Genomic DNA, 121,896 nt, shown 5'->3' on the forward strand with positions numbered 1-121,896 from the left:
ACTTTACGACCACTCCCAATCGTCCTCTTTGAATCCAGATCCTGCAAAATACAGCGTCCAGGAGAAAAAATCACTGAGCAGTTCAAATTCTTAGTCAAACTACTAACAGATAACAAATTAGTGCTCAATCTAGGAACATGGAGGATAGAGGGTAAGCAAATAGAATCATTAATCTTGACAGATCCCTTCCTAGCAATAGGAACATGGGATCCGTCAGCTGTGGAGACCCTATCTCTGCCAAAACAGAGTTGATAAGAGGAGAAAATAGTGAAGCAATGGGTCATATGCTCCGAGGCTCCAGAGTCTATAATCCAAGGAGATCTCTCCTTACCTGAAGTAGAATCATAGTTTGTAGTGACATGTGAACTACTTGGGTGGGCAAAGGAGGTAGAGTGAGCTCCACCTGTACCTTGTTGTCCGCTTACGGCTGAACTGGAACTAGTTGTATCCCTCTGATTCAGAAGTAATCCAAACCTTTCAAGCTCGGCCCTTACTGCAGCAGCTGCAACAGACTCCAAAGCAGCTGTAGTAGGGGGGCCGGAGTATCACCGGTAACTGCCATGTGTGCATTTCCCTTCTTATTCTTCAATCTGGTCGGTACAAGATGTGGATGAAGCTTCCAACAAGTGTCTCTTGTATACTTAGGCTTCTTACAGTAGTCACAGACCAAGTCCTTTTGTCTTCCCTTTTGTTTTCATTGCCATTCTGTTTAGGTTTCACAGCACTTACCATAGAAGACTGATCAGAATTGAGATTTTTCATCATTACATCCCTCCTGCACTCCTCTCCTGACACAAAGGCATATGCTTGGGAGAGAGTGACACTGTCCCTGGAAAGAAGATGCTGTCGTGCAATGTCATACTCAAGGTTAAGGCCAGCAAGGAATTCGAACACCCTATACTTCTCTAAATGTCTTTGATAAGTAGCTGCATCCTTGGTGGTTTCCCAAGCAAAGGTTTCTAGATGGTCGATCTCCTGCCACAGGGTCTTAAGGACTAAAAAATAGGCTGCAACAGATCTATCTCCCTGCCTTGTGGCAATAATTTGATTTCTTAGTTGATAAGCCCTAGCAACATTCTCCCTCTGTGAATAGGTCTCTACAACCCCATCCCATATCTCTCCTTAGCAGTGTTTGCCCATAAAAAAGTTTTTACTTATACGTGGCAACATAGAATTACACAACCATGTCATTACCTTATAATTTTCTTGCACCCACCGGGAGTTGCCAGTTTCGGGTTTTACCTCTTCACCAGTAATATACCCCAATTTTCCACGAGCCCCAATGGCCATCTTTGCAGTTTGGGACAATTCCAAGTAATTTGAACCATCCAACCTAACTATAGTAATGGTTCTAGCTCCGAAGGGGTCTCCAGCACCTCCTCCCACTGGTCCCATTTCATTCCCGGGCTTATATTCAACTCTGTGTCCCTCCATGTGTCTCAAAGAGGTACAGAAAACAACTAAAAAATGCAGCAAGAACAAACAGAATACCTTCTGGAACCAACGACACTCCTTTGGTGTCCTGGACTTTCTTCCCACGAAAGATTCTTTTTCGGTGGGATTGGGAGAAGAGAGAGAAGAAGCAACCGCCCTCTCTAGAGGCCTCCAAACCACACGAAACTTGAATCACCCCTTACAAAAAACCCAGAGGAACCCTAAAAATTAGGGCACCACTACCTAGGTCAAAATTGAAGAGTCCAACAAAATCAGGACTCTTCCCCTTTCTTTAGTTTTTCCTGATTCTGGTGAGAAACCCTAGACCAGCTACAGGGCATACAGATCCATCAAGAAAATCCAAAAACTGGGCTTACCTAAAAGATTCGATCAGCCTCTTAAATCTCTATGCAGTCGGCCGATCTAGGGCTGCAGGAATGAATCTCTTCAAGAACCTTCAACCTGCTCTGATACCAAGTAGAAAGCCTTATGTGTTGATTTCGGCCAAACTTCTTGTGAAAGGAAGAGGAGAAAGTTGGGGATTTCAGCAATAGACAGAGGAAAGGGAAGAAAAGAGAAGAATGTTGACTAGGATAGTGATCATTAACCCTAGCCGCCGGCCCCTCATTCTATTTATAATTAACTTAAATATGGGATATTACAAAGATGCCCCTAGTAGGACGGCAACTCAACTAAGTATTTACAATTCCTTTAAAAATAAAGACTAATGGGCCCAAGGCCCAACAACTTCTTAAAATAAAAAGAAAACAAACTAAACATAAATCGGCCCAACATAAATCAGCCCACTCAACAGTTTTCTTACCTTCTCCTTCAAACCAAACATAACCTTCTATTATTGTATGAAACTATTTTGCCCTTTTAACTTAATTTTCTCTAAAACCCTAACATTCACATGTTTCCTTCATTTGTCTTAATAAAGTTGATCTTGAGAATGCCATGATAATTGTCAATTTATTAACACATGGAAGGCCATTTGTGCTTTGAAATAGTTATTTTCAACGCACATTTGTTATTGTCATTCTAGAAGGGCAATTAATAGTTTTACTTTAATCACTAACCTTGTATGAGGATCAGAGGGTAAAGTGCTGGAATATTGAGGTTTGGGTAGGTCTTGGCTACAAAACAAAGTCTGGGGCCTCAAGTATTATAATTCTTTAAATAAAAGGTGGCTATACGTAATTTATCCTAAAATTAAATGTCACATTAATAATCCGATTTGTATTTAGTATTTATCATATATTAAGGCTGTGTTTGGAAACGAAGCAAATAAGTGTTAATGCAAATATGTAGAGTGGAAAACGGTTCATATAAATTACAATATTGGGTTAGTTTTGCACTAACAAATTTACCTTCTTACCAAACAGACCTTTAGCTGTAATGGATGGAGACATGAATTCCAAGAAAACATATGCTTTTTTTTTTATCAAAAGCCCATTTGAATGCAAATTTACTTCTTTTTTATTAATGTACTTTTACATCTTTTTATCAACGTAAATATGTATTAGTCCGTCATTTATCAATGCATAAATGTAATGTTGCCAAACACAAACAAAAATGAACTAAAATGCAAATTTACCCTAAACCAAATTTACACTCCATTTGCATCCTTTCCAAATGCAGCCTAATGAAATTCATTAGCCCATTCGGCTTTGTAAAGTCAGTAGGGGCAGAGCGGTCATATTGTGCACATGCTAAACTCTTGAATTGTGTCTTATATGGTAGTTCGTAATTTGTTTTTATGCTGTTGTTGGTCTTTTTGTATTAACTCTGTTCCATTTCCTTTTGGCTATGGCCGTTCCTGATGGAAAGTTTTAGTTTCTTAAAAATAAAATCTTGAACTGAACTTCAATTTATCGTTTATATTTCATTTTGCGTTGTATATGTTTAAGCTTAGAATTTATACCAACGGTGCATAAGCATTTTTTCATGTGATGATTGTGAAATATATCTAAATAATTTATTTTTATTAAATATAATTAGGGATGCATTTGGTATACTTCGAAGTTTATGTCCTATTTGTGGTGAGGATAAATAAATCAATAGACAATCGTTTTGTGAGGTGTAGCATCGGAACAAATTTGATTTGATCTGGTGCCTCACCCCAAGATTGGGACAAAGCTGTGCCCATATGGTTCTAATAGCCTTTTTCACCCTTACAGTGGGAATATTTTCCCATGAAATAAAGCACATAAGTATAGAGATATTTTCAATGCAAAACAGTAAAAGGTTCTCGGACCGGCTTTGCCCTGATTAAAGCTGAATTCCATCCTCAGTTAGTATTGACTTACATCTAGTGGATAGTTAAATGCATTGTACGGAATCAGAAGGTACATTTTGTTACTCTACTGTGAAATAGTGCTTTAGCGGGTGTGTTGGCATCAATGCATTTCACAATTGATTCGTTTTTTGTGTCATGTGCACCACATCAGCAAATAAATGGAATCGACTAAAAAATCGCATCTAGCACTCTTGGTTCTTAGAAAAAACATTTTTATAATGATTAGCCTTGAAATTTGAGAAAGGGGGGTTTTCTTGAAACGTCAAAATGACATTTCTTGAATCGCTTGGGTGATTTTATATCACCCTATGACATGGTACATTAAAATTTGAAAAAAAAAAATGACTACTTTTTGAGATGTCATATATATATCATTATATATATATATATGTTATGATATAAATACTTCTAAAATTGACTACCTTTTTATGTTTTTAATAGAATCAGTTATTTATGTTTCTTAAGGCGTTATGAATTTTCCAAAAAACGAATCGCTTGTGAAATGCCTCGGTGCCAAACAACTAGTTAGTATCTTTATGCCTGGAAACTAAGGTACAGAAAAGATTTTTGAAGAAATATTTTTGATCCATGATATATAATTGCCACAATCCCACATCACAACCTCCTCCCTTGCCCGTACTGTGTTGCGCAGGATAATTTCCTATACTTTTTTTTTTTTTTTTTGAGTGTCAACTGATGAGCTTCTATTCAAAATTTCAACCATTGGGTCTCCCCCTCCACGTGATATACTTAAAATTAATATTGACGGGTCATATTTTTTTTTTTTATAATATTGTCTATTAGGACAGAATTTGAGAAGGTTTTGTTAGACGCTGGAATTGCTCTTCACACTAACCTCACAGGAACAATGCATCATGTATCGAGAACATCTCCCGTAAGCGCTTAAGTGTTATTATTCATGAGAGATATTTCTAAAGCACGGTTGAATGCCTGTGAGGTCGGTGACAGGTGTACTCTGTGAGAAGCAGGTCCCAATTTGTTTTGTTATAAGGATTGGACCAACTGCTAAATTGCCAAGTAAATGACTCTATTAATATTAATTTCCTTTGCTTAGCTATAAAAACTTATTAGTTTCCTTGGAAGAAACTTTCATTTCATATTTTTGTTTTCTTTTGATGATTTGATATTTTAGCAGTTCACGTGCAAACTGCAAACTAGCTAATAATCAATACAATGGAATGGATGACAATCATGAACCATTATTATCATTATCTACTTCTCTTTATTTTATTTATGTATAAATAAACCAAAAATATAAGAACAAAAACTTATATTCACATAAACAACAAAAATTAATGGAAAATGAAGGGGATTTCAAATTAATACCAGAATTTGTATTTCTTTTTATCAATATTCTGGCTCAGTCATGTGCATTTAACGCTAATTTTACTAACCCACTAATTAGGTCTAATAGTCTAATGTATAATGACTAGCTTTTATGGAGCTAAAGCAGCATTCATGACAACTAAAAGAAAATAAAGCCCTGTTTCATTCGTAGGAATAGGGGTCTGGAATTGGAATTGAAATAATCCAACTGTTTGGTTGGATGGAATCGGAATGGCCATTCCCTGTCCCTCTTAAGAATAAAGTGTCATTCTTGCTGATTCTAATTCCAATTCTCATTCCATCTGAACCAGACAGACTATGGGTATTGACCATTCCGATTTCGATTTCAAAAGATTTTAATTCTGATTCTAACTGTAAATCAAACGGGCCCTAAGACTTTGTATTTCTTTTTAAATGTTAAACTCGACAAATGACAATTAGAACAATAATTTGGGACACAATACTGATTTCACATTTTCTATCCCCAGATCCTATGGGGAGATCGACTTCCATCAGGGCAAACCGGTGCCCACACTGTTCTAATAGCCTTTTGCAATTTTGCATTGGAAATATCTCCCCATAAAATAAAGCACACAAGTAAGGAAATATTCTCAATGCAATGCAGTAAAAACTGCTCAATAAGCTTTGCCTTGACTGAAGCTGAACTCCTCTATGGGTTACTCGGCCCTAAATATGGTCTTAAAAACCTGGTCCATAATCTTGCACCGACACTTCATGTTTTGTGCATGTACAAGAACAAGTTGCCAATTGACTAATTGAGTGTTTTTTCTGAAATTATATTTTTCTTCTACCATTTAAAAGCATATAATGAAAGGTTTGACATATTTATTATTTATAATATGTTAAATATATTATAAAATTTGGTAAAAATTGCTTTCCATGATTATGATTCTATATTTTTGAAAATCCACAGTATTGATTATTCATGTATTATCTCGGGCTGGGCTCTGTGGATATAAGATGGTTTATGGCCCACTGCTTGGCCCCATGTTTGAAGAATTGGTCCAACCACATTATACGGAACTGGGAAAAGGATGTTCTACGGTAAAACGGTTTCAAAATTCAAAGATGTTCCCAAAATCGTGCCTACGTAGTAGTACGTACGTTTGGGCAGCACAGAAAAGATTGAATATAAAAGTTTCAAAAGGGGCTGTAGGAACCGTTTGATGGTTCCATTGGTGGGTCCAAAATCTCTGAACACGTTAAATAACTACTAATGGGCCTAAACCCAGAAAAAGGAAATACCTCAGTCCTCAAGGCCCAAAGCCCCAAACTGAGAAAGGGTTTCAGTTCAGACTTTCAGTAATTCAGTTTAGCGAAAGCCAGGATATAACTGACAAGAACGTGATTTCAACCGCCAAATCAAAATCAACGATAAGCGCTCCCATAAATCCATCAAATTCCAATCCAACGGATTTTAAAGCAGGTTGGCACTTGAAGAATCTGCTCTACATCACTTCCCGGGAGAGAATAGTTTCCGCTTTTCCCACCAAAAAGCTCCCCCATTTCACCATTTATTTTCTAGGGTTTTTGTTTGAAAACTTTGAATTCGAACCCAAAATCGGTGGGTATCTCGAGCTTTAATCAGTCTTATTGTTTCAGTCCGATCTCCTAAACTTAAATGCTTTGTGCAAAGTTGTACATTAATCTGTGGTTATTCGTTATTCTGTGAATAGTAAGTTGCTGACTTCGCCCTCTAACGTAGCTTCATTTTCACTATCTTGTTTGTTCTTTTCTCAGCTATTCATGCTCCTCCTTTTCTGTTTGTTGATTGTTTCGAGCAATTTTAAATTTCAAATAATTGTTGTTGTTATCCGATTGTTCTTACCTTGGATTTTGTTTGTGGACTCTATGTATTTTAGATGATTCATAGGCTGCTTCTGTTATTAGATTCCTCGAGAATATGTTGTGGAAATTGCATATTTAGGAAGTAGAATATCGGAAATTTGAAACCCAATCTCAAACTGATTGATGCAGTCTTTTTACAATTATTTTAGCGATTAACCCCTTCTTACATTAAGAACATAATAGGAAGAAAAAGGTACAGAAGCTGTATATAAAGAAATCCAAATCCCCTGACCAACAAAGCAAATGAAACTCAATGGCCAGATTAAGGATAGTACCGTGGATAGACAGACTACATTGGCATCATGTAAGAGAACTAGAACAGTTTTTTGATGTTATATGCTTATATCCTTTGTATAATACCCAGAACTGAAAACATTAGTGTCCACTGGTTAGCATACTCTGTTTATAGCATGATTGCACGTTCAATAGTATGCTCTAATGAATACCCTTTCTTTGCCATAAAAAAGCAAATATAGATGCAATCCATCACCACCCCCAACCCCCCAAGAGAAACAACTAATAATGATATGTAAACAACCCCTAAACGAATAAGTAAAGAATACGCCCAAATTTTTATCTTATATGGAAATTCGGTACCAATGTGGTGAAGATAATAGTATGTTATGATATATCAAATGCCATAGTTCAACTCTTACACAAGCTAGTGAAGAAGACACTCTCACTTATGGCTGATCTCTGCAGGGTTCCTAACAGGGGATTCTGGAGGTTCAAAAATGAATAAACACCAACAGAAAAAAAAAAAAAAAGAGCAACTGTGTCATCTATGGTTCTCCTCATCTTTGAAATACCTGCGCGTTCTTCTTTGTTTATGCTGGTATGGAAACTGTACTCAATTACTAAATATTTTACATTTCCTCATTTGCTGTTTTCCACATGATATAAACAAATATATTTGTTCTGAAGGTCATGGTAAACTTCACATAAATATTTAAGCGTCTCAATGAATTGGTTACGGATTAGGATTAGTTCACCTTGCCCAGAAAAAAATCCATTACCCAATGCTTTGGGTATCTGGGGTATTGAGAGAGAAGGGGTAGACTGGATATAGACCTAATATCTAGCATTTTTGGCATGTAGTGGCCACTCTCAGAATTTGTCCACCATGCCTGTAGTGAGGTGAGAGCTGAACTGGCTGATCTAGGTCATGGAGGTTGTCTATTGACGAATTAGCTGATCTAGGAAACTAAACCAGTGTACATGGGGTTGGCAATGGAAACCAGAGACCTTGCCTCTCTAATCCAGTTGAAAGTCTCCAAAGGCTTCTGTACAATTCCTTGCTTGTCATCCATTCGATAACAAAATCTGGGAATCTCCTGATGTCCTGTAAGAAATATCCTTGGATAATCCATAGAAACCAAGATTGTGACTAGCGAGTTCCTGAATAAATAATAAAGCTATCCCTCAAAGAATTCCTTGATCTATAGATCCTGAGCATTCTCGAATAATCACATCGGTGTTGTCTCTAGAACTGCCTCCAATCTTGATTGGACATGATTCCAGATAAATTTAGCGTCATGCCAGTGTTTCCAAGGTATGTACCTGATGGTGCGTGATCTGGCTACTCCTAGCTGGAGGGCGATCCGAATTCCAAATGGGCGGCGAGCTGGATCGATCTGCAAAACAGTGTATCAGAGGACCCGGGGTAGCTAACCCGGTGAGGTCGTTTTGATGCTTAAGTCAGTATTTATGCTGTGAATGTGAGCTGAATGCTTGAGGGTTTGAGTGCTAGTGAGTAGAATAATCACGCGTATCTTTGCCTTGAGATTTTGAGTCTTTATATATTGGAGTAGTCGCGGGCCTTATGGAAGAGCTTCGGGTTCTCCGGGCTGTGAAGATAAGGTTGGTTCCATTTTTGAAGGAGAGCAGTACGTTGATAAGGTTTATTGTCTACCTCTGATTCAAGCGGAACCGGGATGAGTTCTTATCGTGATATCGGGAAATTCGGGATCCGTTGGCTCATCGTGACCTCAAGAGATTCGGGATCTGTTGGGGAGGCCTTTGGAGTCGGTTATGCGGCACTTTGGCTCATTAGCTCCGAGATGGAACTTCGGTTCTTTGGTTCCGAACTGGATTAGGTGTCGAGGTGCCACTACACCGAGGCGGATTTTGGGCCGAGATGGCTGAATACCCGAACTACGAATGTTCCGAACTTGCGCCTACGTGTCCCCTTCTTGCTAGGTCGTGCCAAATCACCCTTCATCAGTACCTATTCAAGTGGCCAGAGGTACCCAGGATATCGACTTCTAGAAATCATTGCAGGGGGACATAGGTCACATGGCAATTGATAAATATCAACTTCTACCAAGAAAAAAGCCCAAAGGAAACCCAAGGTTTAATCTGGAATATCATTTCTTCAATATGATTTCTCCATCATCTCCAGCTCTGGCCAAGTTATCACTTTAATGAATTAGTAGATCTTTGGACATAGCTGAACAAGATATCAAATTTGACAAGCAATGGGCCTATGGCCTAGGGCAAAATCTTACTAGAAATTAGAGACGCATAAACCAAGAATCATGTCTTGTGAATATACATCGGTATGCAAGCACAATAGGAGGGATTTGCAAATAAGAACATCCTTGTTTTGGTTTGTTGAACACAAGTATCTCGAGGTGACTAAATATTTTGAGGAAGATCGAAGGGACCAATTTGTAAAGAATGTGCAGGTTAAACGGTGGATTGTGTGTTTTCCAATTTATCTTTAATGTAGACAATTCACTGCTTCGCTTGAGACCAAAAAAAGTTGTCCATTCCAGTGGTGATAATATGATTGACCAAAAAAAAAAGTTGAGTGGTGTCATTGCTACCTTGTTTAGTCTCCCAATTATAATAATACATTCTGTATATCCTATCCTTGAAACCTAGGTATTATTAACGAGTCTATACATTATAGTATAGGGGTGTTCATTAAAAACTGATCCGGTTAATCAGACTGACTGATATATATATCAGTAATAGAAGAAGGGATTGGCGAAACAGGATTCATGTAGCCAATCCCATATAGTTGGGATAAGGCATGGATGATGATGATGATATATAAATATATATTTATAATATACAATATATAATATGTTACATAATTTCTAGTATTTATATTATACAATTATATATTTCTTGATAATAATATTACAAATTAAAAAAAAAACCAAAGAACTGGACCAGTCAATTGGTTTCGGTTAACCAAATTGTGAGCTCCCCTATTATAGTATGATCTGTGTTTGATATTCATTAAACCAAGGTTGAAAATAACATAACTACCAGTCCATATTGTATGATATGTATTAATTTTTGAACCTTGTGATACCCCCCATTTGAAGGGATTTTGGGAGGGGGTCTTTATGTTTAATTAGAATTTGCCTTTGCTCCTCACAAAGCACGCCTCACACCAATCTCACTAGGCTTTGCAGCCGTGCATTAGGAATATCTCTCTATGAATGACAATATACAAGTGCAGGAGATACTCCTGATGTGTGGCTCCGCTTGATGTGAGGTTGGTGTGAGGCGTGCTCTGTGAGGAGCAATTCCGAATTCTAATCATTAGAACTAATATCTCACCTAATCCTGAAGCATCATCATGAAAAACATATAAAAAAGGAGTATCCATACATCGAAAATGCATGCAACCCAATTTTTTGTGTTTCATGTGTATTAATACTTTAAACCTTGCGGCCAAATAACTCCTGTTTTAGATATTTTAAGGAATATACTAAAGAACTTATATGGCAAAATAGTGCCCCTTAACTAGGCGTGCTGTGTGCAATTGGATCAAGTTGAGTCAAACTTCAGCATGCCTTAGCTTGCTTTAACCAAGAAACTCCTATATTCGAATTTGAGTTTTAGTTTAATTCGAACTCTATTTTCTTGTTTGAGCTCGGTTTGACTGAATATGTGATAAGTTTGAGTTCAGCTTGAAAGTTTGAAAACTAATCAAGCTTGCAAGTTTCAATTAATGAGCTTAAATTTGAGCCTAAATTTGACATATCAGTTATTCTAACACAAGAAATATCAATAAGAATATCAATTATTCTAACACAAATCTCTGCTTAAACTAAATTAGAACTAAACATCAAATTCTCTAGTAATTTTCATCACAGATGGATAAAAAATAACAATAACTTTAAACACAAAATCAGTTTAAATATTAATCAAGCAAACCTTGAGAACTTTTGAGCCATTGAATTAAACATTTGAACTACTTTATGAAATTGGCTAATTGTATCCTTATTGTTTGCGAAATGACTTAAAGTACCCCAAGTTTTTTGACACTAGGACAAATACCCCCCCCCATCCATTAGTTCTGGGACATCACATTCTGTTTAAAAACCCAAATTTGCCTTATCTTCACCATTTCTAATAATCTATACCCATCTTACCTATCATTGGGATGCCCTATTCTCTACACAATTGTAACCTTAGTTGGAAGAGTTGTTCAGCATGAATGAGATGAACCCCTTATTTGATTATTTTTCTTCTCTTCCTTTATTTTCATGTTCACAAATACAGGGGACGGTAGAAATTAGCAAAAATCATTCTAAGCTTTTAAGATAGGGGTGTCAACAGTATTCAAAAATCCAATTTTGAATTCGAGATTCGATATAACCGAATTGAATTCGGATATGGCCTCATTCTATTCGCTAAATATCTAAATTCGATCGATTGTTTAATTCTTATATATAATATATAAAATATTAAATGTTTTATATAATTTATATATTTATATACTTTATATAAATAAAATATTTGTTTTATATATTTATTAATTACCTAAAATAATTAATCGGTTGAATTTGAATTGAATCGAAATATTCAAATATCCGTCGGATATTTATATACTTTCTTCTTGTATGTCTGTTTGACATTTGGCCTCAGATCCAATGCATTGTCTTCATCGACACAAGTTTCCAACCATACGCCATCAAGCTTCATTGCAAGTCTTGAATCCAAAGCTTGTTTGGTTGATTTACTTACAAATTTTTCCTTTTTTTTCATAAGGATTTTGATTTATCGGTATGAAGCGTGTTACTCTCTTTTTGATCTCTTGAACATCTTCAGCGGATTTCCGATGGATTTGAGAAGTCATCAAATCTAAGGATCGAGACATCGAGTTGTTGATTCATTTGCATAATTTTATTCGAATTTCTTGTATGGTCTTTCTTTGGTCACCACTTGCTTCTCCTCCCCCGTTTTATTTATTTATTTGTTCTGGTGTCTGGCCCATGAACTGAACAAGGTACGGTGTTCTGATTTTTTATTAGAAAGATCATTTTAAATCAGAAGTCGAACTATCCTAGATCGGGTCTTTTCTCCGGCTCTTTTCCGGAAAGCTTTTTGCTGTTCTTTGAAGTATAATGCTAGACATTTCAACCTTTCTATCTATTTAACAACAATGTCCTATTGCCAAAAGACCTGGGGATATTTTTAATTCACTTGGTAAATAGTTAAGACTATATAATTAATCAATTTCGCAGAATCCAAAGGTAATTGAAGTATTTAATACAATATTTTATTGACCAAATTTGAATTCGAAAAATTAATAAAATTTACTTTGAGATTTAAGCTTGATTAACACGGCAACGCCTAATCAAATTCAAACGTGAACTATTCAAATAAGGCTTCGTTTGGGAAGAGTACAAATACAATTACAGTGCAAAACCTTGTATTTTGTATTCCTAAACCTTGTATTTGTAATGTCTACACACGAGTGAGAGATAGAGAGAGATTCATACTTATTTGCAAGTATAAATACATTATACAAGTTTTAAAAGGAAGGTACTGATCTTGCATTGACAAATCAAGCACCTTTCTTTTCTTGCCTAAACAAAAACAAGAGGTTGTCTCACCTGTTTACCTTTGCACAGACCCTTCAACACTAAACATGAAACGGATACATCACCGATTGAAACTCACTTCCAGTCAAGCATGTCCAAAAGCCACAAAACTTCTTCCTCACAGCTAGCAGCGTCGCAGAAATCCATCTCAATCCCAAAAACATCAATGACTCCATCCTTCCCATCTTCCATGAACAACAAAGAAACCCAAGCCCTGATACCTGAGACGAACGGGTAGACTGGCGAGAAGTCGAGATAATCAAAAGCAAGGGCCCTGTAGGCTGTCCTATCAATGTAATCAAACAAAGATTTATTGATGATGCATGCAACCTTGTTGGTATCCCTGCGACCTACAAGTACAGAAACACTGATTGTTTGGCTCAAAGGAACAGTAAATCTTGGTTCTACAGGGACTGTCATCTTGTATTGTGGACCCTCCAAGTGAAATCTCAGCATCTCGCAGATACCAGCAGGCAACATCTTGATCCCGGCACGAAGAACAGGGCCTGTGACCACTTCTGAGAAAATTATTCTCTCTTCTGCCCAGATGTCAATGTAGAATTCCAAGTCGTCAAAGGATATTCTTGGGGGAAGGAGCATTTTATGCTTACGGCGTTTATAGAAGGTTTGGTAGAGCTTGTGGTAGGTTAGAGGGGGAGGGGTTGGTCTCTTGCAGACAGAAGGCCATCGCTTAGCACAGAGGCATTTCCAGAAATAGTCGTCTCTGGCAATGTCCCTCCACTGCCTACAGACCCGCATACATGAAGCCAGGTCTTTGCCATCCAACAGAGGAAACACAACCTTTAAGACCTCCCCATAAGTCATGTTCAACTTGCAGAGTAGGCAGCAGAAGCAAAAGCTGGAAGCACAGATCCAGAAGAGGGCTTATGACACTGGAGAGCTCCAAAGCAATGAGATACTCGGGTAAGTTCCTGAGGGAAACAGCAAACAAATATCTCCATGTAGATTGTGATTGCTAATTTTGGGTGTCATGTACTATTGAAAACTAGTAAAACTGCATATTAAAAAAAACAACTTCAGGAAACATAAAAGAATTATGTTGAGAACACATTTAAAATGAGAAAAAGGTAAACTGGAATTAGAATGTTTTAATGTTCAGTTTTATGATTTTATTTGTTTCTGTTTATGATGCACACAAATATACTAGTTTCAACCAAGTGTTATGCTATGCATCGAACATTGGATCTTCAGTGCAAGAAAATGCAGCAAGAGTGAAGACCACAAAAGCAAACAGATCACCCAATTTGAAGGACACACGTTCCAATAAATTCTGAGTTCAGATTGGTTTTCTGGAACCCTATTTCTTGTTGTTTTGGTTTGGATTACCAAACTGCTGATTAATATAACCATTCAAAATTATCATCATTATCACCATCAGCAGCAGCAGCAGTCTCAGCCTAGCTCTGTGAGGCCTCGTAATCAACTTTCTTTATACTTGCCTATGTAGAGACATGTTTCATTGGTAACCTATGTCAAATGTTTCTTCACCACCTAAATGCATGCCTCTTTTTGTCCTTCTCCTTGTCCATTAAGCTCCCAAAATTCAAATTGCAACTCTAACCATGCATCAGTGCATAAATCTAAAATCCTACTTGCAGGAGGAAAAAGTATATATATATGATGTAGCGCAATCCGGCTGCTCCCTGCAAGAGATGATCTGGTTACCAGCAACGATGGGCTCGATGAACCTACAAGAGATGAACCAAAGAACTTGGGGTGGTTTACCTGGCGAGGTCGCTCCGATGCTTAAGTCAGCACTTGGTTGCGAGCTAATGAGAACTCAGAATACAAGAAGACTAAAGAGCAGAGATTACGCATACCTTCGCCGCTGGGGGGTGAGGCCTTTATATTCTGGAGTCCTCGCGGGATTGGTGGAGTAGTTCCTGGATCCCCGCTGTGATAGGATTCGTTTCCGTGTTAGTTGGAGATAACGCCACTAACCGGTAAGGTTGCCCATTTCCGCCTGAATCGGGAGTGGGTGAGATAATACTAACCGTTATAAGGCATGATCCCGCAAGATGCGGTGAGATCCTTGGAATTACCATGCGACGGTTGGCGAGCATCACCTGAGCTCATGTCCGGGCTCGATTTGTAGCGGACCTAGTACCGCTATCCTGGTCACGATTTGGTACCAAGGTGATCTTAGTTCGGGATGATCTTGGCTCGAAGTAACTTTAGTTCGAGGTAACAGGGTACTCGAGGTCGCTTTGTAGTGAACTGACCATGCCGAGTTGTCACTTATGTTGAATCACGTCCATGTGTCGAACTGACCATGCTGTGTTGTCACTTATGTCGAGTCATGCCCATGTGTCTCCCTATTACGAGGTCGGGCCAAATCCGCCCTCATCAATATATGTATATATATATATATATATATATGTATGCAATTGACTAACAGTAGGGGTGTCAATAGGTTTCAGTTGGACTCAATCTGGACCAAATGTGATTTGATTTGGACATTCCAAGATATTGTGTTGAGTTGGACCAATCCAGGTTTTTTTGTCCAATTCTTTTAGCAGTTTGAATTGGACATGTCCACAAACTCCAAGATCCAATTGAATCCAAGAGACTAGCAAGTTAGGAGGCTGTCTCCCACTCCCACCTTTCCCTCCTCTTCCCACTTCTAAATATTCTCACATACCAACAGATTCTGTCAATCTAGATGCTACCCTAACTGTCCCCCCCCCCCCTCAACAGATCATAACAGCAAAACAATGGTGCAGTCCTCAAAGGCAAGATGGAAAATTGCCCCCTTCACCAACAATGGAAATTCCCTCTATAAGCTTGACCAGCTTTTCCTCTCCTCGACCATTTGTAACGGCAAGGATCTATGTCCCTTTGTGTGGAAAGCCTTCACCTTCACAAAACCTGAAACCCTCTACCACCTTCACTACTCTGTCAAATCCAAAGAATCAGATAACAAAGAGGTTTGTAAGGCTCACTACCAATATTTCATCATGGCCATTGATTATCTTAGTCTATGCTCTTCGAAGCCAATTCACATAAATCTTCACTCTCACAGTCAAATGCCTTGCGATAGTCTGTGGCAGGTCCACTTCTTACCTCTCTTGACATTTCCGTTGAGGCTTGCAATGTCAATTGCAAACAATTCTACCACCAAAATAGGGGACAAACCAGTCCACATAAAACACAGAGGTGGATGGGGGTTGGATTCTGGTAAGCTGACGTGCAATTGGTCATCACCATCCTCGAGCATCTCTGAGGCAGTAGTGACTAGTGACATCAGAAGGCTTGCCCAAGATGGGTTTGTATATGCTTGCAGAATTATTTTTCTGCAATTTTATATTTTTTGAAAAGTTTAAGTATTTTTCCTATAATTTTTTATATTCTTATAATTATCTAGTGATTTCTGTAAATTCAATCAATTTGGAATAGATGGGGTCCAATCCAATCCATTTGCATAAAAATGAAATTTATGAATCTGATTAGACTCTCTGTCCATTAGATTTGGGTGAGATCAAATTTGGTTTGTTTTATGATGGACCAATTTCAGAGTAGGTCAGATTGGACCAGAAGCTAGTCAATTGACACCCCTAACTGATCACACCTCTGTGAGAGGTTATTTTGGTAAGTAACAAGTGAATGCCTAGAACAAAACCATGGTTTAAAATGTCCCTTACTTTCCTAATATTTCTATGACATATTTCCACTTCCATGGGTAGCAACACAAAATTTTACCAAAATTGACATATTCCCCAATGAACACTACTAGCACTATGTGGAGGGCAAGAGATGGTTTTGATGACATATTTCCATTTCCACTTCCATGGGTAGCGACATGAAATTTTACTAGAATCGACATATTGTAGATATGTCGAATAACAATGCTATTGCCCGCCTAACTTACATGATTACCACTTACATTCCAAACATGAATCGACATATTCATTCCAAACATGAAGTTAAATATTAGTTTTTGTTTGTGCAATAGATTATTTGGTTGATCTATAACAACCATTTACATTTTATATGAGTTTAAATTTTGCTTTAACTCATTCTATCATGAAGCTCTAAATCTTAAGGTTTATGAGGCAACTTCAGAACGTATTCTTTTGTCTATAACCTTAGTTTCCTAATTTGGTTTAATGATTTGGAACAAGATAATAATTTAAAAGGGTGTTCTTATTACTTCTTTTATCATTTCATAAAATATCATTATATTTTGCATATTTTACAATGTTTCTACCATGTCAATTATTTTTACTATATTTGCATACAATACTTCCAACATTTCTGACATGTTTCTTATATTTGGATGACCGACATTTCCACCAACATTGACATTTTAAACCTTGAACAAAACAGATAAACAAAATTAACTAGACAAGTCTCCAAGAATACATGTTTGTAGGCTAAGTAGGCAGGGCATTCCTTGCAAAAGCAATCCTGAATACAAAGACAATCTGATTGAAATAATGAGTGCTCTTAATGGGTATTCTTAGAAGTCATAGATATCATGGACATATGAGACTACATTATGCTCTCGACTCAAGAAGGCCTTATCCCAACTATAGGACTTTAGCACAACAACCCATGCCACCCTACTCTACCAAGAGCATACACCCTACACTTTGTTGATTTAAGTCCTCAGGTACTTACCACCTTTGCAAGTCCATAGCTCTCTCCATAACCCACTTATATCCTCTTATGAAGCCCTTTATTTCATTCATTCTTCTTTCCTCTTTTTCTGCTAAACATATGCATGTGACAAGCTAAAGGATGTTACAGTTCTAAATATGACAACCTTAGGAAAAGTCAAGGGGTTGGAGCAGAAGAACCAACCTCTGAGTCATCAAGGAGATAAATAAGCAACACAAGTTTACTTTCTGATGAAAGTTATCACAAACATTTGACACCTCCCCTGCTGTGAGGTTGAAATCAAAGAACAAAATAATGGTTAAGAGTCTCCATAGGAGGCTCATTCTCAGAATGAAGCACACTATTTGGAATGCTTTTTTCTTATAAAATTTAGCATCATTTCAACTATTTTAAGGTTCTACTCTTGCCGGTACTAGATGAACATCTAAGTGCTTAAAGTCCTCTCTGTCTCAAGGTATGTATAGTTGCTCAGGCCTGTTGAACTGGTTCAATAAGGTTTGGTTTAATTTACCAGAACACAATCAGGTCCAAGTTTGTCATGGTGGGTTTTGGTTTGGTTTAGGCTGTTACTTCTGAATTTTTGCATACCAGGCATTTATTTTAGTCAGGTGTCATTTGGGTTACTGGCTTACTGTCTGCGTGTAGGCTATGTATCCAAAGTGCCCAACTGCCCATCCTCTTTGCATGTGAGCTATGTTTTTTCAATCGCTAGACTAGAATCTTCCTACCTTTCTTTTAGTCTGCAAGTGAGCTATTCCAACCTGAGGAATTTGTATTTAGCATTTCAGGGCTACAATCTACAATCTTAAATACTCCAAGCAAGATGCTCTAAAGTTTTATGATACGAATTCAGTTTTTTTGACTCACAGGTAAGGAAAAAGAAAAGCAAAGGAAATAATGAATCAAATTTGTCTTATTATCTTACAGGCTTCAGATACAGGATTAGGTAAATCTCATGCTCCAGTGTAAAACGAAGGAACAAAAACAGAGACTTATACCAAAGGCGAATAAAAACAGACAACTCCCCGCGCTTGCAAAATTCTCTGCACTTCAAAATTTCCAAATTGGAGTGCTATAAGAAACAAAATTCAACCCAACCAGTTTGCATTGAATTTAGAAATACCAAAGGAATAGAATTTCTCAGTTGAAGCAAATAAGGAACTGGTTTTTAATGAAAAAATCACAATAAAACATAAGAATTTTAATCTATTTAAGCCACTAGAGAGGTAGGAAAGAGAAGAGACGAAAACTGAAAAATCGGAGCTTTTCAGGAGAAACAATCCCGAAACCAAATGCGGCCCACCGCAAAAATCAATAAACAATGCTGAGGTCAATAAAGAGGAAAGGAATATCAAAAGTTCAGAACCGTACAAGAAAACAACGAAATTTAAGCAAACAATTCGATTAAAGAAAGAAACATGACAAAGCAATGAGTTCCACTTCCATATCAGCCCGAAATCAAAGAAAAGAATGCAAAGAACCAAATAAATTCTCTAATGGAACATTCGAACTCGTCAAGGAGACCAATAAATAAACAACACGGCAACGATAAGTATAAGATCAAAAAACAGAAAAAAATGAAAAAATAACCAAATTCACTAGAGCAGGAACCAGGCAATCACGAATATGCGATCCGAATGAGAAATGGGAGATTGATAGAAGAGAATTTTCAGAAGAGATTCAAACGGCTTACCTTTTTCCCCGGTCGAGACGGTAAACCCTACACCTTCGTGTCCTCGTTAAGAGTAAGAGTAGAGAGAGAGAGAGAGAGAGAGAGATCCTTTTAGCACCATCCACATCTATCCACCCGACGAAGGAAGGACGAAGGAGAAAGAGAAAAGGTACATTCCAAACACAGTGCCAGTGGCCATATCTTCCTTCTTCCTACCGTTCATGGGATCCAAAATTTTCCTCATTTTGTTTTGAGATACCATCATACATGATCCCATAATAATAATAATAATAAAAGGATCTGGGGCCGGTTTTTCAACACCGTGGCCCCCACAAGCCAACGAGTACGAATCGTGTTGGATAAGCCTCTCTCACGTGGGCGTCTCTCTCAACTCTCAAGTCTCACCGTTCCTTAGTCCTTACCATCGTCACCATGGGTTAATTGATCCACGGTGGAGAATAACTGAGCACTGTTGCGTGCAAATTAGGAAATGTCTCTTCTAACCTGAAATTTTTTATTTTTTCCTTTTTATCCTTTCGGTTCTGCTTTTGCGGAGGAGACAGCGAGCTTTCGAGGCAAAGTGAAACGGAAGATTCGAATTCGAATTCGAGTAGAAAATCCGATAACCGAATTTAATTCGATATCCGATGAATATTAAAAATTAATATTCGAATTCGAATCTAATTAAATATTTGAATATCCGATTCGATTAATTAATTATTTTAGATAATTAATAAATATATAAAATAAATATTTTGTTGATATAAAGTATATAAATATATAAATTATTAATATAATTTAATTATTATATATATATTATATAAAATATTTTATATATCATATATAAGAATTAAATAATCGGTCGAATTCGAATATTTATCAAATCGAATTAGATCATGTTTAAATTCAAATCCGATTAATAAGATATTCGAATTTGACCAATTAAATATTCAAATTATCCGAAATCGATTTGATTATATCAAATATCGAATTCAAAATCAAATTTTAAAATACCATTAACACCCCTATTTCGAGGGGCTCTACCTCTCCGCCCTCCTCTTTGACTCTAAAAATCTCAACTCTCAGCTATCGTGTACAGACTACAGACACGGGAGGCGGGAGAAGTTCACAAATGAAAATTAATGACGCGTTCGTGCCCGTTTCCTGTTTTTCTACATAGCCTTTTTGGTATTGCTTACAAACCTAGAATGGACTTCCGCCGCAAAATGCTGAACAACAGTTCTTCTGATCTTTGATTTCAAGATTATGCCAGGATACTTTACTTTCAATGTTGCTTACATAATTTGTAAGCAGTCTCCAATCTCCATCTCACTGCAACCCTCCTTTTCTTTTATATTTTATTTTTTACCTATTGTTGATGTAATCTGTGGGTATTCTTGAGCTTTTAGATTTTTTTTAAAATTTTTTTTTGTGGGGAGGAGAAATGGAATGATGGTTCCTATTATTATATCCAACAGGAGTATGGCTGTCAATGGACTTTTAGATTTGGATGTTAGAACTTATAATGGGATGGGATATGGATTTAACCCCATCAAATGTTATTCAAATCCAAGTCTGATGAAAAAATTATGTATGTGTATATAAATTTTATGATTTATATATTTTATATTTATATATTAATTTAAAAATAATTATTTTTTTAATTATTTTAAATAATAAAATGATTGTAAATTAAATCCAAATCCCGTTCGAAATTCAATCTGATTACATTGCCCCATATGAAAATTTCATTTTTTTTCAACATCGGTCAATCCGTCATGCGTTACGATTCGGGCCCATATAAATAAAACAAAATTCCAACCCAATCCGATCCAAATTGCATCCCTAAGAATGGGGTTATGGTGATAGCCCATCACAAGTATCCATAACCCCCACCCCAAACCAGCCACATACCTTACCAACTGAGCCATTTACAACCTTCACAGAAGTTAATGTGAAACGGGCTGCCAGCCTGCCATCAAACTCTACAATGTTCTTGTGCTGACCTTGACCCCTTCAATGGATCAATCCCTATTTATGGTACATTAAGGTGAAGTGTATTCCATATATACTGATCTTAAGGCGGTATTTGGTTGTAGTGCACTAGTACGAATGCATGGGAGTATAAATGTAAAAAAAAATGTAAATTCTTGTTTATTTTTGTTTTGGGTTTTCCTTTTTTCTGTTTCATGTCTTAATTTACTTGATTTATACTGCAATAAAAAAATACGCTAAAATTTAAAATAAAAATAGGTTAGGTCAGAATTTACATTCAAATCATTTGCACTGCCATGATTTTGCACCAGTGCAAATTTATTTGCATTGCAACCAAACACAGCCTAATGATCTCCTGCCCTAGAGGTTCTCACCTATCACCATCCAGGTGGATGATAATGTGGTCAATTCAACCCATGGCAAGAGCATGGATTAGTCCTCTCCTCTATCCATATACCAAAAACTTTCCCAGCCGATGTCTGCTGTCAATTTCGACTTTCAGTTTAAGAAATGTCAAAAAAATGTTTTTTTCTTTCCAACGTGACAAGGAGATGCTGATCTAAAGCTTGACAATGAAGACTGGGTGATGGAGCCCATTTCAACTACCACTCGGAACTGCTGTATGTATAAGTTGCCATAGTAGTCATATTCAAAAGAGTAGTAGTCTGGTCCGGTCTCCATATGAAACTGACTTCTGCCCAGAAAATCTAGATGCATGAATTGGATCATAAATTTTTCGATCCACATAAGCATGTTTTCGTTCATTAAGGTCAAGACTGAAGATCTAAAGCCCAGTATCACTAACAAAGAGTTGAGGCCTATCAATGTGGACTAAAAACCCAGGCCCGTTGTTTTTAGAATGGCCATCACAAATGGTTTAATAGAATTCCATATTCTTGAGCAGTGCCATGAAAATATGGCTACCCCATTGTGTCGGCCCATGAAGCAAAATAAGAGCATTTGAATTTATACAGCATTGGACCAAGGCCCATAGGAAGGGCCCATTCATATTCTAACATATGTAAACCCAAGCCCAACCAATTTATCCATTAACAGCTTTCGTAAAATAATATATATATATATATTAACGAGCCGGATTTAATGATTTATCCTTATTTCAATCATGCTCATTCCCCTCTTTATGAAAAAGTTGCCTGATATTCCACGTGGCTACACATCAGGCCATGGATAAATTTAGTTATTATTCCATTGAAATTTCCTGATCAGTATCCTGTACTTTGGCTCGAGTGACAATTTGGTCCCCAAACTTTAAATGCGACAATTCAGTACCCGAACTTTCAAAATGTGACAATCCAATACTTGTCGTTAATCAGCCACTAAGTTACATTTGAAAAGTTAAAAATGCCCTAAGAATGCCATCTAATTCTCTTTATCAACCATCCAAACATTGACAATAAAATTAATAGTCCAAAATTCTAGATTCTTCTAAAAGGTCACTAACTTTTTTGAATAGAAGAGGATAGGATTTCGGACTGTTCAGTTTTTTGTCAATGTTTGGATGGTTGATAAAGAGAATTAGATGGTATTCTTAGGGCATTTTTGACTTTTCAAATGTTACTTAACAGCTGATTAACGGACTGATTAACGACAGGCATTGGATGGTCACATTTTGAAAGTTCGAATAATGGATTGTCACATTTTAAAAGTTTAGATATTGGATTGTTGTCTTTTAAAGTTTGGGGACTAAATTGTCATTTGAGCCAAAATACAGGGTACTGATCGGGATTTTCCCTAATTTTATGAACTGATTTTTCTCACAAAATTTGAAAAAAATGAGTAAAGGAAGATATTTTCAATGCATGGCTGTAGGGCTGTTTATAGGAAGGCCCAACCCAACCCAACCAACCAACCCGGACCGACCCAACCCGAGCCTGCCGGGTTTTCATCAGCACGGGTCGGTTTCGGTTTTCACACAAGAAAACCGAAACCGACCCGAACTAAACCGACTTAGTTCCTAGTTCAAACATGAAGTTCCAAAGCCCATTAGGCTATCTAGTTTTTGAATGGTTGCAAGAAACTTTGGATTAGTGAATAGTGATTAATGAACAACTTTTGTGATTAACTTTTCATTTAAATTTTATAATAGGAGATGACTGAAATGATGTTCAATTTATGACTGTTTTTAAAATTAGCAAGATTTTATCATAGGGATGAACTTAGAACCGAAACTGACCCAACCTGACTCAAACCAACCAGGTCGATTTTGCTTAACACTAGGTCAGTTTCAGTTTCTATGTCAGGTAATCCGACCAGGTCGGGTCGGTTGAAAAAACTACAGTAAACCGACCCAACCCAACCCGTGAACAGCCCTACATGGCTGTAAAATGTAAAAGAATGTGAGAACGGTGTGAATATGATTTTGTGAAGACTGAATCCGAATTCTTCCAAGTCATGAATATCCTCAAAATTGTTTCCAAACATTGAGACAAACGATTCTGGTTGAATGTGTTAAACAGAAAGCCACGAGATTTAGTAGTATTAATTAGGAGGAGGACATGTCTGACAGGACTGATGAGTGTGATGATTCGAACTTAGAAGTATTATGATCATCTTGGGCGTGTTAAGGATTGCCCAGCCCCAAATAAAGCCCTTAGCCAACAAGCATCAAATGCAAGGTTGAAGCTCACTAGTTAATAGTGAATGAGCCTGAGGCCTAAGTATGGCCCACCAGAAAGTACTATAATTCTATAATTATTAGCGTTCCCCTACTAATTAGGTCTTATGCTAACCAATTAATCTGATCCCACCAACTACCCAGAGCCTGCTCATCTGATTGACGTGGGGCCCAGTGCAAGAAAAAGTTGAATCTAGGTCTACTAAGGTTGTATTTAGTTTGAAGGAAAAAATAGAAAAAGGAAAGGAAAGATAAGAAAATCTTTATAAATTTTATATAAATTATGCTATATTTTTCTTTCTTTCTCTACTTTTCCCTTCAAACCAAACATAGCCCAAGGGATTATATAAGGTTGTGTTTGATTTGAAAGAAAAAGTAAGAAATGATAGGAAAATGTTGAGAAATTTTTTAGATTTCCTTAGCTTTTCTTTACTTTCTCTATATTTTCCTTCAAACCAAACATAGCCTAATAAACAGTTGAGGTGGCTGAACTGAATGATTTATTGCTTTATCTTTTGGTAAATAAGCTATTAAGTATCCATTTGAGAGGGTTGAAGAACAGCACCTTCTGATTTTCTAAGGTGGGCTCACACTCAGAGGCTATAAGTCAAGTCTGATGAAAAATCCAGAGTCTAAATTGGTGTCATTCATTCATTTGAAGTGCTGTTTACTTCGGAGTGCCTCCAAGCGGCTGAACCAGCTTCACTGAATTTTCAATTCAACCCTTCCAAACAGGCCCTAAGAAAGTTGCGAGTTCCTTAATAGCTGAAGTTGAAATCGGGTGGGTTATTATACCCTCAAATATTTTATTATTTAATTATTTATCCATTAAAGACAAACCAATTAACTAGTTCAGTTTCGGCCGTTGTCAAGCCACGTCTAAGTCTCGGGCTGGCTTATTATTAAAGTCTAATACTGATCTAATTTGCTTGACATTTATGCTGTGTTTGGTTGTAGTGTAATTTTATTTGCATCAGTTTTAAAAGTGCAAATGAAAAAAATACATATTTTGGATTAATTTTGTTTTGGATTTTACTTTATTATTCTTTTTAAGTCTTATTTTACTTTATTTTTAATGCAATCAAATAAACTAAGTCACTAAACAGCATAAGTCTTATTATGCTACACACTTTTATATGCTGTCTTAAGCATGATAACAAGCAATTAATGTTTTTCGTAGATAAATCACAAATAGATCAAGGTGAAGCAACTGGCTGTGTCACTATACAGAGAGGACAGGTGAAACACTGAAGCAGAACCCATGTAGTCAATCCCATGTAACTGAGATGAGGATTAGATGTTGTTGATTTGCATTTTGTATTCTTTATTTTAAGGATTTATCTCCTTTTTGCAATTAAAAATTCAGTATTTATAGATTCATTTTAACATGAAAAAAGAGATAATTTTTTAAAATAAGGAATGCCAAATGCAGCCTAATTACTGAATTCATATCCGCTGGTAATATGCAATCGTCCGGCCACATCTTGGCTTTTATGTATAAATCTTGAATTTAAATTCCTAAACCCTAACCTTTAAATCTTTAAACCCTTACCTTGAGGTTATGTTTGTTTGAAAGAAAAGGTAGAAAATGTTATACAAAGTTTTGTAAAGGTTTTCTTGCCTTTCTCTTCCCTTTCTCTACTTTTTATTTCAAACCAAATACAGACTAAACCTTAAATGTTTATTGAGAAATGCATAGGAGCCAATAATTCCTCCCAATTAATAATATAAAACTCTTTTGGAGGGTTTTAGGGAGCCACGCTGTGCTCCCAAACCCATAATCCCCACCCCCAAAGTCGCCACAAATTGACAATTTTAAGATAGTGGTTGATTGATTATTTCAGGTATCATCTCTTTCCTTGGGTTATAGTCAGACTGATATGGCCTTATTGTTTATTTATATTTTATGATTATAAACAAAATTCGATGTGCCCATAATCCCCCCGCCTCCTTCTGTTTTTTGTTTGGAACCATTACTGATTGCTGCCATATAGGCAGTAAAAAAACGAAAAAACACTAAGAAGGATATTTTCTCCTGTCACACATCTTCCGAATTTTAAGGTATGATCTAAAAAAAATATTTTTTTGGAAAAATGCATAATCAAACAAACATGCATTGGCCTGAAAAAAATTGAATTTCAGAGGTGACGCTGATATGGAGTCATTTTTCAAGAAAACAGCATGGACTCCAAACACTCGCGAGAGAGAAAGAGAGAGAGAGGGAGGTTAATTTCCAAACGGCTACAAAGAGGGTGAATCACCGAATTGCAACTTGAAGTCTCTAGCCCTACTCAGCACATGCTTCCCTCTGGTCCCGTACTCTGGTTTTGTGTAAAGTGCGTTCTTTTTTCACATGTTATAATGGTAAAATGTTCTGTGACAAATGCTTTATATCATTGAATAATGTCAAAAGAAAATCATGGTTATCTGTAAAAGATGTTACACTGACCAATATTGTTCTTCTAACTTCTGCCCATAAACATTAATTGTCTCAACCCTCAATTCTGATACATATATTAGCTTTGGACATATCATCCATGCATCGAACAATATATATTTTTTTCTTTTATTTAATTTTTCCACCGCAATGGTTGATGTTAACGTAAACTTTTGAAGCTTGAGTGTGGCTGACAAAAAAAAAAAAAAGAAAACAAATGAAAGAGAAGTACAAAAGAAACACTGGAGTTTGGTGGGGTCTTTGGGAAGAATTGATGAACTTAGTGTGCACATGGGGACAAGACATGTAGGACCCAATTCCTGAGACTTTGAAATCAAATGCCGTCGGTTGGGGTGGGGATTTCTTACACAGAAAAGTAAAAGGTAAATCACATTACCTCCACCAACAGACTGGACTATCAGTTCCACAGATATTTATAATAAAAAGATGATAAATCACATCTCATTCAAATATGGCTCTCATCATCTTGTCCCTCACATTCCGTCCATGCTCCCCCTAGCCACCACAACCCAACCCCTAGAGAGAGAGAGAGAGAGTGAGAGGCTATACATATATATAAGATTGTCTACTGTAGATCAACAGTTTCAAAGCTCCAAATTCATGAGAGAATCTTCAGCCGGATCCACCATATGCTGAAGTTGATTAAAGTTAAGGCTGGGAAGTAATAAAAGTGATCATCCAATGCTCTTCTTCCATGGGAGATTTGAGTAACAAGGGCCATTCTTTGGTGCAATTGTAAGATATAAGGCCCTGTTTGGTATGTAGGAATAAAGCTTTGGAATTAGAATTGGAATGGGCTATTCCAATTTCAACTGTTTGATTGAGTGAAATCGAAATTCTATTTTCATTCCTGTTATAATGGTATTTTCTCATTTAAGAGAAGGGTCATTCATTGCCCCTCCTTTGAGTATAAAATTTTATTCCTATTGATTCTAATTCTCATTCTTATTTCTGTCTGAATCAAACAGACTATGGAAATAGGCCATTCTGATTCCAATTCCAACCAAAAATCAAACAGACCCTAAGATGTGAGAATCCAGATTTTGAGTCTGAAATAGGTCATTTTGTGCAAATAAACACCCAAGGTCAGGTGTTTGTCCGATCTATCCCTCTAATTAAAGACCTCAAATAGCTGGGTCCATCATTTGAATAATTGCCCCCTTTTCTGGTACAGGTTAATAAATGGTGAAGGAGGTGAATGAGTAATGTACCCATTTCGGTTCCCATGTTGCAAACTTTGCAATAGCTCTATCTATCACCTTGTTCGTCTCTTTGGCTGGCTATCAAATTGAACTTGACTACTTAAGGCCTAGTGTGTTAATTAGCAATGCAAACAATGCAATTTCATTTGTATTGGTGCAAAAGTCTGGTAATGCAAATGAGTTGAATGCAAAACTAAAGTTTACACTATTCTAATTTTTACATATATTGTTTAAAAGCTAGCAGTGTTGTAATTGTGTTTCCCACTCAGGCTTCACATGTGAATTAGCGATTTTATTGGGCCTCTGAGTCTGATCCTCCTTGTATTGAATCTCTAATCTCTTTGAATAATTGTTTTGAACACTGAATCCCACCAATTGGATGAATGAAATTGATTTTGCGTGCATCATCACCAACATTAATTCAAATTCAATTATTCTCGCATCGGATGCTATTACACCACCGCTATTTAGATTCAGAACTTTTTTTTTTCTTTAAATTAAACAGAGAAAGAAAAAAAAGAAAAGAAATGAAATGATGTTCTTCGGTGGTATCCGATTATCCGGAATCCCGGGTTGTTCATCATAAGATTCAAAAGCCCTTCAAAAGAAGCTAGCTAGCACTCGATGGAAATAGAAGCTTTTCTGTATGATAAAAGTGTTTGGCAGTTCTTTTTCAGGTAAGAGTAGCTTTTGTACTTAAAATACATGGTTAATGGTATTAGAGCTACGAGGATTAATTTGAAAGTCATTTCACGTATTCACAAGGATCTTAATGTCTTTTATCACCTTCTGCAAAGCAAGCCAAGGGCCAGACCCAGAAGAACCAATCTGATCATCAGCAGGCACATACTTTTGAATTGAGAGGAGATTTCAGCTTCTAACAAGCTGTTTCTGTGTTCAATAGTAAACACTATTAATTAATGTCTGGAAGCCTGGAATGTCTTCCAAACAGAAAAAAAAAAAATCTTTTAAAGGGAGGGAGATGTGCTATCTGTAGGTGGTACGATACGAAGTTCATCACCAGACACCAATCCAAGATATTGTTTTGTGAGCTTGTGAGCATTGAAGAGGTTGAGTTATTACGTAAGATATGGCCATCCAAGTACAACCACGAAAAGATTTTCACTAGATTGGATCAACCCATTACTCCCATCTGATCCAGTCATCCAACAATATCCGCTTTGGAACTATGACCTCTCTCTCTCACACAGTCCTAGCTGGATTTGAACTAAACTCATTTACAGGCTACACCAGCTAACACTCCAATTTCATGTGCAAGTCAGCATCTCATCTCCTACACTCCGCTTCATGTATATCTGGTGCATGAACCATGGTTTTAAAGACTGGCCCGGAAACAAAATCACTTTGGGCATTGATTCAAACAGTTAGATCATCTGATTTAAATAAAATCGGATTTGATGCTTATACCATTTTTACAATTCTTTTTCAGTCATGTATCGAGAACATCTCCTCACGAATAAAAATATACAAAGAAAGTCCAAAATAACCCGATATATATCATATTGTGGACTTCCCGATACTAATATGAAAATGTTCCCGGTGCAAAGTCGAAAGTGTCTACGAGAATCATAATCTTGTGAGGGCTGGATCTACCCTCGGGCCAAACCCCGATCACATGGTTTTGTATCCAAAACCAAAATCAAAGCCATAATCGATTCCGAATCAACTGGTCCAACTGGAAAATCATACAAGCCACGTATTCACGCCCAAAACACTTGTCACACATGCGGAGTATCTTTGTTGAGAACTCACTGGAACCACATATTTACACGTGTAACTTACAAAGGAAATTTATTATTAAAGAATTAAGTAATTTAATTATCAATAATTTCTTTTTTAGGTAATAATTTTTAATTCGGATTTTCTATTTATGTTGTTTTTGAGGAGTGTGTGAGAATAGGGCAAGGTGCTGCCACCCATCAATTCCATGCAGGGAATGTGCAGAACATGCTGTACATTTCTTCCGGGTTCGCTGTCCCACCGTGTCACATGCCACCCCCTCAAAGGTACACTATCCCTTCCATGTGCTCCCATGTGCGCTCTGCGCAATGCGCACCCCCCCGTTCCCTCGCTCCCCCTCTCTCTTTAAACTCTCTCTCTCTCTTCCAACGAGGCGTTCGCTGGCCATACCACCCTCACATGCGCCCTTTAGCGAGCTTACGGAGGTCACAAGCCCACAAGTCCACAAGCCCAACGCCTAGACCCCTCCTTTTCCACCTTAATGACAATATTACCCTTCAATTGTCAAATTATATCGAAACTGCCATTTTCTTTCGCTCCTCTCTTTTTCATCTGTTATTATTTCCGTATGCTTCTCTGTCTTTTTCACCGTTTCCATATCCAGGTACCAACAAACATTATTTTCAATAAAGCTTGTCTTTCTATTTATAACATGCCCAAAATGCCCCTCAAAAGTGTTTCGCTTGTCGCTGTGGTTTGTCCATTTGTGTTTTCTTAATACTGTTTTTGTACGTGTATCTTCTCATATCACATTCAATGTTCGGCTGGCTGTGGCGTGTGTATTCATTAGATCTTGTCGACCCTAGTTTTAAATATTTTTAAGGCTTGAGTATGCTCTACTAAGCTGTTAATATATATGTATTTCTAATATATACAATTTTTGAGAATTTCTTTTGGTTCTGGAGCTTTGGGTCATCAGACACTGTTGATCTTCTCAACAATTTGATCTGACTGATCCATTTAGAGATCTAAAGATTCTGTGGGACCTATGTCTATGTGGTTTTGTACTCTTGCAAGGGGAGATGTGGATGGATCATTGGTGAGGAAACATGATGAATTTCAGGCCTGGTTTGTCTGTTGTTCATTTTCATTTGCACCGGTGTAAAATCATGGGAGTGTAAATATTTACCTTATTTTGATTGTTTATATTGTAAAAAGTGTTTTCACAGAGGGCGTCCTACAAACACCCCCACAGTATTTATCCCAATTATGTATCGGGGCATCTTCCACTGATAACTACGGGATATGTTTCCAATGCATGTTGAGAATTGCATGTGAGGCGTTTGTGGGGTGCAAATGTGATCTCCTTTTAATATGGTATGATACTACATCTTAAACATGGTGGGTCAGTCTTATGGTGAGATATGCAGTGCCAGATCATATTGGAAGCGTGTCTGAATGTCTGAATGCTTCTTTTGAAGCAGATACCAATTCAACTCTCTACCCACTACACACTGCAATTATAGATCTCACGTTATTGTGATATTTGGCTGTAGTCTAGTGTGGGTAGAGAGTTCTTAGTAGGAAATATAATCCGATGTGTAAAATTAAATAAAAGTGAACCTAATTTTTGAAAGTGTTCTGCTTCCAACATGGTCTGACATGGTATCTCTGATATGGTGGGTTATAGTCTGATGGTGAAATATGCAGCGTTAGATCATGTTGGTAGCGCATTTGAATACTTCTTTTAAGCAGATCCCAATTCAACTCTCTATTCACAATACACGACAACTGCACGTCTCAGAACACAAAGATTGTGATATTTGACTGTAGTGTAGTGTGGGTAGAGAGTTGTTGGTAGGAAATCTGGTGTGTAAAATTAAAAGCAAAAGTGTTCTAACCTGTAATCGCATACATTTGTATAAGCGCAAATAAAATTGAATTGTAAACAAAATATAACATTAATTATGTTTATCTCTCTATACAGAAAAATAAAGTATTAATCAATTATGGAATTAAAGGTTTGTAAGCGTGGGAGAGGGCATTTTGGGAAAAAGGAACGTAAAATCCACAACTCCACATGTGCCGTTGCAGATGGGTCAGGCTTTTGCCAGCCTCTCCCCCGTCCTCGACAATTCTCCCGCTCGCAAGTTGTGCCCCATTCCCACCACCCTTCCCTTTACCTTTTCTAACCAGATACCCGACTCCCGTCCCTTTCGCCATAATATTACAAAGGCACCACCTTAAGGCAAAAATAAATTAATAAATAAATAAAATAATCTTTATACATGGGCCCTACCCTATTTCCCCCCCCCCCTCTGATATTGGGTCCCACATCCCATGCTGTACACGTCATCGCCATGGACCAATCAATTTGTGGGCTCCTCCTTGGCGTGGCATAGTTCCACAACTACTATTGCTACCAAAGGTTTCTTTTGGTTCTTGGTTTATTACTCATCCTCCAATCTTTTGAGACTCGATTCAGCAGGTCTAAGTACTGATTTAACTCGGTCCATGTCCGACGTGTTGTCTTCTATGTATAGACCACAGACAAAGAAATACAGGATCAACACCATGAGAGCTCATGGTTCTCTTGTGTAATGAAATAACACAAGTTCACAGCGAGTTGAATTGGTGAGTGAGAATGTGGCGTGCCTGAGTCAACGAGTTGGCACATCCATTTCCCTCCGTGCTCAACGAGTTGTGACGAATTTCATTTTCCTGCTTTAGCCCTTTATTTTCCCACCAAACTCATGTTCTGAAAAAGAAAAGTTAAAAAAAAAAACGAAATTTGAAAAGGAAGAGAATGGTATTTTCGTGAATTAATAGAAACAGGATGGCAATATTCAAATTATTGGTTACTTAAACCCCAAAACGCTCTCTCTCTAGTCTCAGCCCGTAGGAAGGACAAACTCGACCTCTCTCTCTCTCTCTCTCTCTCTCTCTCTCCCCTCGCCATGAGCTCAAGACCAAGGAGCCTCCTTAGAACCCCGAGAAGGAAGCGAAGCTTGCGAAGACAATCAAGGAGTCGTCTCTGTGGAGCTCGGAAATGCTTGAGAAATGTCGTTAATGGAGGACGAGTACAGATGGGTATTTCGGAGAAATTGGAGACTCTGAAGAATCTGATTCCTGCAAGACAGGGGGAGATGAAAGCCGACCGCTTGTTCAAAGAAACTGCGGAGTACATCGTTTTCCTGAGAGCCCAAGTGCAGATTTTGCAGAGATTGATTGATTTTTATGGGACGGATGAGAAGCAAAAGGTTGTATAGTAACTTCGTCTATGCCAGTAGAAAAAAAAAATGCTCCTTTGTTCTACCTTTGTTTTAGATGTTCCATATAGCTGTATGTTCATGTTTTTTCTGTTAAAAACATGTTTTCTTCCCCTAATTTTGGTCAAGATGAATAGACTAGTTGAGATGAATTAAACCCAGTTGTTCAATGGGTTGATAATTTCTTTCTTTCTTCTCTTCTTTTCAATCTTTTGGGCATTCGCAGGGAGATGGAACGATTGAGTGTGGGTTTTGTTTCTTTGATTCATTCATTCATTTTGATATTTGAGTTGTAGAACTTTAGCTTGAATAAGATGCCAAAGGGAAGCTCTTTCTTTTCTTTCAAACCAAACAATGTGTCGACAGCGCATCTCTTAATGGATGTACGAGTCTTCACTCTTCAGATTTCAGAATCCCTCATACCCACCAAAAAAAAATATTTATTGAAGGTAGTTGCACCAGCCGATACAAAGAGGTTTTCAATGGTTGAAACTTGAAGCATCAGATTGGTATTCTAGACTGATTTAGCCCGTCGATTCCATGGTAGTTGGTAGAGATCAATTCTAAAGTGATCTACTAAGCTAATAATAAAGATTACATATATAAGCTGTTACCTGTTAGGGATAATACTGAATCTCTCTCTCTCTCTAAACCGAGTAGTTCACTTAATGGAATGGAGGGAAGATAAAATGTATATTAGAAGACAAGGGTTTTATGCTGAGATTTTACCCAAAGAAAAAAGAGAAAATGGTTGTGGGAAAGGGTTAATTTTTTTGAAAAGTAAAAGAATATATGTTGTTTGGCAGGAACTTGCTTTATGCAGGAAATGAATTTGCAAAGTAAAAAATAATTCTTTAATATAAATTTCCCAGTCAGCAGGTTTCTGACATGCACTTTTATTTCCAGCTCTTTCTCATTGTTTGGGGGTTACTGTTTGTTGTTTTATCCGTACAAATTTATCCAAAGAACTTGGGACCAATGGTCTGTTTAGTGTGTACTCGTGTTTTTATTGGCGGTAAATAGAGGACTGGAGATTGATTACTAACAGTTGCATTGTTCACTTATGTCCTTTTGATTTGGCAAAAATTATATAATATGACAGCAGTAGCAACCGTAGTAGCTTTTTACGAAGTCAGTAGTACAAGGACGATTAGAAATTTCGAACTGGTACATCCATTAGCTGCTCTGATTAAGTGAATTAAAATTTTATGATTAATTGAGAGATAAATGAATTAGGTGGAAGTAGTAAGAAATTCTTTTAAGCGCCCATAGTTTGAAAATAGGTATTAGGCAGTTCAATGCATGATCCTACACAAAGAATGTTTTCAAGATTTGAACCCTACAATCAAACCGTTGCACTAAGGCCCACCCTCAAAACAGGATTCATGTAAACAACTTCATATAATTGAGACAAAGCTTAGAAGATAATGAATTAATACTTATGGAATGTTTAAGTTTTGATAAGCTAAACTGAATATTTTCCATGGTTTATTTTGACCAGACTTGAAAATTTTTTGAAGATTTGTAATGTTCAGAAGTTAAGAATTTTTAGTTGGAAGTTTTGCTTTTTAACATGTTTTAATATTATTTATTTCAAATATTAAAAATAACAAATGCTTCAGTCCAAGTGAATGAAATAATCAAACTTACCGTTTTATCAACCTAGGTTGAAGGTGCCAATTAGTAGGGGGTTCGGGTAGTTGGGATGTCGGGATGGTTTGGTGTTGGGGTTGCTAGTCAGGAAAGGAATGTGCCCTAGACATAAATTCAAATTTTGCCTTCAACCACTAGCCTTCCTGCTCATGATTTACACAATGAACCATCATCACAATAGATTGTATGTCTATAGAGAATCAGACCTGTCCAATCCTCCACTGAATCAATCATGCCTCCAAAAATCACTTGGGGCATTCATTTTTTGGATTTTGAAAAAAGGGAAAGTTGGTAAATTGCATTGTCAGATATATATTCTTTTTTCATTTTTGTGTGGGGATTAAGGAAAATTTATTTTCCTGTGTATCACATATCCATCTCCTAAGTTCTCAAGAAAAACTGCCAATATTTGGATGGGATAAAAATATATCTTTTAATAATGGATTTTTATGATTAAAATAATTTTATTTACTTGAATAAATAATTTACCGAAAAGTGAATAAGGCCTTAAATTTAATTTGCTGATTTTTAGAAACTTTTTTATCCTTTGATTGCTTTTGAGTTTCTTGTTAAGTATTATCTCTAAATTACCTACATTTGTTGTAGGTAATTTTTTAAATGGATCCAGATAACACTAAGTCCTGATTATCCATTTTGGGCGGCATGATAGCTAATTAAGGAGGAAATCCGATAGACATAATGATGATGACAGCTCTATTTTAGCACTATTCATATATAGTTCCATGCTCGTATACCACATAATCTTTAGTAAAAAAAATCCCAAATATGAGGGTTTCTATAATAATTTTTTGTTAGTAAAAAAGTTTATAGAAGAAAGTTTCATTTTTCTAATAGCTTTGTAGTGAATGTTTGCTATTGCGACTGATTTTGTTTTTCAAAACAAAAAACATCTGGTACGTCAGCAAAAATATATTGATTTTGATGATATGTCAGTCGTTTTGTTTTGAAAATTAAAACCAGCCGAACACCCCTTTAGTCTATGTGTCTCTAACAATCGCTAATTAAGGGAGCTATTTGGTTCGTCATAGATAAGTAACTTTTCTATTGATATCAACTGATTGTAAGTAGAAAAGTAAATAAGTAAATTTAGTTTCCTATCTATATATATAAATACCTTTGTTATGTAAGATAAAGTATGCTAAATAAAAAGGGCTTTTTTTACGCACTGCTCAGGACAATTAAGGAGGATAAATCAGATCATTAGATAAAGCATCCATGATGAAAAATGAAAGTGAGGACCAAGTGAAAGCCCGATTAATAGAGGGAGCATGACCAGAAATCAAGTGAATCACTTTATTAAACAGATGAACAACTTTCATTAACAAATTTATTAAGATACCATGAATCAAAACTATATTAAACAAACTCTAAGTAACTAAGAAGTAAGAACAGATTTTTCTTTGAGAAATGGAAAAGATTCTCTATTGCCAAACCTCTGGCGACGAGTAGTGGTTGAACATATGTAATTAATAATCTACAGTTCTATATTATTTTATTAGCACAACGTACATTTCCAAGTTTCCCATTTTGATGTGTTTTTTGGCTAAAGCTGTTAATTTGGGCGGTGTTCAGCACTGCGTTTATCTCGTGGATGAGACTGTTTCGGTCCTATCCACGGGATGAAGACCTGTTTAACTGGGTGTGGATGGGATTGGTCCACATCACACCCTAATATAGTGTGAACCAGTTCTATCCACACCCCAATATATTGTCAATAGGAAAAAGTTATGGATGCATCCCTTCCATGATTTATTTTTTATCACATACTTCACAAGTTTCTCTGAAATCTTATTGTCTATTTCACATCACCGTTGGAGGTCTTCGCCACCCACCCACCCTGCCCGCTAAAGCTTCTCCGCTGCCGCAACTCTCCACCACCGGTAAGTTTCTTTTATCAATTGTTTAAATATTATTTTTAATATTTTTGTCAATAAAATAATAATTATTTTATTTCATTTTTTAATTTTATAAATTTTTTATGTTTTTATCAATAAAATAATATTTTTAAATATTTAAAATTTATTTTTTAATTATTTTACTATTGTTTTATAAAAAAACTAATATTTATTGGTTAATATTAATTCATTGATACATTTTTCAAAATATTTATCATATAAAATGCAAAAAATTAGATATTTATGATTAACTGTGTATATCATTCATAAAATATATATGAGATACATGGAACTGAAAATCCACACCACGCTATGTGGATTCCACACAATTTGTCCATAGTTCAGAACAGCTGTGGACTGTGGTGTGGTGTGGATTGGTCCTGGCCACACAGTGTGGTGTAGACCAGTCTATACCCACCAATTTCTAATCCACACTATATAATACCCCCTTGGTCAGTGACCCATTGATCTGGGTCGTTGAACTGTACATTCTGATAATAATTATTTGTCGTTTTTTATTTTTTAAATTAAAACGAATCATCCATTTGAGTCAGACAATTTGACTATTTGACCCGGGAACCAGTCCCATAATGATTTCATGTCCAATCCAGTTTTAAAAACCTTGAGTTAAACTCAACATCATGCAAGCCTTATCCCAGCCATATGGGGTCGGTTAAGTTTTTTTTTTTTTTTTTTGTTATTCAATTTTATTTAGTATTGTATCCATCGTTAAATTAAATGAAAAGACAAATTAGGATCTATATTCATGAAAGCTGGGAAAAAGCTTAAATACCATTTGTCAAACTAATACAACCATCTTCTTATATTGGGCTTCATTGGGACCATACATTAGATAAGCCCACAGGGGTGGAATTTGCTGAAGTAACTGAACTAAATGACTTATTATTTTGTCTTTTAGCTGATAAAATAACCAACCCAACATACCATCCACCCCTGAAAGAGCTCAATACATTATGACTTAATAAAAAACAGATGAATAAAGCGGTTCAATTGAATTGAACCACTTGAGACGTTATCAATATATAAGCGGCCTGCCCTACTCTCCTACTCTGCCAGTGGCATACATAACACAAATATAAATAACACCGCACCAGTCGGCCACCAAACCACACGGGAAAAGCAGCTCCGAAATTGAATAGAATCCCCCAAAAATTTATCATGCACGTGCATCGGGAAGACACATTCAGTGGCTCTACCCCATCTCCAACCACCTTTTAATGGAGCAAGCAATAACCTGTCGGTTCAAACATGTGAGCTCAAACACCCAGAGAGCGCCGATGACTGATCTAACCAAAACCAACAGAAGACACACACTATCACACTCCTCGCCTCATTCGCGTCTAGCTGTCTGTTTGTACGCTCTGCCTCTTCCGTCCCTTTCACCTTGCAACATACCCCAACATTTGCTTTGTCCGCATGTGGAAACTGCGAGTCTATTCTCAGATGCTGCCCTCGCTCGCTTGGATAATTATAGGCTTCTAGGGTTCTCCTTTTTTTCTCTCTCTCTCTCTTATTGGACATAAAATATACACAGAAGAACATGGAAGACACAGTCCATGTGACATAAGCACCTCACTCTCACAATCTCCTTCGCTTTTTCTCATCCCCTCTTTCTTTCTCAACTTCATTCCACTTTGGCGTCTATGCTTGTCCTTTAATTTTTGTTACTTTTGAGCTTTTTGTCTCTGTGCTGGCATTGTTTAGCATGGAATTAGTTTGGTTTCACATGTGGTGCTCCACCCCCCCCCCCCCCCCTCTCGTTTGTTTTATTTGCTCTGGCCTCGTCTAGTCATTTCGTCGGGAGTACGACTCAGGTACCTCTCACGGGCTCACACACAACACTGTCGCAGAGTAGCCGGTCGCCCGGTCGGCAGCGACGACTCGGGCAGCAGGTTAGGTTATTAGGACGCTGAGTCATATAACTCGTTCTGTTTTCTTATGCCAATTGGAATCGGAACATCATGCGTGCATGATATATCCTGGTTCCTTCCTGCTATGTTTCCTTGTTCTTTGTTTTATGTGCCTGACATCAGCATGAGCGATGCCATCATATATCATGTGGATTGAGTCTTGAACTGTTAGGAATTTCCAGTACAATCTCTCTCATCTCTTTCTCTCTCTATTGATAAATTAATTGATCTATTGATCGAGTAATTTTGTTGTTAAAAAAGGAGATCGGCTTCCGTCAGGACAAATCCATGCCCACACCGTTCCAACCGCCATCATATATCATGTGGGTTGAGTCTTGAACTGTTAGGAATTTCCATTACAAGCTCTCTCATCTCTCTCTCTTTATTTCAGTTTTTATTATTAAAAAAAGGAGATCAGCTTCGTCAGGGCACGTCCATGCTCACACCGTTCCAACCGCCTTTTACATCAGTGAGACATTCTGTAAAGGCTGCTCGAACGGCTTTGTCCTGACGGAAGCGGAACTCGTTAAAAAAATACAAATGGATCCCACATGTAAAGGGTCATCAACCGATATTTAGGTTGGATAGCCATGTGGTGTGAGGGAACATTCTCCTCGTCTCTATTATTAACCATTATCGTTAATTTAGAAAATAAAAAAAGAGTTAAGAGACGTAAACATGTGGGAAAAAAATTTTGGCTTCCATTGAAAGTCTAAAGCTAAGGTCTGTCTGGTGTAGAAGTTGGTCATGTGATGTGAAGGGCATGGGCCTCCTCTCCTTTAGCCCATTTCAAATTGTAAAGAACAACCTCCAAGACTGAAAGTAATGGTTATTATAGGTATTATATTAACATTATCTTAGGGGGTGTTCGACAGCATGCTTTGGTTTTATTTTTGAAAATAAAAATAATTAATATGTCAATAAAATTATATCATTTTTACTTATATAACAGTTGTCTTTGTTTTCAAAAATAAAATCAACCATGTTATCGAATACCCTTTTAGTTTTAACAATAAATCACTTCCAGATGGATATTGTTAAATAATGGATCGTGGGCAAACTGTTCGGCCCAAAAAAAAATTATCAAAACTTCTAGACAGTAAGGCTAAATCTTGGGTCCAGGTATACACAGAGTATGCAATACTATGCATACATGGGTCTGGATCCCAAAAAATAGGATAAATAAGATTATTACTCTTCTGTTGTTAGACTATAGTACCGATTTTTATATTTTGTATACAATTATTTTGTTTGTATTAATTTTTTATTCGTGTTAGTGTTTCTTATATTTCTATTTTATTCAGATTATATACTGTACTCTTTTTTTATCTACCCTATATTTATACTATAGTTGTATATACAATTCTGTATATGGCTCCTGTATCAGTATAGCTGTGTAGAAAAGTTTTAATCAATCCTGCTCTTATTTGGGTTGGGATGATAAATGGAAAATGGAATTGAGTAGCCAGTCCCCTGCAAGATTTCACATTCTGCTTCTCGGGTTCATTTCTGCAGTGGAGTGAAATTAAAAAACTAACAGATTTTCAAGTCTCCAAATATCTATCTGATGGTTATAAAAATTCCCAACGAGTGAAGGTTAGATGCTTGAATTTGATGGAGCTGATATGTAAGCCAAAATCAGTTTCAATTTTCACCTGGAGGTGTCGCTCTCGTTCGGCGTGAATTGTTCAATCTTTCTAGATGGCTCTTTCGTATCAAATCGACATGTTGCAGTATGCTTCTGTTATATTGTCTCCTAATCGCAATTAGGGAAGCAGTGTACAGCTCAGGGTTCAGAGCAAGGAAAGGACTGGGCCATGCATACATTTGGTTCTCAGGAATAGGGGTCTGGAATTGGAATTAGAAGGGCTATTCCAATTCCAATTATTTGGTTGGATGGAATTAGAATCTCATTCCCATTACTGCTGTAATGGCATTCCCTCATTTGAGGGAATGGCCATTTCCAGTCCAATCCTTCCCTTAAAAATGAAATCTCATTCCTATTGATCAATTCTCATTCCCATTCCTGTCTGAACCAAACAATCTATAGAATAAATCATTTAAATTCTATCTAAATGCAAACCAAACGGACCTTAAGATGTGTTTCAGTGGGATTACCTTTTGGTCTGAAACTAATTCGAATATCCCTGGATTCAGCTAATCTTGTTTTATAGCTATCTCTAGAAAGTGGGAAGGGTAATGGGTGGAACAAGGCTGGATTAAAGAGTTAGAATACCGCATAAAACTTTTTAAGAGTTGTAATCTGACATATATAGAAACAGAATGTAATGTACTTGCTCATAAGATAGCAGGTAAAGCTAGACAAGAAAAAAGATTTGCAATTCACAGTTTCAGCCATTCAGCTGACTATGGGAATATTTTGTGGCCCAAGCACATCACGGAATGCAGTTTAGGCTGAGTTTGGAAGCAGTACAAATGCAAATATATAGAGTGTAAAATTTTATATTTTGTATTATTTTATATGTATTTATACTGTACATATTTGCATTTATGCTCTTCCCAAACTAAGCCTTAAAAGGTTTAAGCTCCTTTTAACGAATGTGTTCTTTTGCTGAGAAAAAGAAGCATAAATGCGGGTTGCAATGATCCATATAATACTTGAAACACAGAAGCAATATTTCTAAGAAAGTCTACTATAAAAGATTTTGGTGTGTGCCAATCACTCTGAACAGTAGTAACCCAAGTAAGTCTTATGGAAGTAAAACTTTTGTTTTTTATTTTTGTTTCGTTTCTGGTTTTCTAAAAGCATTTTTGTGTGTTTGTGTGAGAGAGAGAGTAAGAGAGAGATTACTTTCCTGAATCAAACTGAAAATGTTCTCACTTGGTAATTTATTACATGGTTTTTAAAACTAGATCGGATCGGAAAAACCGGGAATTGGTCAGGTGATCAGTTCCATTTTACCCCAAAATCATTATTTTGTCAAAAACCGTTGATTTGGTCAGCAAATCGCTAATCCGGGCGGTCAAACTGTTTGAGTCGTTCGACGATTTGGCCATTTTTTATTTTTCTAATTTTTTTTTTGTTTTGTCAGAACGGGCCATTCGTTTGGTTTGAACGGTCAGGCCGTTTGACCTGGAAACCGAACCCTTGATTAATTCGTTATCCGATTTAGTTTTAAAAACTTCGATTTATTAGGCTCAATTTAGAAATAGTACAAATATAAATATGTACAATAACTACAAAGACATACAAAATACAAAGCTTGCACTCTACATATTTGTATTTGTTCACTTTCCAAACTGAGCCTTAGAGAAAACAGACATCCAACTACTCTGTAAACAAGGAAAACAAAAAACATTCAAGTTAAAGAACATCATGTAGTTGTGATTTGTTATGGTCCAAATGTTGCTTCAAGGTTTCAAATGTCTGCCACAATAAACTTTCTGTCTGTTTGAGCACCCAAAAACACCCATGCTGAGGCTGCAATTTGGGCAGGTTAAGATTGAACATTTGCCAAAATTTCAATGGGCCCAACCGGATGTTGCGTAAATCAATGTTTTCAACCCGCTGTTGATCCAGCTGGTCGAATCATTTGAACCATCACTTGGTCAGGATTTTAGGTTTGGTTCAATCAAGACCCATCAGACGGTCAAAAAATGTTGACTTGGTCAAGAAGCACTCAACCCAGTCAGTTCAACCGGTGATCAGGTCGCAGGTTGCACATTCAATGCATGCAAAACTTTCGGAAGCCATAACTTTGCACTCTGATGTCCAATTGGAATGATTTTATTTTTATTTTGGATAACTTTTCAAGATCTATGCATCCCAATGGTGCAATAGCGCTATTTCTGTGAAAAAAAAAAAAACCTTTTTGGCCTCACATTACAATTTTTAATATTTTTACAAATAAAAAATTAAAAATTAAATTTAAAAACATAAATTAAATATAAAATAATATATAAAATATATTTATATATTATTTATTGCTAAAATATATTTATATATTATTTATTGCTAATATATATATATATACTTAATATATATGTGATGATATAGCACGGTCTAAACCATTTGACCCAACCGATTGAACCGGGAACCTGCAACCTGGAGGCAACAACGGTTCGGACTTGGGCGGTTTTTAAAACATTGGTGCAAATTCTTCACCCATGCCAATATAAGCCATGGCCTATGAATCAATGACACCCCAGAAAAATTAACCCAATGATAAATTGAGTCATGCTTGTGGGGAATAATAAAGAAGTAGGCATACATACATCCTGCACATGGTATGTAATTCTGTTGTCATAACCCATAAATACACATCACTCGGGTTCCATTTCTCTTTCTCTCTCTGTTATGTAGGCAAATTTGCAAACGGGTCAGCCCCATGCAAATTGCAAACTGCACTTGTTTGATAGTTCCACAGTTCCTCTCCCTTTTGAGTACTTTTAGCAAGTTAATTAGGTCAAAATGCAATGAAAAGTGGCTATAACAAAAAGTATTGTGGCAATAATATTTTTTACTTGTTAATAATTAATGGAATGTTATGTTCTGGTAATGAATTCGTTTTGAACGCAAAGAGGGAACAAGCTCGGGGATGAAGGATTAAATTGTGTATTTGTATGGGTGTCACTGGACCGGATTTGGCTTGGATCCCATCTGAATAAAAATCAATTTGAACAGGTTGAACAGACAAATGAAAAAGACATGTTGAACTGGATCAATCTAGACTTGATGGTCCAAAACATTCATGAAATTGGATTAGATTGGGTCTATCTGTAATGGACTCATATTAAACCGAATGGGTTGGAGCAATATCCAATTCATTGACAGCCCCATCCACTTGGATGTGCCGAAGAGTAGTTTATGACCCAACTGAGAGTACAAGTGAATTGAGTCCAAATTTATTAGTTTAATTTTGTTATAGGATTCACATTTTTTTTGTGTAGAAGAAGGAAAACAAAGCCTAAGCAATGAAAAATGAACCCACATAAAAAATGAACCAGAATTTCCATTCTTTTCATGTGCACTCTTAAGCATACATTTGCACTGGTGCAAATAAAATTACGCTGCAAACCAACAAAGGGGAGCTATGTCAATACAAATAACAAGTTGGCCAAGATGGGAATTTCGAATGAGTAAATGTGAGTTCTTTCGTAAGAATACTGAATCAATAAATCATTTGTTTTGGTTTTGCCATTTTGTGTGTAAATTGTTCACCCATGCATGCCTACGTAAATTCTTCATGAGTCAAGTTTCATACCATTGGGCTGGGCTCGAGTTCCCTTCGAAACTTGATTTCAACTGCATCAAATTCAATGGATTGCACATAGTTTGATTTGTACACACCCCTTAGCCCGGAAATTATTTGTCTTAACCAGATCGGATTGGAGATGATCAACCTTAGCCCGGGGGTTGGGCCTGGTAAGCCCAACCCATGTTCATCCATCTAAATAGTTCAAAGAATTATTACCATGGATCTTTGAGGGAGTGAGGAATGAATCCAGATTTAGTACTCACAAAATGATGCTCACACCATCCACACAACCACTTATAACCGTGTATTGGGAATATCTTTATACTTATTGTTCGGGTGATGGTTGACCTGGCCAAGGATGCCATATGGCAATCTGTGTGGCTGCCCCCTCTTAGGCCACATCAGCACCACGCGTAATGAAAGAGTAGAATTAAGAAGGAGTGTCCTGCATGGACAATGAAGCGAACTCTACCGGGGAAGAGGAAACCTCCCAAAGACCTCAGTTGATGCCCTCATCTTGACAACCCCAGAAGCCCTAATCATCTAAGACACGAACACTCAACTATAAATAGGTATTCCCCGCTCGAAGTAAGGGACTTTTGGAATTTCACTCTTTAAATACCTCTTTACACTATCTCTTAAGCCCAAACCAGCACTATTTCAACCTGCTCGGCCCTGCCACATCCTTCTCGATCCTACTGACTTGAGCATCGGAGTACCTACCCAGGGAACAACGACTCAAGCCTCTAACCTTTTTCCTAGTTGCAAATCATGGTGCGTGGCTTCATCCTTCCACCTTGGCCTCGTCTAATTGGCAGGACTACCTGATTGTGTCCTCAATTTGGAACATCTCGAATCAAGCAACATCAAATTGGCGTCATCAGTGGGAAACGTACAACGGCACAAAAAGTTATTTCCTAAACTCCTCTCCGTGCACTAAAAGCAATCATGCCTAAGAACATATCCAACTGCTTAGGAGCCCGTTCCCCATCTCAGGGATCCCGCTTACTCTAAAGCTCCCCGCCTCAAGAAACCTAGCATCAGGCAATAGTCAGCCTCGCGTAGCTCCAAGCCATGCAATAAAAGGTCGACCGTACATGGTCCTAGCTGACAGACACTGAAATCAGAGAACTAAGAGAGCGGCTAGCCAAACTGGAATGCAGCCAAGCGGATAGAAGCATAGTTTGCAACACCATAGCCAACCCGTAAAGAAACCCTCTAGGAAATCGTTGATGAGCTTTCCTTAATTAGATGACGACCCCCACAGTTCGAGAAATGGGATAGAGCCTGGGACCCCAACGATCACATTGAGGGGTTCAAGGCGATAATGATGCTACACGACTCCTCCGAGGGTCTCATGTGCAAGGCCTTCGTCGCCACCCTCCACGGAGTTGCCAAAACTTGGTACACCTCCCTTCTTTTGTGATCCATATACTCTTGGGAGTAGTTGGAGACATAGTTCCTGGTGTAGTTCACCGCCAACCAAAGGCACTAGAAGACATCAACCAACCTTAAGGTTGCAACTTGGGCTGAGTTGGCCCGAACCAAACCCCAAAAAGTTGAATTGGGTTGGGTTGATGCTCGGGTTAGGGTTAAAATTTATGAACCTGACTTTGGTTGGGTTAGGGTTGACCCCTCAGGAAACCTAACCCAACCCGAACACGACTCTATAGTACATATCATATATAAATATATGTTATATATATGATATCATACATTGATTTGATTATATGCATGATAGTTGTATAGCCCCTACTACATACTATCATTTATTTCTTTTAAGATAATCACTTCACTTCATCATAATTGGAAATACCAAAACCATAATAACATTTTTTATGTTTTTTGAATACTTTATTCTATATCTCCTCTTTGTTGTTTGCCACCCATAGCTTACTGCCCATAAAAGATCTATTATAAGCTATAACTCATAATAAACTATAATTATTTCAAACACTTTTTTTTTTGAATTTTGTACTTAAAGAACCAATAAAAACATCAACAAACAAATACTAATAAAACATAGAATTAATATATGTAGTGAAAGTTAAGATCTAAGATTAAAGAAGTTGTGCGAGATTCTAAGGGATGGAAAGAAGGTTGGGTTGGGCCCAACCCGACTCGAAGTTGACTTCGGGTTGGGTTAGATTAGAGTTAGGGTTGGACTAGGGTTGCCTCAACCCGACCTAACCTAGCCTGACTTGCAGCCCTAGTCAACCTAATGCAAGTGTGGCAAAGGAAAAGAGAGACCTTGAGGGAATACTTGGCAATGTTCAATGCCGAAGCCCTTCAGGTCTGAATTCTAGACCAGTCGGTGGTCGTGACCACTATCATGAGTGGGCTGTGCTCCTCAATGTTCAGTTTCTCTTTGCAAAAGAATCCTTCACCCAACTTGATTGCGCTCATGAAGCACGCACAGAAGTATATGAACGCCAAGGAAGCCCAAGCACTACAAAGGAGTGAAGAAGACCAATATGATCGGAAGCGGAAGGACCATGATGAGCACAAATCCGATAGAGACAGCAAGAGATAGGGTTGCCGACCTAACTGCAGACCGAGGACCCCGCCGCCAACGTATAAGAACTTTACTCCCCTAAACACGTTGCGGGCTGAAATATTGATCTAAATACATGATCGCAACTTCATCAAGTGGCCCAAAAAAATGAAAACCCAAGGCAATAAGAGGAACCGGATCAAGTATTGCAATTTCCATCGAGACCACGACCACGACACCAAAAGCTGCCACGACCTTCGCCAGCACCTGGAAGACCTCATTCGATGCGGATACCTCCGTGGGTTCATCGATATCAAAGAGCATAAACCCATAGAAGAGTTGCACCTCACAAACGAGACCCCAACCCAAGCTCCCCCGGTCGGGGTCATCGTTGTCATCTCGGGTGGGACGACCCTTAAAGGGGGAAACTAGGTGCGAAAGATCTACTTTGAGCACTAATGGCAATTGGGCTGTACAAACGATCGGCGCCGAGCACTAACGACGACCGGGCTGTACAAACTCAATAAATAAAGAATTTTCTTCTAGCACAAACGACCAAACGCCCACACATAGTCCAGTTGAAACTTCAAATTGACCAATAGTCATAGTGTGACGGTAACCTCGTCAAAGACTCAGCTGACCTATAACGGTCAAGGCTCAACAACCATCGCACAAAAGACTCGACTGACCATAGATAGTCGAGGACAAAACAAGCCCCTGACGGGCACCGCAAGAACGACCTCCCCGCCACATAACGGCAAGAGTACGGTCATCGAACTTCGTGCACCCTCCCGACTCGCAGTTGGAGTAGAGCTAACCGAGGACCATAGCAGCCCAATCAAAGAGCGTTAAGCTTTCCAAGACCAAGTGCCACCGAGCTCCCCAGCAACGTTGAGAGCTTGGAAACACCTCGGCCAGCATAAGACCAAGGCCACAAAGCTAACAACCTCGACCAACGAGAATCAAGCCGAAGACCTTAGCCAACATAAGACTGAGGCCACAAAGTCGAAGACTTTAGCAAGCCCAGGACCTCGGCCAATATGAGGCCAAGGCCACGAAGTCAAAGACCCTGACCATCCAGCGTCAAGCCCAAGACTTTGACCAACATGAGATAGAGGCCACAGAGCCGAAGACCCAGCCACAACGTCAAGTCCGAAACTCCAATCAGCCTAAGAGCAAGTATAGAAGCACTGCATATGGACCCTATTGACCAACCTAATTCCTAAGCGGAGCAACTTAGAAGAAGAAACAACACAAAACGTGCTCGACAAAAAGACTAAAGTTCTATTACTCAAGTAGATGATACAATGATTATAAGCCTAGCATATTGACCTATGTACAAAAAAAAAAAAAGAAGAAAAGAGCACCAATTTAGACCAATTGTGCTATCCGTAGGGTTCACCTCCTCGAGGGTGGTCGTGCTGTCCTTCGGGCCAAACTGCTCAACTGGTGGTTCCTCACCATCAAAGGGACCATACTACTCTATGGACACGGTGATTTTAGGGTTCTCATGCATGGCCCTCCTTTGGTAGTGAGCAAAGTCGGTTTGCCAAGAGTTTGTAGCAAAATCATCGAGGGCAGTCTGGAACTCCTCGAACTCCTTATACTTGGAGACTGCCTCCTCATTGACGCGTAGTAGTTTTGCCTCCACCTCTTTGGCCGCCTTCCGTGCCTTGTTACGGTCCCCCTTGAAATCACGAGCACAGCTCTTCAGACACCACAACTCTTCGTCAATGGCCTTTTTCGCTTGCTTTAGCTTAGCCTTCTCCATCTACAAACAGGAAAACTCGACCTCCCGAGCCTCGGCCATCTGACGGAGAGCACGCACCCGGTGAACCAGTGTTGTCATCGCACAAACAACCTACAAAGGGAAAACATAAGTCAATGAGCACAACAAATCACACCGAAGAGCAGAAAAGGTAGTGCAAAGAGCCTTACCGCGACAAACTCCCTGATGGCTACACTCTCCAACACCCCGTTCATGCAGTCGCTAGTCTCCCTACGGATGTCGAGCAATAGAATGCCCCTAGCCAGTTGCTCGGGCACGCCTTTTTTTCCAGAGTGTCCTCTGGACAAACACTCTAGCCCGGCCTATACACCTCAGTTGCCAGACCCAGAGATGGGACCTCAAGACTTGTCCGTGGCGCGGGTCGTGGTGGAGACTTGTCAAAGCCGACATCCACCACATCTCCCTTAGTCGGCCTCAGTCTCTTATGCAAACAAGGGTTCACGACCTCAAGGCGACGTTGTTGCTTAGCCGCCACTCTCCTCTAAGCGACAGCCCGCATGCGTCTCACTTTCTCCTCCTCGTCAACGACCACCATATCTTCCAAATAGAACAAGTCTGTCAAAGCCGAATAAATGAAACAAGAATAAAGACACTTACAAAAGCAAGGACATACTAGCCTGGGGCTTCATCATCCCAACACGGATCAACATGGAGAATGTGATGTATACTCCTGCACGTCAACCCTCTCTATCCACCTGATGGCCGCTAACTCCCCCCTAGACAGGTCAGCCTCAGTCAGTGCCTTCACCTTGGTCCTTGGGATTGACAACTTGCCAGGGAACGACCAACCCCCCCCCTCCCCTGAGCAATGCACAAAGAATAACCCCTCCTTCTAGTGTTTCATCGAGGAGGGGGATTCAACAAGCAACTTATTGTGTTGCTGAGCCGAGAAGTAATAATAGCCATGTTGGTGCTTCTTCATGTGTAGGAAGAATGTGAACATCGATAGAGTGATGTCCGCGTTGTGAATCGAGCAGTAGCAAAGGAGGCTAACCAAGTATCTAAAGGAATTGGGCATCAGTTAGACTAGATAGACACAGTACCACCTCAGCACCGTTGTGATACCCTCCCTCAGAGAAAACATTATCCAGGCTATTAGGCTATGCTCATAGATGCAAAACTCCCCCTGCCGAGCTGAGGTATCCCTTTCACCAATGTCGGGGCACCTCAGCTCGTACTCCTCGGGAATGTAGTAAAGGGCCCTAATTTGGGCCAGGTCTCCGGGTGTCAACCAACAAGGCAAAGACACGAAGCGGCTACTGAACCGTGCAGGAACGCCAAGCCCCTCTTCTGACACAATCTCCACTTCGCCCTCGTTAGTCTCCCCGACCTCGACCTCTTGAAGGGCCGTAGCCTCCTCCGTCGTGGCACCCTCACCCTTAGGCCCGTCGACCATGGCCTCGTGGGCGTCGGTCTCACAGATCTCGTGCGTGGTGGCTTCAGGGTGAAGCCCTGGCTCGGACTCGCTATTAGACATACTACTAGACAAAGAGGAAGATGAAGACATCTTACCAAAGAACTACACCATGGAACACTTGAAAACACCAACCAAGGACTAACACTTGTCGAGCTCCTATGGTCGCTCACTCAAAATGGCAAAGTAAAATGGCTCACTGCCTCCCCTTTTATAAGGGGGACCAACGGTCCATATCGTCTCAAATCAACGACACTGATTCAATGCTGCACTTCGCATGCACATGACCTCAGGAAGAAGAAATGACGAGTCTGCCAACCCGTAACAAAAATGACACAAGTGTTGAACCAACTAGTCCGCCCTTACTCTAGGCTAGTCAACTTGAAGAAACTAAAGTTTCTTCGTCGAGGACCGTAGAACTTCCATTGGAACTGAGTTTTAAGGGAAATCTGATTGGTTCCCCATAGAGGATGCCCCACATGCACATCTTAACATGCATTGGGAGCATCTCCCGTACTTGTCATGGGAGATGTTCCGAATACACAAGTAAGATGATCTCGGTTTAAGGGAGGTAATTGTGATCTCTCTGGATGGACGACACGAGTCTGGATCTGCTACTCACAAAGTGTGCCTCATACCAATTTCATAGCAGAGATCACATCTCCTCCCTACAAGGGGCCACCCCACAATGCCCCACATCACATCCCCGTCGTGTATTGGGAATATCTCCCGATGATGACATCATCGGGACTAGTACTATCATCGGGAGATGTTCCCAATACATGACGGAGATGTGCTATGGGACATTGCGGGATGCAACATTTTTTAACCGCCATTGACCCAGACAGTCGGACCATTCGGCCCGGGAACCGTTCAAGCAACTAGTTTCGATTTACCCAAAACCTAGAATCTAATCAAAATCCATTAAAAAAGTCAACAAACTGTTGACCTTGGCAATCGAACCGTTGACTAATTGACTTGTTCAACGGTTTTGACCATTTTTTAATTTTTTTAATTTTACTGTCAGAACAAGCTATCTATTCAAACCAGATGATCGGATGATTGACCCAAAAAACAACAGAACGATTCCATTTCCGAGTCGTTTTTTAAAACGTTGAAGGGATGGCCCTTGTGGGGGCGGAGACGTGAACTCTTCACAGTATGTCCTGGCCGCATATCGTAAACATCTTCCGTACTTCGTATTTATTATTCATGGGAGATGTTCCGAATATAAGGCGGGAATTTTTCACTCACGGAGATAATCAAAGAACCTTTTTTTTTGTCCCGCGAGTCGTGATTCACACCAAGTGTCACCAACCATTAAGTAGAAGTGTAGAACATAGTGACGAGGGAGGTTGTCTAGCAGCATAGTTGCAGAAATCGGTGCTCGCCAAACGATTCAAACCATGACTTCAACTCCATATTCATCTTCCGAACAGATGGAGACCAAGCTTCAAAACCCCAGCCTTAGCCCAATCCCTAACCCTAGTTTCTCGTCCCCTGCAACACGCCTCTGGAGACCTGCTGCGCAGAGAAACCTCCGAAACCAATGGTCGAAATTGCTCTCTCACAAGCAACAATGGTACATGGCATCTTCGAGCGGGAGATCTCACGCAACCTCTCTCGTCAATGATTATCTCCGGCAGAGGTATTTGTACAACTTCTCGTCCGTTCTTTCTTCAACGTTCAGTTTATTTCTGTTTCTTTCTCTTCTCTTCCTGGATTTTAGTTCGGTCCGATAATTAGGTCTCATTTGGGGACTTGTTGAATTAGATACATGTCTGCAATGGATTTAGGTTGCTTAAGCGACATGCCCAATATTCGAAGAAAAGCTTGCCACAAATTGGCTCGTCAACAGGTAAGCTTCATCATCCAGATTGAAATTATTCGGACTGTTGTTTATGAGTTTGATTTGATTCGATTTTGTTAATATTGATTTTTGTATGTTACTTTTCTTATATCAATGTCCTAATTCGTCTTACGCTCGGCAGTAGGAATTTTTTTTGGTGGTTTATTTGTTGGAGATTTATAGTTTATACGCTAGCATTCAAACACAAATAGAATTCCTGACGTAACACTGTTGCAATGATGAACCCTTCATTTTAAACCAAACTAATCTATAACAGCATCCAGATTGGGTTGGCCCATCCAGATGGATGGAACCGCTTTTTGCAACAGTGTTACGTCAGTAAAGAACATCCTACTGCATACTCGAATGATGAACCCTTCATTTAAACCAAACTAATCTATAACAGCATCTAGATTGGGTTGGTCCATCTAGATGGATGGAACCACGTTTTTTCATCATCGAGGTGGATCTACCTCCTGATTTTGATGGAGGCAGAGTGTCGGATGTGTCACGCCAGGCTGTTCTGCTTCTTGAACTGGTTGGGCGGGATGCAGGGATGCTGCTAAGGATTTGGTTAGCCTATATTTTTGAATTCTGCTTCTGGCCTGTATATACGTTTTTACCTTGACTGGTGATATCTTGGCTATAAATTTAATCTCTGAGGTGGTAGATTTGGTTCTTGTAGTGTTTCCTAGGTGTTTATATAGGCTGTTTTTTTTTGGGGGGGGGGACTGTAATGTTTTTTTTTATAATATTATATTCTCATTGCTTCTTAATACCTTTGATATTCTTATGTTAAACGTGAATGCTTTTAATATTTAATGAATATTTACCATTACAACAACAAAAGGTTGTGATGTTATGCCACCTATAAGCATCCATGGCATTATAATGGTAGATCACTTGGTTGGCATGCATGTTAATGATAGCAATATTGGTTTCAAGAGCATGATGTTAACTTTGTCTCTGTCAAATACTGACAAGTCAATAAATCTTATATAGATGGCAAAGTAAAGGTGTACCAAGTTGTTCCTTAGATTTCTAATATGATATTGGTGTTACTTACTTCTCGTTAGATTCATATGCGTAGCTAACAATGTTTTTTTCACCGATTTTTTCATAGGAGATTCATGGGAGAAAGCTTCTATCATCTTACAAGGATATGGTATGTATGCTTAAAATGTATAAATAGTTGGGTTCAGAATGTTCATGTTTGCTTTTGAGTTATAGTGTATTTGAGGTAACAATAAGATCTTAGTGTCCATAACCACCAAAATTGGCAACCAATTCGTGCTTGGGAAGGCTAGTGCCCATAACCACCAAGAATTGTTGCCAACTTTGGTGGTTATGGGCTTTTGAATTTGGGTTTGTAAGGTTAGTTGAAATTTTGTGTTGACTGTGCTTATTTAAAAGCCTGTTAAAACTTAAAACTTATTGGGGATTCAAAAGTTCTATATTTGAAAAACAGTAACTTCTTGATTAAATTTATTGGTATTTCCGGGGTTCTAAAGTTGATGGCTTATGACCTTGAGCTGGTATGAATTTTCGGGGTGTTTAGAGTGGTTAGAACAATAATGTGTTGAAAGAAGCCCTATGGTTTCAGTCAGAAGTCCTAATTTCTTTATTTAATAATGAAGATGGCCAAATGAGCGATCCATCTGGTTGATGTACTGCTTCTTGTTGATATGATACAGGTGACTGCTGTGTCACACATGGCAAACACTTCTAGCTCCATGCGGTGTTTTCTTAAAGGACCAGCAAGTAGCCCGCTTGTACAATTTTCTAGTGCTTCAGAGGATAAGAATGACAATGGTGATGGTGGGGGAATTCCGGTCTTCAGATTTTGGTCAATTCCACATTTTGGTATAGTAGTATACTTAAATTTTAATGCTTCTGTGTTTCCCCTTGTTTCCAAGTTGTACAATTACAATGTGTTTGTTGGGTCTTGGCATCCATTATCTAATTCTTGCTCCTTGATTAGTAAGGACCTTGATACTAAGAATGAAGGTCACATTTCAATGTTTGTTACTTGGATGTAAACCTATCCAAGCAACAGATTTGAGGAGCCATTAAGTGGTGGTGACAAGAACAATAGACCATTATACAGATGGAATTGAGACCCATATGTTGTAAGTATCTAGACTTGAGCTTAAGAGGATCCACGGCTTTCAAGTAAGCAAAAGTGTCCTGGCTTAAGCATAGGTCAGCCTGCAATCTTGCGGGACCAAGGTCCATCCTCAGCAAGCCAAAGTTCTAAGCCCTTGTCAAGCTCAAGCCATCGTCAGACATGATGCCACAAATTGACATCACCTGCCAATTTATTTTCTATTTTGTGTTTGTACTTTGTACGTATCTGAGAGTACTTTCCATTTTAGTTGTGTGATGCATTTAATTCTTGTTCAAGTCCATTAGAAATTGGAACAGTTCTTAAATGTACTCTGCGTTTCTTAGTGGTAACAGATGAATTTTATTAATTATGAGGAAGGAATCAGTTATTACAACAAGTGCCAATCATCCCAATTTCACATCACTTAATTTCTTCATTTACATGTCTAGAATCTAGATTTACATTACCCCCCCCCCCCGGCTCACCCAAAGAAGCTGTTGTCTACTAACTCCTTGTTTTCTAGATCACCCACCATTGCATTAGCAGTTCTTGGTTGCCACTGACAGCTTAAGATGATATCCTTACCCAAGCCTTTTATCTCCCTCATGATGAATCAAAACTGCCACGTGACAAGTCTGTCATTCATTAGCCATCCCAGGACCACATTATCTCCTTTTAATCTAAAGACAAGGGACCTTACTAGCCTCATTTTTGAAGTACAGTCATGATTTATGCTCTCATTGAATTTTCATGGAATATGTGGCCTGAGTATAAGGTGCCTTCTATACTTGAGGGGCCAGGACTGCTCACACTGTAGCCATCAAAATTGAGTTTAACTGAATTTACTTGAAGTGGTAACCATTAAGAGCTAACCTTTGATATGGCTGTCAAAGAACTTGCCACCCAATACCACTGTCTTATTATATCATCAATGGAGATGGACTAAAGATGCTCATCGTTTTAACCCAATGAACTACCTTCACTGTAATGCCTTCAATAGAAGCATTTTTTAGCCGTTGCTTACCATTGAAAACCCTTTGGTTCCTTTCTTACCAAATAGACCAAACTATTGCTTCCCTTGTACTTCTCCATAGGATCTTGCCTCTTTTCTTGGGTGGATTAGAGGATGCGTTGAAAAGAGCTTCCAAGTCTGAAGGAGGCTTGGATCCACTCCCGAGTTCCAGCCACAAAAGACAGAAGATTAGTACATAGTATAGATTCTCCACAAGCAAGACATAGCATACGAATGTTTTGGGATAAGTAATCAAGAGGATAAGCCTCATAGTCCTACTCCCCATCCCCCTTCCTTAATACAACATTTTTTTTTTCCAGGAAAAAGAAGGCTTTGGGGTCAGTGGCTTTGTGAAGGTCTGAATAATGGTGGATTCTGTAGTTCTAAGAGCCTTAATATCCCTAGCCAATTGATGCTAGAAAACCTAAAATTTGCAAGTTTACCTGCTGCAAGAGAAGTTTAGCAAGGAGGCGCCTTTTGTTATGTTGTTGAAAATCAGATTTGGGACTGTAACCAAATTCTCAAAAACAACATTGAGAATTCTAAAGCATGTTGATGACTGTAACACAAGGGACTCTAGTTTATAGGATGCCCCTAGAGGCCACATGGGGACTGTAACCAAATCCTGAAGCATGTTGAAGCCAGAGAAAGCCCAAAACAGTGAAGTACTAAATGGGATACAATTTGAAAGAATTTGCATTAAGAAACAACTTTGAGAATTGCAACGAGCAAGCAATTAATTCAACAATCACCAGAGGATATCCACCTATTTATTGCCCCAGTATTGACTATCACAAGAAAAAGAGTATATGAACCACTTTCAAACTAGTATAAAAGAAATGCAGTTTCAGCATTATGGGATATCTTTGAAGGTAAAATAACTTGGCTTTTCTCCTTCACTTTTGAAACTGTTCTGTTGTCAAGGGTTGGTTGCCCTTTTAATATTTCATTACTTTATGGTGAAGGTTCAAGTGGTATCATGAAATTCTTTTTCTCTTTGAGAAAGTCACATGGTGGTTATTGTGAATTTTGAACTATTTCAGAAAATTTGGGGCAGGAGCTTGTTCAGATGTTCTCCCTGGAGCTAAGTTTCAAGGTAATGGCTAATTTGTTTTCTGTTGTCTGCAATAGACTAAATCGTTTATTGATCTTATACATGTGTCTTGTTGGGTTGGGCAGCGATTGCTTGTGGTTGAGTTACTCTCTGTTAGTTGTGAAGAAGTTCAACAACAAAGCACAGGACTGTGTTGGTCAGATGAGCTTTATCCAGGAGAATTCAATGAGTTGAGCATAAGCAACTTATATTCTGAAGAAACTCAAGAACCAGTTCTTCCTAGGATAAAGGGTTGGGAATCTAATACTCAAACTATACAATTTAACCATCACCCGGACCAAGAGATCTTACAGGTACGCCTTTTTATATTGAAATAATGTATTTTTTCCCGTCAAGCATAGTTGTCAAGGCAACAAGCCAACACCTAGGCAACAGGTGCCATGGAGGGTCTCCTTGCTTAAGCACCTAGCTATATTGTACATGGCACTATGATTTTTGTGTTTTTTGAGATTATAATAATAAAATACACAACTATTAAACTAAATTGTTAATTTTGTGGGTTATAGACTAGTTTCTTTTTACTATTTTCTTAGTTCTTAGGGTTCAATCAACACATGTCAGTTTGTGCTGTCTTAAACCCTTGAAGACTTCAAAACCTAAATGGATAAGCAAGAAAGAACTTAAAATTTTGTGTAATAATCTACTTCCACCGTTTCATTTCTCATTTTCCTAGACAAAAACAGGGGCCCAACCCTATATTTTCTGATTTTTTCTTCTTATTAATATGTTGATTTTCTATGTTTTAATATGAAGTTTACACTTCTTTGTAAAGATTATAGATAATTACTAGTGAAAAGTTTTTGAGAGAAGGTAACTTTCTATTCAAAAGGAATCAAACAGGGGGGGGGGATGAACATGAAGGATGTACAAAGAAACAGAAAACCCAAAAATTACAAGGTAAAGTATTTGCACTATACATTATAAAAAAAATTATCCACCCCTAATTTCGAAAGAGAAACAGCTAAAGCATTCAGCTCCCTTGGGGTCCATCTAAACAAGCAAGAGAGGTCTGAGGTCTCCTGGATCTCTCTTTCAGAAGATGATCAAATCTCCAGGGGCCCCTATCAAAGTTGGAAACCCAGCCAATGACATTCCTAGAATCACCTTCCACCAGCAGTGATCTTGCACCAAGAGACTTGGCAAACCTTAGATCAATGAGAAGGGCTCATGTTTCAGCTTCCTAAGAGTCTGCCAAACCAATGGTTGCTGGTTGCTGTGGAATTATCCTAGGGTTCATGTTTTTTTTTTAAATAATCAATCACCTACATGACTTGGTGACAAGGCACCCCCCCTTCTTGCCTTGAAAACTATGCCTTCAAGGCAATTAATTTCATGACATCTTGTGAAAATTAGAGGAAAATAGGGAAAACTAAATAGGAAAAATACATGAACAGAAAACTTCTGGCAAGTGTGAGAACATGGGTTCAAGTCTGAGAGCGGCCACTTTGTGCAAAAAATGCCAAATGTTAGGACTGCATCCAATCTTTCCCTCCCAAGACCCCAGATAGCTGGGACCAACATTGGGTAATGGGCTTTTACAGGAATGGAAACCATAACGACTAGATGTTAGGAAACAAACAGTTCATAATCTATATCTATGTGCATATGAAGGAGATTCAGATAGGTATGAGCTACCATTGTATTGGTCCAAGAGGAAATGCTGTTTGATTTAAAACAAATTCAATATCATACGATGATGATACGACTACTGCTTTTCATGGAAAGAAGTCCTGACTGAGGTCAATAAATTGAAGTAGAATTATCACATATTATCAGGTTGATTTTGGTCTAATTTCTTGAGTTGAAATTTGTTAGTCTGCTTGTACAATTGATTCACCTGCCTTATATTGATTATTATGCTGATTGTTGAAGATAATTACATAAGATGGGATCTTACGTTTTCCAAATTGGTCAATATGTAGAATTTTCATGCAGTGTGTACAACAAATTGGCAGTGTATACACCTTATTCTTAGGGCCATCAATGGATTGAGCAGACCCAGCTATCTATTATCATATTATCATGTTTGAATGTGTTTATTTTTTTAAAAAATGAGTAGGTTTATTACCAAATTACATATTAAAAATATATCTATCAATTATATGTTATAACCAGGTGTTCCCTCCCTCTTTATGGTAATGAACATCATACTTATAAAAATAATAACCGGGTTGTACTGGGTCGGACCTGATAATCCTGATTAATAATTGGGCCAGCTCTAGGTCTGAGTCTGCATTTTAAGCCTCGATTATAATAGGGTCATACTTGGTTTTACCTGTTCTGGTCCAATTAAGATCCAGACTGTGTAAATTATGGCAATAGGCCACAAGGGTATCAGTTACCCTCCCTTAACTTGGGTAAATCACTTACCCATCTGGTGAACCACATCGGTAAGCGCTCTTGCCCTCTCAGCTCTCTCTTTACCCGGGCAACTGTTAAGTGTACAAAAAAGCTGGAAGCATGCTTACCCAGGCACTGGGAAACACTTGCCCGGGTAAACGCACTTACCCAGGCAAGTAAAAACAAGCAATGCCTCAAAGAATTTGAAGCCCGGAATGTTGTGATTTATGATTTGATCAAAAGTTTGAATTTTCAGAATAAGAAACTGATACAGATGCCCTGGTTCCAACACGTCTCCTGGGAGGAATAGAATGCATCTCATGATTAATATCTATGTCAGTTATATGAAGGTTCTGTACCTATAACAGTTTTTTATTAGCAGCCATACTTTTGACTTTTAAATATGTATTGATTGATAAAAATTAACTGCAGAGCTCAAAATGATTGACATACTGCACCACAACCACAAATTCATTCAGAGTCCACTTTACCCACCGGAAAGAAAATAATACTCTAATGCTCACTTCTAGCAAATTTTACCAAGGAAGTTACGTTGAAATTTTTTGAAGCCTTGTGGATGGACTGTTTTCTGTTGCGGAATTTTTATTTGGTTGCTATCCTCATTTTTTGAACGTCAGTTTACAGACAACTAGCACAGCTCTAGCTATTTGGTTGCTATCCAAAATCATTAACTTTTACCGTCTGAGCGAGTTTTTGATAATTTCTTGTAAGCCTAGGAATTAACTAACTAGACTTCCACCGTTATTATTTTCCTTTGACCAATAAAAAATCCTTCGCTTTCATCATTTCTGATTTTTGAATCCTTGAGTTGCAGGTCTATCTAACAGCATGGCTAGCCGAGGTGAACATAGATACTCAAAGGTAAACAAAGAAAATGGAATGGTTAAAGAAAGTAGAGAAGACAGGGACTTTATAAAAATATCTATGGCGTCAAGGTGCTAGAAGATTTCTTCCCAAAATCAATTACAAAAATCATATTAATCTAGATTTCATCCCAACATCAATTTTGAAAACTTAATCATATTAATCTGCCTTAAGGCAAATTATGTTGTAGAAATTCTGTTAAGAGTAATTCTGTTTGTTTTTGCTCCCACTTGCAGGGTGGGTGATATATTTTCCATGGTTGGAGAAGAAATGCATGTTAACCTTTCGTGAAGCTTTCCTTAAAGCAAAAGATAAAAGGGATCACATTGTTTCAGTGAGGGGTTGTGGAGGTTGTGGATAACGATGGAAGGAAATAAATTTGATTTTATTTAATTTTGCATCGCTTCGGTGTTCTTCCAAATCGTGACTTGTTGCACCAGTATGCAAAAGTGGTGCTAGTGAGCTGTGTTTTTGGGCACACCCCATGGTTTCAGCCATATGCCTGAGCTCAAGTCTAACATGGAATGACCAATAGTACATTCTCCACTATGTTCATATCCTATTCATGGTACATACTAGGAGGGAGGTTTGAGGCTGAAGTTGCAGAGGCGCTTTGGAACTCGAAGAGCTTCAAGCTGATTTGTCGGCACCTAGTGATCGTCCATAGATCACAAGAGGGCCGTGAATCCCACAATTTCGCCAGGAAACCGTGGAGGACTTCCCAATGGGACTGCATCAAGGATTATGATGCTCAACCCAGTTCAAGTCGCCATGGTTTATTGATTACCAGGCAATTGGATACCATTTGTCTTTTGGTGGCAGTATTTTTAATGACAGCAATGAGCCAGGGCAGAGACCTCGACGGATAACCAACGCTATGACACTGGCCCGAGCAAGGTAAAACACCTCTTCTTTGCTCAAAGCCTCGAACTGAGGCTTGAATGAGCAGGAGATGAGAGATCACTTGAAGATCGCTGATGGGAATACTGGTTTCTGTGGTACAACTGATACTGTTAGGCTCTGCAAGTTTTTCATGGAGCGAGCTGCTGGTGTCTATATAGAACAGTCTTCAGCAGACAGGAAAGGATATGTTTTCATTCAAGTAACTAAGTATATCAATATTATTGTTGCAACGAGGCTGCAGTTTTGAGTTTTGACAAAAGGGGTTGTTGGACCTATGTAGGTATCTCTTGCTTTTGTTGTCGTGACTAATGATCACTGTGGGAGAAAATTTTGGTTGTTCATGTTCGACAGCTGCCCACAGGGGTCTCACTGCATGACACATTAGTCCACATGAATTCCATCATTTTTCCATGTGATAGTGTAATGGTAGATTGGTAGTAGATGCATGTCTGTGTGGACTAACGCGTAAAAAGAATGGTCACCTAATTTGTAGGTTCGTTTGGTTTAAAACCTGTTCGTAATTTGTCTTTTTTTTACTAGAAAACTTAGTTGACATGAAAGGCTGTTTAAATTGAGAACAATCTGCTGCAACCACAATCGTATCACTCACCCCCAATGAAACACAGACAGGTCAGTGATGGAGAGAAATTTAGAACATTACGACGCACTGCTTTTTAATTTGGAAAAATTACAGGGAAGGGCGCTGTACTTTGGGGGTCGCAACAAGCCCGAACTTTTACATGTACTGAGCTACCTTCTTGTGCATTCTAGATATTTGTATTTATACACCTTCCGAACTGAGTCTAAGGTTGTGTTTGGTTGTAGTGCAAATTTTTGCACTGATGCAAAATTAAGATAGTGCAAATGGTTTGGATGCAAATTCTGATTTATTTTTGTTTCAAAATTTACCTTAATTTATTTGATTAATAAGATCTGAAATAGAGTTCTGGCCCTTTTTTTATGTTCTCATAAAATATCTATATGAAAAACTTGTGCTGAAGAAATAAGAGTTCTGGCCTTTTGAATTACGTAATCGCATCATGTTGATATTTTAAATTAAGGAAAAACTATGATGCCAGAAAGACATGAAAGGGCTTTGATCAATCACCACCCCCCTTTTAATTTTGACGAAAACCTGCCTCATTGAATTTATTTAAATAGTCAATGAGAGACACCCGTGATGTGGGAAAGGTTTGACCGTATGAATTGATTAGAGAGAAAACCAGAAGAAAAAGAAAAATAAAGAAACTCGATCTTGATTATACCCAATTTTCGTCCGTCAAGGTCATATCAAAGTGGGCTTGAAAATTGGAAGTTTAACCGACTCGTTAGCATCCCAATCCCTAGTTGCTTACCGGAAGGCTGTGTTTGGTTTGAAAAAGGGGTGTCGTGTCTCCTTGATCCATACCTTCTTCCCCTTCCTTTCCCTACTCTCCTACTTTTTCTTACAAGCCGAAGGCTTGAAGGCAAGGCTATCCCACGATAGCCTCTCACCAAAAAAAAACACAGAAAGGTATTTTAACAGTAACCTCATACGTGATAAACAGTAGTTCGCGCCTCCATGACGGTGGTATTCACAAGTAGTAGCTTACTGCACGAATGCAGGCATTCACAATAAGGTTCTGGTGAACGTCTTAGAGGATGAAACATGGATTGTCAATGAGCTTAAGACGCATATATAGATTGGAAGTCTATATTCTATAAATGCATCTAAATAGGCCTAGCACATGATATAGGAAAACAGCAAGATCATGCAAAAGCTAAATTCTTTGCACATTGTGATTTTAGGCAAAGCAAGCTGCCATACTTCAATCTTGATTGCAACAGTCAAAAGGCTAGATAAAAAAAATAAATAAATACATAAGCAAAGAAGCAACGAAATGGTCCGGTAATTCAGTTCCTAAATGGCAAATACAGTATTTGTTCTAATCTATCAAATTTCAAATGTACAATTTGCTAATGATCCAAACAAGCTAGAGAGACAGAGAGAGAGAGAGAGATCAAACATAACTTGCCAAAGGTAATTTTTAACCTTGTTTGCCAGGACGAGTAGGTCCCAAGTAGTTTGTCACCAATCCCATAATAGCAAACCTGCATAGTTCAATAATCACAAGAAAGAAATTATTATCACACTTATCAAGTCAATATCACCATTTGTTACCAAGAAAAATGTGTAATATGCTTCAATCAGTGTGCTGCTAAACATTTTAATCTTAGCGACTTGGCACTTTAGCAGCTAATGCATATACGGAGATGAGTTAACCTCAGATTTTGATGTCAACTCAAATTCCACCTTTAGGAACTTTGTATGCACAATTATGACAACAAACAACCAATTTAAAGTCCACCTTTACATCATGTGATAAAAGATGTCTTTTCCATCTGCAGCAGGGGTGTGGGTGTAAATCCATTCTTTTTCCTTACTAATGGCATTTAGAACTACAACTTGAGGTATAAAGTTGAAGAAGAGAACTTAGTGCCTTTACTTTCTTCAAAGTGAACAGAATTAGATTTTGAGGGTTCTAGCTCTTATATCTTGGCAAAGAAGTTAAGTTCAATTAAAGATGTTCTTAAATCTGGGAAGCAGGAATTTAGAGATCAGTCGGAATCTGAAAAGAAAAAGTGCCCCGAACCGATCAAAGAAATAGACTTGGCTGAGGAGAATGGTCAATTACTTGAAGAAGATAGGAAGAAAAGGTCTGAAGCAAAACAGGTACTTGATAACCTAGCATATAGGGATGAGATGAAATGGAGGCAAAGATAAAAAATCAGCTGGTTGAAGGCTGGGGATAGAAACTCCGGCTTCTTTCACAAGATGGTAAATGCAAGGAAAAGAATCAATCATAATGAAAAATTGGAGTTTGAAGGCCAGGTGGTTGAATCTTGGACTGAATTAAAAAACATAGCAACCCGCTACTTCTCAGATTTGTTCAAGGAGACCTCTCCCTCTAGATCTGCCTTTCAATAAACTATCAGCAGCACAACAAAGAGAGTTAGAAGCTCCATTTTCAGAGGAAGAAGTATGGCAAGTGATTAAAAATCTGGAAGTGGATAAGTCACCAGGACCGGATGGTCTCACAAACATTTTTTATAAGAAGTGTTAGGAGGTAATTAAAGTGGACCTTCTTAAAGTGTTTCAGGAGTTCCATTCTAAGGCTTCCCTTGAGAGAAGTCTGAATGTTACTTTCATATCTCTGATTCTGAAGGTGGAAGGAGCTACAAATACGAGGGAATTCAGACCTATAAGCTTATTGAACAGCTTCTATAAAATCCTGGCCAAAGTTCTGGCTGAAAGAATGCAGAAGGTTGATAAAAGAAAAATGAAGAAGGCCCTAAACTCGGTAATTGCCAAATGCCAAGAATTAATTCACTTTTGTGCTGGAAAGACAAATGTTGGACAGTGTTCTAGTGGCAAATGAACTGATTGATTCAAGGAAAAGAGAAGGAAAACCTGGGCTGCTGTGCAAGTTAGACTTGGAAAAGGCCTATGATCACTTGAATCGGAGATGCTTGGATTTTGTAATGAAAAGAATGAATTTTGGGCAAAAATGGAGAAACTGGATTTAAGTATGCACCACTTCTCCAAAATTTTCAGTCTTGGTTAATGGTTAGTCGGTTGGCTTCTTCAAGAGTTCTAGAGGCCTTCGGCAAGGATATCCCCTCTCTCCTCTTCTATTCATTTGTGTGACGGAGGTTCTCTGTCTTTGTGAGTAGGGTGGGAGAGGAGGGTCTTTGGCAAGGTTTTGAAGTGACTCCGGGTGGAAAAAAGGTGCAGTTGCTTCAATTTGCTTATGACACCCTATGCTTCATTGATGCTAACTTGGAGCAATTGGGTGTGCTTCTTGAGGTGTTGTGCTGGTTTGAAGTAGTCTCAGGCCTGAAAGTCGACTGGGTCAAGAGCAGGTTAATTCCAGTGGGAAAGGTAGAAAATATAGAAAACCTTGCAGAGGTGCTTGCCTGCCAAGTTAGTTTCCTTCCAACTACTTATCTTGGTCTCCCTTTAGGAGCTAAATGTACCTCATCTCTGATTTGGGGGCCAGTGGTGGAGAGTTAGAAAGGAAATTGGCAGGTTGGAAGACCAAATATCTTACTTTGGGGGGAAGAATTACTCTACTCAAGAGTGTATTATCAAATCTTCCTTCCTATTTTCTGTCTCTTTTTCCAATGCCAAGAAAAGTAGCCCAAAGAGTGTAAATTTGCGGAGGGATTTTTTAGGGAAAGGGTGGGAAGAAGAGAAGAAAACTCACTTGGTTAGCTGGGATCAAGTTTGTGCTCCAAAAGGCAAAGGTGGACTAGGGATCAGAAAAATGAAGTGTTGAGGGCCCGAGAATAGGATCTCGTCACGGGTCGGTCCACGGGGAAAACCTCCTGTTTTCCCTTGTTCCTTCCTGCTCTTGATGAACCTATCTTGGCGCCTTGGTGATTTGTTCAAGAGATCACCAACTCTCCTAACTCACTTATTTAACTGAATATTCGATATCTTCATTCAATAATGGTGTCTCCTTAAATAGGAGATTACAAGAGTCCTAATCTTAGGGAGTCTCCTTGCTGAATAGGGAGACTTCCAGTTCTATCTTGCTAAGGATAAGATAAGTTAATCCTAATCTGATAATCCACTAATAAGATAAGATAAGAGCAATAGAATAAGATAAGAACAATAAGATAAGAGCAAGATGATCTAATCTAATCTGGATGAGACTGTTGTTGCCGAATGGGTAGGCTGAGAATCACTGCTGCTGCCGGCGGTGGGTCAGGTTCCTGCTGCTGCCGGCGGCGATGATACTTCTTCCCGAGGAATGCGTCCATAACATTACTCCCCTCTTGGACTAAGAGCTTGTCCTCAAGCTCGAACTCCGGATACCGCCAATGGAATCCAGGTGACTTTGGCCGATGGTAAGCTACCCCATTCCACCAAGACTTCAAGAATTCCTCAATTGAAACGAGAGCGGGTGAGAGCCTTAGGCTGGGGAACAAGTTTGCCATCTTTCAAGGGTGGCAGGGAGGGGACTTGGTCTGGAGGAACACCGTAAATGGTTTCAGCAAGGAGATGTGGAAAACATCATGAATCCGACTGTTCTCCGGCAATTCCAGTTGGTAGGCCACACTGCCAATCCGCCGTAGAACCTTGAAGGGCCCATAGAACTTAGGGGCCAATTTTGGGGCAGCCCTGTGGCGCAAGGAGCGTTGCCGGTAGGGCTGGAGTTTTAACTAAACAAATTGTCCTGGTTCGAACGACAGTTCCCGGTGGTGCTTGTCATAGTTGAGCTTCATGCGGAGCTGGGCTTGTTGTAAGCGAAGGTGGACGTCGGCTAGGAGGGCGTCGCGTTCTTGTAAGGAGTGATCAATTTCTTCCAAACGAGTAGAGCCGGGCTCATAGGACAGCAAGCGAGGAGTGTCCCGGCCATAAACGACGCGAAAGGGAGTCATGCCGAGGGAAGAATGGTAGGTCGTGTTGTAACAGTACTCGGCCCAAGGAAGCCAATCCACCCACCGTCGCGGTTGATCCCCTATGAAGCAACGGAGATACATCTCGATCGTGCGGTTGGCCACCTCCGTCTGACCGTCGGTCTGTGGATGATAAGCTGAGGAGAAAGCCAGGGTGGTGTCGTGCAGCCGAAATAACTCCTTCCAGAAGGCACTCGTGATAACCAGGTCCCTATCGCTGACGATGGATTCTGGTAACCCATGTAAGCGAAAAACATGTGTAAAGAAGGCGAGGGCAACTGAAGTGGCACTGTACGGATGTGATAGAGGAATGAAGTGGGCATATTTAGAGAAGCGGTCTACTACCACGAAGAGGACCAATTTGCCACCTACCTTGGGAAGTCCCTCAATGAAGTCCATGGAGATGTCGGCCTAGATCTGTGTCGGGATCGAAAGGGGCTGAAGGAGGCCTGGCAGGTGTAGGTTTTCCCAATTATGCTGTTGGCACATGGAGCAATTCTGGACAAAATCCCGAATAGAAGTCTTCATACCTCGCCAATGGAAATCAACCCGGACGCGGTGTAGCGTTTTCTTAACGCCTTCATGGGTGGAGTTATGGATGCTGGTGATGATGGCGGAAATCAACGGGGAGTCCTGCGGAAGATGTACCTGGCCTTTATATAGTACCAACCCGACCTAAAGCGACCAATTGGAGTCAGCAGCCCAGACTGGATCTTCTGGACCAGGAGCGACCATTCCAGAGACTGTGGCGTTGCCTTCTTAATGTCGTCTAACAGAGAGATCCGGGGTTGGGAAATTCCACACAGAGCCATCGCGTCTTCATCTCGCATAGACAAGGCATCAGCTGTGCGATTTGAGGATCCCGCCTTGTATTCCACCCGGAAATCAAACCCGAGTAGTTTGCTAACCCAATGCTGCTGAGAGGAAGTGGTGAGACATTGAGGTTGTAATGATCAGTTTTGACGACGAACGACCGCCCCCACAAATACGGCCTCCAGTGCTGGACGGCTCTGGCCAGGCCGATTAGCTCATGCTCATAGGCTGGAAGCTTCAGATGCCGATCGGCCAGTCTGCGGCTGAAGAAAGCAATCGGGTGCCCTTGCTGCTGTAACACGGCCCCGATACCCATTTCAGAGGCATCGCACTCGACTATAAATTCGAGAGCGAAATTTGGTAATTGCAGGACTGGGGTGGAAGACAGGGCGTCTCTTAGTGTTAGAAAAGTTGCATCGGTTGCGTCGGCCCACCAGAAGGAATTTTTCTTTAACAGGTTGGTTAACAAGGCAGCCAACAGTCCATAATTCTGTACAAATTTTCGGTAGTAACCCGTTAATCCGAGGAACCCGCGTAAGGCCTTGGCTGATTGAGGCTTGGGCCATTCCTTGATAGCTTGAATTTTGGAACTGTTGACCGTCACACCTTGCCCGTTATGACGTGGCTGAGATAAAGAACCTATCGCTCCCCGAAGGAGCACTTGGACCGTTTGAGGAAGAGTTTGTGTTGGCGCAAAAGCTCGAAAACGGTCCGCAGATGGTGCACATGCTCTACCCATGATTTGCTATAAACGAGGATGTCATCAAAGAAGACTAAAACAAATTTGCGCAGATGGGGCTGAAATACCTCGTTCATCAATGACTGGAATGTGGATGGGGCGTTGGAGAGACCGAATGGCACGACTAAAAATTCGAAGTGGCCATGGTGGGTTCGAAAGGCAGTTTTCTTCACATCTCCAGGAGCCATGCGAACCTGGAAATACCCGGACCTGAGGTCCAACTTAGAGAAGTACTGAGCACCATGCGGCTCGTCCAGTAGTTCGTCCACAACGGGAATAGGGAACTTATCCTTGATTGTTCGGTCGTTGAGCTCTTTGTAGTCAACACAGAACCTCCAAGTTCCATCCTGCTTCGCCACCAACAGAACCGGCAAAGAGAAAGGGAGTGACTCTTGCGTATGATCCCTTGTTTCAGCATCTCTGTACATTGTTTTTCTATCTCGTCCTTCTGTAGGTGAGTGTAGCGATAAGGCCGGACAACGACTGGTTCCGAACCCACCACCAAAGGAATTCGATGGTCACATGCTCGGGGAGGAGGGAGTCCCTTGGGTTTCTGGAATATATCTAAAAACTCGGCGAGGAGTCTTTCCATGGCCACCGGTTCTGTCTGAAGTGCATGGACCTATGGTGTCTTCTCTTTAACCGTGCCACGAAACTTGTTTCCCATTTAGGTGGAATGTCATTGTGAGTGTGCTGAAGTCCCATAAAATCGGGCCTAGGGTAATTAACCATTTGACCCCAAGAACAATATTGAATCCATCCAAGGAGAGTACAAATAAATCAGCAAAAAACAGTTCATAATTGACCTGTATCGGGATGTTCTTACAAATTCCCGGACTGTGGACTCTTTCACCGTTTGCGACAGCTACCGAAGTTCCATTGGTAGTTTTAACTGAAGGGCGGCATGTTCACTTATGAAGTTGTGTGTGCTCCCTGAATTGACGAGAATGCGCACCGGTTAACCTGCTATCTGTGCTTGTAATTGCATGGTCAGAGAGGTTTTAATACCGGTGATCGCATGGAGAGAGATCTCTGGCTCGAATACGACGGGTTCTTCTTCATCATCCTCTTGCTCATCGACTAGGAGGCAAAAAAGCCTCTTGCACCTATGTCCTGCCGAGTAGAGGTCATCGCATTTGAAACATTGGCCTCTCGCTCGGCGTTCTGCCATTTCTGCCCTGGTCAAACGCTTAATGGGTGGGGCAACCATGTTGCTACCTGCACTTGTCATCGACCTAGAGGTGGTGGTTGTGTGAGGTCTCAGTTCCCTGCTGGTTGCAGAAGAGGGGGTCGTCGTCGCTGATTTTGGGGGTGCCCATGAGTTCGGTGGGCGACCCACATTGTAGATCCCGCGATTGAGTTGCAGCTTGCGCTTGAACGCGCAGGCTAAGTTCATGGTTGTAACCAAATTTGGGGGATTCTGCATTTCGACATCCACCCGCAGGGGTTCTGCTAACCCTGCCGTGAACATGTCCACCTGCTGGTCCGGTCGCACTGAGGATGCCCTTGCAAGGAGGGTTTGGAACTGGCGCTGGTATTCTGCGACCGTTCCAGTCTGTTTAAGGTTAATCAGCTCGCCTAGGGGGTTGCTGGTCAGTGGGGGTCCTAACCTAAGAAGGCAATAGGACTTAAACTAGGGCCAACCGAGCCTGGGTTCTTCTTGCTCTTATCGAAGAACCAAAGTTGTGCTTCCTATGTTAAGTGAAAGGCGGCTAGACTTACCTTATCCTGGTCGTCTGTCTGTTGATTCCGGAAAAACTACTCGCACCGATACAGCCAGCCTAAGGGGTCTTCGTTGCCGTTGTACGACGGAAATTCTAACCTGCTGTACTTGGGGATGAGTGCGGCTCCTTGGCTAACGGACTGCTGTTCGCCGAAAGACTCCGGCAGATCTGGTCGGCGGCCGCTAGTGGTTGTCCCCCCTTCAGTGTTCCTTTCCTTGCTAGAAAGGAATAACTCCATCAAACGCCGCAGCTCCTGTACTTCATCTTTGATCTCACGTACTTCGGAACTGGTCTCCACGAGTTGGTGCTCGAGGTCGTGGACCCTGGATGGCAGTTGATCCAGATCTCCCATGACGCCTTGCTCTGATACCAAGTTGTCGAGGGCCCGAGAATAGGATCTCGTCACGGGTCGGTTCATGGGGAAAACCTCCTGTTTTCCCTTGTTCCTTCCTGCTCTTGATGAACCTATCTTGGCACCTTGGTGATTTGTTCAAGAGATCACCAACTCTCCTAACTCACTTATTTAACTGAATATTCGATATCTTCATTCAATAATGGTGTCTCCTTAAATAGGAGATTACAAGAGTCCTAATCTTAGGGAGTCTCCTTGCTGAATAGGGAGACTTCCAGTTCTATCTTGCTAAGGATAAGATAAGTTAATCCTAATCTGATAATCCACTAATAAGATAAGATAAGAGCAATAGAATAAGATAAGAACAATAAGAAAAGAGCAAGATGATCTAATCTAATATGGATGAGACTGTTGTTGCCGAACTGGGTAGGCTGAGAATCATTGAATCACTGCTGCTGCCGGCGGTGGGTCAGGTTCCTGCTGCTGCCGGCGGCGATGATACTTCTTCCCGAGGAATGCGTCCATAACATGAAGGTCTTCAATAAGGCTCTTCTAGGGAAATGGATTTGGAGATTTGGCAGAGAAAGAGGAAGCTGGTGGAGGAGATTAATTGCAAGCAAGTATAATCCAGACAATGGGGACTGGTTACTACCAATTCCTTGATCTCTCTTGGGTGCTCGATTTGGAAGAAAATCATGGAAGTCTTCCCTTTATCGAGTAATGGTCTTTTGGTAAAGTTGGGGAATGGCCGAAGGATTAGGTTCTAGAAGTATGTAAGGTGCACTAATAGACCCCTTGCTGAGGTGTTCCCTCAGCTGTTCCAAATGGCAGAAAACCAAGAAGCCTTGGTTGCTGACTGCTACAAGATTAGAGACAACACTTGTCTTTGGGGCTTCTCTTTCAGAAGGCATTTCCAGGACTGGGAACTAGATCAAGTCTCAGGGCTGTTGGAGATGCTATCTACTCAGTCTCTGGATTTTCAGAAGAAGATTCTTGGATTTAGTCTTGAAGCAAAATGGTCTGTTTTCTGTTACTTTGTTTGCCAGGATCATTTCAACTTATCAAGGTGCTGATTTCCCTGGTGATAAAGTTTGGAACCATACTGTCCCTTCAAAGCCTAATGCTTTGATCTGGGCTGTGGCTCTGGATAAGTGCCTTACCAAGAAGAATCTGGAGAGGAGAGGTATGCAGCTGCAGGATTATTCTTGTGTGTTATGAAACCAAGGGGAGGAGGACAGCAGCCACCTATTTCTGCATTGTCCTATCTCCAGCAAAATCTGGAACCACTTCTCTAGACAGCTACCTTGGGCCATGCCTGCAACTGTTCTGGATCTCCTGTGGTGCTGGGACCAGAGAGGCTTATCTAAGTCAGGAAAAATTGTCTGGCTCTCAATTCCTGAGGCTGTAATTAGCACCATTTGGGCTGAAAGAAACAAAAGAATTTTCCAGGATAAGCACAACACTGTGGATCAACTGTTGTCCTGTACTGTTGGAAAACTAATCTCTTGGAATGCTGTAGCTTTAGGGGTTCAACCAAGGGTTTTGGGAGCCCAGCTGATTGCTGGCAGTTTCTTTTTTGATCAGTAATAAATAAAAGTTGGGGTGCAACACGAGGATGCTGGCAGTTTCTAACTGTAATATTTTCTGGCTTCTTGGTCCCCGGATTTATGGTTTTGGGGCCTCTTGTATTCTGTAATCTGGTTCTGTTCTAATAAAATTTACTTCACATTCTTCAAAAAAAAAAAAAAAAGAAAGAAATTGCTGAATAATAAGGAAGGCTCTGCATGATGCCCAAGAGGGGGCATAAGCTTTAAAAGAAGAATCTTTGATCAGGTTTCCTTCTTGCTATATCATGATACTGGTTTTGAATTCTTTGTTATTATAATCAACCACCACCAGCGATCAGCACCATCTAAGCCCTGTCCCAAGTATATGGGATCAGCTACATGAATCCTCTATGTCATTCTATCCTGTTCTGTGGCATATACACCACTAGCATTATATACCTGCTCATTAATCCTTTCCGCCATTCTGTCCTGTTCAGTGGCATATACATTACTAGACTTTCTGTTAACGTTTAGTCTTTATTTGTTTCTACATCTAGATGTTCTTACTCTCAAGAAACACAACTATATTAGTTATTTATACATTTTCTTGGATATATAAACATTTTCACAATACCAGATTGCTATTCCTTCCACCTTATGAACTTGGATCTTCAGGCTCTTGCTCAGAGTAACTACTTTGCAATAATGCCTAAAGAAAACAAGAAGTGCATGTGAAACCGAGCCTTATGAACTTGGATCATCTGTTGCCTAACCGAGCCTCATTGCCTTGATAACCATGGAGCCAATCTCAGTTCCTCCCACTCACATATAGCAATACATTCTACTTATGTAATAATAACAAGAAGTGCATGTGAAAGAAGATATAGATAGACAAACTAAATGAAAGTTTATCAGCAATCAATTAACCATGACATAAATGAGTAATGAAGAAACAGAAAAATTAGTTGAACATCTGCAAACAAATCAAGAACCAAAATGGCATATTTTTTTTTACTAGTCAAAGAACAATTCTAACAGATAACAGTACTCATAAAAAAAAAAAAAAAAAAAATCTAACAGATTACAATAAGAAATGGAATATTGCAAATCCAACACTGGTTAGTTGAAGATGGATCTAGTGGTAAATATTGCAAATCCAACAAACCATACTCTAGGAATAGTTCTACTTACATCATGGCCATGGATATCTGTTTGAGATCAGTTTCGATATTCTTCATGTTTGCAAGCGACTGGGCACAGAATATTATAGCAAGCCATGAACTAAGTTTATACTGCCAAAAGACAAAAAAAAATTAGGAGCTATAGTTCAATCATCTAGAAAAAGCACCATCCTAGGGTACAAAAACACTTTTTTATGAATTTATTGTTTTTCTTTCATCTTTGGTCACCAATAAATTTGTTATTATGTCTAAGCGACCAAGATGTTGGAAAATGAAAAGGTCCATTGATTAAAAAATCAGGAAAACTGAAGAGTTTCAAGAATCCAGATACGAGAAGGTCAAGAATTGTAGTTAACAAGAAGAACCTCTGTTTATGGCATTTAATGGTAGAAATGTCCAGAGTGGTTCTTGAGTGCTGTAGAAAGGTGTGAGCATGGGGCATCCAGGACAACAAGAGATAACAAGAAAAAAAAGAGAGCAACACAACATAGAGAAAGCAATTTTATGTGAAGAAAATAGTTTAGTGCTGAAGTTCTTCTCTAAATAAATTATTAAGTTATTGGAGGATTTGGAGCTCATACCAACTTGAAAATTTTCCGTTGTATTTCTTAGTTTTTTAAATATAGTAAATATGTTGGTTTTGTACAACATTTGCATTTCTGTGCGGCTCTACCCAGTTTCAATTACATATTTGGAAAACTTGTTTCCTTCTTGAACTTGTAATTTTGCTCCTGGACAACAGCCTTTATAATGCCAACAAAGTGGTATCAGATCCATCTTACAAAACCAATACAAGATAAGTGGCCCAGAAACGATTAAACTGAACACCAAGTTCCATGACTCCGTGCTTGAAAAAATAAACAAAAACAAACAAACGAATTCAAGACCCAATAACACATTTGTTAACTAATAGAATACCGGGCCAGTATATACATAGGAAAATCTCGACCCAGGAAAAATATGGAAAGATCCATAATAAATAAAAAAATTAAATAATATCTAAGCCTGAACTTCAAAAGTAAGAATTGGTTCACATTTTCTAGGTAGTCTGACTTGCTTCCCTTTGCCTTAAAAACACATTGAGTGCCCCTAAATCAAATCTCCATAATAAATAAAGGTCTTAAGTAACAAAACAACAATTGTGGCCAAATACAATTAGCTCAAAAATAAAGTTGGTGATAAAAAATTGAAAAAAAAAAACAAAACAAAACAAGAAATTAAATTGTGTCCAAGTAAGTTGATTAACAATAACTTTTTTTAAGTTTAGCAATTCTTGGCTTACTAGGCTTAAAAATTATGAAGAATTTGGTGACTACCTTTAAATCACTACCATCACAAAAAAAGGTTAGCTCAGTAAGACAGTACTATTATATTCTAAAAGAATAGACCAAATGCCGATAGATCTAATTGAACAAATTCAGACAGACGAAACAACATAGTCTTAATAGGATACGAATATCTTCGAATTTATGAAGAAACCAAAACAGAAATTATAGTTCACCAGAAACGCACATCTCACTGATTCATAGACAAAAAAGTAACGAAAAGACGTGAACAGAGAAGAAAATCATCGGTCCAAGTCTAAAGATATCAGGACAAAGATTTATTCAAATTCATCTATTTTTAGTAGGAAAAATAAAAAAGAAAAAGTGACTATTATTCATAGAGACGCGCATTGGAGATGGATTACAGACCCTGAACATGACCCCGGAAACACCCAATACGACAGCAATGAAGCCCGAATAATCGATCGGCATGTCTTGCGGAGCTATAACCGGAGGTACATACGGCTTCGCCGTCGACGGCTGCCGTGGATCATTCGCAGACGAGGAGTTATTATGCGAAGACATCTTTCTTTCTTTCTTTCTCTTCCCTGCTGCCCACGCACGCGAAGCGACTCACAGACGAGAAAGCAAAAGGGCGACTTCAAACTTCCAGTTGTGTGAAGTCCGGATCATATATACTTCTATCAACATTCCAATTTCCAAATTCCAACAAAAGGTACAGCACTTGGCCAGATCCAACCCGAGCTCGGACCGACCTATTAAAATTAATAAATATCGGTCATGGGTTTTAATCGGATCGGATGCATCAAATCCGAATCCAATCGAATTAGTAATGTAATATTCAAATCCGATCTGATGATATAAATACATCATCCGAATTATATCAAATTTTAATGTAGACTAATTGATTATATAATACGATCGGATTATATAAATACATCATTCCAATTTTAACGTGGACTAATTTGATTTAACTTGAGCCTAACTCAAGCCTGAATCCATCCTAATTACATAAAATTTTAATACGAGCCGGATAATTTAGGCTTAATCTTGGGCACGGGCCAAGCTCTTATGTTGGAAGTTTTATTGATAGCAAATCTGAACTTGAATTAGTGAAGGATTGTTCCTGGGGCACGCACGAAGTATGAATAATATTTGGTTGATGGCTGATGGACAATGCTTTCTAATGGTTTTGTCAATATAGAAAAATCTCCCCAGGGATTTTAGCTTTATCTATTTTTGTGATACGTGGGACAAAGCTACCCGTTTTATATACCTCCTATTTGTTCATTAGGCTGCGTTCGGTTGTAATGCAAATATAATTACGTATACTATATATTTATCTATTCTTCGGTTTATGAATATAAATATAATACCTTGATTCGGCATGATATCTTGATTCGGCGTTTGTATTGCAAATAAACGGCTATATATATATATATATATATATATGGCATAAGCAAACTCATTGCCAAGTGAACGTTGGCTAGGCTAGCCCGATGTTCACCTTAATTTTTGGCCAGATTGGGTGGGGCAATTCTACCGGTGTGAAATTGTCTTACACTATGATCACAAGCCTGGATCAAGGAGGAGAGTTGTATTATGTTGGTAATTAGCACTAAAACTTTAATCAAACCTTCAAGAATATATAAATCCCGAATAAAAGAAGTTATAATGACAAGAATACCCCTGCCACTAATATGAGAAAAAAAAAAAACTGGCACACCTAGCTAAAGTCAGAAAAATAACATCAATAATAGATAAACAAATGGGACCACAAGCTAATCAGCCCTTTTCTCTACACACTATACAAAGAAGTGCTTTCAACTCCAATTTAACTAGAGAGTAAGTGAAGGAATTAACAGCCCTCAAAATCTATTTATAAGAGCAAAAATATTTGCAGAGATCTCATGGATCTCATTGAGGAAGTGGGCAAGTCCCCAAGGCCCACCCTCACCTCCTCAAGCGTTGAAGTTCAACCAATAAGCAATAATTCAATAGTCTTATCAATCAATACTCTTCCTGTAAAATTCTAGTTAATTCAACCAAAAATCAACTCAAGCAAATACAGTGAAAAGGAGAAAACTCAAGTCAAACTCAACAAAGTCCTCAACTCCTCAAGCCTTGGAAACTTCTTTTCCCCAATCTGTCTTGTCGACATGAATGGCTACTTTGAGCAAAGATGCAGGGTTGCACTCTTCAGTGTTCCACCATTCTCAAGCAGGGTGGATGCAAACAAACACGGGAGACTGTCCAAACTTCTTTTCCAACTTCTCCTCAGATATCACAGTTGATTTAATTTTGAACTCTCAATCCCTGCATATAGAAATTGCAATGAAAAAAAAAAAACAAAACCAATAGTAAATAACAAAGAATGGGCCTAATAGCTGGCAGAATCGCATCCTAAAGAACCAGAACTGCCAGGATTTGCAAACTTTATTGATAAAGATGATTTTATCAATAAAGATTGCATAGCTGAAATGGATTCATAGGACTTCAAAATTTGAGATGCATAATTCCACTTGAATTGCAACAGAAGTTGGCTCATAACCAAACAGAACCAGTTGGCAACCTTTAAAAACTTTGTACATGATTTACAATCCAGTACTTATTTTACAATTTGGTGCACCCTAGTCATTTTTAAAGGCATCCAACAATACCAAGTCATCAATTTGGTTGACCTTTTGCCAAGTTGGAGAATTATCCAATCCCCAGCAAAGTTGAGCTTGCACCAAAAAAAAAATATAATAATAATAATAAAACAAAGTTGATCTGAATGTGTGGATATATGATTATAACTGTATCAGCAAGTTTCTAAAAATTTTGAAGGGATAACGAGTAAAGAAGAATCTAAATACAAACTTTAATCATCACATAACAATCAAATTTCAGATTCCATAGGACATCAAACAAGACATTTTTTTAGTACCTTCAGATTTCGAGAACCCCTTTTCTTCTCAGACTCGGGCTTAGTGGTCTTCTTCCTCTTTCCAGAACAGCAGCATGCACAGAAGCACCACTTTGACCAACAATTGCAGGTCCTTGTTGGTGGCTTCTGTCTTTGGAGCATCATAACCATAGAGCATGGTTTTTAAAACCGACCCGGAAAGTGAAACGGTCAGGGGTCCGGTTACCAGGTCGAACGGCTGGCCCATTCTGACCAAAAAATAAAAAAATGAAAACCGGTCAAAATCGTTCGAACGGTCAGCAGTTTTCTGACCAAAATCAACAGTTTTTATGGAAAATCCGGTTTGGAAAAAAACTGGTTCCGTTTTTTTCGTTTTTTCCGGTCTGACCCTCCGGTCCGGTTCTGAAAACTATGCCATAGAGCGCCTGCCTTCTAAATACACACCCAGTCCCCACATATATGGGCCCTTGTATCCCATCTAGACCTTTCATGTTAATCTGGTACAAGAAACTTATCCATTAGATTCTTAATGGAAACAATAAGCCTGTTGAGAATATAAATAGTAGATTACAGAAGCAACTTATAAGAATGGAGAACAACATGCTTACATAAAAAAAAAAATAAAATAAAAAATAGAACATTTCAGTTGGCATATCGGTCATGCCTATCAATACCATCAAACCTTTGTGGGAATTGCACATAGCACACTTTGTTTCCCATCAATGGATCCATCATGAAACACATTGCCTCCCTGAGAGCTTTGCTGTTATTGATGTAGTGATCACAATCCAAGTTCAATAGATATGGTGCATTTGTCAGCACAGCCGAGACTCTGACCTGTTTATAAAAAACAACCAGCAAATAAAGAATTACAATCTTTTGTTTCTGACAGGAATTCACAGAGACAAGAAATTGCTCATTTGACACTCACCAAAGCATTCATAGCACCAGCCCGTTTATGGTGAGTAAATCCCGGCCTCTTTTCTCTGGAGACATAAACTAGGCAAGATAGTTCATTTCCTTCAGTGTCATGCCCTCCACTTTGGCCTAGAAACACCTGGAGTGGACCACAGAAGAAGCATTAGAACCAGATCAGTTCTTAGAAAGGATATTAATAACAGAACATTTTTGTACCTGAATCAAGCCAGGATGATCTCGGACAATATTTCCAGGCCATGGAGTCCCATCTTGCATTGTCCAATCTTCTGAGCAAAATACCACTCAGGTGCTCGTGGCTCAATATTTAACTTTTTGCAGAAAGGACAAACTCAGATGTTTCAGACAATGCTTCAAATATCAGCATAGCAGCACCATCATCTGAAACGTAGCAAGAAACCTTTTCTACAGGGTAGTCAACAGCAAGAATGGATAGAACGGTGTTTGCAGTAACCAGAGGGCGTTCTTTTAATGGGTCTATTGTACTCGCAAATATATCTACTGCAGAGAGTTGAGAAGGTTGCAGAGAGTTGAGAGTTGAGAAGGATAGAACGGTGTTTCCGGTCCCAACGGTCTGACCGTCTAGGTCAATGACGGTTCGAAAACATTGCTTTGGTATATCCATTTTTTGAAGAAACATCCAAATTTTTCCTCTCTTTTCCTTGATTAGTAATTCATCTCTTATGCAATGATTAAATGGCCATGGATTTGCCTACCAACAAAAAAAAAGAAAAAGATATACATTCAGGCCATGTTTGGTTCAACTCTCATTCTTTCTCAATCTTACCTAAGATGAAATTATAAAATTAATAAAAATGGGCATAAATGAGAAAGTATTGCTATGAACCAAACACTTTTTTCCTAAAATATGTTTTTTTTTCCCAAACTTGCAAGTGCCCTATTTTAATCATTTTCATTCTTCAAAAAAAATATATATATCTATGCCATCAATCATAAAATGTCAGCCTATGTCTCCAAAACCATTGGTATAGATATTTACTAGCTGATGGTTGATGGTCAATGTCCGTCTGCCAATAAACATCTATGACGATAGTTTTGTAGACCTAGGCTGACAGTTTACGATCATTAGCAGAGTTTCTTTGAATAATGAAAATAAACAAGATGGGCCATGATCATTTTTCATGTTAAAGGTTACTTCAATTTTTTATGTTATAGACAGATTTTTCATTCTAAAAAGAATGAGACCCATGGCAAAAAATTTGTAACCAAACACTCTAATACTGTTCATTATTGCCCATATGAACAAGAATAAAAAGGAATAAGGCCTAGGGGTGTAAGCGGTATTCAAAAATCTGATTTCGAATTCGATATTCAACATAATCGAATCAAATTCGGATAATTTGAATATCTAATCGGTCAAATTTGGATATCCTATTCATACCGAATAGCCGATCGGATTCGAATTCGGATATGAGTTGATTTGATTCGATAAATATCCAAATTCGACCGATTATTTAATTCTTATATAAAATATTATATATAATTTATATATTTATATACTTGTTATCAATAAAATATTTATTTTGTATATTTATTAATTATCTAAAATAATTAATTAATCAAATTCGATTCAAATATTTGAATATTCAAATATTTAATCGGATTCAAATTTGGATATTAATTTTTAATATCAATCAAATATCAAATCGAATTCGGATATCAGATTTTATAATTAAATTTGAATTCAGATATTACCTGACCCGATTCGAATTCGATTCGTTTATACCCCCTAAATTAAGGCCCAAAGCAGAGAACCAAACATGGAATTCATATGAAAACCCTTAATATATGCATTTACTCAACTGAATTCTTTATAAATATTAAGTGGGAGGGTTTTTGTGACATGGCTTTTCTGGCATTCTGAACTGTGCCTCACACAAGCTGTGTTTGGTGAAAATCCGGAAAGCCAATATTATTAATGTTTAAGAATACTACCGTAAACTGAAACTATCACAGGTAAATGTATCCAGATTTCAGAACATAGATGCAGCTCAACCAGTAAATCAAGGCAACTAGCTCCCAATGCATAAACCGTCCCAAACGGGTTCTAACATGGCCCAGCTGAAGCAACTCATAAGCCAAGCCCGGCCCTCGTAATTCAGGCCTAGCAATTAGCACCAACAAAACTAAAGATAGGATCCTTATTAGATATCTGTTGGGCCAAGAAAAGAAAAGAATGACATGGCCTCCTACTCCTACATACATTGGATTGGGAGTTGAGAGTTGGGACGGCAAATTACGTAGCCCGAGAGCACCTTAAACTACCACCCAATGAGATAGCACTTTTAGTAAAGATCCGCCACGCTCAAAATGTAAAAACCCTACCCACCTCAGACTTCTGACTTCTCTGTCATCACTTCAAACCTAAACAACAGAAGAGAAGAAAACAATGAATCAAGCTTTAACCTTGCCATTTGCTACTACCATTATCCATGAACTCTCCTCGTACTAACCACAGATAGATTGATAGATTAAAAAGAGAGTTCGTCGTTGAAAATGGCGATGCTGACTAGAAGCAGAACCTTCTTTAAAACCCTAATTCCTAACACCTTCAGGACAATTTCCACGTTCACCTTCCTCTGCCAAGAGCCTCAACTTGCAGAACCATCGATCTCGGATTCGACTCCATTGCCTCCAAATCCATCCTCGGGCAGCCCCCTGTACCAGCAGAACTGGAGGAACCCCATCCCCAATTCAGTACTGGATCAGTCTCTTGTCCCTCTTGACTTTCTTCACCAGACACCATCTTCGAAGATCCAATCCCTGTCTCGGACGCTCGATGTTCAGAGCCTCATGAATGTTTTTGCTGATTGGATGACTTCCCGGCGATGGGCTGACATGAAACAGCTGTTCGAGTTCTGGATCAGGTCTCTCGACAGGAATGGAAAGCCCAATAGACCTGATGTTAACTTGTACAATCACTACTTGAGGGCGAACTTGGAAAATGGTGCAACTGCAGGGGAGCTTCTCGATCTGGTGGCACAAATGGAAGATTATATGGTTGTACCAAACACGGCGTCTTTTAATCTGGTGTTGAAGGCGATGTATCAGGCGAAGGAGACTGTGGCAGCGGAGAAATTGCTAGAACGGTATGCAATGAATTCTTTTTCTGTCACTTATTTCTTCCATTGTCTCTGACTGCATGCTGTATATGCCATTTGCTACTAAAAATGATACTTATTTACTCCTTTAGAGAGTCGGCAGTATTGAATGGTGAATGCTCTATTTCGTATCTATTGATCTTGAAATGACGTCTAATGGGATATTATTTTTCCGGTCGTGGTTGTTTAAAAGTGATCAAGAGTAGGTGTTTTATTGCATATTTCAAACTGTGCTTTGATCAAATTATCAAAACAAAAAACTATGCTTTAATCAGTTAATTTAACATGCATTTGTTTTTAATTTTCCCTTTGCAAATCCTTGAAACCTGTTTCTTAGGCCTACCTATTTTTTCTTAAGATGTCGATCAAATGTTAATCAAACTTATTTTCTCCATATTCCAAGGTCGTCCTTGAATCTATTACCCCTCATATAGTGCATTCAACTGGGAGGTTGACCATAAAAAGGTTAATACATGCTATTATGCCTTAGAGGATTGGAGAGTGGATAATTTCTCTATACATATTCCTTGTCTTTGTCTAGCAAGGAACTGCTGAATACATGATATTACACGTTTTCTGTTTTGTTGCATTTTTTAGTGTTCTATATTTTTTTGAAGAACCTCGGATATATGCTAGACTTTGTGCAGAAATGAGCTCTCCTTCATTGAAAGGGGCAAATTTGTGGACATGTTGCTATCCTGCCAGTTTATTAAGCATATGCTAGGATCATTTTTATTCCAATCAAAGATGTTATTGAACATGATGTCTGCTAGGGTGGCTTATTGAGATTTTACATTTTTACCATGAACATTTTCAAATATGATTTTTGTTGAATTGTTGGCAACATGTTTATTGACTGTGGTGTCACTGAAACCAATTAATTCCTTATAACAATTCAATATGCTTTGTTTTTTTTTTTTTTGAGAAAAAAGCATACTTGGTATTCCCTGAATTTAAATAGCATACTCAGTTTTGACAGGTTTTCAGGAGGAAACCTGAGGCCCTCTTGTTTAGAGGAGTGGCAGAGATAATTTGGGTATGAATCGTATGATCCTCTTTTTCCGTGGGGCTTGCAATAGAAGATTGATCTAACGATCTACAGATCTAGCTGAACCAAGTACCTTACTATAGGAATTGAGATTGGTATCTTATATTGGTTGTGCCATTGGATGGTGGTTCATTTGTAACATTGGGTTGAATACTCCCTGAGTTCCTGATTGAATATCTTGTTCCATCACACACTAACTCAGCAACCATTTGTCATCTCTTTAGCGGTTAGAGGAGTTCAAAGAGATGGACCTTATTTTTAGGCCTTATATTCTGTTGCAGGCTTGCAGTGTTTTACTTACATTTGTCAAAATAAAAAGAAAAGAGAAATCTCTAGAGAATATGCAGTTGAGACTTGCCCAATTGGTCCATTGCCTAACCTTCAAAACTGCCTCTGATCATTTGCCTTAAGTGGTCCTACATGCAAGGCTTTGCAGAACAGGTAAGGTGAAAGTGCTTCTTCTTGCCAATGCCACCCCTCCCCCCAAAATAGGTCTTACTTTATTATGGCTCATAGTTGGGTGAGATGCCATTTTTGGACACTTTTCTCATTTGTATTCCTATTTTTGTCTGAGCTTTTTGATGTTAAACAAATGTAATACTAATTGCTCTTGTGACGTTAAATTTCAAATGTGTACATTATTTTTGAAAATATGTATATATGAGATCATGAATTCTTGATTTGTGATTGATGGGTCTTGTTGATATCAGGATGTTGCAGGCAGGAAAAGAATCTCTGCCCAATGAAGAATCATATGAGTTGATTACTGGGATGTTTTTCTTAACGAATCAGATTGATGCTGCCCTAAAATACTTAGATATGACTTTAAAATCTGGCTATATGGTATCTATGAGGGTATTTACTGAATGTGTATGGAGTTGCGTTAATGCAGGAAGGTTGGATACCTTGGCATCCATAATAGAGAGGTGCAAGGTACAATGTTGAGTGACTAGTTGTTACATTTTTTTTTATGTACATCTATTTGGTGTTTATGATCATACACTTTTTGTTATTTTCTTTCTCCTTACTTTAACTGCCGCATGTGGATATCAGGCAATGGATCAAAATAAAGCTCTTTGTCCAAGCTGGAACCTGTGTAACTACATTGCAGATGTTGCAATGCAAGCAGATAACAGCAAATTGGCTTTTTATGCTTTGGAATTTCTGGCTAAGTGGATTGCTCGCGGAGAGAATGCAAGACCACCTGTTCTTCTCTCTGTTGATGAAGGACTGGTTGTTTCAGCACTTGGAACTGCTGCTAGAACCTATAGTGCTACTCTAGTTGATGCATCATGGGCCATCCTGCGGCGGTCCTTGCGTCAAAAGAAGGCACCCAATTCAGAATCTTACCTTGGGAAGATATATGCATATGCATCATTGGGAAACCTCCAAAGGGCTTTTAGTACCCTGCACGAATTTGAATCTGCTTATGGGAATTCTACTAAAGCATCAGATCAGGATATGTTCTCTCCATTTACTTCTTTATATCCATTAGTTGTGGCATCCTCCAAGAATGGTTTTGAGACTCTGGACTCAGTATGTGCTTCTTGACCTAGTGCAAACTTTTGTCAAGTTGAGCGTTTATTTAGGTGCTTCCTGTGTTTTTGTTTTTTTTTTTTTTTTGAAATCATCTTAAGAATTACATGGATTGTTGAGTTGCACCATATGTTCACGGGAAATTGGATTCTGCACCATTGGCATTAGTGGCTTGGGAAGTGCATGTACCTGGATGCAGTGTGGGTTTTTTGAAATCATCTTAAGAATTACATGGATTGTTGAGTTGCACCATATGTTCACGGGAAATTGGATTCTGCACCATTGGCATTAGTGGCTTGGGAAGTGCATGTACCTGGATGCAGTGTGGGTTTTTTGAAATCATCTTAAGAATTACATGGATTGTTGAGTTGCACCATATGTTCACGGGAATTGGATTCTGCACCATTGGCATTAGTGGCTTGGGAAGTGCATGTACTTGGATGCAGTGTGGGTTTTTGTGTACTATCTGCAGTGTTTCAGGTGCACAATGTTCCAGTCTAAAAACTAATTTGTGGTCTTTGAGTCTTTCCATTGGTATTCCTTTTTTCCCCAATCAAGTAAATGATTTAGTAAAGCATTGTCAAGATCTTTTTCTCTAGGCATTATCTTAGATGGAGAAAATATGTCTACTAAGGGATTATACGGACTTATAACCTATTTTTCAATGAATTGCAGTGTCATCACAGATATTGGACAATTGTCATGCAGCCATTTAGCACTTGCCATTTAGAATTTTTATTTGTTAAGAGAACAAAAGTGCCAAGGTTTTTTTTTTCACAAATACTTGAAATGCTAGACTAATAAATTTTCCATGGGATAACAAAGGATTTTTTTTTTTTTTACTTATTAATCTACCTCTTAAGTTTAACACGTATTCTACTTATTATGAGAATGTACAGTTTCTTTTTTTTTTTTTTTAATTAGCATTTCGGTATGAAATCACTTTTGTGATATCAATCAGAAAGAAATGAGTTTGTCCCCCCTCCCCCCCCATTTTTTCTCTCAGGTGTATTTCCAATTGGAGAATTTGAGCCATGCAGATCCTCCTTACAAATCTGTTGCTACTCTTAACTGTATTATATTGGGTTGTGCAAACATATGGGACCTTGATCGGGCCTACCAGACATTTGAAGCTATCAGTGCAATATTTGGCTTGACACCCAATATCCATTCATACAATGCTTTGATGCATGCATTTGGGAAGCTCAAAAAGGTAGCTCAGCATTGGAGTACATTTTTTTTTTTATATTTAATGCACTCCCAGAGAAAAACTGATATTTCCACATGTGAATATTTTCATTGAAATTGAACATGTCTTTACCATGACAGACATTTGAAGCTTCAAGGGTGTTTGAGCATTTAGCAAGCTTGGGCGTGAAACCAAATGCAACATCATATTCCTTATTGGTAGATGCTCATCTAATTAACCGTGATGCCAAGGCTGCTCTCTCTGTGATTGATGAGATGGTAAATTCTTTAGATGTTACAAGACGGCTTACATTAGTAGGTACATGTTGCATGGGTCCAACAATCTTAACTGTGCTCTGTGCTACAATATCTGGGCAGGTTAATGCAGGTTTTGTACCATCCAGAGAGACACTAAAGAAGATTAGAAGGCGATGTATGAGAGAATTTGACTATGAGAGTGATGATCAGGTGGAATCCCTCTCTAGGAAGTTTAAGATCCGAATGGGCACAGAGAATCGTAGGGGCATGCTATTCAATCTTCAGTACAGCACCGAATACCCCTAAGAGGTAAATTTTTAATTCACAGGTATCTGCATCAAATCAGAAAGGTAGCCCAAATATCTTGCATGGCATATAAAATTGTTCATAATACATCATTCAGTCCTGCCTGGGCCAAAAATCAATCTATGATGCTAAAGAAAATTCTTTTGACTGCCATATAAAATTTTTCTGAACAAGAGGTGAGAGGTGAGGCTTAGAATCACCCATCCCTGTCAGAATTTCGGCTTTAGAATTCTTGCCTGTACAATAGGTTGCTAGGTTGTGCGTGTCCTCATTTATGCACAAACTGGGTAACTGCTTTCCTTCCAATAAGGATGCGTAAGAAACCACTTTTATCTCCATCAACTGATCATATGCAGAATATGAATTCCTTCCACTTGTAATGTCTGGTTGTATGTTTAATTGCAGTTGATGCTTCAGAATTTTTTGCCATTAGCTCGCTTTACTGCGCTAAAGGACTGCTCTCAGATTAGTGTTTCTTTGATGAAGTAAGTTTATTATCCTTCTACCTGTCTCCAGGGAACTACAATCCCCGTTTGTAAATTTACTAACTGTACTCTATCTGAGAGATCCATGGGGAAGAGTCTAGATTTATACCCTCTTGTTATCATACTTTACTGTTCTTTTGTCTTGTTTATCTTCTTCTTTTTAGGCATATTCAGACGGAACTCAAGTGTTGATCAATTGTTAGTGGCTAGCTTTCCTTGATTTTGATGAAAAAGAAATGTAGGGCTTTGCAATTTGCAAATAATTAAGAAAATTGTCTACACATCTTTCATGAACTGTTTTGTATTGTCCTTGTTCTTGTTAGATGGTAATGTTCAACTCACATTATGTATGGATCTATTCCTGCACCACTTGAAGTCGTACTTTCTTTAGCTCGTATAAGAATGCAATTGTGAAAAAAAAAATAGCTATATGTCAAATCTGGAAGATTTCGTAGGTAAGTGGATGATCATTACAGTGTAGGCTAACAGAGTTAAGTGAATAAACGTGTCTAGTGAGAAGAGGTGCCAAATGGCTCTGATCATATAACCGCATTAAAATTGTATACTATGTTTTTTGTGTGTAGGGATCTGCTACCAACTAAACGCTCCAAACATCTTTGCCATTCATGAAGAGATGTTCCCATTGTGTGACTGTAAGTCTGTAATGACTAGTTGGGACTTGGGATAGTGTTGGTAGCAGATCTGAACTCGGTTTTGGTAAATGCATGAAAGTTGTACACAGACAGGTATCAGGAAAATATGAGCCCGGATCTCCTACAAGCAAAAACTCAGCATATGCTATCTAGCTGTACATTTGGGATATTTCCCAATGAATTTAACATATATGTAGGAAAAATACTCTCAATATGCGTTTGGATGCTATGCTATGTGTTCAGAGTTTTTGTTTGCAGGGGATTTACCTCCCAAGGTTCTGTGTTAGGTTTGACCAAGCGAATTTAGTTATGGACAATTAGAAAAGCATCCCCAAAGCACGGCTACAGTTGAAAGTTGAAATTGCGAGTTTGGTTGTTAAACTTGCAGCAAGATTGATGATGCATGTTGAAACTGATAGATTAAGATTAGATGATCTGGTTTTGTTTCATCGGATTCTGACCAAGAATTGTGACTTACATGTTGCCCATGCATCATGATTTTTTGGCCAGCCGTCATCCTGGAAGCACACCCTAGTACTAATCCATCTGTGCAATCTTAGCTAATGCTGAGTTTGGAAGTACAAATACAAATATGTAGTGTAAAACCTTGTATTTTATATTATTTTGTACGTGTTTTCACTGTGCATATTTTATATTTGTACTCTTTCTAAATTGAGATTAATTATCCATTTTCATGGAGTTGATACATTTAAAGGTGGCTCACTGGCTGAAATCCTTGAACCTATTCACAGTTTTCTTCTTGGATGACTTGTTGAGAAATTGGTTAGAGATAACTAATTCTGCCCAAATTAATAAGGTTTCTTCTCCCTCTTGGACCTCCTCCTCTCCCCTTCGATTCATAAAGCTGAATTTTGATGGCAATAGTTTAATGAATCCAGGGGCCCATGGCTCTTTGGTATAGGGGGAGTGTTCACTGTTCAGGAATGAGGAAAAACTTATTATAGCCATGTTCTCAGGCACCTTATTAGCGCTGAGATCCTTGTGGCTATGAAAGGTGCCCAAAGAGCTAGGGAGTTGAGAAAAACGGTTATTGAAGGTAACTCAGAGGTGGTGGTGAGATGGCCAAAGGAAGATAACTCTTATATGAAACTACTCAACTACAACAATGAAAAGAAAAGGTTTATATGGCTGACTAGGGACATTAAGGTAAAATACAGATGAGTAAAGAGAACTGCTGTTACTGAAAAAAATATCTATTTTCATGAAGGCCGATATGAACCATATGGTCATATTTAGGCAATTATTTAATCGGAGCGCAAAATTATCCATATCTTCTTTTTTTTCTCGGTAATACTTCTTCTATCATCGATTGTAATTTCAAATGAAAATTAGAATTAATCCTAGTTCATAAAATTAAGGCAAAGTCAATGAAGCACTGTTCAGACGTTTTTTGAAATGAAATTATTCAATTGTGCTTTTTCTCTCTTTGGTATTATTACATACTATACATTACGGGAGAACAGCAATTCGGTTGAGTCATACTTTCTACACAAAGTTCACTGTTTTTCGCTTGTTGCCAACAAAATATTGAATTGAGACAAGTTTAGAAATGAACATCTTTTATAATTTCCTTGATTTTAATTGCAACAGCACAAGTCAAAAAATTTCTACCGTTTCAAGTAAGGTTCAAAGTATCGTTACGTATCGGCCAATACGTATTATTTTAGGTCTCTTCCGATACGCTCTTACAGTGGATGTATTGGGGGGTTTGACTGGTTCAGGGGATGGAGGGGTCTTAGACCGACTCTCCTGAACCAGTTTTGAAAAAAATAAATAAATAAATAAAAGTAAAATAACAAGTATTGAAACGCCCGATACACCCCTACCGGCGTATTGGGCGTATTGATATTTTGAACCTTGGTTTCAAGTGCTGGAAAATCATGTTGACACTTGACAGTTCCAAGATCTTGTGCCTTGTTTTTTTTTTTCGACTGATTCAAATGAACCAGGTTCTGAGAAAATTTTTGCCATTCGGCAACACTAGCCCAACACATGAAACCAACTCAAACGAAAGCTGAGATGTAAAAACCAACCAACGAGTCAGACGTAAAGGTAATGTTGCTTATCTCAGTCCTCATTTTCTTCCTGAAAGTTCGAATGCTTATGCCCATGAAAGAAAATGACGATCATGAGACCAAACACCAAAGCTGTTATTTCTTTTTTATAAGAGAAACAGAATGGAAATCAAAATTTAAGTGATCCCACCTTACATCTTAGGATTTTTTTTTATTGGCCCCCAATAAAATACAGGATTCTTCAAGTCAGTAGGATTGAAGTCGATGAACATGGTACTCTTACGAGTCAGTAGTTGTAGCAGCCTTCTGCAATTGACCAAGCCAATTTGTGAGTAAAAAGTGCGCACACAATGAAAAGTCAGTTAAAAATTATTTTAAGTGTCTACCATCATTTACATCCGTTTTTTTTTTCTTCTCTAGTAGCATTATTATTTGTGTAAAACAAAATTACGCTAACAGGAAAATAAAAGAATAAAAAACAACATCCCTGAATCATATTTTACGAGCTCACTAAGTCCTACACCTCATAACAATTCCAGACACCAACCCTGATACCCACATCTGTGTAGCATAGTCCATTATCCTCTAATATTGGCTAGCAATCATGCAAGATACAAATGATAACAGGTTGCCATTAAGCAAGGAATAATTTAGTCTAAAATTTACAAACTGGATCAATGTTTCAAAAAATGGAAGAAAACTAGGCACACACCTCATGCAAAAAAGCACTTAAAGGCATGCACCTTAGAAGCATATACACCTGTTGGGTTTGTATCTTATTTTCAACTGGTGGGTTGAGTTGTAATCTAACAATGTGTGCGGTCCCCCTTAGGTAAGTATTTGTGTTTTGCATATAAAAGGTCTCTTTCCTGGGTGTGTTATGATACGCTCTTTGGTGAAAAATAGTGTGCCTCTGAGAGAAAAGAGGGAGATCTCTTTTGGAGAAAAAGAGAGGTTGAGAGTAAAGCAATCAATGGATTGGGTCTACCTGACAAAACCGAACCAATCATGTTGGTTCTAAATCTATGGCTGTGTCCCAATTATTAATTGGGTCGGTACAAGTTCTTACTGTTCTGAACCAATAAAGACCTCAACTAATTAAAAGTCAATAACATATAGAGGTCTCCTGGTTTTCGTGTTAACTTTTGTTATATTTTATGTCTAAAACAGGAAATTTCATAGATAGCATATAAGATCATTTTGGTTTAAAAACACTCGTTTTATCAACATATAAACAGTTAACTATTTTTTTGTCATTTTTATTAAGGTTATATTATCTTAAACAAAGTTCTAAATTATTATTAGGCAAAACCTCTGGTGCAAAAATTACACCATGAAGCAAGGGTTATTTCTCTATACAGGACTTTTCAGGTTTGAGAGAGAAAAGGGAGAAGAAGTGTACAAGGGTTAAAGGTTGGTTTGGGTTGCAAACCACAAGGTACCTTGTGCTGTTTCTCATCCTTTTTTCATAGTGACGAATGACTTTTATTTCTCCCATAGGTGTAAGCAGCAAGGCCAAACACTGAACCTATAGGCATATGCCTCAAATACCTTTTAAAACAGCTTAAGCTTTATGTTTGAAGTTAAAAATTTTTAACAGATAAAATTAATTGCAAGAATCACCAATACAAGGTGGGGCATGTGGTGCTATGGACCATGGGATTGAACATGTGGAAAATCTAGTGAGTCCCTTATTCTAATGGTTGGTCTGGGTTGACCACAATATCCTTCCACATGACAAAAATAGGTTGGTTTGTAGGGAATATTCCTACTTGATCCAAGATGTGAACCTTTTTCTACATATATGTCCTGCATTTCAAGCAAAAGAGATGATAAGCTAAGATGGGGTTGGACTATGCATAAATAGAAAATGAAGATGTGTGGTGTCTTACACGTTTCTTTTCTTCCATATTTGCTTTGATTAAAGAATAAATAGCAACACCAGCAATTGCTATAGCTGTGCCAATCCCTGTCTGTGTGGAGATCTTATTTCCTGCATATGTTTTTACAAGCCTGATAAGATGATAAAGAAGCAAGGTATATATGCATACAACCAATAAGAGATGGCCCATGCATCTAGGGTAACTCTTCTAATTAAGTATAAAAATTATACAGACCGTATAAGAAGCAGGGAATAGAAAAAGGGGCACAGAAAATGAAAACAAGATGCTAAGTTGGCTTTCTTTCTTGCTTTCTTTCTTTCCATTTTTTTAATTGATATCATGGGGGTGTCAACTTTTGTTTTGAATTCTTATTTCTTTTCTTGGTCATGCCTATAGGCTTAGAACAATTTCAAGGCATATTATCATCATTGTAATTTCCATATTGCTTATTCATAGGCAGATACCTTTTTTCTTAATAAAAAAAAAACTGTCACTAGTAAAAGAAAGGATATAATATCATATCAAACATCTCAGGATGTAAAATCAGTGACAGATATGGAGTGGCCCAACATATTGCTGATTACCAGAATATTATCCTCATTTTGTAACCCAGAAAGTTGTAACCAGAGGTTACCTTGTAGAGCCAGGAAAAACATGTGGAGTAAAACAGGAAAAGTCACCATACCTTCAACATCATACTTATATGGAGATCTCTTTGCCACTAACATTTACTTCTTTTAATTTTAAGAAAAGACAATTTATTGTTTATTGGAAGGTGCATCCTGGCAGTAAGGCTGCAATAGGCTGAGCTGCACCTTTAGACCAACATCCAGAGGCAAAAGTTCCATTGCATGACAGTTGACCATGCCTAAGCCCAGCCTTGATCTTTTTTGTATCAGTCAGGACAAGCAGCAACATCAAAAATGTAAAACTTGTACAATCTCCCCCATTTAGCAACTACTAAACTATGGTTACAGATAGGTATTAGAAATCGGAAAACCCAGGTTTAAGGTTCAAGAATTGCTAATAGGACTCATTACAGGCCTGAAGGTTGAGTGAGACCATTAATAACAATAAAAATAGTGATTACCTTCCCTAAGAGAGACTGAACTTATCTGAAGTCTTAATACAAGAGTAATTTCATTGACATTTTCTTAGAAACGCAACCTCAGATGAGGGACAAGAGTAATTACCAAATACTACAATGGAGAATCCTATCACAAAGACACGTTTCAACACGTTCCCAACTGCATGTGTAAGTGGTGCAACCCGTTCTAAAGTGTTAGTAGCAAGCTGCAGAATAAAGTTCCAGAGTTAGCAACTATCAAAGCTGGAATTCTACAATCCTCCTATGGCACAGAGAAAAATAGATCAGCATATAAATTGTTTTTTGCAGGCATTTCTATAATGTCTATACACATAAACATATACATTTGCTACTGTTGCACCATACATTGTGGTGTTTGACACACTAAACCCACAAAGCACCACATGAGGAAATATCTACAATTTTTATCAACTTGTACTATCAAAGATTCATCAAAGGATTCATAGGAAAATGTACAACCTTCTACATTACTAGACATACAGAAAACAAAATGATTAATTTTATAAACAAATACCAAATGATAAAATAATAAATATAAGATCATTTCCATTGATACTAGAACCATATCCAAGAAAAGGTCTTTTTGACATAGATCAAAACCACAGGAACTGAGCTCTTCAGGAGACAACCGAAACAACAATTCTAAGATTTTATATGGTACTCCTAATTTTCTAAACCATGAAGGAGAGTTCTGGATTACCTGATTGTAAAGATGGTAAAACATCCCGATCCAGAAAAGATCTGACAGGAACTTAAAGATGCCAACTTTAGCAATCGCATCACTAAATCCATGTTGCATCAACTGGGGTCCCTCAATCTGAAAGCACATCCAAAAGGCATCCTTTATATATGTGCAGAAAAGTGAATTAGAGAAAAGAAATTAAAATAAAATGCTAAGCTTTCAACTGGTCACTGTAATTATATACTCACGAGGATTGCTGGTGGGATACAAAAGAAGAGGGCAATTATTGATGTATATGCATATACATTTGTGCTGTCCATTCCTGTCTGTCAAAATTGAAAAAAAATAAAAAAAAGGATATAGGGAATCTATCTAGAAAAGTGCATCGTCCAGCTTAACTTCCAATCAACACCAGATCTTTGTTTGACTAGACAAAATTGTCTCCATGAGAAATTAGAACTTATATGCCCAAAAAAATTGAAATTATATATGCGCAATCAACCATGTGTATGTGTAAGACACACAAACAGGGGTAGATTTATTTGTGAAAAGAACACATGCAAGTTTCCTAAAGGACCAAAACAGCATCTAGAAGTGCTATTTAACCTGAAATAGTACTGGCATGCCACATTAAGTAAGAGTAAATTACTAAGGATTGAGGGAACATTTGCTCTGGGCTTGTTTTTGAGTTTAAGATGTAAGGGGTTGGCTTGATGGGAGCTGAAAGATAATACCTACTTGTTTATCTTTTAACTTAATAAAAAGGTATTTTCAGTTACTGATAAAAAAAGGATCAAGAGCAAATATATGGCCTATGTTGTTCAATTTTACAAAACAAATAAGACATCTAATTCGCATAATAGTACAATTTGAAAACATCCATACATGAATTCCATGCTTCAGGGAAAGTTTAATTTTCTTCCAGCCCAGGTAAATAGTGAATGCTTTTATTGATGATTGTTACTTTAAAATTGATTAAAAAAATGTTGGTTACTTTAGAGTCAATGAATAGATTGACAGATGATGAAATGCAGTATTTCTAAAATCTTTTAGTTAGGTCCATTAAGGGATCAAATTTTGATGTCAAAATTTAGGTAAGAAAGATAAACTAAGATTCCTTTCATTAGTTTTGCCTAAACTTAGTAGTAAACTAGTATTAGGACTACTAAAACAAAATGCATTAAGTCAGAAATCGTTAGAACTTAAAGCTAGGTCCATCTTGTAAACTAAAGAATGACAATAAAAAGGTAGGATTAAAACAGAATACTTCCTTTCTTGAATTAACTGTTACTAGTTGTATCAGAAATTTCATAAATTTTTTTATCAGCTACCATGAAAAAAGATATAGTGTATTAAAAATATTGTTGATTTATGAGGCATCAGTAATATCTTTCTTTTAAGTTACTGGTTTTATTAAAAGCTGGCTTTCCTCTGGTTCTAGCATCCACTTTTATTCTGAGAGTATAGTCCATCATTCCAAAAGATAGCACATGGGAGGCCCAATGGCCCAGGAGGCTTCCATAGGAAACTTAAGGTACAAAACCCAGAGAATAAAGTCAACGGATTTATATCTCAGGGTCTTATGCACCAGGGTAACCAGGAATTTACATGGGTTAATGGGTACATATTTTGTTCCTAATAGTCCACAGAAGTTTTTGTCTGATAGTTCAATAGTGCATGAAGAAGCAAAAACTTTAAAGTAACAAATAAAGAAGATATTGTTCCAAAATTGTACCATTGCTTTCTTTGAATAGATACTTCTGTAGGTGAATGCAATGTTGGAAATCATTGCACTAATGAAACCAGTCCAGTTGAAAGAAAGTTCAGTCAACGATGCCATAGATACACCTAAAACACAAATCCGATGATCATGTCAGCAAATAAGATATATGTTACCATGCAGGTACTTCATACTTGAACTTATTACCAGCAAGCATCAAGCACAAACCTAAAATTTCCAAAACAAATATTCAAATATTTCAGGCGTGGGGGCGAGAGCAGGGGACCATATAGATGTTCAACTTATGTAGAGAGAAGGAACAATGTGGAGTTGCCAAAAAGTTACCAATAACAACAGGGGCCAATGATAGCCATAAGGCTAATGGAATCCGGTGACCTAAAATGAACTGTGAAGCAGCAGCATTGAAAAAGGGCTCCAGCGCTGCATAACAAAATGAAGAAAGGTGTCAGTAAGGGCCTAAAAAGAATACTATGTAGGGAGCAACATGAAATTGTCAAGTTACCATCCCACACTTGCCATATTTCTATTTTTTGACCATTTAATTATCATCCATAAGAAAAAACAGATGGACAGGAAGCATTGGTTCTAATAAGTAATGACTAAAAGTGTAACTGTGACTGTTTACAGGCTGAATAACATAATATGAAACAGAGAGTTGTAATTCAAGAAACAGCTCCAGTCAATTCATCAAGGAAATTGGAGAGCAAGTTCTCACTATTAGTAGCACCTAGCAAGAGTACTGCTTTCAAACCTCTGACAAGTGAATCCTAAATGGAACTTTGAAGAAGATAGATTCATGATAACAACACAATTACTACTGAAGCTTGTTAAATTATGAAGCAATAGAAAAAAGTAGAAACATTTATTAACAAAATGATAGATAAGCTGGTCTTGAGGACCATCACTTGGAATTGGTCCCTAGACTCCCTACCATCTATGCCACTTCACTACCCAAAACATGCTTTGAGGTTCATGTACTGCAGATTCCATTCCCAATGCATAATTTGATTCATCTGGACATTAAGGGCTAGCTTTAGAGCATGGTCATTCAGACAAGAGTAGCATTTCCCACCCCTAGGAGGGGGGATCCCCAAAGTTCTGGTTCCCTCAATCAATTTGTTCGAGAATATAACATGATGCCAACTGCTAAGCGAAGAACAATTTAAAATAAGTAGATTAGACTTTAGTTCTAGGTCATTAGATGGTAAGAATCATATAAAAATACAGTCCATGATAAAGTAGGCCCACCTCTAGAACATCCAAGTGGAAAAAGTATAATTGTAAATGACAAGTACTTCCATCTATTATGTGCAAATTGAATCATGGACTCCCTGACAACAACTAAATAGCATATGAATGAAAAATGTTTGCTTAACTGAGGGAGATTTACTGTCTTCAGCCCTATATACCTTTGATTGTGTGTGTAAAAGAAACAGCAACAGCTGCAAATGAGACATTTGACATTACATGTCCAAGGGCGTGGCAGAAAGCAACCGGCGTGAGGAGTGCTAAGAGATCCTTATCAATTGGCTGCTTGCACAGAAACAGCAATAACCCATTTATTTAAACCATATCTTAAGGAAATGTAACTGCAATTCCTGGGTGTAAAAACTTACAGCACGTTTTGGCAGGCCAATAGCCCAGCTTACAAGACAGTATCCTACTCCAACTAGTAGATGCACAACAGAAACAAAGCTGCAGGAGGAGAAAGAATAAAGAGAAAATTGTTACTTAACTTTTTCTTTTGGCTTTATGGGGCTACACAGCTGGGTGTAGCCCATCCCCTCCCCTATACCTATACCCCCCAACCCCGGTGGCAGAGTCTCTACTACAACCAGTAAGAGAACCCACCAACTAAGCCACATCAGTTGGTTACAGAACATGTTTCTGGAACAATAGATATATAAATTAAAAGCTTCTTATAAGAAGGATACAAGAGCAACAATATTAACCCTGCAAAAGGACATGAACTTCATGTGGTTTAGACAACTCACTATGGATATGGAAAATAGTTATAGACCTTCTTGTTGAGAATATTGAAGATGACATTCAAGAAATACCTGAAACAGAAGAAAAAAATGGATGACAATCAAATATTTTACATGCAATGTTGTATCACCTAAAACAAAACCCAGAAGAAATGATACATTAAAAATGGTTAAGGATAAATGATTAGGATTCTTAGGATGCTGATGAAAACCATAACATGTTTTTATTTTTTGTTGATTCAAAGGTTTATATTGAAATGGGAAATGCTTCTTATAAAATGCATTCAGAGTTCTATTTTCAAATAGGAAATATTTTGTGTTACACAAAGACCCCCAAAGAATCAGGACCAGGAATGGATAATTGCCCTTTTTTTAAAATGTTTCTTACGTTGACCAACGAGAAGTACTATATCCTGTCTTGTGTTGGTCAGCAGCCACTAGTTAGACATACATTGACCAGTACGATTTTCATCTACACCTGATGACTTGAAGTCAATTCATAACAGTGGAAATTTAAATGACCTTCACCCAAAAAAGAGAAAAAAAATAAAATTGTGGATAAATATAACCAGATGGATTTTTAAATAAGTATATCAAAGAAATACATTTTTACAGCTCCAAAAAAAAAGAAGAGAATGAATGATATGCATGTAAAATTACTAAGTAGGTGGTTACTCAGTGATCTGCTGAGAGATGAATTCGCTAACTTTATATAGACAAGTGCATGTCATTCATGTTTTGATTTTATGGTGAACAAGAGAATAAGAAGTATTGATTTTAACAGAACCGTGCATACAATGAATCCAATAAGAATGATCTATTCTCAAGACTGTTGTGGCTTTGCAGAACATTCACATCTGATGACTGTTGAGACTGCTGATCTTCTACAATGTATACGTAGTTGGACAGAGGTATGACTCTTTGTAAATGGCTAAAATATGTTTCTAAGATCCCATTGAATTTTAGGCATGTAAAACACAAACAAACAGACAGACATGCTCCATACACAACCAAGGGCTTCAAACATGCTTGTTTGTAATTAGGTGCTTACACATATTGTTTGCATGGTAATATAGGGACTTGCAAGTACTAAGAATATGACATCTGTAAGTACATGAAGTTCCCCATTGCCATGATCATGATTAAGGAATCGAAGCAAAACCACACACACTTGTAGCAACATAGAGGACTACCCCCAAGCATGCGATGAGCTCAAAGAGCTGTCCCAAGCTTGCGATGAGCTTCAAGAGCCACCTTGAACCTGCGATGAGAACACGATGTCACCTAATACTCGCAACGGCTACACAAAGCATCCCGAAGACGATAAGACGAACAGCTGGACATAGCAGCCAAACATGGCCCCACCCATGACATGTGACCTCAAGAGGTCAGAAGATCTCGTTAGACACGTGACGAAACCCTAATACCTTGATAACTGACATAAAGACAAGGATTCCCTTTCCTAATAGGAACGGAACCCTTTTTGGATCCTTCTCGTTAAAGTCTTGGGATCCCCCTTATAAAGGGAGAAAAAGGAACAACGAACACACATTCTTTTACCACTCTTACTGTCCGGCTTTGTTGAAACTCCCAATAGGCGAAAGCATACCCATCATCTCCCCTTGAGGCCCTAATCCTAATCCTTCTTCGTCCTTCGAGGAGACCACCCTAACTCGCCTCACCATAGCACTTACAACATCAATGATCAACTATAGATTTCTGGCTTCCAAGGTTTGCTTGTTTGCATGGTTTCAAATCCTTATCCTTGAAGATGACTTGCTAAATTTTCAAGTAATAGGCATCATAAAATAGATGACTTAATATCCCATAAATAAGAACATCGGTAGTTGCATACATATAGTCATGAACACATAAACACATACATGATTACTTACCACATGAAAAAAAAGAAGCCAGTAACAAGTGCTGGATACTTCTCACAAAAACCCTTGGAAGGCTTGTTAAGCCTGCAATTAACCAGAAAATTGGAAATTTTACACAATAAACTTTTAAAAAAACAATAATAGATGTTAAAGAAAAGCAAATGCAAATTAAAAATTAATAAACATGGAAAGAGAAATCCTGTGAGGAAGAAAAAGAATATCGAATTCCGACCCGCTTGAAGTTTCAACTTCACGACCGTCAGCAGCTGCAGCGGTAGAGACGACCGGGAATGTTACGGGACGATGTCTTCTCAACAATGGATTTGAACCAGAAAACCTCAGAAACTTGCCAGAGAACTCAGTTGGAGCAGAAGAGTTGCTTTTATTCTCTGGCAGCGATAAGAATGCGAGACGTGAGGCTTGGGGAACAACCGAGCGGTTCTTGAGAACAATAGAATTAGGAGGATGCCTATTCGAAGACAAATACAGAGACGAAATTCGAGAACGAGGAGCCGAAAGATGAACCAGGTTTCCAACGGAAGCCATTAATAAACGAAAATATACAAAAACTTAACTATAAGGTAGAGACACAAAAGACTATTTAATCCTCTCACAAGGTCTGAATTTCAATTCGTAGACATCAGAGTTCGTTATCTATCGTTCTCTGGACCATTGAATTAAGAACGAAGAGAAGCAAACGAGTAAATTTATACACAAATAAAACAATGAGATAGAGGAATCATACTTCTATTTCGGTCTTCGGAAGGTAAACCCTAGAATTTTAGGAACACAGATTCCTAAGATTATGATTTTTCAGACGTGTTTTTCTATAAACGCAGGAGGAGCAAAAGCTGTTTCAACTAAGTAACAGAGTTTCAACAAGAAGTTGAAAGAAAAAAAATTGAATTTCAGGAAACTTAAACACGTATCACAACAGGGAAAAGGAGTTATGAAGAGCTGAACTCCATGGAACAGTGACAGAATCACGGAATCAGAACCTAATAAGAAATCGAGACACGAATATGCAGCAGCTCAATAATGGGGTTCGCGGGAGAATTGAAAGTAGAGTAGGTGAGATGCTTTATTTGAATTCCCTCTAAAATGTCCTTTTTAAGTTTTTTTTTTTTTTCTTTTTTAATTTGACCGGAGAAAAAAAGTAAAACAGAACTTTGGTTCTATGTTAGTCCACGTGGAGAAATTATTCCATGGATCTCGGCTTTTCGAGGCCGTTCGAACATCAGACAATTATTAAGTTTGTCAAGGCCATCTAATCTGAATTGTACGGTGGCCATGAAATCGACATTTGATATTTGAATTATTCAGTGCTCGGTGATTGGTTGATTTACAGTAAATACATCAAGATTCGTTGCATCACTGAGCATGTGGTGCTCAAATAGGCAATTTCTAAATTGATGTTGAGGCCCTGCTTGTTTGTAGTGCAAATGTATCGGGGCAAATGAGAAATTGCAATTTTTGGTTAATTTTTATTTTGGGTTTTATTTATTTATATACACAAACAAACAAAATAAGGTAAGGGTGCATTTGATTTGCAGAATTTAGGGATCTATAATCAGAATTAGAAAGGTCAACTCTTTGGTTGAATCGAGAATCTCATGTTCATTTTTGACAAAAGTGCATTCTCCCATCGTCCCGTTTGAGGGAATGATCATTTTCCCTCTTCCCTGTAAATGAAAATCTATTCCAACCGATTCTTATTTTGATTTAAATTCTTACACCAAATAGATAAGTTGAATAAACTACTTCGATTCCAGTTTGACTATGAACCAAATGGACCCTATGACATAGGGACATAAAACAGCTTATTGGATAAGGCTGGAATTAAATTCGGACTAATTCAAATAGGGTTTATTTTGAATTGGATTCAATAGAAAAATCATGAGATAGGGTTTATATTGTAGTTGAACGAAATGAGATTTATCTGTATGTGTGCATAATTATATCAAATAACATCCATATTCAAATCAATTAATATATCACATTTTCAAACCTTATCCTATGATGGATAAACAAATATCTAAATCCAACTTAAATGAATCAAATTAAATCCAATCCGTTTGCAGGTGGTGCATCAATACCATTATTGGATGGGTCTCACCCACCTAAGAAAGGGTTCAGTAGCACTTATGAGTTCTGACCACCCACCAAATATTTGCTTCAAAATCCGAAGATTAGATGTAGGGGGTTCAGTTAATCGAACCGTGGGGTTTTTTAGGACCAAATCAGTATTACCGGTTTTTTGAAAACTAGTGACTGAAATCAGTTGGTTAACTGGTTAACCGGATTGGTTAACCATCTGTTTGGTTTGTCGGTTTTTTGGTTTTTCAATTTTTATAATATATATTATAAAAATATAATAAAAAATTATAAATATATATATATATATATCAAATATTATATTTTAATTACTAAATAATATATCATATATTATAAATATATACATTTATATATATATATATACTGCATATTTATCAATTTATAATATATAAAAATATAAAAATTACATATATAATATATAATATACATAAATATATATATAGAATATATAGAATATACATATACTAGTCGGTTTGGTTAATCGCCAGTTTTCTATATTTTAACCGATACCTTCGGTTTTTTAAAAACATTGAATCAATCGGTTCAATTAACCAATTTTTTAATTTAGTTTCAGTCGATTCAGTTTTTCGCTTTCTTTTTCACCCCTAATCAGATGAGAGGTTAAGATAATTTTTTTATTCCTTGCCTTTTCAGCATCATAGATTTTCCCTTATATGAAAAGAGAGTTTCGCAACTTTCATTCCCTTCTCCCAATTTATTTCGCATTTGGATATTGTCCTCACAATCCCTTTGTAGCTGTGCATGGAGAACATCTTTATATGTTTTTATTCACGAAAGATATTCTCAATGCACGGTTGCGAGGGGCAGTGGGAACAGGTTTTTGTGAGGATGTAACCCGAATTCACTTATCTCTTTCTAGTGTCCCCCTTTCCTCTTGTTCTCCACTCCACCTATGCAAGTTTTATGTCAAAATTAGTACATAATTAGCATGATGTAACAACACTTGTTTGGTTCTTCAAAGCCCATGCTGCAATTTTTTTTCTTAATTAAGAGTAAGAACGAAGTCACCTTCCCAAGTGCATATCATAAAAAAGAGCACTTACTCCAAAGCCAGGAGAAGAAATAAACGCCAAAAAGGAAAATATCAATATCAAAGAGAACAGACTTTAGTTAAATTGTGAATTGTCTATTGACTTTATTGGACTCAGAGCATTCTGATATTCAAAATTGAAGTGTAAATATTTACTTAATTTTATTGTTGTTAGGTTCGATATGCCAAAAAAAAAAAAAATCCAAAACTAATAATAGATCAGAAGTAATAAGAAAATAAAGGAGAAGATTGTTTTTCTTTCCTTTTGATGGATGGATACATCATACATGGACATAAAGATTATATATATGTAAGTGATGTGTGACTCCTCTGATGACATTCGATCATTGTTTAGGTCTGTGAGAATGATTGGACAGCTTTGTATGATGCTATGAACTTATGACAGCCTTATTTATATTATATACATGGTGTAGTTGACATAAACAAACCATTTTCTATGCTCTTCTTGCATCATCCATCACGCATGCCGCAATCCTTTAAGTCTATATATAATAAAGGGCATGTTGGCATGTGCAATGATGCAGGCCAGAGAATTGAACTGGACCTGAGACATGAGGGAGGCACATGGTGGAGTGAGTTACTCTGAAGAGGAAGACGTGGGGAGAGTAGTCTCAATTCTTCTTCATCTTCTTATTTTTCTTTAGGTTAGGGTTCGACTATGATACCGGAAAAACTTATACAGCCAATCAACTGGGTGTTATAAAATAGATGACAATTCATCAAAATTCATGGAGTGCTTTAATTGGTCAAATCTCTTATGGTATCATGTCTTTCCGATTCTTGAGAAAATCTATTATGTTGAAAAAACATTATATCAAAAAAGCTTTGACCAATCACAACCCCATAAATTTTGATGAAAATCCATCTAATTGGTTCCTACTTTTATGATACCTGTTGATTGTTGTATGTTTTTCCTGAATCATGCCTTTCTGCCACCATAGTCGAACCTTTTCCCTTTAGGTTATTTGGCAGGGGTGCAAATTTGGATGGACTGGTATTACAATTTTGTCAAAACTTGAATGGACTTTCCATATGAGGCCCACCTTGCAAAGCCAGAAGCCTCTGCATAAAAGCCCTCTCAAACGGGTGCCTGGACTGACTTACCTCGAACTCGAATCGCAGGGCCAGGGGCAAGCATTGCGCTGGGCTGACCCAAGGCCTGATTTAGCCCAGCCCAAAAGAAGCAAAACCTTGAAAGGTTTTACTTCCAGGCCATTGTAAAAGGCTTATTAAGCTTGAAAGGTGCATGTATATATATAAATATATATGGGCTTTAATGGTTGAATTGGATTGGGTTGGATTAAGCCAATATCTGGTCCATTGGTATAAGATAAGAATATATGTGTCAATGGACTGGGTTTGGGTTGAAGCCAATCTAAATCAAAATGAATTTGAACAGATTGGACAGTCCAAACAATGAATTGGATCGGTTCAAATTGGTCCAAAACATTCATTGGATTGGATTGGACTGGACCTGGTCCATTTATAATGGACTCACATTGGATTGGACCAAATCCAGTTCAATTGACACCCCTACTTGTCAAAACCCCTCCAATTCTGAGCGTACACGTCAAGTATGGAAACTTGGAGGAGGACATCTGTAGATTGTTGGAGGAGATACCAAAATTAAAGCACATATATTTCCATGGAACAAAATGATCAGTGCATTTGCCCAGCATGCTAGTGCCCCCAAAAGCTTTAAAGTTTACAGGAAGGTTGGAAAAGTATGGAATTGAATCTAACTCCATCACTTTCAGGCCATTGGTATCTGCTTGTAGCCATTGTTCACTGGTGGATAAGGGGGTTCCTAACCTCCTCCTCCTCCTCAGTATTATCATCATCTAAGCCTTATCTTATCTATCTGGGCTTGGTTAAACGAGTTGTGTTTAACCACTCTGTTCTGTTCAGTGCCACCATACTCATTTGTATTTGTGAGGTATAAATCAAGGTAATGAGAAAGATTGATCAAAGTGACCAACAAGGAGTTAGACTTTCGATTCATTCTATACTTCTATACTTCCTTCGATCCATGGTTCCAGAACTAGCAAAATGGCATTATTTGGAAAACAACATTTTTATAGCTTGCTCGACCAAGAAAAAGATGGTTTACTTATGTAAGTATGAAATGACAATTAGCTTTAGTCATAATATCAAAAGCAGGAACTTCAAAAGTAGATAGTGAAAGTAATGAATCAAGCAATCAATGCTCACACATCGAGGTTCAAAAAGTAAACCATGAAAAGAACTGCCTCTTTTGCATTATTTGGTCCCAAAAAATTGTCATTTTCAAAAAAAAAAAAAAGATTGGTATCATACCACCATTTTTAGAACCTTGAACCCAGCACTCAAGTTAAACATCTCTAAGAACTAGGCAGCCTAAAGCTTCTCGATTCTAACAATTCGACAATCTCGTCTGGTCGTACCTGACAACACTAGTTGGAGCTCATCTCATCTCTCCCTTTTTACAGAGTCCCACAAACAAAACGGGATCAAACTCACACTTGAGCGGTGTGTACTGTGTAAGCAGTAACATCAACTCATCAAGACGGGAGCTAACTTCACATGAACCAATTGAACATGGGTTCAGATTCAGAACCACTTAAGGTGTAGTTGCGTAGTTATAAGTGTAGCACGTATCAAAATTCAAAGGATTTTGATAAGCCAAATGGCCATATATAATATATATTAATCAAGAGCCTCGCATCTCTAAAGCGCACACAGAATGGAAGGAAATGTCATATATTAGTACCTTGTCTTCTTGTATCGTTCGTTCTTTTTCTCCGCCCACTCAGTCATCAATGAAATACAAATAACACTCACTTTTATGTAATTGCTAGTGGGTTTCCTGTTGAATAACTGGGAGCGCTTTAAGCATAGGGTATGCATTTATTTGTTGTTCAAATTCCCATTAGTCCGGACTACTGACCGTGCTGGAGGGATTGTCAGGACCACAGACCTTTCTGGCTCCTGCTTTTCCGTTTTTTCTTAATTGTCGTACGTCACTTTCAGGTGATAGAGTACCTCTTTTATAATACATTACATTCCAAACATGATTGAGTTGACATGAGAGGCTCAGACACTGACATTGTTATTATTCCTTGAATCAGCAAAGAAAAAGAAAGAAGAAAAAAAAAAGATACGATACGAATCAAATCCCATTCGACAACTCCCCCACTAATATCGGGAGTCAATCCTGGTACAATAAAAGATACTTGTCCTTACTCCTTACTAGTCACTTTAGAGAAGAGAGAGAAGGCCCAAAAAAGGAAAAAAAAATGAAGACTCCGTACTTTTCCAGAGAGAACCAAAAAAAAAAAAGATCACGGAAGCTTCTATCCGTTTCAGATCACTTTCAGCCAAATAAATATGAATGGTCAATTACACGTGATCGACCCATTTCTACCGTGGTCCCTTTTTTGTACATAATAATAAGCATCACGCACATGTTAGTGGGATGGATTCCCGTGAAAGTAGCCAAAGGGAGAAAATAGAAGAGATAACTGGGCTTATAACTAGTCTAACCAACGCTGCGTTTAGTTGATTGATCACAGCTTCCGGATGAATTTCCTGCAGTTCAATCGGACGGGGGAGATCAGTCCTGAAGAAGATCCAAACCCCTTAAATCCCATAGCTCCTCCTCCCGCCCCCGGTCTCTTGCCCAGGGAAAGCAACATTTTTGACTGAAATTGAATCACCCTCTTCCCAGAAATGTAAATATTTGATCTGAAAATCGAACCAATCACCATGATTTCTGTGGAGAAATAAATGGAGCAGCCGTTCTTCCCACTTGGCTCTTTTGGAAAACGATGGCCAACCCCAAGTCTAATTTTCATGGCAATATACAAGAATTTATGTTTTCATCTCAAAAATGATACCAATGGCCTCTATGGTTATAAAGATCAGAAAGCCTCGGTCACTCCGAAGGAGCCGATCAAAAACCCATTCCTTTTGTCCTGCATTTCCTCTTTCATTCTTGTCACCTTCGTTTCCGTGGATATGCCATCATGTAAGAGAGAAGAAAGAGGCCACAAGTGCATGCAGGGGTGGAGGCAATCAATTGATCAATTATTAAAGTGATAGACATTGTACCCCCTCTGGAAGATTTCTAGGCAATGGGTGAGCAGTAACATATCTTTGGGGAAAGGCTTTCTGTGCAGTTGCAGATGTATCAGAGGACGATGAGGTCTCGGCCCCGTCTGCATGGCCCCGCCCATGGAACTTGGCAAATCGATTGATGACAGAAAACCTTTCTAGATCTTGGCAATCCACTCTCAGATCTAAGATTGAAGCTCTCTTGTCCAATCTGCATAATCACAAAGAAAGCATTAAAAATATTATATAAAAACCATAATTACCTTTCACTATTTCTAGTTACAAGTCTCCATGGGTGCATGAATAAAAACGAAGTGCAAAAGGTAATTTAGGCACACTAGTGGTCTATCAATCAGTAAGCCAGGTCTAAGACATTAACCATTTGATATTCTTTGACAAGAGACTTCTATCATACCAAAAAAAAAAGTAGGGCGCTTAGAATCAGATGATTGTTTCTACTTTTGTGCTATAGCTTATCCAGGAGGTTCTTATACAAATATATAGTTCATATTGAACTCGCTCCATGCACATCAAAATCAAGCTAATAAGGCTCCCTTGAGAGAGCTAGGAGAAATGGGAGTTAGCCTTCAAACCCTTTTTTTGGGCAGAAGTAGAATTATCAAATAAAATCACAAACTTGTTGAGAACAAGGCCATCAATACAGATTGATCAAGCAATTAATCGCTCCACATGGAGCATTACTTTTATGCTTGTAAGCATTTTTATTGTTAAAAGTTGTTTAAGTCCACTTCATCTACCTCAAGGACCAAGGTTTGTTATTGGTAAAAGGAAAACTTGTAATAATGCAAAAGCTGAGAGCAAGAATGGAAATTGAGAACAAGGCCATCAAAATTTTCTGGGCAATATCAAAACATACAAGGAAAGGTACAACACTAAAACCCCTATGGTTCATACAGAGCTAATCAAGAGAGCTGAACCCCCAAAAGAGCACTCTATAAGTTCTACCTTCGACTAAGCTATCAAAATGAGATTTTTATCCAGAAGCATATGATTTTAACTATAGCAATCGAAAATCAGTCTCCCTAACATGATATTGCAGCACCAAAGAGCCCCCACCACCTCTATCATTCACCCTGTAATCACATGGGAATCTTGCTCCACACCCCAGCTAGAGAGTTTTTTTATATTCCAAGGAATACATCATACATCAATCACAGGTGCTAAAGCAATAACAGAAACTCTACTCCTATGGAGTTCGGAGTTCCCATTACTTATAGAATACACCCAATAAGAACACCCTCCCCCCGAAATCCCTACAGGACAATCAAGGTTAAACTCAAGCTCCAAGGATGGGAAAAAAACAACCCTTTAGTATCAGGGAGCAACTGACAGATGAAGAATCCATGCCAGTCCATCCTGTCACTAGATCATCAATAAAGAAGCTTCTAAAGGTGCAACGTGCAACCCTGATAGCATGAGAAACTTGTCCTAGACTCCAAGTTAAATAATGACTGCATGAAAATTTGTGGAAAACAAAAAAAATGGAACCGTTTACGGTCAAAGCTATCTTGTAAGTATGGCCAACCACCACAGCTCTTATTATCAATAAGGGCTCAAAATTGATGCAATTTTTTTAGTACTCAAAACTGATACTTTCCACAGTTGAAATTTAAGTGAAGCTTCTTCCAAGTTAATGCTTTTATTCATGGCATACCGATACCTCAACTTCATGGTGAAAATCCTCTTGTCCTTCCTGAAATGCCATTCAACTCTGTTCATTCCAGAAATTGAATTGCATCTATTTTCTTCTATTCCTAACTACAGGATTTTCAAAGTTCAACTTTTCTAAAATATCCTATTACCCGAATAGGTAGTTATCCCATTATATATCATCTTAACAAGAAGATGCAAGCTAGCCTAATACTGAGGGATTCTTGGCATGTATTGTATGTAAACCATTTTTATCCCATAATCAATAAAGCTTAATGGTTACCAATACGTAGTGTTTCGGGGTCCCACCTATTTCAGGGGGTAGACAGGCCTTAAAACCAACCCCCCTGAACCAGTCTCAAAGAAAAAAAAAACTGAAAAAAAAAGCTAGCTTCGATACAGGCAGATACGCCTCATCTGGCATATCGGACTGTATTGATATTTTGAACCTTGCCAATATGGGCAGAATTCCAGGGGGTGCTTTAAGGCCGACACCTGGATGGTTGAAGCCTGAAGGCGTAATGTGAAGGACCAAAGAACATAAACATTTGCTGGACACCTCCACCTCATGGGTTCACCAAACTGAATTTCGATGGTAGCAGCATAGGCAATCCAGGGCCTTCTGGAATAGGGGGAGTAATAAGGGATGAAGCAGGAAATTTGTTGGCTATGTACTCTGGTCCGATTGGGGTAGGAGACTCTTTGAGGGCTGAGATTATAGGAGCTATTGAAGAGATACAAAGGGCCAAAGAATTGAATATTAAAAAGCTGATTATAGAAGGTGATTCTGAAATTGTGGTGAATTGGCTAACAGAGGACAGTTCTATGCTCTGGAGATACATCAATGAAAAGAGGAAATTCATTGTACATGGATAAAGAGAATTGCAAATGCATTGGCAGATGGTTTAGCTAAACAATGGGTAAACAGGAATACTATGTTCTGGGCTGTTTTGTAATTTGTAATTGTAATTGCTTCATGGTCAGAATGTACCTTGGGTAGTTGGGAGTAAAGACTATTTAGCTTACTCCTTTGTAATTCTGATTATCTAATTCCTTATTAATAAAAGTTCATACTACCATATTAGGGAAACAAGACATTTGGCTAATGAGATGGAAACAGATTTTAGTTGGATCCCCCAATCTTAACTCTCTCAATCTCTTGCTGACTCTCTAGTTCAATATGGAGGGAGAAGAGAGACTAGTTCGAGTGATTGTCTTTTTGAGGAAATATGGTTTTGGTACCGACAGTGATATCTGGGTTTGGGGAGAGCAGGTAGCAGTTGACTCTGTTTGTAATCTTAAGGAATGTAGTGCTTATATGGCCCTATTTACATATTTCACTATCATCAATAGAATTTTACCAGTTGCCAATATAAAAAAGCTTATGTGATGTCAACAAACTGGTGTTCATGGAGTTTATTTTTCTATTTTCACCATTCTTTCTTTAATATTTCAGATATGAAACCCTTCTATTTCCCCTATATTAGATTGAAACTTTTTCTTCTTTACACACAACATATACCCTAGAAGGATTTTTCTCCTTCACAACCTACATCCACAAGTCTAAAGATTATGTGATATTGCCTTTTCTCATTTGTATATTAGAAACGTGAGCAAAGAGACATTTATTTATTTCTGGCTGATAAAAAAAAAGAGACATTTATTTCTGGAATAGAATGAAAGACAAACAAGTGCATATTCAATATCATTATTAAGATGGAAGAGGGGAATAAAAAGGCATGCACAACACAGTAAAAATAAAAAACAAATAAATCAATACTAGTCTGAAAAGATGAAACAAGCCAGCCTGAATTGCATGTTTCTCATAATAAAGGTGTTCTCTACACCCATTCTTCTAATAGGGCTATCAGCCAAAAGGTTTCCAGACCTAGGAAGCATTCCAATGTTCTAAACAAGCTGTTCAATCTTAAAAGAGCATGTCCCTGGCAACCTCATCAAACTTGGCTTCTCTGATTTAATTGCCAGGGCTCTTCGTCATCCATCAAATTAATTGTGGATGAATCTCCCTTTACGACCAGATTTCTGAAATATAGTAGAGAGATACACCCCTATGATCTCTGAAGGATCCACCTACACCTGATGCGAGCAATTCTCTTATATGAAGTGCCAAAGGCTCTAGAGCTATCAGATTGTGGTAGCATCCACCTCACAACTACCCAGGGGTCACCTTTCACTAAGAATTTATACCAAAGGAAAAACCAAATGTAAGCCTTCAAATAGTGAGATAAGCTACGTCTTTAATGAATGCCCATCACCAATTGTTCCTGAATAGACACCAGTAAAAATTCCCCTATAAATCCCCTTTAGAAAAACTGTTTATACCATAGAACCCCAGATTACAAATAGAGAATTGGTCAAAATTCAATTTGACCCTATCATTTGCTGGTGGTTCCCATTCATTAGATGCTTTTTTAAGCATAACTACCTATCAATTGCCAGGTTCCAATGAGTCCACTGAGACCACTCTGAATTCTTCCTTGTTAGGAATCAGTTTACCCTTCACAATTGTTATGAAATATTTGAACCTCTTGGTTTGTATCACAAAGAATTCTTACAATTCTATACATCCTGAACACTCCAAAGGGTTGCTATTCTTGTGCATTATCAAGGATCCCTCCCCCTTTAGCGGCTGGTGAAAAGAAACAAAAATGCAAATATACCAAAGGTAGGTCTACTGCCTGATTCTTATGACAGCCAAACATAGGGAGGAAATGGCAAATGTTTTATGGACGATGTGGTCGTACAAAGGAACCTACAAGTCTCCCAAAAAGGAGTACACAAGGGCAGAGATATTGATTAGTATCATTTTAGCAAGGGTTGCCAATTAGATACACACCAAGAACGAGTTCATTCTCAGTGGAAGACTTTATTAGGGGTGGGTAATATGCATCCATAGTTTCATGCAACAGACAAATTACCCACTATATTAATCTGAATTTTGATGGCTGCTCAATTTCGAAATCCAGAGAAATTAAAGACAGGTGTTTTAAACAGGGATTTTAAGCAGAAATTGAATGAAAAAGGTGCCAGGTTAGGGTGATATGTTAATTTCTAACCACAATCAAACACATGTGCAATCGCACATACATGCAAGGATTAAAATATCGATATGATATGCCTTGTATCAGTTTACATAGATAAACCAATACACATATTTTAAAAGCTTTAAAACATTCCAAAGCCTACTCCCATCCCTCTAATGACTATAAAATAAATGAAAACAAGTGGAGCATCGGTGATATCGATATGCACCAATAACCAACTTTGAGTATTGGGCATATCAATATTTTAATCTTTGCATACATGTAAGAGAGATGATCTTCAATCCATAAGTTCTTCTTAGAGTTACTGTTCAAAACAATCTACGAGGAAAGCCAGTAGTAGTGAGTAAAAAAAATAATGAGTAACAAAATAAATGAAGAATAAGAACAACTTTAACTTTTCAAGTTGCCATACAAAGTACAAATTTCATCAAATACATAGCACCACTTCAATACATCTATCATTGAGATTATCAGCCACCATGTCATTGAGTAAAAACCATATCATTGTCCATAAATAACAAAAAAAAAAGTGAAAATTTTATAATCTAGACCCCCCTTTTCATCTATGAGGAAGAGATCTTATAAACCTAGAGAGAGATAATGAGATATCCCATGACACATTGACAACAGAGGTCTAGATGCATCTGGCATTCTTTGCTAGCTTCCAAGGGCTCAGATTTTCAAAAAGATAAAAAAGCAGCTTGTTGTAATACCCATGTACTAGGCATCATGTATGTGGACAACATGAGCTCAAGCCAGGCACAATTTTATGTTAGGTCCAGCTATCAAGCAAACCTGGTCAATAATCTCTTAGACAATCTGAGAGAACAACAGCCTCCACCTTATGGGAATGCCAGTGCCAGATTTAGGAGAACCAACTTCACCTTTTAATTCTAAAAAATCCACCAATATCTGCTTAACCAATAACAGATGAAAACAATAACTGCCATGATCAAGCTTTAGGTTCCAGTCTCTAATGGGTTCTCACTTCCATGGAGCCACTCATACACAAAAAAAAAAACAAAAATGCTAATACCCTGAACCAGCATAAATGGATGTCCACAATTGATACAACCTGATTCCTTTGGAAAATGTCTATTATAATATAAATTGCCATATAAAAATAGGAGGAATAAGATTTTCCTGCTGCAACCCTTTAAAGTTCTCCATTTGCATCTTACTCAACCTTCTCTTGTCCCAATGCCTATTTTCATGGGATTTCATAAATGCACTACTTTCTCCCAACAAAATTGATGGCCCGATATACCTTTCTCGTGATGTCATATTTGTTTCTGCAAATAATCTGAACAACTCTGGAAATCAACTGTGCTTAATGAATGCAAGAACTTGAAGCCAAAAAGAAACTGAAAGTTGCAATTTTCTACCGAGCAATATTTATCAAAAAAATCTGCTGAACAATAAACCCACAAATGCTCATCGTGACAATAATTAGAACCTTAGTTTCGCATGAAATGGCTTCTTACATCCAACCAGTGTTTGATCTTGGTAGGAAGAGACTAAACCAAAACTCCAATAATATCAAACACAGGCATCTAAACACATCATTTTTTCAGTCCCCTTGGATAGGCACCCAACAACTGATAAAGTTGACTTGAAAAACAGGTCCAAATCCTTCTTTAGCAAATAGAAGGTACATTTAAGGTCCAAATACCTTGAACAAAAGTACAGACTCATTCTGATAAATTTAAAAGCCAGAATAGGAGCTCATGGGAAGAATTACATGGCTTTATGTGCATAAAATGTTATAATGTCCTTAGAGACACCCAAAGGTCCAGCCTTAAAGAGTTAAGAAGACACTCCCAACTAACAAAATGATTTAATTACGCATCCAACAATAGACAGTCAATTAATCCAGTAATGGTTCATTCCCCATCCTTTTTATCAGCAGTGGAGGTTCTTCAACCATTAGGCTTTAACAACTGCACGAACCATATGTTGAACAAAAAGCGGGGATGCAAATTCAATAGCTTTTAGATCAGCAACATGAAACTTTTCTCAATCATGTAAGCATCTTTCTACACAAAGAATTCAGTAACTTATGAAGTTTGATGATTTTGAACCTTATTAATAGGAACATCTTATCATCAGCTGCTAGCATATTAAATATACCTTGGATCAAGAGTATCATTTAAAAGCAACCAGTAGAAAAAGCATCCCAACAACTTGAGAACTCAATCCAACACACTTTATAAGCCATACTTCTTGCCTCTAAAAAACAAGAATCTATTGGATTCCCAAATGCATCTGGCATAGCTCATTAGGATATGAAGTTGTGAGAAGCAAAACAAGCCCGATAAAGTTCACCCTCATACAGCTTGATGTGGATGGCCATGGCAATACCTCATAATTCTTAATCTGGCTATAACCTTTTTTTCTGAGTAACCGTACAACTCTAATTATTTGAAAAAAAAGAATAGAATGTGTACAAACATTACAAGCAGGAAACCCTTTTGTGTTAGGCTAGCATTTGCTATCTAACTCTATTACAATTGCAGGCCTCAAATAACATGTTAATTCCCAGAGCATATGCTGCCTGTTCACACCTTGCTTGACCAAGACATTGGCCATTAGGAATCAGATGTCTTCCTCACTTGGATTCTAGCTGATCGCCGAACCAAATAATAATGATTAAACTCTACATTACAAGTTAGACTCCATGAAAGTCATGATAAAATATTTTTGAGCAATAGCAAATGAACCTCCAGCAGCAGAAGTGACCAAAACAGCAACTATACCAAGTAAATTGTTATGATTCCAAACAAGAAGAAAGGAATTTTTTTCTGAATGGCGTTTCCATGAACATTATCAGAACTCCCCATTTAGGCCTTGTTCCAATTGGTATAGCTGGCATGGAGTTGCCACAAGCATAGGGACGCCAAAGTGTTTAAGAAACAAAGGCCGTAAGTTTTCAACACACAATCTCAGCCTATCCAGACCTCCGTCTTTATGTTTGCAAAACAAAAGAGTATAATGAAAATTTTCTATACCATTACCATATTGTATATTTGCAGACTATATCAACTTACATATGACACTGATTCAATATCTTAAATTTAAACAAATAGAACTTTGCTGTCAACTATTTGGTGTCAAATTGACAATTCACAGGTTAGTATCAAACAAAAATAGAAGGTTGCTAGTTCATTCACTTGCAATTGTTATAAATAGAAATATGAGGCTTAAGAATAAATCCATAAATAGGGCATCTGCCAATGTAAATGAGAATAACAAGCACTGGGAACCATAACAAACTATGAACATCAATGACATCAAACCTCAACAAGACTACAAAAAAAGAATGTGGAACATGATGTAATGTTGTAAACTACAAATATGAAAATAAATGACAGACGGTGGCATCATTGAGAAGTGCCTAAGGCATCTCTGACATTCTGACTTGCAGAATAATTAAATGATTGCCAGCAAGAAAAAGAAATTTTCATAAAACAAAACTGTGGAATTTGGTATTAACCTCAAAAAGTCATTTTCCAGTTTCCTAGCTTTGTTGACAAAGCCTTCCATAGCTTTAAAGAGATACTGGCCACCAATTCGCTCAGAACTTTTAACCTTTTCAGATGTCCTGGATAAAATGTGAATAGCAAAACAATATTCAGAAGCCAACTTTTCCTCCAACTAAAATCATATACATGAATATGCATATACTAAAGGAAAATATAGCACGCATCAATAGCAGACATTTGCATCTAACATTCTGATTAAAATGTACCATCACAAATGGTATTTCATATTCATTATTTGGGACGAACAAGAAGTTCTCACATGTCCGTACTGTCAACAGGCGCATGTGAATCACCACTTGCAGAGCAAGTGATCAGGCTGCATGCATCCCCTAGTGCCAACCTAGCAACATAGTATGTGACATTCTCGTAGTTTGAAGTGGCATCTGCAGAGAGCATTGCTGCTGGTGCAGGGCGAAGAAGTTGTTGCATTAACTGTGTTGTCAATATAAGTCTTCTCCTTGGTCGAACCACTGTTTGTCCATCTTCCATCATTTCAGCTTCATCTTCCATCTGCCATTAGAAACACAACATATTGAGGAATTATATTAAAGAAAACCTTAAAAAAAATCCAGTGTTAACCATTGAACTTAAACACACCTTCTCAATCAGCCGATTAGTAGCTTGTGCCCAATCTAGTTCAGATATGCTGTCAGCAATTAAACAAAATGTGTATTAAGGTATAAATATCAAGTGAAATCAAAACTCCAATCCAGGCCCCTAAGGATAAACTTATAAATCAGAAATTTTTTTTTTATCGATAACAGAAATCTTTATTAATGAATAATACTTCTAATCATAAATCGGAATGTTTTAAATAGTCATAAAAATTATTACTTAGATAAAGTTCTTATCATGACAATCACCTGATATTTTGAATCCTTTGGGAACCTTGGGTAACTTCTTTATGCCAGGATAGGAGCTCCGATGTTACACTCTTACGCTTCTTTGGCCTCACAACAGCCAGAGTTTGTTCACTGACATCTGCTGGCAAAGAATGAGAGGGAGACAAGTGCTCACTTGCAACTAAGGTAGTGCTTGTACTCTGCCAGATGCTACCAACCTGACCAGAATCAACAGCATTTGCTTGCTCTATTGAAGCATGCACAGGAAAACCTTCAGAAGGCTTTCCAAAGAAGAACTGCTGGGCAGCACTCTTTGCAGTCCTTCGTGCATCATACATTGGCAGCATCTGCCCATTTTTGAAGGTTCCATATTGCTCAAACCAGGAGGGTGCCATCTGCGGGCTAATCTGAGGATGTTCTGTTCTTGAAGATGCTATACTGAGATGGCTAGAATGGTTTTGAGAATCATTTCTACCAAATGCAACCATATCCTGAGAAGATACACGTTGGGAATTTGCATTTGCATTCTGATCTTCTCTTGCCTCTGACGAAAAACTAAGCATTTTGGTAGAGGTTGCATTAAGTTCCTTATCTATAGCATCTCTGACCATCGGATTGTATCCATACAATAATTGCTGCCCTGCCTTAGAAGCTGCTGCATGTTGAGTGTCTGGACCATAATTTGTGGGCTTAAATATCTTCATACCTCTCTTAACTGGGTCAGTCTCCACACCCTTCATGGCTTGTACTTGGTGCAGTAAGGAGTAGTTTTGGTGTAAAACATGTGAGGGTTTGAGAGAACGACCAAAAGCTTCAATTTCTCTGTTGGAAGCAGCAGGGTTTTGAAGAGGTCCATGCTCTGCTTGGGGGATTAATACTGGAGCCTTCCCATTCCTTCCCCTATCAATGTCTTGCTGGTGTGGCTGAGACAACAATGATCCAGAAGGAAGATGATTTGCATCCATGAATTGCTGAACCTTGGACTCTTGCCCTTGAGATGAAGCTGTTGTTTGTTGAACCAGTCCAACCTTATCAGAAGTTACTTGTTGCCAGGAGCTTTCTTTCCTTGGTTGATCTTCACCATGAGAAAAGCGTTGAGAATTAGAACATATACCAAATTCAGAGGAACCATACCCTCCTCTCTTGGTATCTTGCTCACCCAGTTTTTGTGGAGTCCATGAAGACTTCTCAAGATTATTATTTGAAGAGTTGACAGGCGGAAAAAAATTAGGAGAAACTTTGTGAGGTTGACCACCAGAAGAAGGTTGCTGGTTCCATACATTATGCAACATTGTTGGGTATGACTCATGTTGAGACATGCCAGGTGTGATAGAAGGCTGAGAGACGGACTTAGCCTCTGGAAATGGAATCTGTTGTCCTGAAACTCTCTGAAAGGAGTTGGTACTGATTTGTTGGGATGCATCTGCAGGAGAGGCAAGGTTAAAAGGTGGCATCCTGCCACCTGCACCAGGCAATGATGATTGAGTAGATCGATCAGATACAGTTCCATCAAGAGAGTCATCTGTCTGCATAAAACGTGAAGCAAGTCTACCCAAAGAAACATTGACAGATTGATCTTTGATCACTTCTCCACTTGCACCAGACATTAGCTGATTTTGAAGATGACTTCTAGGATATGGCAAAGATGTAAAGGCTTTAGATGAGTTCCTCTGCATATTAAAATTTGAGGTTTCATTGCCAACTTGACCTGAAACACCAGATTTATTATCCCAATGTTCCCTCTGATTCATTTCTTGAGGCAAAGATTGCACAGAACTACCAGGATCCATCCGTGCCTGGCCCTTCTCTCCAGCCTCAGCATCTCCATGCCTTGAATTAAGATCATTATCTGTTTGTGAGGAATTCTGAGGAGAGAAAGCATGGTTTGATACAGGTAGTCGTTGAGATGGTGGAGCCAACCGTAAACCGAACCCTTGAGAAGTAGAAGATTGATTGGGCTGAACATGAGAAATAGATCCATCAGAAGCTTCTGCATCAGGCATCTCAGATGATGGATCACGATCAGAAGAATCAAATTGCATCTTGGTGTTGTGCTCCCTTGATTGGTCTACCTTGTGAAGAAGTTCAAGCATATTTTGGCTGCAATTGCCGAAATCAATTAAAAGTTTACAGGTTATGGTGTGTGATAATTGCAAGATGATGGCACAAAATGTATCAAAGAAAAATAATTGAAGATAAGAAAGGAAAAAAAGGATTAACATACAAAACAATAACAAATTACTAACAACTCATCTAAATCCACTCATAAATTGAACAAAATCGACTGCTAAGTTTAGTTTAATCATTACATGATACACTTGCTAAGTTGGAAACAAATAACCATAATGTAGATTCACCGAAGAAAACAGCACTTATTATGTACAAGGATAACGGCTCATAAGCTTTAAAGTCAAACAAGAAACAGTGGCCAAATCTCAAATGTCATCTACCTTGTCTGAGCAGTCCTGTTTGGAGAGTAAAATCCAGTTAATCTATCAAAAGATGAAGATGCATTAGCTGCATAGCCAGGAAGAATTACTCTAGAAGGTACATCGTCTGGCCTTTTCATGTTTCCTTGAAAACCATGTAGCTGCCCCTACAAATCAAAGACCATTAAGATATGATAGCCAAATTAGAAAACTTGAGAAAACATAATTACCAGAATTATTCCTGATTATCAGTTCGGAAGTCCACCGCTTACCCTTTCCCTATCTGCGGCATTGTTAGAAATATGACCAACAAACTTTGACTGCCCAAAATATCCTTGCTCATGGCTTTTCAGTCCTCGAGTTACCTGCTGGGACAGCACTTGTGAATGTGTGATTTGCTTCATGGTGTCAGTAGGTTCCACATTCATCCCCAAATTTCCCATAGGATGATACTGAAACCTGCGGGCAGGTACTTTCCGACCAACCTGACCAGATGACTTTTGGTTCACCGCAACTGAAGCATGAGAATCACTTGAACTTAACCACAAATTTTCTCTGGCAGTACCTCCCATAGCAGTTTGTTGGGCTTGGTTAGAGGTATAACCATCATTAGATATATCTCTCTGGTAGCAGTTTTCTTGCTTCTTTTCATATGTTTCAACTGAGGCCTTGTCAGAGACATTCATCAATGGTTCTGAAACTCGAGGAATCTTGTTAGGTGGTGGCTGGTAGTTTCCTCCAGTCTCATTTCCTTTATATCTTGGAGAATAATCAACAATATGCTTCCCATAATCAAACTGATGGCTATTGGAGGCATGTTGATTGACTTCCTGGTTGCTTTTTGCAGCAGCTGAATTTGGTAAAGCAATAAAATTGTTCGCATGAGAATCTTCTCTGTTGATCTGTGATATACCTGCTCCAGATTTTGCATGCTCATGTCCGCCAGTCAAATTAGGAAAATGAATCCCTGTGTGATTCCCATCAGCCTTCCACATGCCACTACTATTATCCCTTTGGGGTTGCATTGTTCTCTTATTGTCATTGCCCTGTGAATGTTGTGCAGTGTTTTCATTCTCTCGGATTTTTAATGTAGCATCTCCACTGGTTGATAATGATTCGTGACCACCAATATTATATGATGGCATGCTCTGCTGATGGCTCCAAGACCCCTGAATGTTCTGAACATTTAATTCTGCCTCTGCAGAATGTATAGCAGCCCCAGACTGCTCATAAATCTGGCCAGCCCAAGAACCCTCTGAGGAATTTTCCAAATGTATAGGTGGTTGAACTTGATGATTACCATCAGCAAGTGGCTTTTGTTGAGGGCTCCGATCTAACCACTTGCAGCCTTCTTTTGGAGTCTGCTGAATTGAATCACGAGAGGAATCAGGTTGTACCCTCTCGATCTGTTCAAATGGAAATTTGATGCTTGACTGCTGAAAAACAGAAACATGATGGCTAGAGGGGCTCATATTGGCATCATTAAACAATGGAAATGGTCTTGAAGTTAAAGATGCAGCCTGTAAGTTGTGATCAACCCAACTTTGCTGCTTCCCACTGTCATTAAATGATGCCGGCTGATTTCCAGCAGACAATTCAGTCTTTTGGATATTCAAGCCACTCCACTCATCCTGTAGCCCAGTGTCACTGCTAGAAGTTTCTGCTACAGCAGATTGCATAAGGGCACTCCAGCTTCCACTTTGAACAGAAGGAAAAACATTGAAAAAATCGGGACCTTCCATTGGATTCCCCAAGCCTACTGTACCCATGTTGCCAGTTCTTCCAAAAGAAGCATCCCAGATATTGTCATCTGAATTGAACAAAATCCTCTCTTCTGTCGGATCTAGAGGAACCAAACCCTGGGAAGGACCAGCCTGTGTCGTTGCTTTTTCCTGCAAGTTTCCTGACCAACCGGCTCGCTCATGCCTCGCTTGATATTCCTGCACTGGTGCATTCCTTGGAAGGGAATGCAACTGCTGGAAGTTACCAGATATGCCTCCACTACTCAAACTTTGAGCTGGAAAATTCCCAAACAAATTCTTCCCTTGAAAACCATGTTTTGAAACCGAATTGCCATCCTGCATGCATCCCTGATTTGTGAATACATCACCCTGAAAAGTGTTACTAAAGGCTGATGTCTGCACTCCAGGTTTCTCTACTATGTTACCACCTGCCTTGGTGAAAATATCAGCAGAATCATGAGAGACACCTTGGAGATTAGAATATTGACTACAATTTCCTCTTGAGCTAGCAATGGGAGTTCCATACAGAGATTGGTCAGGCTGTTGAGGAACAAACCCCATTGAACGTAGACCCTGACCTTGCTCATTTGAGAACATCAGTCCATTAGAAAATCCTTGCAGAGAAGGAGATCCACTGCGTTGCACCATGTTAATATTATTAGCCATAAACATCTGAGGTGTACTTGATGCTACTTTGGATTCACCCCCCATAAGCTCATTTGTCCATGAGTAATTAGAGGGATCATGAACAGGAGTTCCATTGATCAGGGCTGGCAACTGATCAGCAGATGACTGTTTCATGGAATTCTGTTGCCTGGCTTCATCAACATGCTGAAGCTGTTGCTGCCTCTGAAGTTCTTGCAGTTGCTTCAACATGATACGCTGTTGCCATAACTGTATGTCATTAAAACCAGGCTGCTGCCTCGGTCGAGGTTGAGGCACGCCTGGTTGTTGCCCCCTCATGAGCTGCTGTTGACCACCGAGAAAATCAAAATTAATAGGAGCTTCAGCAGTTTCCAACCGTTCTGAACTTCTGGTTACAGCAGAACTTTGTTCAGGAGCATTCCCTCCCTGTGATTCAAGGGTAAATAAGCCTCTTGATGCTAAACTATGCCGATCTGACACTGTATCCTCTCCTTGAAACCTTTTCTGATTCCTTCCATGGAAACCCTGATGTCCATGCACAAAGCCATTCAGCCTCAACTGCTGCCTTTTAGAAAGATCAGACTGAAGAGTTAATTGTGTAAAATTAGTGCCGAGTGGCAAACCAAAAGACTCCTTGATGTTTCCACTCTCAGAATCTGCAATTAGCAATGAAAATAAACAAAAACAATAAAAAACTATGGGCATAGAAATATGTGAATCTCCACTTCAATCTTTGAAATTTGTTCAGAGGATTTTTTTTTTGTGAGATAGAGAACAAATTAACAGATAATGCAAATCTGAACAAGTCTAAAAAGCCTGTCAAAAACATATTGAACTGAAGAGAAAAAGTGGAGAAACTAATGAAGCATGTGACAACAACCACTGACATTACCAATATCAATGGTATAGTGGTACCTGATTGTTGTACGTTAAAGTTCTTTAAATTTGAAATCGGAGGTGTCTCAACCAGCCTCTGGTGTCCACCCTGTGAATTGTTGTTCAGAACTGTCCAATTTCCACTTCCAGCCTGGGATTGATGTTGTCCCTGTGATAAATTATCTTGCTCCAAGAAATTACGGACTTTGTCTGTGATTCCATCTCCAAGCATAGATAACCCAGATTACAAATTTTCGCAGTTGATACTTCTGCCAGGATAAAACTACCTTAAAGGTAGATAAGGTGAAGTTCAAGCCTTTCTTGTTCCCATAATTCTAGCAAAGGGCAAAAGGTGAGGCTGCAATAACATATGCTCTATGGCTTACTGCTTTTCCATACGGATTAATGTAAATTGCAAGTGCCATGCTCCCAATCCTCAAAACCTCATCCTGGATAAGTAAGGTCAGATAATCAATAACAAACAAATACTACTTGACACAAGCATATATTCTACAAGGTCATATCATGGCAAGATGGCAAAAAATTACAACGATCATATACTGTATTATTGCGAGCTCTTTTGCTTGTTTGGTGACAGAAATCGATGGAAAAATTGATGGTTCAAAGGTTATTTGAACATCTTTCAATTTTGTTTTTGTTTGATAAATCATAAGTACTAATTCATGCTTCAATAACATTTTTTATGGATTGCCTTTTCAGTGATATACCAACTAGAACTATATAAACATGGTCATGTGCTGGGTTATAGGTATCAAGGTCACCGTGCCAGACACCTTTTCTTCTGTGCAACAACTGGGTTAGGTATCATGGTCATGTCAACAACTGTCAACTCCTAATAAACAGTAAAGAAAAAAAAGTGAACCTACCATTAAGGATAGTTGGCACATGCTTCTTCATGGAATTATATCTGACCAAAAGCTCCAAGATAAAGCCTGCATGCAATGTGAAGAAATCCTCTTAACAAGGAAAAAAAGAACTGTTTTCAAGTTACATTAGCAAATCCAAGATGTTGCTGTAAAAAGAAAAAGGAAAGGAAAATAGGGGCCAAAATGGAAAATGAAAATGAAGCAATGGGTAATTATCTTTTCAATCATTATTTTTACCTCCTTCCCTCCCCATTGATCAAAGTGATGATGACAGTTATGAAAATCTAGATATCCAAAGGGAGTTTTCAATTGTTCATGTACCGAGGTCATCATCTTGAAATAACTACAAGCATAGATTATAAAACCCAAAAAAACAGAAATTGCCATGATAAAATGATGAAAATAAGAGGATATAAATGCATGCCTGCAAGGATGGACTGCCAGATTGGCACACAGAAGCGTATGGGAGCAAAACCATGCAAAGCAAGGCAAAAGCTTGGCCACATGCTACCCAAACAGAAATGCACCCTGAGGAGTTTTAGTGGAAAAAATAAATTTGCAAAATATCAAGTTCAGGGAGTGCTTTTATCTTCGCGTGGTAGAGGAACCTCTTCAAGTTTGAAATATCAGGCTTGAGGCTTGTTGACAGAGTTCAAAGCCCATAAATCATCACAAAATATTGATTTATGGACTTAGTTACGCTTGCTTCTGTAGTTTACTATTCGTACTAGAGAACTGGGAAGTGGAAACGTGGTGTCAAGCATTTACATGGTTATCCCCATAAGTAGTAATCAATGAAACTATGTAACAACAGCTAATTTTCTATGGTTGTTTTATCAGAATTTGAGAGGCAAACGTTTTAGGAATAAGAAATCCCGTGAGGGAAATGAGAATCTTAACAGACAGTTGTCCCTTTTCACATTTTATCCCATCAAAATGGCAACATCCATATAAATAATACAGAAAGATGAACTCTATAAGTCACATAGAAGGCATCTTAATAAACGTGAGCTTGATGGGTACAGATTTTTTTTTTTTTTTTTTTGGGGGGGGGGGCGGGGTACAGATGAAATGTACACAATTAAACAGGAATTTTTTGCTCTCCAAAATATAGGGCACAAAGGCAAGAATCAAGTACAACGAAATGCTTCCCTACCTGTCTCTCACCCGAGCAAGAACATAAGAAAGCGTCATCTGTCCATTTCCTGTACAGAGAACTCCTGTACGACCCAATTCCCGTTACCCAAATCCAGACTCTACTCACAAAAGGGCTTCAAATTAAAGAACCCCTAAAAGGCTAACAGGAAAAGCACAAAACCAAAATATTCAAAGCGCGTAGCTGTGTACTGAGACTCTGTCGCTTCTAAACCAATTCCGGTAGGATCGAAGAGGGCGCACATAATTCGGACTCTAATTCAAGATTGAGACAAGAAAAGAGATAGATAAACACCACGAGCTTAAGTATAGATTCCACCCAAGTGAGAAACCAAAACCCCAGGGAGCAATCGTCCTAGGTCGCGAAATGGTGATATGATGGAGATAATTAGGGTTTCTGTATGGCTAGATGTTTACTTACTTGGTTGCTGAAGGTCCTCTAATAGCGATCGAAATCCAACCTTTGTAATTTCTTTCGATTTTACTGTTTTTAGGGTTTCCGTCGACGAAGAAATGAACCTCTTCTTTTTCGATCTCTGCGAGAACGGGGTTTTTCAGACCAGGGCAAAGATAAAGTGATCGAAATAATGCGAAATTTTTTCAACGAACTGGGAAACAATACATAGGTTCGGAACAAACCTTAGGTTCGTAATTCGAAGCTAACTGGCTTGGAAACCGAAGCTCTCCGTTAATAAAGTAAAGGAAAAAAGAATGAGGGTTATGATCTACAGGAGCTGTCTCGTTGCGGAAACCTTGCGATCCCTGTCGTTTTGGCAATTGATTGGTCCCATTGTTAAGGCGCTTAAAATTGTTTTCAAACTATATCCAATAAGCGGTAAGAATAAGGATCAGACTATTTATATAGTATGACCGGTTACACTAAATCGTTACCGATGATCCTGGCGGGTGCCAATTTGATCCCATTTTTCTTTTCTCCTAAGCTTTTGGTTTTTCTTTAAAAATAAAATAAAATCCAATTTTAGGCTACACCCTTCCCGCCGCCGAGTTTAGCAAATCAAGTTTGATGTGAGGGAGGTGACGGATGTTTAACGGACGTTATAATTTCCCCTAGGCCTTCTTCTGTCGAAGGAACGGAATCTTAACGGACGTTAAAATTTTCCTATTTGCCTTCTCAGATTTCTCAAGGCTTCCACCACGGCCCCATTAGTCCATCTCCTGCTCGTAGAAGTTTGAGAAATATCAATGAATAAGTACGGACAGGTTCAATGCAGATTTCTGATTTCCACTGAACAGCTATAAATATTTAAAATGTCAAAAACCTACACTTTATGCATCCATACCTTCTCGCAAGTGGGCGCCTCACAGTACATTCACCGTGCATTGGGAACATCTCCCATAAATAATAACTAATAAATACAGGAGATGTTCCTACTGCATGGTAGAATGTGCGTGTGAGGAGCAGATCCAATCTCCCTGTGTATCCACCCATGATTTGACATCAATTCCAAATTAACACCTACCCCAAATGTACTTTAAGCTTACAAATTCTAACCCTGAACCGAACCATCTTTCTCCCAAATATCAAAGGTTTGTAGGGGTTTATTGGGCTGAACCAACGGGGGCCCATTGGGCCAAAAAACTTGGCCACAGATTTTATTTCCGACCCTAGGTCTCTGGGGTGGTAGGTTGGACTTACGGTCCATCAATCTACAAACAATTATACGTCCAGAACTCAGATTCATGATTCACCTTAGGATGCTAATATAACTGGGACATGACGGGCCTTTACATGCCTAGCCCATATTTGGCCCAGGTTTATTCATTTGTGGAAGACACTGAAAAAGGCCCATCCAATTCATCCATAAATACCGACTAAGTAGATATTTGGTATCGTGGCTGTTTTCAGTTTGGTATTTTCTACTGGAAACAGCAGTGCAATACCTCACTAGAAATAGCC

The 121,896-nt window shown here is 38.4% G+C and overlaps 5 protein-coding genes, 1 long non-coding RNA gene and 2 pseudogenes across 25 annotated transcripts; 3 read left to right on the forward strand and 5 right to left on the reverse strand.

The window, feature by feature from the left end:
* The first annotated feature begins 6,482 nt into the window (after nucleotides 1-6,482).
* Nucleotides 6,483-12,492, forward strand: LOC104598861 (uncharacterized). The gene is made up of 3 exons (XR_735434.3): nucleotides 6,483-6,776; nucleotides 7,652-7,784; nucleotides 11,840-12,492. It is a non-coding gene; the product is annotated as an uncharacterized LOC104598861 (long non-coding RNA).
* Nucleotides 12,493-12,672: 180 nt separating this feature from the next.
* Nucleotides 12,673-19,369, reverse strand: LOC104598863 (F-box protein At5g39250 pseudogene; annotated as a pseudogene). 7 transcript variants are annotated; one of them, XR_016084515.1, is made up of 3 exons: nucleotides 19,133-19,369; nucleotides 18,438-18,482; nucleotides 12,673-13,730 (listed from the first exon to the last, which is right to left on the reverse strand). The product of XR_016084515.1 is annotated as an F-box protein At5g39250 pseudogene, transcript variant X5 (transcript). The 7 variants fall into 7 exon arrangements; XR_016084513.1 differs by having other exon boundaries at nucleotides 18,365-18,482; XR_016084516.1 differs by lacking the exon at nucleotides 18,438-18,482 and having other exon boundaries at nucleotides 12,673-13,691.
* Nucleotides 19,370-50,048: 30,679 nt separating this feature from the next.
* LOC104598884 (uncharacterized) lies at nucleotides 50,049-59,408 on the forward strand. 3 transcript variants are annotated; one of them, XR_735436.3, is made up of 8 exons: nucleotides 50,049-50,435; nucleotides 50,561-50,645; nucleotides 51,760-51,801; nucleotides 52,331-52,499; nucleotides 54,799-54,851; nucleotides 54,935-55,162; nucleotides 58,045-58,165; nucleotides 58,331-58,494. XR_735436.3 is itself a non-coding variant. In XM_010261162.3 (8 exons), exons 1-8 carry the CDS (start codon nucleotides 50,194-50,196, stop codon nucleotides 58,383-58,385), a joined length of 921 nt encoding a protein of 306 aa, XP_010259464.1. In that variant the 5' UTR covers nucleotides 50,049-50,193; the 3' UTR covers nucleotides 58,386-59,408. The 3 variants fall into 3 exon arrangements, 2 of the variants coding, with proteins under 2 accessions (XP_010259464.1, XP_010259476.1); XM_010261162.3 differs by having other exon boundaries at nucleotides 58,045-58,091; nucleotides 58,331-59,408; XM_010261174.3 differs by having other exon boundaries at nucleotides 50,137-50,435; nucleotides 50,584-50,645; nucleotides 58,045-58,091; nucleotides 58,331-59,408.
* A 1,338-nt stretch (nucleotides 59,409-60,746) lies between these two features.
* Nucleotides 60,747-72,749, reverse strand: LOC104598900 (asterix-like protein). The gene is made up of 3 exons (XM_010261185.3): nucleotides 72,493-72,749; nucleotides 70,809-70,909; nucleotides 60,747-61,088 (listed from the first exon to the last, which is right to left on the reverse strand). Exons 1-3 carry the CDS (start codon nucleotides 72,646-72,648, stop codon nucleotides 61,025-61,027), a joined length of 321 nt encoding a protein of 106 aa, XP_010259487.1. The 5' UTR covers nucleotides 72,649-72,749; the 3' UTR covers nucleotides 60,747-61,024.
* A 1,630-nt stretch (nucleotides 72,750-74,379) lies between these two features.
* On the reverse strand, nucleotides 74,380-76,553 carry LOC104603123 (putative cellulose synthase A catalytic subunit 3 [UDP-forming]; annotated as a pseudogene).
* Nucleotides 76,554-78,157: 1,604 nt separating this feature from the next.
* Nucleotides 78,158-85,232, forward strand: LOC104598912 (pentatricopeptide repeat-containing protein At1g26460, mitochondrial-like). Of its 3 annotated transcripts, none has more exons than XR_735444.2 (8): nucleotides 78,158-79,038; nucleotides 80,809-81,031; nucleotides 81,152-81,634; nucleotides 82,641-82,847; nucleotides 82,964-83,101; nucleotides 83,201-83,389; nucleotides 83,792-83,871; nucleotides 85,035-85,232. XR_735444.2 is itself a non-coding variant. In XM_010261206.3 (7 exons), the coding sequence occupies exons 1-6, from the start codon at nucleotides 78,446-78,448 to the stop codon at nucleotides 83,384-83,386; spliced, it is 1,830 nt and encodes a 609-aa protein (XP_010259508.1). In that variant the 5' UTR covers nucleotides 78,158-78,445; the 3' UTR covers nucleotides 83,387-83,389; nucleotides 83,792-84,165. The 3 variants fall into 3 exon arrangements, 1 of the variants encoding a protein (XP_010259508.1); XR_735441.3 differs by lacking the exon at nucleotides 85,035-85,232 and adding an exon at nucleotides 84,036-84,165; XM_010261206.3 differs by lacking the exon at nucleotides 85,035-85,232 and having other exon boundaries at nucleotides 83,792-84,165.
* Nucleotides 85,233-86,592: 1,360 nt separating this feature from the next.
* On the reverse strand, nucleotides 86,593-96,942 carry LOC104598928 (triose phosphate/phosphate translocator, chloroplastic-like). 2 transcript variants are annotated; one of them, XM_010261235.2, is made up of 12 exons: nucleotides 96,078-96,942; nucleotides 95,858-95,929; nucleotides 93,969-94,034; nucleotides 93,591-93,669; nucleotides 93,384-93,504; nucleotides 92,299-92,394; nucleotides 91,969-92,081; nucleotides 90,482-90,559; nucleotides 90,252-90,368; nucleotides 89,637-89,736; nucleotides 88,453-88,553; nucleotides 86,593-86,866 (listed from the first exon to the last, which is right to left on the reverse strand). In XM_010261235.2, exons 1-12 carry the CDS (start codon nucleotides 96,389-96,391, stop codon nucleotides 86,840-86,842), a joined length of 1,284 nt encoding a protein of 427 aa, XP_010259537.1. In that variant the 5' UTR covers nucleotides 96,392-96,942; the 3' UTR covers nucleotides 86,593-86,839. The 2 variants fall into 2 exon arrangements, with proteins under 2 accessions (XP_010259537.1, XP_088756671.1); XM_088900545.1 differs by lacking the exon at nucleotides 86,593-86,866 and adding an exon at nucleotides 86,901-88,369.
* Nucleotides 96,943-102,169: 5,227 nt separating this feature from the next.
* LOC104598940 (uncharacterized) lies at nucleotides 102,170-120,571 on the reverse strand. Of its 8 annotated transcripts, none has more exons than XM_088900730.1 (11): nucleotides 120,400-120,519; nucleotides 119,980-120,233; nucleotides 118,824-118,889; nucleotides 117,976-118,385; nucleotides 114,946-117,716; nucleotides 114,695-114,840; nucleotides 112,266-114,344; nucleotides 112,000-112,048; nucleotides 111,662-111,915; nucleotides 111,354-111,461; nucleotides 102,170-103,335 (listed from the first exon to the last, which is right to left on the reverse strand). In XM_088900730.1, the coding sequence occupies exons 4-11, from the start codon at nucleotides 118,166-118,168 to the stop codon at nucleotides 103,101-103,103; spliced, it is 5,835 nt and encodes a 1,944-aa protein (XP_088756856.1). In that variant the 5' UTR covers nucleotides 118,169-118,385; nucleotides 118,824-118,889; nucleotides 119,980-120,233; nucleotides 120,400-120,519; the 3' UTR covers nucleotides 102,170-103,100. The 8 variants fall into 8 exon arrangements, 7 of the variants coding, with proteins under 7 accessions (XP_088756856.1, XP_088756857.1, XP_010259549.1 ...); XM_088900731.1 differs by having other exon boundaries at nucleotides 111,662-111,912; nucleotides 120,400-120,518; XR_016083916.1 differs by lacking the exon at nucleotides 119,980-120,233 and having other exon boundaries at nucleotides 111,609-111,912; nucleotides 114,695-114,834; nucleotides 120,400-120,569.
* Nucleotides 120,572-121,896: the final 1,325 nt, after the last annotated feature.

This window comes from Nelumbo nucifera, chromosome 3 (assembly GCF_055504915.1).
Source record: "Nelumbo nucifera cultivar China Antique chromosome 3, China Antique-T2T, whole genome shotgun sequence".
In the NCBI taxonomy this organism is placed as follows: Eukaryota; Viridiplantae; Streptophyta; class Magnoliopsida; order Proteales; family Nelumbonaceae; genus Nelumbo; species Nelumbo nucifera.

What these genes read in the sequence shown, in the direction of transcription:
- LOC104598884 (XM_010261162.3), top strand. Translation starts at nt 50,194, where the DNA reads ATGACTTCAACTCCATATTCATCTTCCGAACAGATGGAGACCAAGCTT. An exon ending in TATCATCTTACAAGGATATG is followed by an intron (nt 51,802 to 52,330) that starts GTATGTATGCTT and finishes GATATGATACAG; the next exon opens with GTGACTGCTGTGTCACACAT. An exon ending in CCCTGGAGCTAAGTTTCAAG is followed by an intron (nt 54,852 to 54,934) that starts GTAATGGCTAAT and finishes TGGGTTGGGCAG; the next exon opens with CGATTGCTTGTGGTTGAGTT.
- LOC104598928 (XM_088900545.1), bottom strand. Translation starts at nt 96,391, where the DNA reads ATGGCTTCCGTTGGAAACCTGGTTCATCTTTCGGCTCCTCGTTCTCGA. An exon ending in GAAGTTGAAACTTCAAGCGG is followed by an intron (nt 95,930 to 96,077) that starts GTCGGAATTCGA and finishes GGTTAATTGCAG; the next exon opens with GCTTAACAAGCCTTCCAAGG. An exon ending in TTTTACACACACAATCAAAG is followed by an intron (nt 92,395 to 93,383) that starts GTATATAGGGCT and finishes TTTGTTATGCAG; the next exon opens with CGCTGGAGCCCTTTTTCAAT.
- LOC104598940 (XM_088900729.1), bottom strand. Translation starts at nt 118,168, where the DNA reads ATGCTTGGAGATGGAATCACAGACAAAGTCCGTAATTTCTTGGAGCAA. An exon ending in AACAGGACTGCTCAGACAAG is followed by an intron (nt 114,345 to 114,694) that starts GTAGATGACATT and finishes CGGCAATTGCAG; the next exon opens with CCAAAATATGCTTGAACTTC. An exon ending in CAAAGGATTCAAAATATCAG is followed by an intron (nt 112,049 to 112,265) that starts GTGATTGTCATG and finishes AATTGCTGACAG; the next exon opens with CATATCTGAACTAGATTGGG.
- LOC104598900 (XM_010261185.3), bottom strand. Translation starts at nt 72,648, where the DNA reads ATGTCTTCGCATAATAACTCCTCGTCTGCGAATGATCCACGGCAGCCG. An exon ending in TTTCCGGGGTCATGTTCAGG is followed by an intron (nt 70,910 to 72,492) that starts GTCTGTAATCCA and finishes GTCTTTTGGCAG; the next exon opens with TATAAACTTAGTTCATGGCT. An exon ending in CAGATATCCATGGCCATGAT is followed by an intron (nt 61,089 to 70,808) that starts GTAAGTAGAACT and finishes TGAACTATGCAG; the next exon opens with GTTTGCTATTATGGGATTGG.
- LOC104598912 (XM_010261206.3), top strand. Translation starts at nt 78,446, where the DNA reads ATGGCGATGCTGACTAGAAGCAGAACCTTCTTTAAAACCCTAATTCCT. An exon ending in GCGGAGAAATTGCTAGAACG is followed by an intron (nt 79,039 to 80,808) that starts GTATGCAATGAA and finishes TGTTGATATCAG; the next exon opens with GATGTTGCAGGCAGGAAAAG. An exon ending in CCATAATAGAGAGGTGCAAG is followed by an intron (nt 81,032 to 81,151) that starts GTACAATGTTGA and finishes TGTGGATATCAG; the next exon opens with GCAATGGATCAAAATAAAGC.